We start from the raw sequence: 121,896 nt of genomic DNA on the forward strand, positions 1-121,896 counted from the left end.
AGGGCTGGTGCAGGAAGCAGCCAACTGATGTGTTTCTCTCACATGGATGTCTCTCTCTGTCTTTCCCTCTCTCTTCCACTCTCCCTAAAAAATCAATGGACAAATATCCTCAGGTGAGGATTACCTAAAACAGAGAGAGAGAGAGAGAGAGAGAGAGAGAGAGAGAGAGAGAGAGAGAGATCGCAAAGTGCCCCACACAGAGTAGGTTCTCAGGCCGCGGAGGCCACAGATAACCTGCCCAATTGTGTCTCAGGTCATTCAACCTCTAAGTAAAAGGGTGGGGAGAAAATGAAGTGAAATTCCGAGGGAACCCAAGCAGCTCAGAGTTGTACTAATCATCATGTTGTCTATAAAGTTCTTTTTGAAATCCATGACTTTTTCCCCCTTCTTTTCAGAGTAGCATTCCTGGAATCACCTTTTTTTAAAAAATCAGTTAACATTTCTCCCCTCTTCTCCAAGGGCTGACAGCATATCCCTTTCCCCTTGTTTTCACAGCCGTCCTGGCTTCTCGTGGGCTGTCCTGGAATCCTCCCTGCTACCTCTTGTGCCACTGGGAGTTTTTTCCTGTGTGTGGGGTGGTTTTTTTTTTGCAATTGGTGCTGGTAGTGATTGTGAATCTAGTGAGGCCCAGGCTATCTGGATGCAAATCCCAGGCCCAGCTTCACAGTTGTGAGAATGTGACCAAGCTGGTCTCTCTCTGCTTGTTTGCTCATTTGGAAAAATAACAGTACCTAGCTCTTTGGGTTGTTACGATGGTTAAAAAAACAGTTTGGTCTTCTCTGTTGGGCAGACATGGCTTGTTGATCAGGAGAATTTGTGAATCCTGGGAGATTCTTGCCACTTCCTGCCATTTCATCAAGGAGCAGGGCATAGAATAGGGCTTTGTGAAGCAAAGGAATGTGCAACTTAATGAAAAGATGCATTCCATAATTCAAGGAAATTACAGTATTATTACTTTTCAGCATAGCAGCAAGATATAAATAGATACTAATAAGGAAAAGTAGGTTAATTGCTGAAACAGTCCAATTCATTAATAGGGTTGCATTATATAAGTGTTTGCACGTGTAAAACTCCTTTAATATATACATGGATTTTAATTGCTGCATTGGCCTGGAAAATTACCGGCTCAGCCGCTAGCTGTGTCATCTCAGGCAACTCCCTTCACCTTTCTGAGTCTCAATTTCATTGGCTATAAAATGAGACTAATACTTTCTTCCTTGTCATACAGGACCAGGTGAGGTAATGCATGAAAGGGCTTTGAAAACTGGAAATCATGACACTTTCCTTAGGTACTTAATAATTACTGTAATTAATCATCATCTGAAAAATATATACAAGGAAGACAGAAAGACTCATTGTTTGAAATGCCAACTTTAAAATGATCCAGAAACACAAAACGCGTGCTTTTCTTTATAATGGCATTTGTAAGGTGGAGACATTTCATTTGCTTTTTTAAAGACACTGTCCTTTTGATGAACAATCTTTGGACCTCGTGGCATCTTCTTTAGGGACCGAACCGCAATTTGAGAATTGTTTCAGACAGAAATCTGAGCGGTCCCAGCTCCTGGATTAAGGCAGCTCCCTTTATGAGTGCATTTTCTGGGTAAACATACAAACTGGATTAAACCAAGCACCTCATTGTGGATAAGGAAAATCGATGCCCTGTGGGTTGAACTGTTTATAGTCTTACTACAGAAATGAACACACCATTTATATTTAAGAGTTCTGCAATCTCAAGCTAGCCATAGTTGTTAGCTTCTCACTTCAAGTTCATGCACATAGCCATCACCATGGAGAGTCAGTGCTCGTGGGTTAAAAGCAACTAATGTCAGACCCCTGCTGGCCTAGTCTGGCACTGCATAGGGGAACACACTCCAGTTCCTATCAGTGGGGAAATTTGCTCCAGGTACAAGAGAGTCGACATGCTAAGGATTGTCTGGCCTCACTTTATCGAGTTGTCAGTATTCATCAAAAGGTGTGTCACACTGGGAGCAAGAAGAAAGGTCAGACTTGACTTACAGTGGAGAACAATGGCTCCCGAGGTGCAACCAAGGGATCGTGGTCTCCCTTTAGGGCAGTGTGGGGCTTGAGCTGGCCTGTCCCACCAGCTCGCTTTTCATTGCTATAGCCTGTAGTGCAGCCCTTATTTTTCAGTTGGCTTTCAGACTCACTGTTGGTTGCATACTTTGACCTCTTGGGGGGGGCGAAGCTTTCTCCCCATCTTTTTCATTCTGTATCTCAGATTGGGCAAGGAGGAGGAGTAGGAAGGGTGGAGGTCAAAATGGAGTGCTCAAGGATAAATGTAATAGGACCACATTGATAGGAGGTGAAGTTTTCAAGTATAAGGAGTGCCCAGAATGACAAACCTTTCCCTCCTTGTGGTCTGGGTTCTCTCCTCTCCCGTTATGAAACATGAAATGGGGCCTGCCCCTGCGAGGAAAAGGGTGTCTAGGAAATAGGCAGCACCAAGCAGCCAAGGGATAGAGAGAAGAAACCCAAACAAAACAAGAGCCTCAGATGAAGAGACCACAGCTCTTGTTTTCAGGAAGAGGATCTTGATTAGGGCTCCTGACTGGGAGAAATCAGTCCTCGCAGACGTGAGGAAATTATTTCAGAGGAGCAGAGGTTGGCGAGTGGCAAAGTGGCTGAGGTGCCTGGCTCAACTCCCAACCTAGAGTTTTTGGCCACAGTGAACCAGGTAAACCCCAGGGAGCAGGCCAATGGGTTGGGACTGGGGAGCCATTAGGGGTGGGGAAAATCCTTCCACTTTCTCTGCTTTAACATGGCCTAGCAGACGAACTCTTCTTCTTCTCCTCATGGTAGAAGGTCTGAGGAGGGTTTCCAATGGCCAAAAGTCAGGGCCTTGACTCATCGGTTCACCCTAGTGGCCTCAGGACTTGCAGGGCACAGGAAGATGGTGTTGCACTGGAAACCAGGATATCTTTCAGCCAAGCCCCTCGGTCCCTTCCTTGAGGGGTTTGAGCCCCTTCAATTTGCTGGAGTGATGCAAATCCACTCTTCCCAGTAAAACAAAATCACCGTCGCATTAGCATCCCAGAGATTGTTCTGTGATTGCAGGAAGGAAAGCTGTGATTGCCAGTCTAAACATGGAGTCCTTGGTGCTTTACGGAAGCGTTGCTGGCTGCACTGGCAGGCAGTGAGAAATCCACCCTTGACTTTCTGTGGAGAGTGTCCACATGGATGGACTCTAAGATACTTCGTCAGTGTCCTGTTGATGAGCACTTAAGTCATTACCGCGTTTTTTTGCCATTATAAACAATGTCACATGAACATTCTTACGCAAAATGCTTTGTACCCGTGTCATAGTTTTTTTCAGTTAGAGAGATTTCTAGAAATGGACTTGAACACCACCAAATTTCCTTTCAAAAACCCTTTTTTGGTACTTTAATCTATATAACAAAAGCCTAAGCAACCATTAAGGTGGAATGACCAGAACGACCAGTCGCTATGATGCACACTGACCACCAGGGGGCAGATGCTCAACATAGGAGCTGCCCCCTTGGTGGTCAGTGCGCTCCCACAGGGGGCACGCTGCTCAGCCAGAAGCCAGGCTCACGGCTGGCAAGCGCAGCAGTGGTGGCAGGAGCCTCTCCCACCTCCACGACAGCGCTCAGGAGCAGCGAGCTGAGTGGTAAGGAGCAGTGAGCAGGCGGGAGGTAGGAAGCGAGGGGTCCTGGACTGCGAGAGGGTGCAGGCCGGGCTGAGGTGTCCGGCTACGTGTACATGGAATGGAATGGAGGGTAAATGCAGTTCAAGGCCAGATGTGCATGCATTCCTAGAAACGGAATCCCTCCATAGGTGAGGACTGACCCTCAGGTGACAGCTTTTTCCAGGTTGTTTGTGACCACGAGCTTTTCATAATGATACACTTTGTCCCTGAGAGAAAGGGTCAGAGGCAGCTAAGGAAAGCGGCAAGGAGGAGGAGGTAGAGGAAGGACAGCTGTCCTAGCAAGCGGGGGTATTTATTCCTCACCATCGCTAAATGCTCTTGCTACATTCCAGTGGATCTCATAATCTCCTAAGAAAATACCCCCCCGTGTCTCTTCTTTACTTGGAAGGGCATGAACTCTGTAAGAGACAGCCGTGACCACTTGGAGGGTATCACGCACACTTTCTATACAAGGAACAGGGCCATCACTAAATTACCAGCTTAACAAAACACACACATGCACCAGACACATGGCACAGGACCAGCCTGCTGGGGAGGGGAACAGTGTAAAAACTTCACTAAAACTGTAACGAGTTGGAAAACTGTAATCCCAAGAACTCCTTTCAGGGAAATAATTGTGTGGAGGTGGAAGAAATAGTTTGAAAGACATTTGGAAGTGGGTGGGGTGATGCGCCCCAAAAGGGTAAGCTGGAATAACAAACAACAGATGGTCGCCAAACGGTCCTTTCTAAAAAGGGGTCAGGGCTTTCGTGTCTGTGAGGGTGGTATGCAGGTTGGAGCACAGCGTAAGGTGCATACCATCCTATCCTCTAAATAAATGTTGACCTAATATTTAAAGAACAGCAGTTTGGAGGGGTGCCAAGTCATTCTTCTTCTTGATGTGCCCACATTTCCCTCTGGTCTTGCATTCTCTCTCTCTCTCTCTCTCTCTCTCTCTCTCTCTCTCTCTCTCTCTCTCTCTCTCCCTCCCTCCCTCCCTCCCTCCCTCCCTCCCTCCCTCCCTCTCTATGGCACCTCCCATCCCTATGCTATTTCCTGGCACACATGAGTGCACCTAAAGGTGGCAGGGAAGGCTTTTGAGAATGAACCGCGTTCAACTCAGGTCATTAAAAATGGCAGACACAAGCTGCCATTTTTAATGACCTGCAACATCAGTTTACTAGTCCAGAAAATGATGTAACTGTGAAGCTGGAATAAAGAGGCCTGCCAATGCACAGGGCTTCCTGGGCACCTTCACCGGCGCTTGGTGTATTGCTGTGGTAGAGGACTCAACCAAGCAGGCCAGTGCTGCCTTCACTCAGAGTAATCCCACAGGCAGCTGGACAAGATAACTGGGGGCAGGGGGGAGGGTGGGGAGGAGGGAGGGAGGGAAGGGGGAAGAGAGAGACAGAGAGAGAGAGCTAATGTCTCTGTAGCTCTCAGACTAAGAATTTCAGCCAATGGAATGTTTCCCTTCAGTATCAAAGAAGGAACCTTGGGGAGTCTGCCAGAATGTTCTAATGTGGACTCTTGGGAGACTAAACAGACTTTCTCTTTTGAGAGACAGTGGCCAAACCTGGTTAAGAACTCGGGTTTCCCAACAGCCATATGACTTTAGGGAAATCATTTCATCCCTTTAGACCTCAGTTTTTCCACCAGTGAAATGATTCATCTCTAAATCCGTGTTTCCTAAAATTGTCGTATGGCACCAGGAAACCATACTCTACGCTCTTCTTGAAGTTCCACAATGCACATGAGCATATTCAAAGGTCCAAGAAGTCCCACAGGGAAGAAACCTATCAGTTCCCAAGTTACTTGACCACAGTACAGTGTTTTGTGGCTTATGCACACTTGCTGTCTTAGTCTGCCTGGGCTGCTATGATAAAATACCATCAACTGGATGGCTCATCAGCACACATTTATGTCTCACAGTTCTGGAGTCTGGAAGTCTGAGATCATGATCAGGTTCTGGTGAGAACCTTCTGGGTTGCAGACTGCTGACTTCTCACTGTGCCCGCACACGGTGGGAAGAGGGTGAGAGAGCTCTCTGGGGCCCCTTTTAGCAGCGCACTAATCCAATCACGAGAGCTCCACTCATGATCTGATTACTCCACAAAGACCCCACCTCCTCATACCATCACACTAGGGGTTTAGATTTCAACATATACATTTTAGAAAAACACAAATATTCAGTCCAGAGCTTTTGGACAAATGCTCTCCATCAAGACTTCATATTAGTTCAGTCATCATGGCATGGCCCCACACACATATACACGTCTGTGCATATATGTAATCACCCATGGACACACAATACACACGTGGAGAGGAAGAGAGATGGGGTTCTTCCAGATTCTTTCCCGCTGTCACTACTTTCTCTGCTAAGTAGTGACCATCGTAGAGCGGGAAGAGGGAGAGAGAGCCTCCAATCCAGTGGCCTCTTCCCCTCATTTTCGGAGTATGTAGAGCAGCGAGTTGCTCTGTCCAATGCTGCGCAGCTTGTTGGCGGCCGAGCAGGGATGGCAGTTAGGTTTCCCAACTCTCCTCCCTCTTCTCCTTCTGGGGGCGCCACTTGCTTTGGACACCCATCTGGGGTGGATGTAGCTAATGGTGCCGCCTTCATTTTCTGCATCAAGATGTAATACTGGAGTAACTGCAGACACAGATGCTATCAAGATGTCAGTGAGCAAGTCCACAGATACTTTTTGCACGTGTATTTCGTGTCAGGCAATTTTGCCAGCATTGGTAATACAGTCATGAACACACCATGCAACCTTCAAAGAGTTATGGGCAGTGACCATATGAACAAATACATGTACATAATTGGAGATACTTATAATTGATATAAAAGTGTCATCGGGTGGGTGTGGTAGAGAGGCCTGTGAAGTGGTCTTGGGGAGGATCTAGAGCAGCCGTGGGCAAACTACGGCCCGTTTGAAATGAATAAAACTAAAAAAAAAAAAAAAAAAAGACCGTACCCTTTTATGTAATGATGTTTACTTTGAATTTATATTAGTTCACACAAACACTCCATCCATGCTTTTGTTCCGGCCCTCCGGTCCAGTTTAAGAACCCATTGTGGCCCTCGAGTCAAAAAGTTTGCCTACCCCTGAGCAGGGAAGCCAGTCCATGTGGAGCAAGATAAAGGTAGGCTCTATCTCTGCTATGAGGGCTCCGTTTTGATGAGTGATGGTCGTCACAATAAACAGTTATCATAAGCTACCACTTAAGTGCGTCCTATGTGGCAGGCAATATACGAAGCCTTGTGGATCCAGCTGCTCATTTAATTCCTCAGAGTTGGTTGAGGACAGAGCTAGTACTAGAACCAAATCCGGCTACTTCTAAAGCCCAGTATCTAGGAGCAAGACCACTCCATTTTCTAGATAGAGACCACACGTTGCTTTTTCCTGCAAGATGCAACATTGGGGTTACGTGGTTCACAATGTTAACAGCTTCCCCTAACAATTTAGGCTAAATTTCACTTTTTACCTCATTCCATCACTCTTAGGTCTGTCCCCCAGGGGCCTCCCCCTTCCCCAATAATACATACAAAATCAATTACATGTGCATCATCCGATGCCAGTTGTGTTTGCACCTCAGGAGGGAGAGGAGTATGTTTTTTATGAGTGGAAATTTTGTTTTTCCAATCTGTTCCCCCCCCGGTGGGATCGCAATGCTGTTTCTGAAGTTAGACATGGTGTGTGGGTTTGCAGCTGAGCTGGCAAGGGAACGGATACACACCACACCTTATTTATTTTCTCTTTTGTGGAAGGATCTCAGCTGCTTTTCTGCCCAGATTGAATTCTCTTACTCCTGAAGAATGACCCAAGGAGAGGAATTTCCCAAACATCTGAAATCTGAGAATTTGTGCCTGGAATCCATGAGGCTCATGGTTTCCAGATGGAGAGACCGGAAGAGGAGGCGGCGGAGGAGCAGAGGAAGGAGGTGGGAGGATAAAAGGCAGGGGAGGCCTGAACTCTGGATCACTTCTGACTGCCTTGTGAACCAGGCCAGGCCTCTCACTCGCTCTGCAAGTTTGCCATCTGACAGTGTGCCAGGCCCCGAGGAGGTGCAGCGTTCGTGCGCGTCCTGAGGCTGCCCCAGTGATTGTTAGGAAGTAAGCCCTCGTGAAATTGTCTTTTCTGAGGGCAGTGACTCACCTCAGTAGCACAATATAAAGCGAAGCCCACAGCTTGGCTATCTAGAGGGGCATAAACACTCCAGATGGGTTTTCTCTCCAAGACACACACTTCTAGAAAAATCTTGGATTCTTCACACCCACTTACCCATATGCAGCAGTGGGCCCCGAGGTGAGCTAATTCTTCCTCCACGTGTCTTGTTCTTATGCCAGAGGTGGGGAAGGGGGCTTCACAGGCAACCAAGTTTTGGGTAAATTGAGAGGCCACATGTGGCCTAGGTTTGAGCTCAAAAAGAATGTCCTTGTTTGATTAGTACAGCATCTGCTAGGAAAAATAGGAAGTCTGAACAGAACAGATCAGAACCCAGCTGTTAGCAAATGGGAAATTGGTTTAAGTGTTGAGAAAAGACCAATTTTTATTGTTATCAGTGGTGTCTCTCTCATGATCTCCACCCACAACCACCCCACTGACACTCACTACCACTACCCCCACCCCCCTCACCACCACCACCACCAAGCCAAAGAGTATCCTTTCTCCTCTATCACAGTTGCTGCTACTTAGAAGAGGCCTAACTTGATATGAGGATACAGCCATCCAGCTGAGTCCACAAGGTCCCAGAAGCCCCACTGTGTGGAGAGAAACCCGATATACAAAGGTTACTTCCAGTTAACACCTGCAACCTCCTCGTGTCCTAATAGAAATGGGGAGGCAGAAAACGGCCAGAGAAATACAGTGGGACTCAGCATTTTGAAGAGCCAAGCAAAGCATTCAAGCTCTTAACCTTGATCTCCTGGTCTGGGCCATGCCAAGGTTGATACACCCTGGCATCGGGGAGAAACAGGTGAACACATTCTGCAAGGGCATGACTTATAGACCACGCCTCTCGCCCGGAGGTAGGAAGGGATGCTGCCTGCCTCCTCAAGCCCAGAATTTATGAACTTCAGACGAGGAGGTGAACCTGGGGTATGAGCCAGGCATTATCACCAGGGAAAGGTGGACCACTTCCCTCCCTCTCCACCCTCCTTTTCCTATGCCTGATTATACTGTTCAGAAGTGAATTATGCTTCAATCCCTTCTGCTGCTAAGCGTGTTACAAAATGTGGGTTGCAATGTCATTATAAGAAATATTTAAGTAAAAGAGAAAGAAAGAGGAAAAGAGAGTGAGGAAGGAAGGAAGGAAGGAAGGAAGGAAGGAAGGAAGGAAGGAAGGAAGGAAGGAAGGAAAAGAAAATGTTACAGCCAATGACACAGCTCATCATTCCCACCAGCAGAAGATGAAGAGGCAGGGACACTCCTTGCCTGTGTGCACAATGAGATGCAGTTGATTAACGTGGACCATTTCTGCTGTAATGAATGTGGCACGTGCTTCACAGTCACACAGTGTTGGAAGCCAGGCATCGGGGGAGAAAAGATCATTCCAGTCACATGCTTCCCAATTTCTTTATCGCAGGGTCATCAGACCAGAGCCCGGTTGCCACAAAGTGCTCAATGATCCGTGGGAAATGAATCATGTCTTCATTCCAGGGCTTAATACATGCATTACATCACTATTAGAAGCAAGCCACTCTGTGGTTGTTGGCTTCCACATGGGTTAAGGTCAAAAGTGGCCCTGGAGACCGAATTCCCTAGTGAGGGTTTGCCACGCAGCTGCATGTGTCCTTTGCTCCTGAATTCTTTCTTCTCCTAGCAACAACTACTAAACACCAAGCTCCCCAGGCTGGTCTTATGTCTACAAAAGGGTTGCTCTTGTAGCAAAGAGCTGGAGACATACAAGCGAGAATCTGTTATTATGGGTTAAGTTGTGTCACACCCAACTTGCAGTGAGGGTCCTGTTTCTTTTTATTAGACTCCAATTTTGTTGCAATCACGACTGCTTGAAATAAATGGGCAATTGACAGGGGCTTAGAGATAACAGTGATGCTTAAGTGATTTTTATAGTGGCAGTACTTGTGGTAACAGAAGTTGACCTGTATTCTGGTTATTATTTTTATTCTTCGAGTTGGAAAGTCGGCACTCCCATTGTTCATGCCATTATAGGCGGAGCGCTGTAGCGTGAAAGTCACTTAGAAAGCTATGAAAAAAACTCTCCAAACACAAGAGGCTCATGAATAACACCTCAGGTAGGGGGAAGGGTTTTGTTTGGTTTTGTTTAGCTAAATGTTCTGGGTGGTCAAAGTGTATTCCTTTTAATCCCTAATGGTTTGTTTTTTTTCCACTTGTGATATAAATACTTCTAAAATGTTTGATAGGCAAAATTTGTCTTCTGAGTCTAATGTAGTTCCTTTAGATGACAGGCTCAGGGTCATCCCTCTGAATACAATTCCACTGTCCTGTGACACGAGGCTTTTGGGGACGGAGGTTCGCATAGGCTGGTTTGGCACTGAATCCCTGCCCCAAACACTGCTTCCTGAGCTCGGCCGTCTACTGCAGCTTGTTTATCTCCTCTCTGGCAGCGCTTTTTCCCCTCTTGACCGAAGTTCCCTCTAGAAGTCTGTTTCTCACCCTTAAGCTGCTGTAGGCTTGGAAACCAGACATCCAACATCTAGAATTATGTGTGAAGTAGGAATGACTAGGTTCTAAGTGGGTGCTGTACGGGTCGACGTACGACCTTTCTCTCGTATGTTTGCTTCCTAACATTCATTTCAGCTGTCAGAAGCTTGTTAGCGTAGTTCCTCGTTCTGTCACTTTTGAATGGGTCCAGCAGAGGTTCTAGATTTTTCTGGTTCTGTCTCAATGATTGTCAAACCACCCGTTTGGATTTCATGTTCAGAAAGTAGAGGTCGGTGAAGCTGACGGCTGGGTGAGTCCCAGGTGAAGGAGTTGGCGTGAAGGTTGTGGGCCATTTTTGTAAGGTAAATGGTACACTGTGGCCCTGATGGCTGAACTCAGGAAATGAACTGAAACAGACAAGCTTCTTCTGCAGTCCCTTTCCCTTAATGCAAAGCTGGCCCCGTGTCAAGCTGTTGAGGATGCCTTCGAGAGGTTAAATTACAGACTGAGTGTCAGAGCTGGCTGACATTTTGGGATTCCAAGTCTATGGCAATTGATACTATGGCTTTGCCTTTCCTGGCAATTTCATTATTTATGGCCTTGGACTAAAGAAGATAAAGTAAGTCTAATAGCTTCCTCCTTCTAACAGTGCAGTTTCAGGTCAGAAGAGGATTTTACTGCTACCCTTGGCCCTCCTTCCCTCACTGGGCACTGTACTTTGCAGAACTGTCCAAAGAAAAGCCAAAAAAGGGACAAATTCCTTCCCCACAAGGCCATGCTATGCCTGTGTATGGGGGTGGGGTAGAGATGTTATTCACCAGTACAAGCCGCAGCTAGGAGCGATTAACAGCAGGGGTTGGGAAGTCTGCTGGACCTGGGTTCGAATCCTGGCTTCCATTTAGTAGGGTGTGACCTTGGGCACAGTATTTAATTCTCTAAATCTGATTGCTGAGCAATAAAGTCAGGGATGCTAATATTAGTGCTGTGAGAATTGAAATAAGATAATGTGAAAAGCAGCTAGAATAGTGCCTGGCCCAGAGAAAGAGCTCACTAAATGGTAGCTATTATTAACAAAAGTAAATGATTTTAACCTGGAGACTTTAATATTTAACAAGTACAGCTACGCAGCAAGCCAGTTATTAACTTGAGGCAGCCTTTTTTTTTTTTCCCATGACATCTTCTTCTCTTATTAAGACTGGCAGGCAGACTTTCGGCTGGGTATTTCTGGTGCCTGGTTAAGGCCAGGAGATATTCCAGACAAGCTGCTGTCTCACCCTTTTAAAAGCGTAACGGAAATGGGCCCACCCCTACGCTGGACCAAGCAAAGATCAATAAAACAAAGAGTTGTAGCTTTCAGAGGGAAAGACAACAAAATGAGAGGAAGGGCTGGGGCACGGGGATGTGGTGGTGAGATCCTGGCACCAGGAAGTGGGGAAGAAAACCTCCCAACACTTTGTGGTTGATTAAAACCCTGAGACTCCCAAGAGCTCTGGTGCTTGGCAATGCCACCCCGCCAGGCGGAAGTGTCCTCAGCGGCTGGGACAGGGGAAGCAGGGCCTCCTGGTGGCTGTCGGAGACAGAGAGGCTGCTGTCCTGGTTTTATGAGCGTGGCTCCTGGGGGACCTTGGGTGACTGGCCCTCCCTATCTTGCACAATTCCTCCGAAGTCTGTGCGGTCCCCAGCCGACTACAGAGGTCTGACAGACATAGGTTTGTTAGAAGGAAATTTAAAGCAGGGTTCATAAGCTACAGCTCCTCCACACACACCTGCTGATGGGTTTTAGGTTGAATTTTTAAAAATTGAACTTTAATGCCTTTAGGCAGGATTTGAAATTTCTAATTCTCACAGTATCGACCGTCTTGGGTTTCACAGTTTGCCTCTGAGAACCTGACTTGGTTTCAGTGACACCTCTGGTCCTGATTTTACAGATTGGACTAGAATTGCTTCATTTACAACTTAGTCCTGTCTCCTCAGCAATTTTATCAAATGTGTATTCCACACAAACGATGTTGCTGGCCTCACTGTGATTTCCTGTGTGAAATTTTTTCCCCCCCTAGAAAATATAAAAAATTCAAGTCTGACCTGCCCCCTGGTTAATCCAAATTGTAAAGCTTTATATTCGAAAACCCCACTCAGGACCATGTATTCCTTAGGCTATAATCTCCTCTGCTCAGAAAATGTAACCGGGGCAGGGATTATTTTACTTTGAGAAGAAGCCACATCAACATCTTGCTAAGTATAATGACTTTCAGTCTGCCCTTTGCCACTTGCCCGAGCTCTCCTAAGCCACTCTAGAGAAATCAGGAGTAAATGGGACTCCCACACCTGGGGACCAGAGTGCCACAGCACCAGCAGGCCCACAGTTAAACACGTGGACTATCATGAATACCACCCCCAGCGGGTCCTCTGTGCCCAACTCTGAGAGACAGATGGTATTTCCAGTAATAGTTTATTGATTTCCAAATGCACAGGGGCGCTGAGTCCAAACATCCTGGGATGGCGGTAAATCGCTCTTACAAAATAATTTACAGTATGAAGATGATGTACTGAAACATTAACTCAAACGAGTGGTTCCCTTGAAAGATTGAGTGCTCCCTTGTTTAACGTAAAGGGGGGAGGGGGACGATGCGTAAGGAGGGATGGGACTGCACAGGACAACAGGCAGAGGACAGCAGGTCGTGTTCTCCCCCCCAGGCAGTAGTGCCTGTCACAGTAGAGAGACCCGTCAGGCTTAGCTCCCTTTAAGTATGAATCTATTGTCCCCTCAAGGTCACATCACACCCAGCCCGGGCTCTGTGGCACTTTTTTACACCAGTAGGTGTACGACTGTCTGAATTTCCATTTTCTTGCTCTGATGCATGTTCTGCGATTTCTAGTGTGTTCTCAGTTCCGAATGGCACTGTTTTACCTGGCAGGCCCCGGAGGGCAGAACTGCCTGGCCTTATGGCGCTTGGAATCGGCTGGGGTGAGCTAGGCACAGACAGTGCGATGAGAAGTCTCCCCAATGGGCCATCTTTTGCTCTCAGGGCTGGGCCGAGTCCATCCACAATGAGATTTGTTCTTTAAATACAAAATCCCAGGGGTGCTAGGCACATGGGAAACATTGCAACGGATTTTCTTATCAAAAAGCACTGAGCAGCCATCACACGAGTGTGGGGTTTCAGGCACTGGAGGAGAACGTTTTCTGGTGAGAAGAGGCCTCGGGGCCTTGCCTTTCCTACCGGTTGTGAATTTGGCAGCTGTGCCCACAGGCTGACCGGAGGGGTCAGACTCTCGGAGCCCCAGAATGGGTTGGCAGACTTCCCTTTTCACTAGGCCACCCGGAGCAGGGCTGCCACCCGGGCTCAGTGCTTTAGGACCTGGCAACCCCTGCCGAGGAGCTGCTCCTCCTGTTGGCATCCTGTCAGCCCCTCAGCTCCGACTGCCTGGTGACGTGTAATCAGGGCTGGCGGACACCTTTGCGGGGGCCTGCGGAATGAGGGGCTGCTTTGAATTCCCTTTGTTCTTAAATTATGTGTGTGTGCATGTGTGTGCGTGTAGGTCCATACACATACACTTACCTTTATGTCCACACGCATACCAGGGGTCAGCAAGGCTCAGTGGACTATGAATGGCCGCCCCCGCCCAGGCACAGAGCTGGCCAAGGGGACTGAAACATGATGGCCTCCCCCTTCACTGCTGCTGAGAAGCTGTGTACTCTTGAAGGCCCGGAAATTCTTAAGGGAGACACTCCTGGGGGCGGGCTTAAATGGCTTAAATTAGCAACTCGTACTTAATGCACCCGCTGAAGAGGAAAAAGGGCAGCTTTGATGCCTTTTCTGAGCCCAAACCACAGCCATACAATGTAATTCTGAAAAAGACGTCATAAAGTGGGTGGTCGCATTGCAGGGGTGTGTGTGTGTGGGGGGGGGGCGGGGGGGCGCTGCCGCCTTTCGCCCTCTGTACTGAGATGGACCATGGGCCACAGAGTTAGGGAGAGCTGGGCTCAAAACCCGGCTCCAATATTTCCTAGTAGGGCAAGGCAAGTGAGTCTTCCACTCCCAATCGGCTTCGTCATCTGGGAACGGGGGCCTAGTACAGGGCCTGGTCCATAGCTGGTCCCCAGTATAGGTTATTTCCCTTCCTGGTTGTCAGAGCTGAGACTCCAAGCATTTCTTGGAATGGCACTGAATTTAATGACATCAAATAAAAACAAACACACCCTCCCCGCCCCCCGTCAGCGTCCAGACGCCGGGTATTTGGAAGGCAGCCAGGCATTGGTGTTAGGACCCAGTTCATGCTGAAGATGCTCATTAGCTGCCTGGCAGCATGACTCTCCTGGGTTTCCGCAGAGCCTGAGGCAGTCAGGACAGGACTTGGAGCACACTGTGTAGGACCTGCGGGAGGGAGGCCTCCCCACGCTGGGGCTCACGGTGCCTGCAGCTGCAGCTCTGGGAAGCCGGTGCCGCTGCAGGAAGCATCCTCATTCCGGTGTTGGCAACGCTGGCGGCAGGAACTCAGGAGCCTGGCAGACGCCGCTGCACTGGTTCATGCTTCCCTGCTTAAAGTTTTATCAGGTGCTGAGGACAGCAGGAGCCCACAGAGTGAGTCTGAAATCCTCTCTAAATAAAAGCAGAAGTGCTTTCCTTGAGGACTACAGGGATACGATAACTCATGGAGACAGGCTGGCATGCATTTTCACATTTCCGTTCATATCCTCTGCATAAATGCTTGGGTTTCCCAAATACTGATTTAAAGTAACGTGGGATCAGGTACGAAGAGGCCAGAGTTCTGTCCATTGCTGAGACAAGGCTACTATGTAAAGATTGAAAAAGAATTACTCAGAGAAGATAACACGAGTTCCCACATCTTAATCGTCTGGTTTTTAAACTCTTATTTTAAGAGAGGCCATTGGTTTTTCTTTAAGGGGCGTTTCGTCGGATGGGTTGGAGCTGTAATCAGTGTTATGTGGGATTCTCTGGCCTTTGCAGGCAGACAGGTATAGCGCCATTGTCTTGGCCATTTGTTGGCTACTAGTTTGAGAAAAAAATACCCTTTCCCGCCCCCTTAACCGTCCAAACTCCTCTCAAATTTATAAATAAGCCCTGACATAGTTAGTGAGCTAGGATAACCCTAACCCAGAAGTACACATGCCTGGTAGCTCCTGGCACCAAAGGAATGGTTGGTCATTGAGTAGCATGCACAGAACTGAACAATGATATACATAGGATTCCTACAGCACATAAGTATTGTTTCTGCCTCAAAACCATACTATGCACACAAAAGTCAGCAGGCCCCAAAGCTACGTAATGGGCCCAGGGATCAGGCAGGCAGGCAGCAGGCAGGAAGAGGGGCTTCCCCAGGGTAGGCTCCTTGAGTGCCTCAGAGGCACCAGAAGTGTACGCCCCAGTCAGCAGGAGCCCCAGCGACACCAGGATACAGGTCCAATGGTCCTTCTCAGAAATGAAGACCAAAGTGCCACTAAAGGCCGAGGAGAGGGAGCACCCACCCCACCTGCAAATGAGAATTTCCTGTGGAGGCTCCCCTTTTACCTTAACCATGCTGATATGTACAGAACTCTACTTCATGCTGTAACTGTTTGTTTTACCTAAAAATAAGGTCACCCCCTGATTCCAAACTATCTAAGTAAGATGGATGCTGCAGAAGATGCAGGTGTTTTAGCAGCGTGGCATTCCCTAGGACATCACTGCTCATTTGAGCATGAAAACCTGGCTGTGAGGAGCTGGGATCTGGGAGCATGATGTGTCTGCTCACGTGACTAGAGAGGAGGTTTCGGCGGGGAGATGCTCCAGGGAGAGCTGGCTGGGAGTGCACGGGCAGAGGGGCTCCGGCTGCCATGCAGGGAGGGTATCTACTGAGAGACAAAGCTCAGCGCTCCATTCAGTACATCGTGAGTGACAAGAACTCTCCCCACACTGCATTTAAGCCAAATTAGGCTGTGTGTGTGTGTGTGTGTGTGTGTGTGTGTGTGTGTGTGTGTGTGTGTGTGTGCGCGCGCGCATAGAGCAAAAACCTACATTGAAAATCCCCACTTGGTAATACACATCCCAGCCTTTCATGTGACAAAATGCATCAAATCTCAGAACTCACCCAATCATTCAGGTCCATCAGATCCTTCAGTGACTGTTTTAGAAACTCAGACAATTTGGGTTCAGAAAACTGATTTCAACGTTTAATCAGATCTCTTTGGTCCTCTTTTTTTTAATGTTATTTCCTTTCTAAGTCTTCAATCTTTTTTTTTTTTTTTTTCATTTCCACAGCACTGGATTATGAATCTGAAGTCCTGGATAACCTCATGTACTAAAAATATCTCTATATATGTCTGAATTTTAACTCTTTCTCCAACCCTGTCTTTAAACCATCCATCTTATTTCAAGAAACCACCTTTTCACAAATGCACTGGACTTTTAGAGATGATTTATGTGGTTCCAGCCCTACTCTGCCCCATTTATTTCATGCTCCAATAGGAATAAGGTGGCAGGTAGGGAAAATATTCTGACTGCCCTTCAAGGTTACTCCAGAGTCTTCCTAGTGAGGAGGTATGTCTGGGTCCCTAATATTCCAGGGGCTGGCTTTCTTAGTTCAAAGCAGCCATGGAGGGGCTACCTGAAGGACCCTTCCCAACTGCTCCTGATTGATCAAAGGGGGACTCTTCCTTAACCCACCACGACACAAGAATGAGAAGCACACCGTCAGCGAGCATGAAACGGGCATCCCCGGAGAGCTATGTGCCTGCTGAGGCCTGGGGACGTATGGGTGGAAGGACATTGGTTGCCGGGCAGCTTTCACAGAGTCAGAAGCCGTTACATACACGCTGTCACACACACACAGGGGGAAGGAATGGTTCTCCGCTGGGGATGGCGAGCCTTCATGTGTCCTCTTCGTCACTGGCCCCACTGCAAAGGAAAGGAGATCAGGTGAGGCAAGACATCACAGGGGGGAGGTGACCGAGGCTGCGGCTGAAGGCACAGGCTCTGTGGTCAGACCTCGGGTTCCAGCCCTCACCCTGCCACTGCTGGGCGCTGCACGTGGCCATGGGCAAGCTACTTATCTCTCTAAGTTCCGATTTATCTGACTACAGGGATAATGGTGATGATAAAACCTACTTCCTGGATTCTTGGAGGATTAAGTACAATAATACACATAACATACACAGGGCCACAGCAAGGAAACAGCTATTTAAATGAGCAGGGGTGGCTCAGAATCGTTCTTTAAACTTACTTGGCAAAGTGAATTGCTAGTAAAAATCAGGAGTCTGGCTTCCCCTAAGCCTTAAGCCATATACTATTAGGAAAGAAAGACAACAGGAAACTGTCATCCTGCTCTCCTCTCACGGAATCCCGCCAAGGTTTCAGTTCATGCCACGGACAGTCACCCGACTCAGACGTCACCGCTTCAGAGGGGGTACTGCACCTAAGTAGGACCCTGATGATTCTTCATCGCCACCTTATTTCTTTCGTAGCCCTTATCACATCCTGTAAAGTATTTGCTATTTACTCTCCCGTCTACCACCCACTGGAGCATGAAAGAGTAGAAATACAATCTATTCTATTAACTACTGTTTCTCTAACACTAATAATGCACTGGGCACGTAGAAGCATTCAATTAACAGTTGTTTTTAAAAAGTGAGTAAGAAGTGAACACAACAGGAAGAAAGGGAGGAGAGAGAGGGAGTTGAAGGGAATAGTCAGTCATCCTAGATGGCACTGATACTTCAGTGGCCAAACCATGAGCTGTGTCCCAGAGGATGGCGGGGGGCTCAGCTGCTCAGGGGTGGACCTCCCTGGCTTGGTGCTGGGCGAGAACATGGCTGAGACAGGGGCTGGGGCAGGAGGGCAGGGCCAGAAAAAGAAGGGGGACAGGAGCAAGCACTCTGAAAAGGGCAAAAGCAGCAAACTCACCCAGTTCCCCGTCCTGCACTTCTCAAGGCCACAGCCAAAACTCACAAGAGCCAATCGGCGCGGTGCCTGAGTGGCGGGGGCACTGAGCCAAGGCCTCCTCACCCTCTGCCACGCCCCTTATGATCCTAGGATGGAGGGGGCTGTTATTTTTATTAGCCCTTTCCCCATCTGGACACAGTGGAGCTCTGAGAGATGTAAAATCCTCGATCACAGAGCAAGGTCTGTGTCCCCTGGATAAAGTCTGAAGTAGTCAAGTCAGGGAGGTTGGAAGGGAGGTAAAATCTTCCTCTGGTAGAGACAGGGGCTACGTAAGGAAGAGGACAGGCTTGGGGCGCACCAGCTCCCAGCCATAACCTCGAGAACGTTACCTCACAAGGGACTGTCTATATCTGTATCAAATCTGTGCTCTTTTACATCCATCTGGGAAAGACTTTAAGGGAAAATATCCTAGGCAACTAACTTGGAGTACTTTGGCTCAGGGCGAAAATATTTCAAGACGTAGCCTGACAATAAGCTAAGTGTACTCTGGGAGCCCAGAGAACCAACTGGGCAGCCTTTACTATCCAGATCCCTCCCGTTTCCGCTCCTTTTCCCTGACTGTTGTCCAATCACAGGATGGAGGGAGCATGCTGGGAAGGGCGGGACCGTGAACCAGCGCTAAGGAGCCACGTGTTTGGTGACATCTGTCCCAAGGGGAACAAAAGGTCTTTTATGCAAGCTTCTCACCAGAATCAAGGCACAGTTGGAACTGGCATCATAATCCACCCTCCCCCCCTTGGTATTATATCGAAAGCGAGCTCTTATTGTTCTCTTGTCAATGCCCTTCAACTATGAGAGCCTAGCATGGTGACTGTGCCCTTAAGCTGTAGTTCACGGTCAGCATTCTTCACTCGAAATGCACAAAGGGTTCATGAACCCACTGAAATGGTATACAACATTTGCCTATGTGTTCCTTTGTCTGAAAGAGGTCACAATTTTCATCATATTCACAAAGAGGTCAACAACCTCCTCCCCCAACCCCCCATCCCGACCCCAAATGAGTATAATGAAATTATAAGTGAGTGCTTTTTGTGTTGCCAGGTTCTTTACTCTATGACTCCTAGCACTGGCTCGGGGTAAAGGTCAGAAGCCACGACTGATGAAATCTTTTCTCATTATCCTAAAAGAGATCTGTTCTTGGGTCTGAAGGATATAGTTCATCTCATAGTTTAAAAGCATGAGACCTTGAGATCCTGGCATATCGCTGATTGATTCTTTTACTTGCTAAATATTTATTGACAGTCCACTGTGTGTAGGCATGATGCCAGGCACACCAATAAGTAAGAGAGACACAGCAATTGCCCTCCTGGACTTGACTTTACAGCCTGCTAAGTGAGGAAGAGAGACAGAGATGGGCAGAGACAGAGATAAAATATATTTTCCAGAATAGCATCTTCAAACAGAGCATATTTGTTTTCACAATTTAATTAATCACCTGTCTTCCTTTGCGTGTGGTCTTTCCTGGAGGGTTAACAATATAATCATCTCCTAGTGCTCCTTCACTTGTTTAGAAGCTGGTCTGTGCTCATAAGATTTTATCTTAAAATAGTCTACAAAAGTCTACTTTCTCCAAGGGAAGTGGCCAGACTTCCACCTCAGCCATTCACCGTCCTCCTCTGAAACTTTTACCAATCACACTTCGATTTGTAATGGGAGTGGTACTCAGAGGTTATTTTAATGTCTGTTTTGTTGTTGTTTGAAATGAACTAAGGGTGTTAGATAGACAGCTCCTTCTGTAGTTGGCATTGACCACCGAGGGAGGCAGCATTATCTAGTTGCTTTGAAGTCATCAGGCTGAGCTTGGTTTAAAACTGAGCTGAACTGCCGAGCTGCGGGACTGTGGGTGAGGGACTCAACCTCTCTGAGTAGCACTCCCTCTAGAGCAGTGGTTCTCAACCTTCCTCATGCTGCGACTCTTTAATACAGCTCCTCATGTTGTGACCCAACCATAAAATTATTTTTGTTGCTACTTCATAACTGTAATTTTGTTACTGCTATGAATCGTAATGTAAATATCTGATATGCAGGATGTATTTAGGCGACCCCTGTGAAAGGGTCGTTCAACCCCCAAAGGGGTCGCGACCCACAGGTTGAGAGCCGCTGCTTTAAGGGTTGTTGTAATGAGATGGAAGGTACTTTTTTAGGATGAAAAATGCCAGGTGAAATATATATTTCACAGGTCCTTTCATAATCTGCTTTTCCTCTCAACAGTCAGGATTGCTATAGAAAGAGAAGGAAATACAGACACTGGGCTTGTCTCTCAGGCCTCACAGTGCCTGTACCTCTGTAGGCCTGCGAAGATGCCTCTAAGACAGTGATGGCGAACCTTTTGAGCTCAGCGTGTCAGCATTTTGAAAAACCCTAACTTAACTCTGGTGCCGTGTCACATATAAAAATTTTCTGATATTTGCAACCATAGTAAAACAAAGATTTGTATTTTTGATATTTATTTTATATATTTAAATGCCATTTAACAAAGAAAAATCAACAAAAAAAAAATGAGTTCGCGTGTCACCTCTGACACGCGGTCATAGGTTCGCCATCACTGCTCGAAGAGAAGCTCGGGTCTCTAGCGCTGCTCAGGTCCACGCTCTGATCTCCATGCATCTTGCAACTTGTCTGCCATGTTTAAAGGCGGCTCCCCGTCTTGCACACCACAGGGACTGTGTGGCGGCCTGTTTCTGTGGAAGATGGAGAGGCACCAGCAGGCCTGTTCAGGCAGCACTATTGCACAGGGAGATCCTTGCACAGAAGTAGCAGGCAGCGGCTTGTTTGCCTGCCTATGTCCCATCTGTTCTTAGAATGCCTTTCTTTAGGACAGAGTCTTCTGTTGCTACTGCTGTTGGATTTATATGGAATCATTTCCAGCCTTTTTTTTAATGAAAAAAGTGAGTTTTTCCATTTTGCTGAGCTGTACTTTCTGTAACAAACAAGTATTGCTTCTATAAAAAGAAAAAAAACACACCTTATGGTGTTATCCACCAGTGATAATCAACATTAACACACTGCAATAGATTTATCTATACCCCCATGCATATATAAAAATAGATATTTCACAGGTTTTTTTCATAATCTGCTTTTCCACTCAATTATCAATGATGAATACCTTCCTTATCAAGAATAATATCTCTATCAGATTATGATTCATGATTGAATTGTCTGGATTTACTTTACCTGTCCTAGACACAAATTATTTCCACCTTTTCATCTTAACCACACCTCTGGGACACACATCCATGTGGATGATTTTTTAGGTTTACCCTTAATTATTTCTCCCAAAAAATTCCCAGAAGGGAAGCTTCTGGGTCAAGGGTATGGTCGTTTTTTGTTTTAATAAATTATATTCTATAGGATAGGTTAAAGTTTACAGAAAAATTACAAAGATAATACAGAAGGTTCTAATATCCACGTTCCTCTGTTAATATAGAACATTTGTGGTATATTAGTATTAATTGAATTTTATGTTTTATTCAGATTTCCTTGGTTTTTCTCTAGTGTCCTTTTTCTGTTCCAGCTGTCACCCAAATACCACACTACTTATAGTCATCAGGGGTCCTAAGGTTCCTCTTGGCTGTGATGAATTTCCAGACTTTCTTGGTTTTGATTACGGTGACAGTCTTGAGGAGTACCAGTCAGGTATTTTGTAGAATGTCACTCAATTGGGATTTGTCTGATGTTTTTCCCTTGATTAAACCATAGCTTTGGGCCTTTAGAAAACTGCAGAGGTAAAGTGTCATTCTCCTCATGTCATATGGAGGGTACATATTATCAATGTGACTTAGGGTTGTTGATGTTGACCTTGAACACGGGCTGAGGCAGTGTTTGTTAAGGTTTTTCCTGTGTAAAGTTACTTTATTTCCCTTTCCCATATTGTCAGGAGTTACCAGGAGCTACCTGCATCTAAGGAGTAGGGAGTAAGGAGTTACATTCCCCCTTGTGTTTGAAGGTAGGCTATCTACCTAATTATTTGAAATTCTTCTGAACATGAGATTTGTCTCTTCATTTATTTACTTACTAGAGGCCCGGTGCACCAATTTGTGTACAGGTGGGGCCCCTTGGCCTGGCAGGCGATCGGGCCTGATTGGGGCCATCTAGCCCAGTCCCAATTGTGGCCCATTGGCGCCGGCTGGCTGGGGGGGAGGGACCGCACTGACCACCAGGGGGCAGCTTCTGCATTGAGCGTCTGCTCCCTGGTGGTCAGTGTGCGTCACAGTGATTGGTCGACCGGTCATTCGGGTGACTGGTTGTAATGGTCGCTTAGGCTTTTATATAGAGTCAATCAGTTATTTATATTGGGATGGACTCGTGGACATTTATTTTATACTTTGGGTTATAATCCAGTACTTCTTTATTTATTTTGTTTCTGAAACTATTTAGCTGGGCCTTTGGGAGCTCTTTCATCAGCTCTGGAGGCCCCTGGCTGTTCCTCCATCAATGTGTAGTTGGTTTTATTTTAAGGGTTTTATTTCTTGAGCACTTTCTTACTTTCTGGCACTACAAAATGTTCCAGGCTCATCCTGTATATTCCCTACCCCAGTCCTAGAATCAGATGGTTGGTTCACCAACCATCCAAGGACATATATTTTTAAAGGTGTCTCATATAGTATTGTTCAGCTGCCCCCAGAAATCATCTTATCCTCATTTATAATCATTACTCATATAAGTATGAGCATGGGGATGATACTGTGGTTTATATGTGTCTCTCTCTTTTCTGAAATAATTTCCATGTTATTTTCAGTTTCCTGTTGAATTTCAAGAGGTGACTAAGCTTTCCAGCTCCTCGGCCTTTTTGTTGGCTTCCCCATCTTCCCTTCCTCCCCAGCACTGATGGATTTCTCACAACCAAGGACCTCCTGTGGTGGGGGCTGAGAAGAACCTTCCCAAACCCTCACCCCCTGGGCCCAGGTCACTCGAGGGGCTGGGGCTTGGGAAGCAGAAAATAGCTTCCCTGCTTACTTTCTGTACCTTCAAGAAATCCACCCGACCCAGTTTCCTCATCTTTTCTTGGCAAGTGAATAATAGAAACCAAATCTTTCTCAAGCAGTTTTCTCCCACAGAAATCTTAAACATAAGCCTGTTGCCTCAGCTACTGTATCTTACCCGATACCACAGGAAGAGGGGGAAAGGATCAATAGACACACTCTCTTCACTCATCTCTAATCTCTTTATGAATGGTAAGCTTTTATTTCTTTATCTTTTTTTACCATGTCCCAGATTAGTTCTCAGTAGCGCTGAGTCCCATGATGACCTTGAATTGAGGTCCAGACGTTGTAGAAAGCTGGAAATTGGAAGCATACCAACTCTCAAGACCTAGTGCTACTTCTCATATCGCACAGGGTTCTGAATGTGGATTTAAGAGCTAGAAACACCTAGGTTTATGTCACAGCTTTGCCATTTACTAGCGGTGGGATTTTGAGTTTGGTGTTTCTGCCTGGAAATGGAGGACAATTTAGGACCTCCCTGGAAGAGTTGCCGGGAGCATTAAACGAGGATTCATGTAAACAGAGCGCTTGGCTAGGTACCTGGCACATAGAAAAAGCTCAGTAAATTTTATAGTTATTTAGTAACATCGCATGAAGAAATCAAAGCTAAGAGGCTGAAAGTCATACAGCGAGTGGGTGGCACAGTGAGATAAACTGGAAGTCAGAATTTCTGGCTCCTGAATCCACCATCATACGTGCAAGCCCCATTTCTCTAAGAACGCCACTCATTCACAAGAGAGAAGGGCTAACCCTGCTGTTACACAGGCACAGTAGGCCTGCTGTCATTTGAATGGGTTCATTCCTTCTCAAGTCCAGTCCATTGGTATTTGATAATAGGCTATTTGTTAGTAACGACAGTAAATTATTAAGTGGTTTATATGTGCCAACCATTGTGCTCAACTCCTGGACAACACATCTCCCTCTCCCATTGTGTCCGCTGGCAGGTTCTGCTGACTCGATGCACAGCCATCCCATCCATCCATCCCTCTCCCCCACTGCCGCCACCACCACCTCCTGCTTGAGCTACGGCAATTGCCTTTTGACTGGTGACTTCCTCCTCCTCCTCTTCACTTCACTACTGTCTAGTTTTCAAACTGCACTCAGAGTAAGATTTTTCAAATGGACAACGGATTATGTTACTGCCCCACTCAAACATCGTGCAATGGCTTCCAAGAACTTTAGAATAAAGCCCAAGGCCCACAAATCTCCACCTGACTTGTCCCCTGCCTACCTTTCTATCCAGTTTCGTGCCACCTGCCAGCCACACTGGTTTTATTTCTGCCCCTCAGATACGCAGAGCTTGCTTGTTCTTGCATCAAGGTGTTTGCATTTTCTGTTCTGTCTCAAAAGCTCTTCTCACAGTTTAGAATGACGCGTGCCTTAACATTCAGGTCTCAGCTCCAATGTCACCTTCTCAGAGGCTGGCTTTCCCTCACCCACCCCTGCACTACATTAGACTGTTGTATCATCTTCACAGCTCTGACCACTCTCTACAATTACTTTGAGATGGTTAGGGTCCTCAACGATTTTGTTCCCGCTATGCCAGCAGTACCTGATAATGTGCCTGGCACCAGTGAAACCTCAACAAATATTTTTTGAATGAACAAGTGAATGATCAAAACAACCTGCACAATATTTTATTGTTCTAGAAACCTTGCAAGGCGTCCCAGGCAAACAGTGGGCAGTTTGCTGGTCTTAGACATACTGCTGAGTAACCTCATGGACAGCTTACTTGCAGGGGTGAGCCCAGGCTCCGTTTAGTTTCTAACAGTCACTGCAATAACCAGGCACGTAGAACCACAGGGGGCACCAGGTGTGGATTAAGTTGCTGTATCATGAACAGCGATGGCTTTTACAAGTGACTAAGCCTCACTGGTAAAGGATGGGCGTGTCTGATGAACAAGGAGTTCTGTGTCATGGAGGGCAAAGCAGAAGCAAGTTCATGTCCAGCCCTCCCCAAGCAAGGAAACCTGAAGAACCAATTCACCTCCATGAGGAATGTTCTCATCTGGCTTCCTTATACAACAGCTGCACTTTTGGCAGCTTCCAGCCCTGCTCAGTCCAGCTGTGAACTGTGCTCAAGGCCTGGATTCCAACACTTTAACCATCCACCCCTCACCCGGACGGAGAGAGAGAGGTGAAGATAGTATCAACTCATCCAGACCAAGACGGAGGTAAAGGGATACCTATTCCTTGCTCCCCTCCACTCAGACGAAACGCCAGCTGCAGCTTGGAGGCAGAGGTGGGAGAGCTGTGTTAGTTACTGTGGTGGCAATGACAGTAGGGACAGAGGGGAAAGTGCACGACTGAGAATCAGGCATGGCTTCATGACTCCATTGCAGCACACATTAGCAGTCAGATGGTTTCCATGTCTGTAAGATGAGGATAATGGCACATTGAAGTACTCATTAAATGCACGCTGTTATTATCTGGTGGGCACTGAGCTAGTCACATCACCAATGTTTTCACATTCCATTTTCTTTTAAAATATTTTTATTGATTTCAGAGAGGGAAGGAGAGGAAGAGTGAGATAGAAACATCAATAATGAGAGAGAATCATTGATCGGCTGCCTCCTGCACACCCCACACTGGGGATCGAGCCCCACAACTGGGCATGTGCTCTGACCGGGAATCGAACCGTGACCTCCTGATTCATAGGTCTACGCTCAACCACTGAGCTACACCAGCCAGGCTCACGTTCAGTTTTCATAATCATCATCCTGTGTAGTAGCATGAACACTCCATTTTACAGATGAAGAAAACGAGGAGCAGAGAAACGAAGTGACACCCCAGCCCCAGAGCGAGGCAGAGCGGGAAGTGCAGCCAAGGCTGGCCCTTGTGTTTCACCCTGGGCAGGGGGCCCAGGAGGAGTGCAGGCAGCACATGGGAGGCTTGTGAGATGAGCCTGGCCGCATTGGTCCAGCCAGCTTGCTGGTAACGCCACATTACCAGGAGCACAGACGGTAACCTCTGCTGATCGCTAAGGACTTTTCCAAAGACTTGGCTGACTCCAACTCCACTTGGACCCCGATTACTAGAAATCTTTCTCCCTGCAATGGAGGATCCCAAACACCTGTGACTTTCCTGTAGTAACCTGGCTGTGGGACGGTATCATTTCCATCAGGTTCTCACCTGTGTTCTCTGGGTTCCTGCAAAGAGTCAGACAAAAGAGCCTGCCGCCAAACCCTCCCCCTGGACTTAGGACATGGTCTCTTTGGGTCAGACAGGTTTCAATGTCTATCTCATCTGTCCTGAGAGGTGCCCAGGCCTCACTCTTTTAATTAGGCTACACAGAAAATACTTTTCAAGGCTTCAGCTGATTTCCACTCCGCTCACTAGAGGAGAGAATCTGACTTCAGTGGAGATGATGCCCTCTATCTGCCTTCAGGGAACAGAGATGAAGGTGGTCTGTGGATCCCTGCCTGGCCCTTGCAGCCCCCGGGGCTCAGGGATTCAGCAGCCATAGCGTGACTGCACTGTAACTGTCAGCCTTTGGAGGCTGAATCTGTGTCTCACACACCATTTTGTCCCCAGTGTTCGGCAACTTGCCTGGCACTTAGGATGTGTTTGGTGGCTGACATGCAGGATCTCTCACAGCCTGACTGGGCCTGGGGAAGGGGCTGAGCTGGTGAAGTGAAAGGTGGGGCAGGAAGCTGACTCTTCTAGGAAAGTAGACTGTTCTCCCAGGAGCACTGAGAGCTTTCCATTTGGAGACCATCTGACGGAAACAGTGTGATCGGTTAGGGTTATCCACTTCGGAGTTCAGACCAGGATTCCCATCCCGGCCCTTCAGAGCTGGCTGACTTTGGCAAAGCTTTTTAATCTCTCAGAGCAGTAGTTAGTCTCCGAATCTGTGAAACACAGTCATGGTTCATTCACACTTTCAGTGACTATCTTACAATGTTCACGGAGCACCAAGAGTATGTCAGCACTGCAGCAGGTGCTGGCAGGGCAGCAGTGAGCAACACTGGCAAGGTCCCTGTTCTTGTAGGGCTTAATTGCCAGTGAAGGCGGCAACTAACAAGTAAACAGATAAATCATTCCAGAGAGTGGTACGTTCTCTGGAGAAAATAAAGCAGGGTGCCGGGAAAGAGAAAGATGGCGCGTGTGTGTTGGGAGGCAACTCAGGAAAGGATCTACCTCTTAGGGTTGAGGACTAAATGAGACAATGAAGTGTAAAGTGTCTAACATACTTACTAACAAGTAATGAGCACTCAACCGACTTCAATTGCATGGCACTCTCATCCTTAGTCAGTGGCTTCTTTCACCTCACAGTGGCTGAGCCTCCATCACATGCCAGGCCCGGGAACATGGAGGGGAGTGGGATGGGCTCCCTCCCCGTAAGGGGCTTACAGTCTGGCATACAATATCTTGTCTGTGGTGTGAGAGAAGGAAGAAGTGGTACATCCCACCTGCAGAGTCTGGAAAGACACTCTTCAATGTTGGCAGGTGGGCTGGTATTTTCCCAGAAGACTACGGGGCCACAGGAGGGCGAGCCAGGTGGAGGGGACAGCTTGGACAAACCATTGATGCTGTCCAGGGAGCTGTGAAAGCTCAGAATGGCCAGAGATGGTGTGCGAAGGCACACCGATGGGAACAGTGTCTCGTCAGCAGGCCCGAATGCTCATCTCCACTAGTCGTGCTTGAAGTGTCTCCTAAGAAGATGGGGATGCGGATGGAAAGAACTGGGATGAGAAGAGCGCCCGGGCTCCATATGGTGTCTGCCGCAACTGCCAGCACTCCACGATGGGAACAAGGGCTGTGCTTAAAATATCCACACGCTTCTGAAGAACACGCCCCAAGGCAGCACAAACAGATGTTCCAGGGAAAAAAGAAAAACAAACACCCAGGGGTAACTCAACATAAAGCCTGCGTGGGGGGTAGGCAGGCATTGGCTGCTCCAATGTGATTCTATCATCAGCACGAGTCTGGGACTCAGCTTGGAGCAGTAAGCAGGTGCCAATGCGTGACACCGGTCTGGAGTGGACAGACACTTACTCGCAAGCCAGACTCACTTGTCTAAGGGTCTAAGGCCAGGGACAGTGAGAGGCTGATCTGGGAACAGAAAGGCGGTTTCCTGTGCCTACTTCATGCCTCAGGCATCTCTGCCAGCACATTTTCTCTGAGACTAGTGTAACCAGAGTGGACATTTGTGAAAGGGAACCATTTGGACTGGGGCCTGGTTCCCTGCCTGTTTATTACTCTGGCCTATCTCTGCCCTTGCAGTAAACATTCTTGCAGTACACGTTCTGGGAACAAAGAAAAGGTAAGAAAGCTATCCCTCCCCTCCAAATTCTGAAAGTTCATGATACAGCCACCAGGTCCGAACTGTAGGACTCTGCCCCTATGGGAAGGCTGCTTGATGCAGACAGCCGAGGAGATGAACATCACATCCAGTATACAATCAGCCAATCCTACTGGTATTGTCATAATTAGCTAGTTTATTAATATTAATAACAGGAAGAGAGCAAAGGGGAGGCCAGACATTATAAGCATGTTCACCTGGGACTTCACCAGGAAGCTACAGCTTCACACAGCATCGTTCCTCCAAGGTAATCAACACCTCTCCCTCTCCCCATCCGGTACTGGGTTACTGGGGGGAGACGGGGAGATAGGCACATGTGTAGTGAAGTCTGGGTGATGTAGGGAAGGTGCTTGCCTGTCAGTCTAGCCTGGAGAACAGTGGATTGGCTAGGGGTCAACCCCATCAGAAACGCACAGAATCTTGGAAGGTTAAAATCCCCCAAAGAAGAGTTCCCATTTGCTTACTCTTGCTCTGCTTGCTCCATGACACCCACTCACCCGTGCGCTTGGCTGCTCCTTCTCCATAGTCATGTGGCCTTAAGCAGCTGCATGGCCCATGGCCCATGGCCCTTGGCCCATGGCCCGTGGCCATGCAGACCCCGCACGTAATGGACTGCGGCTGGGAACATAAGCTAAGCTAGCTAGATGCTGGACTGGACTGGACTTTAATATGGAACAGAAATTCTGGGCAGTGGCCTTAATCCTGGCCCTGCTAAAGACAAGATTGGGCTTCTTCCATGGCGAGACGGACAGAGATGGGACCTTGGAGGGTAACCCCTTAATTCTGCATCATCAATAAAGCTTTCCACGAAACCCCATCCTTTCGTGGGGGCCTCAGGAAACCTTTCCTCACAGCACCCCAGGAACTCCACTTCCACGGAGAACATTCCCAGAGGCTCTCCCTGGATTCCAGGTCAGTGCTGTCGGAAGAGAAAGCACTAGTCTAGCCAGAGAGAGGAAGGGGACCCAGAACACACAGGAACCTGAGCACACCTAACAGGAGAGCCCCAAAGAGAAAGGAGGAACTAACACTGCAGGTCTCCATCCTTGGCATGTCATTGCCCAATCTCAACGAACAAAGCCCAGGGCTCTGAATCCAAGGGCTGCCCAGGCACTGGAAGAAGTAACAGACCCAACATGACATCATGTAAGAAGCAGCCCGGCCTTTGTCATATTCAAAAGCTCTCCCACAAGCCATTAGGCCTGAAGACCTTATCGAAGTTGTTCCTTTAGTCTAAGGTACTACACTTCTCTGGCTGAGCTCCTAGGGTTAAAAATCAGTAGATGTTACATGACACAAGTAGCCTATAGGATCCCCATAAACCACCGGAGCAGAAATGGGTTTTGGGTAAGCCAGCTGTAATCTTAGAAGCTGATGGGATGAGGTGGATGGTTAAGTTTTACCAGGGGGAAAAAGAAATGATAATCTTTCATGGGTCAGGACTGGGATATAAATACAGGGTGCTGAAGGGAGCAGTGAACATTAGTAAAGACACATTCTGCCTTCCTCCTAGTTTTTCCTGAAGCCGCCTCTGCGGTAACCCTCCGATGACATAATCCTACCACTTCACACCTGTTTCATCCATCTGGGGAAGAACCTGTTTACGGCTCAGTCTCAACATAAATCAGATGTCATAAGTTTATGTATGACACCTGGAAAGCGATGGTTCTCCTTTGGCCTGATTGCTGGGCCCAGCCAGAGCAGGCAATCCAAACGGTCAGAGGGCACCGCAAGGATGTTTCCTTAATTACTGAGTGAGGCCCAGTCACTCTCTCGGGCTACGTGTTGAGGCCCAGCTGTCAGCACTCGCCTAGGCTCCCTGCTGTCAGACTCTCAACCCTGGCTTTCCGACTGAGAGGAGCAGGAAGAACACAGAGAAACCAAGGTTTGAATCCAGTCCTTCCACTTAATAAGTTCCACCTGGGGGAACAAAACTTACTCCACTGGGCCTCAGTTTCCTCACTTATGCCTTCATTCCTCCACTGGGCCTCAGTAATCAGAGTCCATGATTCCCAGGTTCTTCATGAACATAAAAGTATATGGCACATGGCAAATGCACATGAAGCAACCAGTTTTCACACGAAAAGGTGTGAAACACAGCCTGCCTATTCCAGACTTAATGCACGTGGTATTGTTCTCTGCTTCCTTCCTGGACTAGGTGACTTCCCAGGCACTCACATTCTGAGTCCCAATCAGAATTAGCCTTTACACAGGATAATAAGTGTATCAAATGGCTCTTCTACACCAGCATGATAAATTAATAAAAAGTGTACAGACCTTTTGCTTTCCCCACCCACTCACTACTGACAACATCCCACTGCAGTTTTCACTCAGCTCAGCACAGAGGGGTAGGAGGGAGGGAACGACAACAAAATAAATACTTTATCGGGAAAAAGATGAGAAAATTCTTTTAACTTTTAAATTTATTTTTAAATATATTTTTATTGATTTCAGAGAGAGGAAAGGAGGGAGAAAGATAGACATATCAATGATGAGAAAGAATCATTGATTGGCTGCCTCCTGCACACCGCCTGGTGGGGATCGAGCCTGCAACCCAGGCATGCACCCTGACTGGGAATTGAACCGTGACCTCCTGGTTCATAGGTCAATGCTCAACCACTGACCCAAGCCAGCTGGGGAGTTGTTTTTTGTTTGTTGATTTTAAATACATTTGCTGTGAGACAAGAAAGCCCCTACTAAAGATGATAAGTCTATTATAGAAGTTTAAGAAAAGCCTATGGAACTACTCGTTTTACGTTCAGCTGGAAAGAGAAAACTCATTTCCTTCCCAAACTGCTTCTCCAGTCTCTAAGGCACGCCCCCCCCCCCGCCCCCGACTTTGTTGAGATGTCATTGACATATAACATTGTGTAAGTTTAAGGTGTACAGTACAATGATTTGAGACACTTATTGTGAAATGTCTTCCATGACAAAATTTCTTATGTCACATCTTCACCTCCCATATTCACCGGGCTGTTGTTATGCTCTAGGTCTGATTTTGGGCAGTGCTCTGAGTCCGGTGGGGGAGGGACCTGGACAGCAGACCCTATGCTCGTCTTGCCCACTGAAGAGGACGGAAGGACCAGGCTTTAAAAAGGGGGTACAATGCACAGTGCAGCCTCACAACCAAGGAACACTGGTTCATGTGCAACGCAGGATGATCACCCACTCAGCTCTGATTTGCTGTAATTGGCAGGAATGGTCACGGCACGGCTTTAAAGGGCACTCTCCCGAGGGGTCAACACCAGACTCTCAAGTTAGGCCCAGCCCAGAGCTGTGAAGAGGGTCTAGAGGGGAGGGAGGGGCGAGGGGGGCAGGGGGAGTGGCCTGAGCCCACGAATCTGACATAACTGCATACCAAAGGCTTTCTTCTCTCTCTCATTCCAACTCCACTCTCTGGTAAAGAACAGTAATGGCATTGAAATCCACAGATAATCCTTAAAGCTCTGTGGCAGCTCCAGTCCTAAACTCCCCCTTTACAACTGTCGGTTTTAACAGCTGCTAACAAGTCACAACAAGAACCTTTCTTGCTCCAGCCTCGAGTATCAATATCCTTTCTCTTTCTCGACCCAAATAGTAACTAGCTTCAGGTCTACGACTTCCATACAGGCTGACCACTCATCTCTCACCTGTCAGGTCAGAGTCCGGTCCTCCTGGTAGGGCCGAGGGGCACTGAGAGGCCACTGTTTGTGGGAGTGGTGGGCATGTAGGCACTGAGGGCTGGGGACCAGGTGAGAGCTGGAAGCAGCCTAATGAACACACAGGTGTGAACAGTTGCCAGGGAGGCGAGGCTGGAGTCCGAGCTGGTGGAGAGGTGCAGAGTGGCGGCCTTTAGCGGTGAGCCATCTCCACAAACGGGACAGCTCATTGAGAAGGCCGGACTTCAGAAGGTCCAGGAGGCCAGGAGGTAGGGTGCAAGGTGAGCAGGAATAACGAGTTCGGGCTGGAGGCTGAACAGTGGTGGGCTTTGGAGACCTCCTTAGGAAGGCCTCTCTGTGTGGTTTGCGGCAAAGGCCCATCATGTTCAAGAGAGTCACACAAGGTTGAGCATGAAGCTCTGTGTGAAATCCGTTCCCCTGGCACGGATCACCAGCCACCAAGGTGTCTCCTGTGGTGCTGTTAACCCAGGTGCTGCTCCTGGGCGTGGGTTGTGACCTCTCACAACCCTGATTAGCAGCCGTGTGTCTAAGATTTGTGAGATAAAGGCATAAGGGATCAGCACCCCCACCCCCACTTCTTGTACCCGTCACCTTCCCCTGATGAAGGCAGTTACAGGTTTAAAAAGAGTGGGGGGGCATTTCAGGCCCCCAGGTGGCAGACCCTGGAGTAATGGATGTTGGCCCTAGTGCAGGCAGGATGCTCCCATGGGGTTCCATGTCTCTTGGGTGTAGCAGAGGCACCGCTGGAATATAGCTGTCCTCGGTTCATTACCTTTATTTTTGTTTTGTTTTGCTTTACTTTGGGTTGGTGTTGCTTAAGAATGTCGGAGTTTGCTGATATCATAATCCTTGCCTATCATACTTCCAGGCACACAGGACAGAGGATGTGAAGGCGATGTTTGGAGCTACTCCTCCAGCTGCCTGCCAGCTGCTCAGGAACCCATCACCTCATCACCTTGCTTTGCTGACACAGACCTGACTCCTCCTCCAGGGCCCCCTGCCTTCCCAGAGGTCAGTCACAAGTTCACATCCAGCAACAAGCAGCGATACAAATGGAGTGCCTGCTGGGAATATCTTTCTAGTGTCAAGCAGCCATTAAAAGCACTTAAGGAAATCACAAAAGGGAGGTGAGAGAATACTTTGGGGAGAGTCACAGGATGGGGAGGGAGAAGAGAAAGCCTCAGCCCACCTCCTACCTTAGAGGGGAAAACAGGCTATAAAAAGCGAAGTTGATGCTAAAGAATGGACCTGCCTTGGGGCCCAAACAGTTCAGGGAGCCCGGAAAACTTGCTAACACAAACAGAGTAAAAGAACATTTTAAGGAATTATGCATTTTATTATTTTTTAATTTTTATTGAATTTATTGAGGTGACATGGTTAATCAAATTATATATTGGTGTCAGGTATACAGTTCTGTATATTGTACTGTGTGTTCACCACCCCAAGTTGTCTCCTTCCATCACTGTTTATCCCCCCTTTACCCTCATCTACTTCCCCTCTACCCCCTCTCCCTGCTCCCTCCTTCTGGTAATCACCATACAGCTGTCTGTGTCTATGAGGTTTCTCCTCTTTTTTTTTTTTTTTTTTTTTTTGCTTAATCCCTTCACCTTTTCACCCAGCCGCCCTCTGGCAGCTGTATCTATGAATCTGTGCTATTTTGTTTGTTCATTTATTTTGTTCATTAAATTCCACGTATAAGTGAAATCATATGGTACTTGTCGTTCTCTGACTGGCTTATTTCACTCAGCATTACTTTCCAGGTCCATCCATGCTGTTGCAAAAGGTAAGATTTCCTTCTTTTTTACGGCTGAGGAGTATTCCATTGTGTACTGTACCACAGCTTTTTTATCCACTCATCTACTGATGGGCACTTGGGCTACTTTAAATAATGCTGCAATGAAGGTAGGGGTGCATATATTATTTCGAATTATGTTTTGGGTTTCTTCAGATAAATTCCTTGAGGTGGAATTGCTGTGTCATACCATTTTGAATTTTTGTGAGGTAACTCCATACTGCTTTTCACAGTGGCTGCACCAATCTGCATCCCCACCAAACAATTGTGTATTTAAAAATTTATTCAATGAGCATGCATTACCGTCGGCACTTATACTCTGTCATCCAATTTGCACTGCATGTCTGTGAAGAAGACATTATGAATCCTCGTTTAGAAGTGGAAGCTAAGGTTCAGAGAGGTCAGTTATTGCCCACATTTGGGGCTCAGGTATGTCCAACTGCAAAGCCAATGTTCTTCCTACCAGAAAGAGTGTGGAGTGGGCTGTGAATCCTTCCCATCTGCTTCATTCTGACCTACGGTTGGTGGCTTGTATTCCTGGGTTAAGTAGGTACAAGTGGGGTGTCTGTAGGGCACAGTGGCCTTTCCTGTCCACCTGATTAAAGGAAGAGTAACCTGTCTATCTTAAGTGGGCTGATGGACTCTTTCTTCAGTCTTCTAGCCGTCAATAACCATCTAAAAGGAAGTACTGGGAACGGAGATAAGTAGACCATGTAACCTTGGGAAAGTCACTTTCCTCTCTGAGTTTTAGTAACCTCATCTGTCAAACGGGTCCAATAAAACCTATGTAACAGAGTAGTTGTGACACTAAAAATATATCTTATTAAGGTCCTTAATATTGTATTTGGCACAATGCACATATGTTATAAATGATAGCTATCATTGCAATTTCTGTTTTACCTCACAGAAACAGAATACATAGAGTTGGAAAATACATAGAGTTGAAAATAATTAAGTCAGAAGTTTGTTTCATGGCTAAGAATGACTACAACAACAGAAGGGCAGTGGAAGCACAGGTAGGAAAGAAAGCTACATTCTCCCAGCTGGTCCCTTCTCTTGCTGTTCCGTCATCTTAGACTGAAGCACAGCTGTTTAGAGACTCGGAACTCATACTACAGATACATATGGTAGGAACCTTGAGCATTTTAAAAGTCAAAGACACGTGTAGGAGGAATTAATGCAAATGGCTTTGCTGCTTGTTATATGGTCCCCTGAAGGCGCATTTGTTAGAGGAACTCTCTCACAGTGGGCAGCTCCTCGGGAGGGCAGTTTGGGCTGGTTCCCAGGCTTGCCCACCAGCTTAATTGAGCATATAGCAGTGAACAGGAGAATCAGGCCGATCCTGGGGCCTTGTCCTGGCTACTCATTCTGACCCCAACAGGGGCACAGAGACCTAGAGGTTCTGACTCAAAGCTGCTCTGTGGTAGCTGCACCCCCTGCTCTCTTTCCACAGAACCCACAGCCCATGCTGCAGGGGGGCGGCGTCTATCTCCACCCTCAGTTCTGCATCCTTTTCAGAAAGGCTTTTTGTGCTGAAGCAAGACTAACCCTGCCCCAGGGAGAGAGTAAAATGTGCTTCCAATCACGGGCCCTGGGGAAGGGGTGAGCAGTGGGGCAGACTGCCCAGGCATGCAGAGGGCTGTTTTCTTTTAGCAAACACAGCAAGCATTATTGCCATTTGAATTTGTAATAAAAGAGAATAGGAGGCTCAGAGATTCCACTCGGAGTTAGATTCATTTGTGTTTTAACTAATCCCCCAAACAGTGTTTTTGGTTCGACATAATTTCCTGTAAGATAGTAAACTTTGCAGTACAGGACAAGTGTTAGTAGAGTTTTGGCATGAAGGAAGCAAAGAACAGTAACTTCTTTAAGGTTACTGAATTGGTCTTACCGGGGCTTGTATTTCTAGATAGATTTGGAAAACTAGTTCTTTCAAGTCTGTTGTTCAGGTATTGACAGCAGAGTCAGGGATGCACTGTGTAACAGTTAAGGCTCTGGAGACCCAGAGGGGAAAGCACTCTACCAAGCAGAAAAGGACGGATATTAAAATTCCACAGCTAGTTTTTCATTGTAGGTTTTTCAACAGTAAAAAAGCTGTTGAGATTTAAGATCACTTAGAGCTATAGAGAGAAATGTTCTCTTCCAAGCCAAATTTTAGAAAGGCTCTTTTCCTTTTTTGTTAAACAAACAACACATTTCCAGACTCACTGATATATGTGCACGTGGCATATGTATATATGCACACATACATATGCACACTAACACACACACACACTCACACACACTCACACAAAGACACACCCTTTCTAACTTCGGTTTGCAGCCTCTATTCCTCCTTTGATTTGCCTTGTAATTCCTGAGTCAGTAATCCTAATCTGTGTAGCCCACTTTTATTAAGGGGCAACTCCTACATATTTAAAAGATTTAGCTGAAATAGGTGTGGCATAAAAATGTAGAATTTTTATAGAAATTTAGTAGGATACTCTTGTATTCTATAAACCACCACATCGCTTCCTTTTTAATTTCCAGAAGCCTTGAATGAGGAATCATAATATTGGTTCTTATGGGTTATTTTCCAGGTACCCTTTCACCTCTGAGGTCCCAAGCCTTGAAAAGGATATGTTTGGCATAGATATGCCTAAGAAGCTATCTCCTGGAGAATCCCTTCGAGATAGACAGGCTAGATGTCTAGAGCATTATGGCCCACATATTGTTTCAAACATGGGGAGGCAGTTTCTTGGAGAGCTGAGTACGAAGGATCTAATTCCCCCACAACCTGGCATTTCAGACTTTGATAATCATCCCTCTACTTCACAGACAGACCCTCACCATAAATATCAGTTCACATCATTAATCTCAAACTGAGCACATTCTGCTCCCCAGTGGGCCTCTGTCTGACTATTCACCTTTGACCCCCAAAAAGGCTACGCCAGTGTGTGGCTGACTGACAGGGAGATTACTGGCACCAAACACATCAGCATCCTTGCTGGCTGTGCACATGAACACAAGATCATCTTGGGGTACCCCAACGCCAGTCTCTCAGTCAGCAAGGCTTTCCCTCTCCCTTCTCTAATGAAATCTGACTTTAATCTGTGCTCATTACCTCAGCCTACACACCCATCACAAAGAAACCTGCTTGCACAAGTTTGCTGCTATGCACAGCAGATTACCTCCACTGTGCCCTTCCACGAAAGGGCCATCTCTCACTTCAGCAGGCGCAAACTTCATTCTGACCAAGCATTCTCTTTCCTGTATAAATGCAAAAACATATGCACACACACAGGGTGTCCCTCATTTCCTCTGCAGTAATGAGAGCCTGGGCAATACTTTAAGTATTCATTTTCCAACATAAATTAGAACAGAGTATCGCAAATACCAGTGACATCTGCATGGATCCAGAATGTATTCATTATGGTCAGTGCTATTACAATGAAAGGAAGTGCATTCTAATGGCAGGACATTTGAAATAATGTGTTGCTGGATTCTGCATCCATAAAAGCCATAATGAAGAAACAGGAGCATGTCAAATAAATTAAAAGGAGTAACAGGGACACGGGGTAGCTTCAAGGGCTCTAGGCAATGTCAGTGAGAAGGCACATTCACTGATGGAGCAACAGAGAGAAAGTTAGGATGGTTTGGAGATAGAAGAGGCAAGAAGAACATTAGGCTGGCGTTCTGGAGAACTGAGGTTTGAGTCCTGGCTCTGCTATGTGCTAGCTTTGTGATCCGGGGCAAGTTTTATGTCAGTATCTCCTGTCACCTCACATTGGTCATCTGTAATACCAGGGCAGTCTACCTAGCAGGACTGTGCAAGGAGGAAATGAGAGAACATACGGAAAGTGCGTGGCAGAGTCTGATGTATAATAAGCCTACAATGAACACTGGCTTTATTTTATTTTATTTTTTATTTTCTACTCAGCCATTTCATATAGGAGGGGGATAGAAATAAGTCCTTCTGAGATCATGGCACTTTCAATCTACCCCATAAGCATAACCACTAAAATCTATTATTAGGAGAAAATGAGGTAGTCAAACCGGAAATTAAACGTTCGCTTTTGTTTTCCTTTTTGTTATCACTAAATAAAGGTACAGCTCTGGGATTTGAGGCATCACTGAGATCTCCAAATCTCAGTTTCTTCTTTTCTAAAGTAGAGCTAATAATACCTGCTCTTCCTACTCAGGAGCTTGTTATGAGGGCCAAGTGAGATAAAATGTGTTTGGCAGATATTATTGGTTGGCTGACTTAGTCATTCCCAAGTAGAAGAGTTATTTGCAAACAAAGCTAATACTGCAGTTGGGGGGGAGGAGGGGGAGGGAGGGTGTAGCCCAGTTCAAGACCATGAAGCAGAAGGATAAGTCTTCTGTTTTAGGAGGGTTGTTCATTGGCAAAGTGTCTACTTTTCTGATTAACAGAGATGTACCCCTTCTTCTGACCTCTTTTTTTATTCCTGAAAATGCATATGATATCCAAGGCTGCAGCCCTTTTTACATCATAAGGAAGTAAGCATGAAGGAAAAGCTCACGGAGTCTCAGAGCATGAGGCAGTACTGACATTAGCCACTGAACCTCAGCCAGCACTCAGTCACCTCCCTCCAAATTTACTGCGTGAAACAAATAAACCTTCCTTTGTTTAAGCTACTGATACCAGAGTTTTCTCCTCCTCAAAGCTGAACACAATTCTGATACAATGCATAAGTACTCTGGAGAATTAAAAGCCCTATATCTAAGTACATAATCATTTTTCTGCCAAGATGATCATTCCCTTGGACCTGTCTGGCTAATTTATGTATGCCCTGTAAACAGATTTAGTAATATCTCCTCTAGGAAGCTTTCCAATACCCTGGGCCCAGCTGGACTGGCATTTCCCCCACCCTTCGGCCATCTAAGATACTCCATAAACCCTCTATCAGTACATGTTATCCTGTTTTCTAATTATTCATTTACTTGTCTCTTTGCCCTACCAGTTAGTTAAAATGTCTCAACAACAATGATCCCTATTTTAGCCATTTAAATTTTTTTCTAGCACTTGGCATATACCTGGTACACAGTAGATAACTCCTTAAGTATTTGTTGAAATACTGAATAAACCAACAAAAGAATGATCTGAAAGGACTCGAAATAAAGAATAAACAGCCTGGGGTGCCTGATTAGTCATTCATATTTTGAAACACTGCAAAGAGCTTTCTAATTCCTGTTACTGCTTTTAGGAACTCTGGATTGGGAAGCGTAGTCTAGGCAGTGATTTTTTTATTGTTTTAAAAGTTATTCCACTTGACCCTTGTTTGAGTTCATGACATTCCTCTATTGGTATTCCCTACATTATTTTTATGCTGTGTATTTAGTCCATACTTATCTACACAAATATTATTTTCTTCTTTGTTGTTTTAGAATTTATCCCTTGTAATAACCAAGACATCCTGGGAATAATCCCATTAGGCACCAAAACAAATATTCACGTTCCCCAGCGGCTCCCTTCCCAGGTGTTTGAGCAATGTCCATGTGACAGGGGCTTCTGGGAATTTCCTGCTCACTCTGCCCTGTCTGGGTCCTTACCATCCCTGAATGCAGTGTGCAGCTGCCAGGGGTGGGCCTATAATATGTGGCTCTCTGTGTCCCCTCTCTTTCTAAAGCCAGCTTGTCTCTGTGACTTGTATAGATCACAGCCTTCTTAAAGTATGATTACTAGTCCCTCTGCCAGAAAAATAATGTCAAATACTGCAACATTATCATTCACACTACAAATCAGAAACATGTTCCACTGTTATGAGTGTGTTTTTAAAAAAGTCCACAAGGTGAAGTGGTTTCCTTGACAGTCGTCAGTGTCGAGCCTCAGGTCTGAACTCTGTTCCCCCTGCCTGCAATGCTCCCCTCGCCCATTTTTGCCTGGCTGGCTCCTTTGTTCTGCCAGGTTTCAGTTCAAAAGTGACCTCCATAAGCCATCTTTGAACACCTTATCTATAGTACCTTCTTCTCCCCAGTCCCTTCCTGTCAAATCACCCTGTTTCATTTCCATCCTAACACTGCTAATCTGAGATTATTTTGTTTATTTAGTGTTTTTTTCCCCTTCAATCTCTTCCCACAAGAATTAACTTCCACCAGAGAAAGGATCTCATCTCTTGTTCCTCAGCAACAAGAGCCGTGCCTGGCATAATGTAGGTGCTCAATAAACATTTGTTGAAAATGAGTAAGAAGAAAGCGGGCAGTGTGTGTTCACTCAGCACTTGGCTGGCCTTTACAGAATTTCCTCTGGGGAGTGGGGCTAAGGATGGGGTTGATGGCCACCATGAAAGCTCAGGGGTGTGAAGTTGGTTGGGAGGCTACCTGGAGTTATAAAAAGAGCCAGAGTCCTGGTCCTGTCAACTTACAAGATGTACATGAATTGGCACATATCCCTTAATCTCTCTGCGCTTCAATTTTGTCATCTGTGTAGTAAATTGTTTCAGAGGATTGGTGCCACAATTAAATGAGACAGTGATGGCAGAAAGTAAATAAATTAGTTCCCCTCTGCCTGTCCTGTAGGCTGTAAAAAGAGGAAGAGGCCCAGAAGCCCTGGGAAAATGCCTTTTCCCATTCAGGCAGTCACCTTAGCAACTGCAGTGATTTCTTGCAGAGAAATCTCAACCTGCTGTACCAGGGAGTCTAGCTCACAGGCCAGTTTTGAAATCCTGAGTCATTCGCAAGGCCCTGAGCAAGAGTCTAGCTCACAAGACTATTAGAGATTTATTCCTCGCTCCCCAGTCTTATATGAACTTATATTGAACTTGGGCTGTTTTCCACAGTGGTAAACTCGTACATCTGCTTTAAAGCACTTTGGGTGCTGATTCTGCCCCATCATGTGCTTCTTCTCGTCTCATCAAAATTAGAGCATTCAAAGCCATCAAAAGCCTTCGTCCTACGGCCTGATAGAGACCCTTTTGGTGCCATCATCCCTGACTGCTATTTACCTGTTTGAACACAATTAATTCCTTACACTCAACTCATTCTATCTATTCATTTGCTCATTCAATAAGCATCAAGTGAGTGCCAACTGCATACATGTCCAGCCCTAGTAATAAGAGTCACCATATACTAGCAATTATTACACGTTAAACACCATGCTTGACTTATGAGCCTCAGACCATTCATACCCCACAGGCACTATGATCATCCCATTTTCAGATAAGAAAATTGAAGTTGAAGAGTTTAGGCAAATCGCCTAGGTGGGTAATAAAAGGAGGGTCAGCACTCTAACCTAGGGTTTCTGCGACACCAAGCCCCATTCTGTTCATCACTGCACTCTAGTAAGTAGGTCTTGAACATGCACTTGGTACTTATCAGGGTGCTGGATATGTTGGAGAAGAAGAAGATAAAAGTTATGTTTTGAACAAAAGCAGGTATGAGAGCAAAGGCACAGGATGTAGAATAAGAAGGATGTACTTTAACTCCTGACTCTTGCTACTACTAGTTCTAGCTGGGCAACCCTGGATAAGACACTTACTCTCACTCAGTTTCCTCATCAGTGTAGGATAGAGATAGCAAACCACTTCTTAGGTTTGTTAGAATAAAGAAGTAAGATGTCTGTGGGCAACCTGTAAATTGTAAAGGTACTGAATCAAGGTCAATTTTCTTGCTTCCTTGGTTATTTCTGGTAAATATTTGTTTAAATGACTTAGCTGTGAACCTCAGGTTATAAGTACTATTATACCCTAACAAGTACCATTATAAAAAGACTTGTGACCTTATATCATCTCATCCTATGTCACTTGTTTAGTGTTTTACACTTCTGAAGAGTGTAGGGCATCACTTATATTTATTTGCATTTCTGACATACTGTCATTCACATTTGTTCTCTCACTTGACCCTTGATACAGGCAGAGTGGGTGCTATTGCTCCTAGGAGACTGAGGAGAAAACTGAGGGACAGAGAGGCTCTATTGAAGGCCTGAATCATAGATCTAATCAAAGTCTTTATTAACCACTGAATTTATGAACTGTGGGAGGTGGGAAAATAAGCAGCATTTGCAAACTTATTAGACCATGGAACCCTGGAAGAGTAGATCAACAACTCACATAATAACATAATTAGTGTTCAGTCTAATATACTTGGGTAGCCCCGCATTGGGGGATATCCATTCATAACTGCACATGACATGCATCCATTCAGTAGGCTGCTGAATCTTTAAGCATGCAGAGAGTCCAGCCGACACAGAACAGGTGTATGCCCTGAAATGTGGAGGAGAGACCAATCGCTGCATAGTAAGCACCATGCAAACAAAGACTGTGTCTCATTTTGATTTCTACTATAGCTCCAACATCTAGCACTGCTTGGCACACAGTAGACACTTGATAGAATCCTATATAATAAAAACCTAATCTGCTAAGTGTCCAGTCGTCCAGTTGGCCATTCAACCAATCAAAGAGTAATATGCTAATGATATGCTAAAGCCGCTCAACTGCTCGCTATGATGTGCACAGACCACCAGAGGGCAGACAGATCAGTTGACCAGTTGCTATGACGTGCACTGACCACCAGGGGGAGACGCTCCGACTGTTAGGTTAGCTTACTGCAGGGATCTGGCTGCTTGGGACTGAGTGAGATGGGCTGGACATGCCCTGAAGCCCTCCCGTGGTCTCTCCCCAACTGGCCAACTTCCCATGCCCTCCCCGTCCCTGATTGTGCACCGGTGGGGTCCCTTGGCCTGGCCTGCGCCTTCTTGCAATCCAGGACCACTCAAGGGATGTTGGAGACCCTGTTTTGGCCCAATCCTGCAGGCCAGGCCAAGGGATCCCACTGGTGCACAAATTTGTGCACCGGGCTTCTAGTTTGTTAAATAAGTGAATAGGGAATGAAAGTTGTAGAAATGACAGGTTCCATTGCTTTCAGAATGAGAGGCCACACAGTTTTTTTGTCATCAGTGATTTCAATTTATCTAGACTTCTAGACAGTTCTTAATTTATTTTCTCAGAACAAGAGACAGAGAATTGTTCCAATGGCCTTTTGCATCCTGACGGCAGAGGAAGGTTGCCCTGCTCTTTGTTGATGAATAGCACATTAATGAGATCTCCTTGAAACAGTCCCACCTCTATTATGCAGGCAAAATTACATTTTCCAGCATAATTATTGTGTCAGCTGAGCTCCCAAATTTTGATATTAATTGGTTCACTTGCAAAGGCAACATCAACATATTAGTTTGTCAAACCTCTGGAAAACTGAGGGGAAACTCAGAGTTTTAAGCAATGATTATCAACCTATACTTCTCTTTTATTCCATCTTCTGTTTATTTCCTACCAGCCAGGACTGGGCAAGTTTTATTTCCTATAATAGTTCTTAAGAGAGGAACTAATGGGTTTCTTTAAAATGTGTTGTTGTTGTTCTTACTTTTTTTTATCACCATTTATTCCCTCTATCCCCTCTTTCACCTTCACCTTCCCCTCCCGTACCCCCCCCCCCCCAGTCACCACACTGTTGTCCATGTCTATAAGTTCTCTTGTTTTTTCCTCTTTTTTGCTCAATCTCTCCACCTACATATCACTTACACTCCTCAATCCTTACTTCAGACTCTGGAATATAAGCTCTTTGAGAGCCTGGACCTTGAATGTTTTGTTGAAAACTGTATTCCCAGCACCAAAGGCAATGCTTGGAACAAAGTAGCACTGAATAACTGCTGTTTCTCCGCCTACTGAGATTCACGGTTTTAAAGTAAAATCCCTTTCACTTTCCCCCCACCATCTCTTTCTGTTTCTTGCTCTCTCTCTCACATATGTGCACGTGTGCGCACACACACACACACACACACACACACACACGTCTTGCTATATACACTATGGCATTTTCCCCATGAAAAAATACATGAACCATGTAAGTTTGGTTAAAATGTGTCATTAGAGGAATTTTGGACAGTCTCTTTGTGTTGTGTAATTGTCACCACGCTTTCCTTCCCTGTGCCACAGATTCACCTGATCAGGGCTTGGGACACAGGGCTAATCCCTGAGCTGTGAGTCTGATGAATCACAAAAGCATGATAGAATATTCTCCAACATTGTTCATTCAATAATTTTTATTTTGTGGCTGACCTTATTCTACTAGAAAAAATAGTTTTCTTTTTTATTGTAAAAGCTGTTTATAGCTACTTAAGTCTGATTTTGTTCTAGATTGGAACCATGACTTCCCTATCGAGTAATATAGGTTCTGTTTTATAAACACAAATCAATAGGATAATATGATTTAGTACACCGACTTACTAACTCTGTAACCTTGGGCAAGGTACTGAACATATCAGATAAAGTCTGATAAGAGATTAATAATAGCACCTTCCTCCTGGGTTGTCACAAGGATTAAATGAGAGATAATTCATGTGGAATGCTTAGCTTCTTTTCATTATTATAACCTCTGAGGGTTATAATGATAGACTAACAGCCATGATGACCAAGTATCTAAACAAATTCATCACCTCTACAAGTCATTTCTTTTTCTTTTTGGGGGTCAGGGGAGGGGGGAAGAGAGAAACATTGATGTGATAGAGACACATTGGCTGCCTCCCATATGTGCTGTCTGGAGGAGGGGAGCAAACCTGTAACCCAGATAGGTGCCTTTGACCATGATCGAACTGGTGACCCTTCGGTGCGCAGACTGATGCTCCAACCACTAGCCACACCACCCAGGGGGGGCTACAAGTCATCTTTTTATTTTCTTTCTAAGAAGCCACTCTCCCCAACTCCATTCACGGAAGTGGAAATTCACAACAGGTATGCTTTGTGGGTACTGTTTTATCCCTAAGCATGACTTTGTCCTGAAGAGTGCAGACAGCATTTCTGGATTGCTTTTGGCTGGGTGATGTCATTGAGGGTCGTCATTCATCTGACCCCCTGCATTTCTTTGTACAGTCTCTGTAACACTCCTTTCCTCATTTGGTTCTGTAAAGAGTCTTGGCTGGCTGGGGACTTGACCCTTCATTTTAGTTTGTCAAAAATCCCTAAGCAGAGGGGATGAGCCCTCAATTCTAGAGGCATACTGGGCTGCAGCATCTATGGCTGGCCTTTTCATCTAAGCAGCTTGCTGGTAATTGCTAAGTTTTCCCTTCTGAAACAATCATCCCCCCCCCATTTCTCTCCCCACTCCCATCCTAACCCCACTCTGTTAATTATCAGTTCTGGAATTAAATGGCTTGCCTCTCCTGCCGTTGCCATGACAACATTTGGCCTGCACCTGCCACGGGTGAACAGTGTCTCGTTGAGAAGAGGTGATGGCAGTTGCTTGCTCCACAAAAGCCAGGGAGTAAACTAGTATTTACCTGTTTGGGGAGAGAAGTTCCTGTTCATTCCACCTTAGGTATTTTCCTGGCAAGCTCCCCCTCCTCTTGCTTCTCAGATAAACTGCCTGCTAGCATTCAACAAAGAAAATGAAAAATTTTTTCTGATAAAAATGCCAAATCCCTGTTGGCTTGTCACAATTCTATCCACTAACTTTACTTATTCCAGCCAAGAGGTTAGAAGATCTGAATCTTCCATCTCCTAAGAAAGGCAGTGTAGTACAGTATAGGAGTTGAAAACACAGAATTTTAAGCCTGATAGATCTGGGTTCTAATTCTGATTGAGTCACTTTGTAACTGTGTGACCATGGCTTAATCACCTACACTCTTTTTTTTAAATGGTTTTAGAGAGGAAGGGTAAGTAAGAGAGAGATAGAAACATCAATGATGAGAGAGAATCACTGATTCACTACCTCCTGCATGTCTCACACTAGGGGTTGAGCCCGCAATCCGGGCATGTGCCCCGACCAGGAATCAAACCCTGACCTCCTAGTTCATAGGTCGATACTCAACCACTGAGCCCGGCTGGCCGAGCAGCTTGGTCAGTTTTACCTGGTCCTTGTCTGAGGGATTAAACAGTGCACTGCCCCCAGAGCATCTAGACCAGGATGCAATTAGCAGGCAGGGGCAGCTGAGAAATGCTTCTCTCCCTACCTTTTCTGCGACTCTGTCAGCTCCTCCTTCTCCACACTGTTTTTCTCACGCTCAATCTCACTTTCCTTTAAATAGAATTGATGGAACAAGAGAGACATGTACTCACCAAGGAAACAGATGCTTTTCTGTTTTACAACCGCACTGCAGCCTACGGGAACGACTGGCAGTGGTGCTAAGGAGTAGGGGAATGAGGCGTTTATGTGAGAAACTGGTTTTCTTCCCTGAAACCCCTGCTTGTGGATAAGAAGTATTTCTTTTATGAACCTATATCCACTCATACTTAGGCCCTGTGTCCAAACAACCACAAGTACGTGAACGCTGGTGTTTGGGGACTACCTTCCCATTTAGGGTACTCAGCCTTTGGGCACCTTCCTAAAAAGTCTGAAGCTACCTCCTTGCAGTCATTGGCTAGAAACTTCATAGCAACTTGAAAAAAAAGAAAGGAAAAATACCCAACAACCAAAACAAAAACACACACCAGCTTCTGCTCCCGGCATGTGTCGCAGATGCCTGATGTGGGTTTCTGGGTAAAGAGATGAATGCAGTCCTTGGAAGCCATCGGGAAAATGAAATTATTGACCCCTTGCATGCTCTCACTGGGAAGAAGTAAGAAGATGCTGGAGACCAGCAGGTTTATCCTAAAATAAAAAAGTCACCCCTAACAACAATTTCGCTGTGGCTGACGCAGGTCAGAGGGGCATAACCAATGACATCAAATTTACTTATTCTGAAAACATAGACTGGAGTTTTGTGACTTCCTAAAATCTATTATGCTTAGTGCCAGGTCAAAACGGCTCAGGAGACAGACACGGAGGAAAGGAACAGGCTCCGGCCAGACTCATCAGCCCTGGGTCTAACTCAGGGACAAATGTGACATCAATTTGATTCTTTGAGTGGCTTTTAAAACGTCTATAGCCTTGAATCTATTTGGAAAATGTTGGTGTTTTAGCATTCCTTCTCTCCATTTATCTAGGAGGAACTAGGTAACGACCTTCCAAACTTGACTTTAAGTTAGAGGAAGACAGGAGCTGTCAAAATAGGTATATGAATAAGATACAAATCAGACAAACAGCTCCCTTTTACAACTACTTTATCTCAGTTACTAGTTTTTCCATCTAAAAGAGGAAACCAAAAGGAGAATACTTTCAAGGCTTCATAGCATCTTTGTCCTTTAAGTATAATGGGATGTGCTATTTTGATGGGGAAACTTGGGCATAAAGGAGAGCAAACGACATACCCATAACAATTCATGAGAATTGCCTACGGGAACAAACCCATCCGATTTGGAAGTCTGTCCATTTCTTCTGAAGTCAGGACAACACTGAAGTCAAGAGGTGAAGCCTAATAGGAAGCGGTACCAGCTTCCTATTCATTTCAGTATGACGCACAAAGCCCTCTGGAGGTGGACTCACCCACCGTCCCACCTCATCTCCTGCCACGTCCACTCGTGCACTTCCTCACCTTCCCCACAATGCATGTTACTCTCACTCCGCTGAGCCTCTCACATGCTGGTCTCGCTGCTTGACTGGCCTTCCCACCTTTCCACCTAGAAAGGCCTACCCCTACCCATCCTTCGAAGTGCGGCACAAATGCTATCTTTTCTGGTCCTCTATTCTGAGTTAGTTATCCTACTCTATATCCAAGATATTTACTATAGAGAATCATTATAGTGCAGTGGGTAAGAGCCCACATTCATGAGTCTGAAGGCCGGCTCTACCATTTTTTGGTGTATGATCTCGTATATGTATAGCTTCTCTGTGACTGTTTTCTCATCTCAAATGAGAAATGAAGATAATGTATTAACCACTTGTTAAAACTGTTGTAAAAAATAAATGAGATGATATATGTAAATGTTTAAAATACTTCCGGCACATAGCTGGCACTTAATAAATGCTTCTTTATAATAATTTATAATTATACCCTGTAATAATAATAATAATAATTATATTGCACTTAAATGTGCAATTAAAGCTGTTTAATTAGTTCTCTCTTTCAAACTAGACTTTGAGATCTTTAAATGCAGGAACAAAGTCTTTTATCATCTTCACATCCCTGAGGCCCAGCATGGGGCCTGACACCACAGTAGACAGTCAAAAATGTTGAGCAAATGAAAGAAAGAATTCCTCTGCAATCTTTTCTGCATAAGAAATTAGAGAACAGCTCTCCGAAAAGTGAATGTTATCCTGATAAGCTCTGAGGCCAAAGATATAAAGAAGGTTAGCCTGCCAAACATCACAACTACTGCACTGGATGGCAAACAAAAGTGGGCTAGAGCAACACCACAGCCTTCACAGTGACATCCAGGCAGGCAGCTGAACGTTATAATGCAGGCTGCTCCTAGCCAGCATTTCCTGTGTGAGGCAAATGGAATAAGCTAGAGGCCCCCTTTGGCCAAATTTTCCAACTGTGAATTGATTCCCTGGTTATATACATCCACACAAAATAAAATAAAGTTGTGATTCGCACAGGCAAATATCTGAAAATCAATTACTTTAGCAAGGAGGCTTGCTTTTACTATAGGTAGGCAGCACAATGCATAGCATGGTTTCATTCTTCATTTGGGTGAGTAAAAAGATAGACAGCCCACATCAGCAGTGGAAAACAAAGCCAGCTCAGGCTCCCTAGCAGGGAGATGTGACTGTTAAGAGACTATGCTGAAGGCCACTAAAATGTTGGAACTCTACTTCTGTATATTAAGCGGCCCTGACACTTCCATTCCATGTCACAAGTATCAGAGCCATTTTCTTTGGCTTCCAGCTAGGCCTTCTGAAATGAAGATAATGCAAAACCAAACCATGAATCTGCAATCAGAGGACAAAGGAAACTTAAGTGTACCATGGACTCAGTCCTCTTTTATCTTCACAAACGAAGTCATCTGGAAGAGAAATGCCATCTCTAAAAACATATGGTTATTATTTTAGAGGGGGGAAAGAGTACCTATTATACAGCGCCCCTCAAATTTTTTAAAAATTAAGATTTTAAAAAGTCTACCAAGTAATAGAATCTATAAGTAGATTTTTTCTATGCCACATTTGATAAAAGACTATATTCCTCCATATAACTATATTCCAAAAAACTGGGGAAAAGACTAATATTTGCAGGGAAATAAAAACAGACTACAAAGAAACAAAGAGGCTGGATGACCTGCCCAAGGTCACCGTCAGTCACAGGCAGACCAAGCATAAAGGCAGGTAGGCCTGTGGGTTTTAGCACCTCCTCCTCTGGAACTAGCTGTCTGTTTGATCACAGAATCAGCACGGTCAGATTCACACTGATCTCAGCAGGAGCTTTTTGCCTGAATTGAGAGCCAGCTCTGAAGATGAAAAATTCTACAGAAGTCCCAAGTATGGTTGTCACTATTACAAAGCCATTTGCCTCTTACTTTGGAAAAAAAATCACAGAAAATCTCAACAGCAAATCACACTTTAATATTGATTTTGCTCCCTTCTCCTCTGAGCACGAGAGTTGAAGGGTCCTTCCCTCTGACTTCCTCCTACTACACAACTGCCTTCTAGGCAGCAGACCCTACTGCCACCCCCTCTCTTGGAATATATATTACTTCTCAGCAGGCTCCCTGCAGGAGTAGAGAAGGAGCCAATCTGTGAGGGAGCAAACACAAGATCTCCAATTATAGCACAGAGAAGACAGAAAATTGCCACCCAAAGTGCAAATTACTTTTTTGCTTGGAAAAAAAAAAAAGAATCACTCTGGGTTTCAAAGGCACCCTTTTAGAAGATGACTCCACAGCGGTTAATATCCCTGTTCTGCATATCAGGACTCTTGCTCCCCCACACTCTCCAAGAACCCTAGCCATCGCTATCACTGTATATCACTGTATCCAGGATTTGGAGATTAGACGACCACATGGAAGGGCAACAGGCAGCTATTCTGCGGGGCCAAAGGAAGGCTTGGTTGGCTACTCCTCAGGCAGTCCACACGCACCTCTTTTGCTGCTGACGCTCAGAGGACACGGTGCGAAGATCAAATGAAGAAATGTCCCTTTATAATGCCAGAGGCTAAAAAGAGAAGTGCTTACAGAAAACAGAGGTCACAGTGATTCAATGTCAAGGCAAGTAAGATCTCCCAAGTTAGAGAAGCAAGACCAAACGGACCCTCTGAGGATTGTGGGTGAATCCTCTTGGCTTTCATTCGGGGTCACAGGGAAGTGTGCTGGCCTCTTGGAGCTAGTCCGAATGGCGGGTGAGGGCACAAGCCCTGAAGCCAGACTGCATTAAAGTCCTAGCTCTGCCACTTCCGAGCTGTGTGATCCAGGCAGGGCAAGCTAATGTTTCTGAGCATTAATTGCCCCATTTTACAAGTAGGATAATAACTGTTTAAAAGCTTTACGTGAGGATGAAATGAGAATACATATAAAACACTGTAGAAAGTAACCCTTCAGTAAATGGTAGCTCTGATCATTACTGTTGTTAATTAGCAGCACAACTACACAATCAAATTCAGGGCAAGAAAAAGATATGACCAGAAGTACAGATATTTGGCCACTTCATGTCAAACAGCTTGCGAAATCAAAACTGAAAAAGAGGAAAGAAGGCAGGGAGACTCCAGCTGGTAAGAAGGAAAGAGAAAACATAGATCTATTACAGACCAGTACATTTCAACAGGGCAAGACTCTTGCTTTGTTCCTGCCACCGGGAATAGTGCTTGGAATCCAATGCTCCCTGAACTTCTGTGCAGACTGTGGGAATGTGACTGTGGGGAAGGAATGCTGGCAAAGACACACAGGCTCACTAATCCAAGCAGACCTGGGGCTCAGGCTCTCCAGATGAATTTCTCCTCCATCCCCTGTGCAGGCAGACCCAAGCTTCCCGTTCTGTCACCCTTACACTTCACACCCTCATTTAATACTGTCAGCAGTAAAGAAACGTCAGGAGCAAAACTCTGTTTGGCTTATTGAGAGGGAGAGTGTCTATCATAAAATAAGAGAACTTTCCCATCAAAGGCAGAATGCCCTGAAGTGCTAACTGGAATAAATTGAGCCAAATGGTAGTTCAACACAAACAAACTGAATGGAACCAACAAGTATGAATTTAAAGGTTAAAAAGAAAATCTGACTCCTCTTCCTGCCAAATTGGAACATACTTTTCAAGTGTTCATTGTACCAAAAAGCGGTTCTGTCAAGTCCCAGTTTAACAGAATCCCCGCTGACACCATGGCAGCTTGGCTGGGGGAAACAGCTTGACATCGTGGTTGCTAGTAAAGAAACGCCATGCTTCATGACTATCTTCTCAAAATGACACGAAGATTCAGCTATTAAATTCTAAAGCCTGTCTCTCCCACTGAATAGTACCTTTGAAGGGAGTTAATATCTTCATAAGGGCCCTGTATCCTTCCAATCAACGAGACTGGCATGTGACCATCCAGACAAGAGTGTTCATTCTAATCAGGTTCTCGAAAGACAGAGGTGCCACTGCTACCCTGTGGAGTCTGCACACTGCACTTCTAACGTGTCTTCTTTCTACTGGTCCTGTTTGAACTCTTGTTCTGGAGGAAAACAAAGGTCTAGGGCTCTGCTTGGCCTGGATTTTAAGGAGCTAGAGAGCTAGTCTTGGGAGAAGAGGTGGCGTGCCAGCCAATGAAGTAAAGACTGTGTCTAAACCAAAGATCTATGCAAAATGCTGACAATTTAGTCAATAATTAGACAAGATGATGATTTAGGCCAGTGATGGCGAACCTATGACACACGTGTCAGAGGTAACACGCGAACTCATTTTTTTGGTTGATTTTTCTTTGCTAAATGGCATTTAAATATATAAAATAAATATCAAAAATATGTATTTGTCTTACTATGGTGGCAAATATCAAAAAATTTCTATATGTGACACGGCACCAGAGTTAAGTTGGGGTTTTTCAAAATGCTGACACGCCAAGCTCAAAAGGTTCGCCGTCACTGATTTAGGCTTTCATCCTCACGAGCATAGTCTAACTAGTCTCCCAAGCTCTGGTGCTTAGAATTCCTCAATGTCTTCCCCCAGCCTGCAGGGTAGGGCTCAAATACCTTAAGGAGGCTTATAGGCCCTAAATGACCTAGACTCTGCTTTCTTGCCTCCACTGTTCTCTTGTCTAGAGTTTTTACATAAGTTGTTCCCCAGAATAACCTCTACCCCTGCTCCACCTGTGTCTGCCTCATTTTTCAGACCTCTGTTTATATATAACCTTTTCTGGTAAGCCTCCCCTTTTCCTCCAAGACTCACTTAGGATCCCCCCCCTTTTTTTTTGAAGGGAGGGGGAGAGACGGAGAGGGAAACATCGATGTGAGAGAGACACATCGATTGGTTGCCTCCCGCATGTGCTCCAACCAGGGCCAGGAATCGAGCCTGCAAACAAGGATGTGCCTTGACTGGAATCGAACCCTGGACCCTTCAGTCCGCGAGCCTACACTCTATCCACTGAGCCAAACTAGCTAGGGCAGGAGCCCTTATTAAAGTAGCCAAAACTTCCCTTATCATAGCACTTCCCCCACACCCATATAGGTGCCTGGTTATATGCTCATCTCTCCCACTAGACTTAGGATCCACAAGATTAGGGACCATGTCTGTTGTAGTTACCATTATATATCCAGTTATCCAGGATATAGCACAGTGCCTCACATAGAGTAGGGTCATAAGAAAAGAAAGGGAGGGAGGAAGAGAGAGAAGGAAGGAAGGAAGGAAGGGAGGGAGGGAGGGAGGGAGGGAGGGAGGGAGGGTGTTCCTGAGAATGGCTGGAAGATGAAGTTGGAAGGGATTCCTTGAGGCTCTGTAGGCTTAAAGCAGGGCACTCGTGGCTTTGCCATAGGAGACAAGGAGCTAGATCTAGACTGAGAACCACAGTTCCCAAGGGAGGGAAGAACCAGGAGATGCAGATGTGGGAATAGTACTCAGCATGAAAAAAGAGGCTCAGGATGTGGGGCTCAGGAAAGGGGAAATAAAGGACTGTACTTGTTGCTTTGCAAATAAAGCCAAACAAAGAAGGGCTGAATCCTGGCTCCCCAGTAAAGTAACCTTGGACAATTCATTTAGCTTCTTTCAGTGAGAAACCTAAACTACATTAGTGATTTTCAAACTGAGTTCTGAGGGTACCTAGGTTTCTGCAGAAGTCCCTTGTGGTCTATCGTAAGGAAGAGAAGAGGCTCACCAGCAGATGTGGGCCCAACTTTAACCAGACAAGAATTGTTGTTATGCATTGGAGTTCCACTTAAAGCCCGCTTGAAAAAAAGGGTGCTTCTGCTACAACTAAAGTTCTGAACAGCAGTGGCCTGGGTGACCTTTCTAATACCTCGTGGCCTTAGCAGTCCTTGATCCTGCGGAGCAGAGGGGACCATCTGGACATTGTATTTTACTCTTGCCCCTCAATTGTGTTGATGGCAAAGCTACTGCATTTCCGAGAGCCTGTGCTCACCACCTGAGCAGAATGACAGGGATGGTAAGTACACCAACTCCAGGTTCACTGCGAGGCTGAGGCCAAAATGAAATTCACTTTTAAATTTCACATGGTGATACAGAAGCACAAGGGAACACTTTTTTCCCTAAACAAAATTTTGTGTTCCTATGATCTAGGACTCATTGTGTAGGCGTCTTGCATTGGCCACAAAGATATCATAGGTCAGAAATAAATAATAATGGGTCCAGAGCCCATTAAAAAAAAGTTACCCAATTCCAATCAAGAAGGAACAATGCAAAAACTTATCTAGTCGGTCCACCTGGGAGTCTAATTACCATTCAAATACAGTGCCCCTCTTCTGAACAGATACTTGGAATGTACAAAAGAATAAAGCAAAGTTAGTGCCATTACATACTTTAAAGTCTACCTTTATCTGAAGGTTACAGGCAGGAAAAGGCATGGAAGAGAGGGAGATGGGAATCTTACAAAATAAGATCTTCAAAGCCCTGGCTTAGGATGGAGATCCCCTTTCTGTGCTGTTCCTTGGCTGTCCATATCTCACGGGGCATTAGAAGGCCACAATGTCACTCTACTTCAATTCTGAGAACAGACAAGCAGCAATAATGTGATCTTACCTGAGTCCTTCCTCGTCACCCTGAAAGAAACAGAAATAAACAGCATTAGAAATTGGCATCGGAAGAAACCGATTTAGACTTCCTTTCCCAACCTGAGAGCCAAGTGTGTGTTTATTGTTAACAAGAGACAAATCAGCAGATGTCTAGGGGCTAAGACAAGGGCTAACACAATCCGGTGTTCAAACTGCCCAACAAAGGCAAAATGATCATTTGCCCTTGCAAGCAGATCTAGGAGGCTTAAATAATAGCTTTGCTGTCTTACTTGTATGGTTGGCAGTATTTAGTTCTGAGCAAACTGAGATCCCAAAATAGCAGCGGGTCTTAGGCAAAAGCTGACCAGCTCCCAAGGTATCAAGCGGTTTCCCTCAAAGACTCATTTCTGCCTTGGTCTTGCATTTTTTTGCTCCAAAGAGAAACACAGCAACTCTAATATACAGAACACCGTCGTGAAAAGGGCACTGAGCTGGGCCTTAGGAAACTGGGATTCTGGTCCAAGCTCTGTTGTTGTTTATTAGCGCTGTGCCCTTGGGCAAGCTAATGAATTAATCTGGACCTTGGTTTTCTCTGTGAAAGGGTAGTTCTGGCATTTGATGATCCAGATAACTCTCAGCCAAACAATGGCGTTTCTGTTTCTTCTTGTTCACTCTGCAAAAACAATGTGTGAGTGTTATTTTTCCAGGTATTTCATCCTCTGATCCTAACTTTATCAGGGATAAAAAAATTATTTCAATGAGCCTCTTTCTTGTCCAAACTAGATTTTTCTTGGGGTGTAGTGTTCTATTAAATATTAATTACGTGTCCAGGTAACTTATGATTTTTACTGACTTGTGTGCATTCTATCAACTGCTGAGAAAGAGGTATTAACTTTCCAGGTATAATTATTGAATTATCCATCCCGCCTTTAATTCTGTCCATTTTTCTTCAGATATTTTGAGTCTTATCATAAGCAAATACATGCAAATGCCTGTTACATCTTCCTGAAGAACTGACCCTTTCATCATCATGAAAAGTTACTCTTTTTCTCTGATAATACTCTTTGTCTTGATATCTGTTTTATCTGATGTTGGCAGGGCCAATCCAGCCTAATGCTTACTGATTTCATCGTATGTCTCTTTCCATCCAGTTGCTTTCAGTCTGTCCGTATTGTGAAAGTCTGTCTCTCTTAGGCAGCGTGTAACTAGGTCTTACTCTTTTATCCTTTCTGATAATCTCTGCCTTTTAATAGAAATGTACAGTCCATTAACATTTCAATGTTATTATTAATATAGTTAAATTTAGCTCTACCATTTTATGATTTGTTTTCTGTTTGTTCCTCTGTTTTTGTTCCTCTTGTTGTCTTTTCCTACCTTCTTTTGGGTTTTTGAAACACTGAATTCCATTTTAATATATCTATTGGCCTTTTAGCTTTATGATTTTGTCTTATTTTTAGTGACTTCTAATAAGAATTATGATAGAAATCCTTAAATTTTGAGGCTCCATAAAATTAAATTGTATCACTTAAAATTAAATGTAGACGCCTTGAAACTCTACAGGCCAATTTATCCTCTTTCCATGTTCTTTGTTATAGTATCGAATATTACAGAATCTACATGTTATGAACACTGCAAGACAGTTAAAATTTTTGCTTAAATAGGCATATACTTTAAAGAGATTAAGAAGGAAAAATAGTCATAATTCAATGGCTATATATATGTAACTTTACATATATATATATGTATATATAATATATATATATATAGTTTTTAAACAAGTTTGTGATAATAGCTGCCTAACTGTAAATTTACTAAAGTCATTGAACATAAACTTAAAACAGGTAATTTTATGGTATTATCCTATATAATAACAGCCTAATATGCTAAGTGTCCGGTCGACTGTTCAACCAATCAAAGCGTAATATGCTAATGATATGCTAAGGCCACTCAACCGCTTGCTATGATGTACACTGACCATCGGAGGGCAGACAGTCGACCAGTCGACATGACATACACTGATCACCAGGGGGCAGATGCTCGGACTGGTAGGTTAGCTTGCTGCTGGGATCTGGCCAATCGGGACTGAGAGAGATGGGCAGGACACTCCCTGGAGCCCTCCCACGGTCCCTCCCTGGCCTGGTGGGTTCCCTTGGCCTAGCCTGCACCCTCTCGCAATCCAGGACCCCTCGGGGGATGTTGGAGAGCCGTTTTCAGCCTGATCCCACAGGCCACTCACCTCGGGAGGGCACCAGATGCAGGGCTCATGGCTGTCGACTGCTGCTGCATCAGCGTGAGCCTCTCCTGATTGGAACTAATTAGGCGCAAGCCTGTTGCAGGCACAGTGGGGCCGGGATGAGCAGGAGCGGCAGAGAAGAGCTGCAGGCAGTGTTGGACTGCAGGTTTTGGCCCAATCCCTGCAGGCCACCCAGAGGGGCCCCACCTGTGCATGAATTTGTGCACCGGGCCTCTAGTAAATTATATCTCAATAAACTTTAAAAAGTCTAGATATCCCACCTGCCCAAGTGCTACTTGCTGTTGATTCATGAAGATTACTCTAAAAGTAGCCCATTAACAGTGTGTTTGTTTTATGAAACCTTTAGTACAGATGAGTGTGATTAGACCAAGTAGAATCACAGAGCTTCTGGATGAAGGAGTCCAAAGATTACAGGTTTCCTGATGACATTTCTTTTTAAACATGTGTTTTTAATAAAATTTTTCTGGGCCACATTATAGAATACAGGGTAGGGGGAGAATTTCATTACTAGTCCCACAAGTCTAAAAAGATGTGGTCTTTCCCCTCTTCAAATAAGTGAAGCTATTGCTTTATTAATCATTATAGAACAAGAGGCCCGATGCATGAAATTCGTGCATGGGTAGGGTCCCTAGGCCTGGCCGGCGATCAGGGCCAATCTGTGGGGTGACTTGTGGGGCGATTGGGGGGCCCCCGCTGGCACCTGCCTTGGCCAGCCTGGCGCCGCCCGCTTGCCGGCCCCAGCCCTGCCTCCACCACTGCTGGTCACCTCCCTCTGCAGGGCGTGGAGCAATTGGAGGGGCCCCTGCTGGCACCCGCCTTGGCTGGCCTGGGGCCTACAGGCTGGCGGCAGCTCCTGCATTGAACGTCTGCCTCCTGGTAGTCAGTGCATGTCATAGTGACAGGTCATTCCACTAGTGTTCCACCTTTCAGTTGATTTGCATATTAGTCTTTTATTATATAGGATATTTAAAACGTATATACACAGCAGAAGGCAAACATACACTGATAGTTATCATCAGATATTGCATTTGCCCCATTTTTGCATATGTGTGTGTGTGTGTGTGTGTGTGTGTGTGTTTTAACAGTTTAGTTGAGTATTATAGATAAACCAGAGACCCGGTGCACGAAATTTGTGCATGGGTAGGGTCCCTAGGCCTGGCCAGCGATCAGGGCTGGTCAGGTTCCCCGCCTCCCAGCCTCCCCACCTCCTTCCTCCTTCCCTCACCACCAAAGGGATGCTACCACGCGGTTCCCCACCTCATGGCCTCCCGGCCTCCTCCTGCCCTCGCTCCCTCAGTGCCCCACTGCCACTGGTCGCCTGCAGTGTTCCACGCTGCCACCTGGTGGTCAGCGTACATCATAGTGAGCAATCGAACTCCCAGTCTCCCAGTCAAACTCCTGAGGGGATAATTTCCATATTAGCCTTTTATTATATAGGATAACATAAGTAAGTTAAAGGTGTACAGTGTGATGATTTGATACATGTATGTATTGAAAAATATTACCCCAATAAGGCTGGTTAACACTTTCATCTCCTAACTCCATTTTTTTTAAAGATCATATCTAAAATTTTCCTTGTAGTATTAGAAATTCTTCATAAACATAATGTTTGAATCCTACGTCAGTGATACAAATTTCACTTTTACCTCATTTCAATTATTTCCAACTGTGAACTATAATTTATAATGCTGCATGGAATGTTGCAGGCAATTACTAAATCAAAGGTATAGACATTTTTAGTGAATACTTTTGTAAACTGTCCACAGAACGATTACAGCTGTGTACATTTCATCACTGGTTTTTAAAATCTCTCATTTTTTGGCTTGAATTTAGTTATATTTTTATAAAATTCTCTGCCAAAGTCAAGTATTAAAAAATGTGCCATGTGCTGTGCTAGGTGCAGTGAAAAAAGAGATGAACAACACAGTTTCCATTCCCAAGGAATTGAAATCCAAAGAGGGAGACCCTGAAAGATGCTGTCTCTATTGGTTTTCTGTTCTAAATACTAGTCCAGAAGTGTGAGCCATACAGATGTGGAGGACAGAGAGGACCACCCCATTCAGTCTGCAAGGGAGGAAAAATTTCCAAATGAGGTTTGATCTTAAAGGCTGGGCTTTCAGGCTAGAGATGTGCGTTTTCAGATAGCGTGAATAGCATGTACATTACTTTTACTAGCAAGATTAGCAACCCTCTGAATGTCTGCTGACCTATTCAGAATTGCCTTATAATTATGTCTGCCTCCCTTCCTCCTCTCCTTTCTTCTTTGGCCTGAATTTAGTTATATGTTTATAAAATTCTCTGCCAAAGTCAAGTATTAAAAAATGTGCCATGTGCTGTGTGCTATGTTCCCTCCCTAAGAGTCATTCCATCAGAGTTAGCCATATAGTACAGTTAATGTTGGGGCGGGCAACACACATTTATTGAAATGAAAATACAAGAGAAGGGGCTATTTCTCAATTAAATTTTATTTTTGAAAAAGAAAAACAACTTAATCAACATACAGAATAAATGTGAGGGTCCGATTTGAGGAGAATTTGGCATGGATCCCTTGACTTAACTCTGGTTTAATTTTTTGTTTATAAAAACATAAAAGTGGCCCTGGCCAGTGTGGCTCAGTTAGTTGAGTGTCATTCCATGCACCAAGAGGTTGAAAATTCGATCCCAGGTCAGGGCACATGCCTGGGTTTTGGGCTTGATCCCCAGTAGGGGGCGTGCAGGAGACAGCAAATTGATGCTTCTCTCTTGCATATCTCTCTCTCTCTCTCTCTCTCTCTCTCTCTCTCTCTCTCTCTCTCTCTCCCTCTCCCTCTCCCTCCCTCCCTCCCTCCCTCCCATCCTCTCTCTCTAAAACATTTTTTTAAAAGTGACAACCTCTACAATTAAAAGGTCCTAGGACACTGATTCTCCTTAATAGAGTAGGGACAAAGCACAGGCACTAGAATAGGATAGACTGAAATTAGAATCCTGGTTCCATGTTTCTACTAACTAACACTGTTGTGTCAGTTTCTCTGCAGTTCTCTGCATCTCAGTATCCAATCTGTAAAATGGAGATAATGAGATTAAATGAACTGATGGCTACAAAGTGCTCTCTTTCCTATCTAGAAACCTTTTCAGACACACACTGTCTTAATTCTGAGGAGGATGAAGTGAAAAGAACAAGAGCTATTCTGTTCTTTTACACATTCATAAAGATTAATCAAGAGCCCTGGGTGAGTGAAGTAGATAACTGTCCAGTGGTCCCACCTTTCCTGTCAGAATGCCTTAGATAATACCTGCCTCCTAGGTTATATCTTGGCTGTCTATTGGCTGCTTATTCTGTGCCTAGGCTCTCCTGTCCCCAGGCAAGACTGCTAGTTAAAGCTGAGCTTACTGAGTCCTGAAAAGTCCACAGGACTCTCCTGGGTTTCCATCTGGCATAAGCTTGACGAGAATTTTCAACAGAATGCTAGGAAATCTGATGAACAACAGCCTCTCCCCACTGGCTGAAAAATGGTATAAATTTTATGTATTTTTAAAATGTTAGCTGCCTTAAATTAATTTTAGAAATAGATTCTAACTGCCTGCACATGTTGTTTGGTAAAATGTCTGAGACCCTTTATTCCGGTGAGAAAATAACACTGAACATAATGACTATATTCATTGTAGTGACTCAACATTTATCGTCTTTCTTTCAGAGTCTGTTCTTGATCCTCACACTGTCCTAACCGACACGCCTCTCTTAATCCAGCAGTAATGCCCCCATTTATAAAGTTGGCTCCATATAAAAACGAGCCAAGGAATCCTTTCACTATCCACAGAATCAGACCAAAACCGTTCATTCTGACCTGCTTTACGCTCCACTTCCTGACTTATTCTCATTCAGCCCAGTCCTCATGCCTACGATTACTCCATTTATAGGCTCATTTCCCAACTTGGGACCTGTCAGCAGCCTTCTCCTCTGGCTCTGATTTCTGGCTTTCCTTAGTAACTGTGATTAGTATTTGCCCCCAGTGACTATATTCCTTTAAGTCATGGTGGACTAATATTTGGCCAGGCCCCGGTGCTGGCTAGTACTTCCCAGGGCCAGTGCTTCCATACGGTATACGTACCAGTCTAAACACTCAGACCCTATCACACCTCCCCTTGTGTTATTGTCTAAGTTGACTTAATTAACGATAATCAGCCTAATTGACTTAGCAAAACTTTCAGAGAAAAGATGCTTGACTGCCCAGGCTGGTTTTTCTCAGTGGTTAGAGCATCATCTCTCATATCAGAGAGTTTGGCTTCCCATTCATTCACACTTAAGGACCACAAGAGGCATTTCCAGAGCTAACAAAAATGGCAGTCAGTTTCCTCCTACTTGTCCTGCTACTAGTAATTGTAGGCAGTCTTCCTTACCTCTGCCTTTGGCTCAGCTGCTTCGTTAGAGGTATCGAGTTGTTCCTTGGCTTGGGCCATCTGAGTCATCAACCTGTCCATGTGGGATTGGATGTCTGCCAGAATCTCAGTCACATGAGCTGTGGCCATCGCTTCCTGAATGTCCACTAGATGAAGGGTCTTCTGTTCCTCATCAGCAATCACTTTCTGAACTTTCTTAAATTCCTGCTGTATAAACACCTTCATCTGGTCCCGAGTTACCTGTAGCGCACAGACAAGTAAGAAGAATGAGTTGGGCACACAAAGAAATGGGAGGTTAGAGCTATTACAGTAAGTGCTAGGCAGCCATGCCAAAGCACAAATCATGGCTCCTATCCAGTCCTAAAGTTTTGGGACTATCCTCCAAACAACGCCCCCCTGATACCTTTAATGAATTTCCTGCTAATTTTTTGCCTCTTTCATTTTTAGGAAGTAATGCTTTTTTATATATATATTTTTTATTTCAGAGAGAGGGGGAAGGAGAGAAACATCAGTGATGAGAAAAAATCACTGATTGGCTGCCTCCTGCACACCCCACACTGGGGATTGAGCCTGAAACCCAGACATATGCCCTGACTGGGAAATGAAACTCGACCTCCTGGTTCATAGGTCGATGCTGAACCACTGAGCAACACCAGCTGGGCAGGAAGTAATTCTTTTTTAAAAAATATATTTTATTGATTTTTTACAGAGAGGAAGGGAGAGGGATAGAGAGTTAGAAACATCGATGAGAGAGAAACATCGATCAGCTGCCTCCTGTACACTCCCCACTGGGGATGTGCCCGCAATCAAGGTACATGCCCTTGACCAGAATCAAACCAGGGACCCTTGAGTCCGCAGACCGATGCTCTATCCACTGAACCAAACTGGTTAGGGCAGGAAGTAATTCTTTATCCTCCTTTTTTATTTCCCTTTTGTTCATTTTTATATCAGTAATACATAAATGCTTTTTTAAAATTTAAAAAATGAGTATATATGGTAAAAAATGAAGTTCTCCTTCTCTCACCATTCTTATACCATTTTCCTCCTTAGAAGGATATTGCTATTAACAATTTAGTATGTGTCCTTCCAGCCATTTATATATAAATATTATAAAATTATATATATGACTTATATAATATGTTATGTATAATATATAGTAATCATTTATATATAAATAATTGTTTTTATATAAATTGATCATAGCTAAAATATGGTCTGTGTCTTGGTTTTCTATTTAAAATATGTTAGTACCTACAGATCAACTTCATTCTTTGTACAATTTTTAATATCTGTATGATAAAAATATATATAAATATTTATATTATTTATCAATATAAAATTGAAAAATATTAAGGTATTTATTTATTTAATTGATAAATATCTCCATTAAACATATATGAAAAAAATTTATATATACATTACCTTCTTAATGGAAATACAGGATATTTCCAATACTTTGCTATTACAAACCATATATCAGTGAAGATCCTTGACTATGCCTCTTAATATTTGCATATAAGTTTCTTTAGGGACCTTTGAAATCACTGAGTCAACTTATATGTACTTTTAAAAATACTAATATTGATACTGCCAAACTGCTCTCCAAAACCAATGCACCAGTTACATTCCCACAACCATGTGTGAAAGTAAGCATTTCCCTTACAGCTTCACCAATAATGGATACTATCCAGCCTTTACATTTTTACTTTCTGATGGGTGAAACTATTATTGTCTTATTTTGCAACAACAATTGTGCAGACAAAATATATTATAACTGTAGGCTATATTTAGCTAGGGCATAAGAAAGGCAAACAAAGTGAGAAACTACCAAAATAAGAACTCCCATACTCCATATCTTGCCAGCAACTGTATTTACTGATGTTTCCTCACAACTACATTTACTTTATGAGTATTTTTAAAACAACATGCATCCTGAGTAGCTGAGGGAGGGAAGAGGGAAGAGGTAAGACAGTAGGCAAAAGGAGAAATGCCAACAGAGAATTTCAGAGATGAAGGAGAAAATAGTGGTCATCTCAGTGACCATTTCTTTTACAGATAAGGGAAAAGACAGCTGTGCACTTGTAGGCAGTGCAGGGCTCCAGTCTTCTTGTTCCCAGGCTGGTGCTCTGTTCACTATAATTGTCAGTCCCAAGCCGGTTTGGCTCAGTGGATAGAGCATCAGCATGTGGACTGAAGGGTCCCAGGTTCGATTCCAGTCAAAGGCATATCCCTGGGTTACAAGCTCTATCCCCAGTGGGGGTCGTGCAGGAAGCAGCCAATCAATAATTCTCTCTCATCATTGATGTTTCTTTCTATCTCTCTCTCCCTCTCCCTTTCTCTCTGAAATCAATAAAAATATATTTAAAAAAATTAAAATAAAAGTCTGTCAGAAGGGAAGTCAAACTGGGAAAACCTAGAAAAGGAAATTGAGGAAGAGAAAGACTAAATGAGAAGGAAGATCAGCCATTTTTAATTGGCCTCTTCAAAACTAAAAGAGGCTTGATACTTTAAGCAGCTTATGTAACAGTACCATAAGGATGTCAAAGCAAAACAAGGCCTACATGATATGTATCTGCTCACACATCAAGTGACTAAGTGACATAAGCCCTCAGGAATTCATATCTCTCTACAGGTACTCTCCCTGGTGCTAAAGAAAAAGGGAGGGGAGTGTCAAATGTTATTAATGTCCCTGCAAATTCTAGATCAGATTGAGAACTGTGATTTGTGTTTATTTTCGTAATTCCTTTTTATTTTTAGTGTGTGGATTTCAAGACTGTTAAGCTTTATGGTGATCTTTTATCAGTGGATTTCTAGTCCTGAAATAAATTAGGTCCTATAGGATTTAGAATCTTCTCTTAAAGACTAAACTAAAGAAGTTTGAGCAAAGGGATGAATTTCTCTGCATGCCTAAGAAACTTAACAGTTCCAAGTGACTAAAAATAAAGATCATAATAAAAACCAACTAGCAACCTATTTTACTAGACTCACATACACATGTGGTTTGAAGTTAGGAAGCTGACATCACAGTCAAGAAGGGTGTGGGCCAAACTGCAGTAGGTGAATAAATTGTGGTTTTAAAAAACCAAAATTTCTGTTTCCCATTGCTTTACATAGGTTTTTCAACATGACATATTTTATTTTATCCAGATCTAGCTACAAATGAGAATTTAAGGCAGGATCATCCACTCTCTAAAACCTTTCTGCTGTCGTCTTCTTACTCCAGTTCTTTACTAATTCACAAATAGGCATTCTCCACCCTGCTTCAAAAGAGCAAAACAAACATCTCAGGCAAGGCATCCGTTCTAACTCAGAGCCCAAAGAAGAGACCCCTGGGGGACGGGTCATATGGCAGTTTGAGTACTCTGGTTCTGCGATAGCAGGGGTGACGTGGCTTTAAAAACCCTCTTCCTGGTTCCATTTCACCTCCTTGCCATCAAAGCCATTCTGCTAAAAACTTCACAGTTCTCCAAGAGTAGCAGGCCCTTCCCATTAGCACCTCCTAACTAGGAACCACTGACATCACTTCTGAGTACATTTCTCAGGACTTCTTGCCTCCATCCTATAGCTCCCCAAAGGTGAGAGTGATAGACTCGTACTCTTGACTACACTGCATGTGGTGCTACATTAAAAGAGAAAATTCTACATATGTAGAGAAGAGAGAAGGCTGGATGTATCACGGAATGATGAAATGGGTCATGTAAAAGGTTTCTTTTATATAGCATCTATCAGAAATCGCCAAACCTTTGAAAAGCCACAGAACTTCCCCCTCCCTCACCCCAAAATATTAACGTGGAATCCCGAAATATATAGAAGATCCAAAATTAGAGCTACTCTGGTTAAAAGAAAAATCTCCCCTTCCTCCTTGAAGTAACCTGCTAGGGTACTGGTAGTGATCCCCACCTGAGGGGCCTGGGTCCTCTCTAAAACCTAAAAGGAGTTTTCTCCCTTTTGTCAACTGATTGGCCCTTAAGTTGTTGAAACCTTAAAGGCTAAGGTTACAAGCATATTGATGTATCTTTTTATGGTTGCATTAGGGTGAAACGCTATGTTATTACTTAAGCATAATATATATTGTAATTGGGTGGGGGCTTATTTGTGAATGTACAGACTAACTACTGAACATCTGATTGTTTTTGTTAGAGTTCTGTCCAACCTCCACACTGTATAGGTGGGGGCAAAGGCCCCCGAGAAGTGCAGTCATAAAGTCAGGTTTAGAAACCAATTCCCCTCTTGCCAGTCCAGTGTCCTCTTTGCTACAACATATTTGCCCTAATGATCCCTTTCTGCCTGCTTTAGGCTCTTCCATTTTATTTCTTCTTAATTGAGATGTTTCCACAGTTAACAGGCTGCTTCTGTTATCCCCACTGGGATGTAATTCCCCACCACGTGGGTCTTAGAATAAAGGCTGTACATCTGAAGAGTTAAGTCTCATCCCATGGCACTTTCTATATGCTCTTGTAGTTACTATTTCCAAGCTAGGCTGGGCCTGAGAGACATGCAGACTGGCACTTTACACATACATAATTAAACACATAAAACCTTGAATTAAGAGCTTGTACCTAAAAACAATACCTTTCAATGTGCCTGACCTGGCTGGAGGCCATTAACTCCTCGCTAGCTGGCCTGTAGGAAACCAAGGTTTTATTTACTTTTCCATTATAGGCAGATAAAAAAAAAAACAAGCATACTAGCTAGAAAACATCATGGGCTTAAAAAAGATTTGTTCCAGAAAAGTGCTGATGACATAAACTGAGAAAGATGAACCAGGGTCAGGTATAGGAAGCTACATGAAAGAAAAGCATCAGAGTCCACATTGATTAAAAATTTCAAAAATACTTGTTCTATTAGCCAAATGTCTTGCAAGGTTTACCCAGTATTTATTCTGGCATTTTACTTCAAGGGAGCTCCTTCCAAAACCCCTGTCAGGCACCAGTGAGGGCAGGCAAGGGAAGAGCTACACCAACAAGCAGGAAGACAGTCCTTTCTGTATTTTGTGTCTGAGTGGAAAAGCCACTACTTGTGAGTAAAACAACCACCCACTGCTAAGGGTTAGAAAACTATGCAGCAGCCTAGAAACACAGCAGACATGAACTACAAACTACAGCCCATGACCAACATTGTCAGTGCTGCCAAACGTTATCCTGACAACCTGGCTAAAAGACTGACCTGCTGGGATTTTACAGTAGGGTGTTGAGAGGGTAGAGAAAAGGTTATTAAAGTGTACATTTAATCTCTTCCTCAAACCATGGTTCTTCTTTTCATCAGAAGCCTAGACAGAAGCACTCATTTATATCCTCTTTCCTCCTTTCATCACCCCCATTCTGTTAACAGAGCATCATAGGATTCCTACCTCAGTTAACACTTAGCTACCTCAAGAATCCACTCAATGAAGTTGCTGTTATTGTTATTTCTATTATAAAAGACTATAAAAATATACCAAAATGGTGGAGCATGGTTATCTCTAAGTGATGGGATTAAGAGTATTTTTCTTTTTTTATTTTTCAGTCTGTTTTCCACAATAATATATAACACTTAGTTTTTCTTCAACAGTAATTATTTTATTGTGTCTCATCTCTGGCCTGGTGGCTCAGTTGGCTGGAGTGTCATCCAGTACGCTAAAAGGTTGAGGGTTCAATTCCCAGTCAGGGCATATATCTAGGTTGTGGGTTTGACCCCTGGTTGGGGTGCATATGGGAAGCAACTGATCGATGTTTCTCTCTGACATCGATGTTTTCCTCTCTCTCTCTAAGAAAAAACATCAATAAAAACATGTCCTCGGGTAAGGATTTAAAAAATAGCGTGGCCCAAAGAAAAAGTTAATTCCTCAATAAAATATTAGCAAATAGAATCCAACAATGTATAAAAATAATTTATACACTAAACCAAGTGGGATGTATTTCAGGTATACAAGACTGCTTCAACATCTGAAAATAAGTTCATATAATCTATCATATCAACAGGCTAAAGAGAAAATCACATGATCATATCAACAGATGCAGAAAAACATTTGACAAAAATCTAACATCCACTAATGCTAAACCCTCTCAGCAAAATAGGAATAAAGGAGAACTTTCTCAACTTCATAAAAACATCTACAAAAAATCTACAGCTAACATCAAACTGAACGGTGAGAAGCTAGTTTTCCTGAGGCAAGGATGTATCCTCTTACTACTCTTTTCAACACTGTACTGAAAATCCTACCTAATGAAATAAGAAAAAAAAAGAAAAAAAGGTTTACAGTTTGGGAAGGTAGAACTTAAAGCTGTCTTTGTTCACAAATGGCATGATCATCTTTGTAGAAATTGTTTCGGATCTTTATCCTACCTCCAACTTGTTCAAATCCCACTTCCAACTTGTTCTAGGCCAGTGGTTCTCAACCTTCCTAATGCCTTGACCCTTTAATACAGTTCCTCATGTTGTGGTGACCCCCAAACATAAAATTATTTTCATTGCTATTTCATAACTGTAATTTTGCTACTGTTATGAATCTTAATGTAAATATCTGATATGCAGGATGTATTTTCATTGTTACAAATTGAACATAATTAAAGCATAGTGATTAATCACAAAAACAATATGTAATTATATATGTGTTTTCCGATGGTCTTAGGCGACCCCTGTGAAAGGGTCGTTCGACCCCCAAAGGGGTTGCGACCCACAGGTTGAGAACCGCTGTTCTAGGCGATCTTTCTGTCCCCTTTCATCTCCACTCGGCCCTGAATTCTTGACTTTCTAATCCTGCCCTCAAATCCCACCTTTTGCCCTTCAGATTTAGTAACTACATGCGCCCCTTACTCCCTTCTCCTTGGTGTTTAGACCTTACTTTGTCTTATCTAGTCTTTGGCTTGGTTTTGATTCCCAGATTAACATTCTCTCAGATAGGAACCCCGTATTTCAGTCAGAATACTCCAGCCTTCCTCTATTTCTGCCAGAGTGCTTCTTCCCAGGACAATAAATGTTGGTACTTGAGCCTAAGCATTCTACGTATTGTTCTTTAACAGCTTCATGCATAGGCTCTGTAATATGCTTCTTCTGAATCTTTCCCTTTCGTGGACCACCCTCCCCCCCGCCACACACACACACACACACGCACATAAATAATACATGCAAACATGGGTGGGCACACACAACATCAGAGGCTCAGGACTATGCTTCCTAGAGGCTTTGCATTTGAAAGATCCTAATAAACACTTGAATTGAATCTGTTAATCAGCTGTGAAGTGGAAAGGGAGTTCTCAGCTGAGAGAGAGGGAGTCACAGCAGACTGACAAGCAGCCCTTAGTGTGAGAGATGGAGATCTAACCACTATGGCTACGGAACCACTGCCAGGAATCCTCTCTCCTCCCAAGGCTGCTTATTCATGCTGTCAGCTGCTATGACTTTATTGTCATGACAACTTTATGTGTAACCCAGTGTCATGGCACTGACTGGATGCACCAGAGAACAGCTCAACGGGATGCTGGGCTCCCTTGAATCAATACTACCGCTTGCTCTTAAGATGCTGCTCTCTTTGCCTGACCCCAGGGTGGCAATACAGAAAGCAACTACAAACATCTGAGCATCACTTTTCCTGAGTGAACAGAAAAAAAAAATTCTGGGTAACTCCCCTGTAGAAACATGAAAGTAGAAAAATGAGTCTCCAGAGAAACCCAGGACCTGTAACAAACAAGAGTGAGAGTGTCTAATCCACCTTGTTTTCTTGCTTTCTTTTCACTTTAACCTGGGCATCAACTAGAAAGACAGCTTCTGCTTCAGGAATTATTGTGTAGGAAGTGGGAGGTGAACACTGACCCTGAAAGTTTCAAGGGCCAAACAAACAGGAACTATGCTACTTTAAGTGTCTCAGAGTTGAATATACAAAGAAAGGCTATTTTATCTACTGAAGATTAAATTAATTTTAAAATAAGACTCACCCCTCCATTTCCAATCCATTCTCTACTCAAACACCTTCCCTGCAAAGCCACAGCTGTTTGTAAACTATCAAAACCACAAAACCCACACGACTGCCCACCACCAGGAATACTCAGGGAAGGGCACCGACATACAGGTCTCACGGTTTCTGAATCTTTTCTGCTAAAGAGAAAACAGTAAGGCTCATAGTTTGCTGTGGTAGAGAAAAGAGGGTTGAGTCCTGACTCCCTCTGCTAACTATGCTTCTGAAGCTCAGAAAGGTAAGAGTTTCTTCATTTGTAACAGGAGTAATACTATTGTTCTCATAAATATTTTGTGACATTTACACAAAAATAATACATGGAAAGAACTTAGGACTCTGGGCACATAGGAACATCAGCAGAACTGATGCAGATAGTAACTGTGAACATCTATCAGGTGTTTCTCATGTGGTACCAACTGATCTCTCACCGAGGGAGAGCCCCAATTAGCCTTCTAGGAGAAAGACAGCCTACTACACCCTTGGGAGTGCAGATTCTGATCCCCCAAAGGAGCACAGGAAGGACTTTCCCACATATCCCAGGCATTGAAGAGTAAGGATGTCAATCAGAAGCTCCTTATCTCAATTTCAGTAAATGGCCACAGGCTCTCAGGGAGAAATGGCTACCTTTTCTAGTATGACAAGATCAGATATGGTCTACTTCACAGGAAGTCTGGGTCGACACCTCACAGCTTGCCTCTCATACAGCAGGTACCTGAATGATGTTATTTCATTCAATTCCATTTCATCATAATGTTGTTGAGATGCCACAGAAACTGAACTCTTGTTTATATCCAATAGCCTATGGTAAAGCTGGTCTCTATATGTCATTTCTCCCAAAGTTGCAGTACCTGTCAGTGATGTTAAGTGAGGACTTACTGTATTTCTTCTCTGTGGAAGACTGCAACCCTATTACACCCCCTTAAGCAAGCTAACAATCTGCTTACTTAACAAACATAGGGCTTGTTAACTACAGTTGCTAAAATACTTTTCAGGCCCCCAAAGGCCATGATACCATTAACCCTCATCTCCTCTGCAAAAGTTTGTTTTCAGAGTACCCATTAATAAAAATATAATACGATTAGTCCTATTTTATAGATGAAACTGAAGGCTCAGACAAATCAAGTAATACAGAAAATAAGTGTCTTTCTAGAGACTCATGTCATCTGACTCCAATGCCTGTGTTCTTTCACCATAAAAGCAAAGGAAATCATGTCATACTCAAAATATTGTCCCCCTGACCGAAAGTCTGAAGAAACTTTTTTTTTCAAATAAAAGTCTTTTTTTAAATTAAATCTTTATTGTTCAGATTATTACAGTTGTTCCTCTTTTTTCCCCCCATAGCTCCCCTCCACCTGGTTCCCACCCACCCTCTGCCCTTACCCCACCCCCCACTGTCCTCATCCATAGGTGTACAATTTTTGTTCAGTCTCTTCCCGCACCACCCACATCCCTTCCCTGGCCCCGAGAATAGTCAGTCCACTCCCTTCCTATGCCCCTGATTGTACTATATTCACCAGTTTATTCTGTTCATCAGACTATTTATTCGCCTGATTTTTAGATTCACTTGTTGAAAGATGTGTATTTGTTGTTCATAATTTGTATCTTTACCTTTTTCTTCTTCCTCTTCTTAAAGGATACCTTTCAGCATTTCATATAATACTGGTTTGGTGGTGATGAACTCTAACTTTTTCTTATCTGTGAAGCTCTTTATCTGACCTTCAATTCTGAACGATAGCTTTGCTGGGTAGAGTAATCTTGGTTGTAGGTTCTTGCTATTCATCACTTTGAATATTTCTTGCCACTCCCTTCTGGCATAATTTCTGTTGAGAAATCAGCTGACAGTCTATGGGTACTCCCTTGTAGGTAACTGACTGTCTTTCTCTTGCTGCTTTTAAGATTCTCTCTTTGTCTTTTGTGCTTGGCATTTTAATTATGATGTGTCTTGGTGTGGTCCTCTTTGGATTCCTTTTGTTTGGGGTTCTCTGCGCTTCCTGGACTTGTAAGTCTATTTCTTTCACCAGGTAGGGGAAGTTTTCTGTCATTATTTCTTCCAATACTTTTTCAATATCTTGCTCTCTCTCTTCTTCTGGCACCCCCATAATTCGGATGTTGGTACGCTTAAAGTTGTCCCAGAGGCTCCTTACACTATCTTCATATTTTTGGATTCTTTTTTCTTTTTGTTTTTCTGGTTGGGTGTTTTTTGCTTCTTTGTATTTCAAATCTTTGATTTTTGTGATCCTCTAGTCTGCTGTTGGAACTTTGTATAATATTCTTTATTTCAGTCAGTGTATGCTTAATTTCTAGTTGGTCCTTTTTCATAACCTCGAGGGTCTCACTAGATTTCTTGAGGGTCTTACTAAATTTATCGGCAGTTTCACTAGACTTATTGAGGATCTTACTAAATTTATCGGTGGTCTCTAGAAAATTCTTGAAAAACCTTATAAGTGTGGTTTTGAACTCTATATCCAGTAGTTTGCTTTCCTCCATTTCTGTCATTTATGACTTGTTTCTTTGTTTCCGCATTTTTTATGCTTCCCTGTGTTGATAGAGTGGCTTTCTGTGCTAGGTGTCCTATAGGTCCCAGTGGCTCAGTCTTCCCAATTACCTGAGGTGGACACTCTTGGTGCACCCCTTTGTGGGCTTTGTGCACAATCTTGTTGTAGTTAAGCCTTGATTGTTGTAGGTATCACTGGGAGGAATTGACCTCCAGGCCAGTTGTCTGTGAGAATCAGTTGTGTCTGCAGTGGGAGAACTTCTGTGCTGGAGATGCCCTTCTGGGGCAAGACTTGCTTCAGTGGGGCTTTGGTGCTCACTGAGTCTGCCCCCCGAGTGTGTCCCTTATGGATCTGAGGAGTTGTAATCTGGATGGTCCCCCTCTGACCACTGGGTACACTGGCTCTTGGATCTCTAAGGAGGTGCTAATTTAGCCTCTGCCTAAGGCTACCCAGCAGGAGCTATGGAGAGATCTGCAGATTCCTCTTCTTTGTTTGGGGTTTGGAGGTGCCCAGATGAGGCCCAGCTGTGAAGCAATGCAAGCTGCTGTGGGGCCTTGGGCCTACTTTTGGAAGTTCTGGGTCTCTCTGACCCAGCTGCAGTTTGTTAGGTAATTTTCAGATTGCAAAGGGCCAGGCCTTTCATATGCAAAAGCCTCTGCATACAGCTTGGGTGGGGCGGGGTCTCAGGGGATCAACAGGGCGGAGCAAGCAGCTATGACTGCTCCTCAGTCCTACCCTAAGAGGTAATCACTGCAAGCCCCTCTGAGAGAAAGCTGCCCTCGAGTTCCGACCGATGCGAGACAGTCCAGTTTATCCCCGTGTGAGTCTGGGTCCCCAGAGACTTGCCCAGAACTGGAGTTCAGAGAAGTTGGGAGCCTGAGACTCCCTCCTGATTGACAAAGACAACCATGTGCTCAGTTGCCAGCCCTTCCCATGTGCGCCTCCGTACCACTGCACTTCACTTCCACACCTCCTCTGAGTCTCAGTGTGCTTTTCTCTTTCCTTCTAGTTGTAGAATTACCACTCAACCAGCTTTCCTGTGGTTCTGGATGATGTCCGTTTTGTCTTTTAGTTGTATTTTTGAACTGGTTGTGCGAGGCAGCAACTTCCAGTGTTTACCTATGCCACCATCTTGGTTTCTCCTGAACAAACTCTATATTGGTATTCTATTCCCAACACATCTTCTACAGGTAAAAAGCTAATTACTTCCTATAACTACTAGTAATTCTTTATAGCAATCACAGAAAGGCAATATATTAGCTGCATTAGCCCTATGGCCTTGGACAAGTCATTCAACCTCTTAAATCTTTGTTTCTTCCTCTGTTAAATGGGTATTATAATATCTAACCAGGTTGAATTAGAAAGTCAGAAGGTATCACAGGATCTATGTCACCTACTACAGAAATAAACAAAAGCCATTCAACAAGGGGATGGTCATCAATTGGATTACTGGGTTGAATGAAAATTCTCTACACAGACACACAGATTTGATGGATTTTGCCATTTGGCTAAATGCAGACTCAATCAGATAAGAGGTGAGGTTCTCCAATTTTATTTTTATAGTCGGCCTTCTGTATCTAGAGTTCTTTATCCGCAGATTCAACCAACCAGGGATCACAAATATTTGGAAAATAATGTTACATTGCTGCTGGTGTATACTATGTTACACACCAGCAGCAATGTAATGTCTATGATGGTTGTGTCTGTATTGAACATGTACAGACTTTTCTGGTCATTATTTCCTAAAGAATGGAAGCATACCTTGGAGATATTGCGGGTTCAGTCCCAGACTACTGCAATAAAGCAAGTGTGGGGGGTCCAGAAAGAGTCACCCCAAAATGTGCCTCTGTGGTATGCAGATTGTGTTGCGCTAAAGACTTAGTTTCAGGCTCAAGAGAAACTTCGGCTCCTCCTTTACTGCCTAGAAGAGCTTGAATTAGGGGCCTTGCCCATAGTAAGAGATTATCAGTGATAGCCTTTCTACCCACCTATATGACAGGGCAAACTTTTATTTACTAAACATCTGCTCTTGTAATCTTCCTGCAAAGACCCAGTGAAGCACCCAAGGTGCATTACTTCATCCCTAGCTCAGAATGTCTTATACACCTCAATCTCCCTTTTCTGTCTCTGAACCTTTCCTGCATGTGGGGTCTCTGACTCACTCATGTATGTATTAAATTTGGATATTTTCTCTTGCTAATCTGTCTCATTTGATGATTAGATCAGCCAGAAGAACCTTGAGGGTAGAGGAAAGTTTGTTCCTCCCATACAGAAATATTTCTATAAAGTCATAATCTTTTTGCTGGTGAAGGGTCTTCAATTAGTAAAAAAAAAAAAAAATCTGTGAAGTGCAATAAAGCAGAAGTGCAATAAAAGGAGGTAGTACGCCTGTGTGGTATAACATTTACATAGCATTTACACTGTACTAGGTATTAAAATACTCCAGAATTGATTTAAAGTATACCAGAGGATGTGAGCAGGCTATATGCAAATACTATACCATCTTATATAAGAGACTTACTTGAGCATCCTCAAATTTTGGTATCCGTGAGGATCCCAGAACCAAATTCTCTGAGGATATAGAGGGAAGACTGTATATATACATACAAGCACCTACATACAGATCTTAGTTACACTGTATAATTTTAGCCTTAAGACATCAAAGAAAACACCTTTTTCCTTAAGCAAACCTCAGTTTCATTTCCTAGCTGAATGAAAGGTTGAACAGGAAAGAGGATAGGAGGGGGAAAGGGGAGAAGTAGGTCCTTAAATAAAAGTCTGGGTGATTTTTATCACTATTATAGCAGTGAAGGATTACATATAGGTACCCAGGCCCCTAAATTAAATGTCAAATACAATCCCGCACTAGAAATGTGAAGCGTGGCTGCTATCGGGAAGTCCTGACAGCTCCACTCCCCTCTTCACGGTGGCCACGCAATCAGCCCTTCAAGCTTTGGCAGAGAGTAAATTATCAAGTCTCCGATCAGTGAAGAGAGGAGCTGGAGCAGGGGGAGAAGGACATCACAATGTGTTAATTTTATTAAGCCATTCAAAGCTCAATCGCTTTGCTTTCCAACAACACTCCAACCCACCAGGCAGCTCAGAAACCATGTCCACCCTACTTTTAAAATGCCTGGATTCTAGTTCCTCAGTGCTTCAGGGGGCTCCAACTGAAAGAGAACAGCCAGAGGATAAAGCTGCAGGGGAGGGGGAAGTAAAAAGGGAACAAGGATCTCGGTGGTGTTTACTTTAAACTGGGGAGATATCCCCTAATGTCTCTTAAATGGGGCACAATTTCTATTGTGACTCTTAATTTCTTTTAATTTGGCACCAGGCAATTTTGCTATCTAGAGATTTGCTCCAAATAATAAATATAATTGCTTCTTTGCATTGATTTCTTGTTTCTATTGGGAATATATGGACACACAGCTGCACACTCCCAAGGCAGATTGCCTTGACGTGAACTGGTAATAGAGCTGCACTGAGCTAACTTCAGGCAAGGCAGCCATGCAAGGCCCAGAGTCAACAGTCACCCAGGGAGCAACACCAAAGGGTCCCAACTGTGAAGATTTAACTCAATTTTCATGTCATTATCATTCAAAGAGGTAGCAACAGCCCTTTAAAATACATACATACATACATACATACATACATACATCTCCAATCTGTAAGTGGCATTAATCCTGGGAAGTGCTAACTGATCAAACTATGTTCCTCTGCAAGGATTAGGTTTCCTGAACAATGGGATTGGGGGGAAGCTGCCCCCATGAGCTCTTGCCCTTCTTCTGGAAGCAGTGGTGGTTCTCAGGAGGAAGGAGGAAAGCTTTCACAGGAAATTGTACTAAGCACTTTAAGTGGACGATCTCATATGAAGTATGTACTGTTACCCCCTATTTTGCAGTTCAAAAAACAAAAAATCTGAGAAATGGAGAGTTGAAGTAAAGGATCTGCCCAAGACCTCAGAGCTGGCAGTGCTGGAGGGGCCTGTCCCAGTGCATTGTAGTCCAGAGCTCGAGCTTGTAATAGCTTCCAACACTGCCTCCCCGACAGAAGCTAATGCCAGGCCTCTGACCCTGGTCCCTGTCCAGAAGAGGAAAGGAGAAATGAAAAACATTCACAGCTGACACTTCGAGTGATTCAGATAGTAAATATCTTTCTCAACAGCTTTATTGAGATAAAATTCACATATCACACAACTCACTCATTTAGAGTATATAATTCAGTGTGTGTGTGTGTGTGTGTGTGTGTGTTTTATGTATTTACAGAGCTGTACAATCATCATCACAATCAATTTTAGAACAGGTTCATCAACCCTCCCAAAACTCCTTCTCCATTAGCAGTCATCCTCCACCCCCATTCCTCCATCTCCCTCAGCCCCAGACAACAATGCGTCTAGTTTCTATCTATAAATTTGGTTATTCTGGACATTCCAGATAAATGAAATTATGCAATTTGGTCTTTTGTGAATAGCTTCTTTCACTTAGCATGTTTTTTTTTTTTTGAGGGCTATCCTTGCTGTAGCATGTACCAGTAATTAATTTCTTTTTATTGCCAAATAGTATTCTGTTGTATAGCTATACCACATTTTATTTATTCTTTCATCAGTTAGGTTGTTTTCACGTTATATACAGTATGAATAAGGGTGCAGTTTTTCTGTGGAGATATATATATATACCCAAGAATAAAATTGCTGAGTCATATAACATCTCTGTTTAACCTTTTGAGGAACTGCCAAACTGCTTTGCAAAGTGACTGCACCATTTCACATTCCCACCAGAAGTTTATGAAGGTTCCAGTTTTTCCACATCCTTGCCAAATGAACAAAACTTCTCTTTATTTGGGAAAACTACAGAGCTATGACCTAAAAGCTGTCAACCAGCTCCAACTCTTCTGTAACTGCCTGGGTGATCTTGGGCAAGAACCCTCACTCTGTTGGCACCTCAGTTCCTTGTCTATAAAGTGGGGAGACTGGAGAAGATGGCCTAGACTTACCACTGAGCCCCATATCTATTCACTCAGTCACATGCTGAGGTCACACCATGTGAGACCCCCTGACCAGTTGGGGGATAGGTGCTGTGAAACAGATAGCTTGGGGCTGACTGCATGGCTGTATTTTACTTTGCATTAACTCAGTTATTACTGTGCCTCAGACTGTGACACTATCATGCCTGCCACAAACAAACAAACACAAAGACCCTCACAGAATCTAATTATTAGGAAGAAAACAAAGAAATACCTTATTAGGTGAAATTTCCACTTGGCAATAATGGTAGAGTGGCCTTAAGAATTTTAGTTTTCTAAATTGGGGCTCAAAAATGGAAGTGGATTCAAATAATAAAAATGTATGTACTTAACAAGGAATGACATTAGGTGACAAAAGTAGGATACAAACTATATGTGTGTGTACACATAATAGTTATATATGTGTATATATAACAAGTTCTATCTGAAAGGCAAAGCACATTTATCTATCTGACAAAGTACCGTAATAGTAACCAGTTTTTTCAGAGGTGTATCTGAAAGTGTGATATATTCACCATGTGCATCAGAATAATCCAGGCTGCATTTTTAAAAAGCAGATCTCGGCCCTGGCTGGTGTAACTCAGTTGGTTGAGGGTTGTCCCATGTACCAAAAGGTCGCTGGTTCAATTCCCAGTCAGGGCATACATCCAGGTCACCGGTTCAATTCCCAGTCAGGGCATACATTCAGGTCGCAGGTTCAATCCCCGATCTGGTTATGTATGGGAGGCAACTGATCGATGTTTGATATTTCTCTGTCATCAATCTTTCTCTCCCCCGCCCCCCAGTTCCTCTCTCTCTCAAAAACCAATAAAAATATACTCAGAACTACCAAACTAGGTGCTCTGTGTGAGGCACAAGAATCTGCATTTTTTTAAAAAGTTTACAAATTTTTTAAAAGTTTGCAGATAGCAGAAGAATGGCTGATATTTTCTTCTTTAAACTTGTCTGTATTTTCCACATTTTTTAATAGAGAACATGTATTACTTTCATAACTGGGAGATGGAGGAAGGGGGAAGTTGTTTTGTTTTGATAAAGTCAGGGAAATGGTGAAGAAGAACAAATAGCTTCTTTCTCCTCTTGCTGCTGACCATGTGTCTGTAGAGGATGAAAGGGGCCACATTTGCTTCTGTGTGGATTCCATGCCTCAGAGCCTAGATAGAGCCTGAGAAAGCACAGGTATTTTTCTCATTTGGTGTTCTCCAGCAATAAAGGGCAGTTACTGGAGCACTTGCCTGAGTTTTGCATGTAGCCAGGGCTAAATACTCTGGGGCTGCCATGGCTCCTTTGCAATTGCCCCACATTGCCTGGTGGAAAAGCTATTTTTCAGGCCTGGGACTGTAGGATTATGTGTGGATGCAGGATCCAGTAAAGGGAGGCAAAAGAAGGATGTGAGGGGAAAATAGTCAATGAAGGAGTCCTTGCCAAGGGATGACAGGCTATATGTATATATAGCTACTCATCCATGTGCTCAACCATAGTGTAGTGGGGAACAACCTGGAGTCAGAGAAATCTGAAGTTAAGTCCTATCGCATCACTTACTGGCAAGCTAGTTAACCCCTGTAAGCCTTGGATTGCTCTTCCATAAAAGAGGGGAAATGATATTTCTTTCCATAGAATTATTATAAGATAATGCCTATCACTTACTTTGTGCCAGGTACCATGCTAAAAGGGCTTGAAGACACAGATACAAAATAAACACAATTCACATCTTCCAAAATTACTATTTACTTCTATTTTATGAAAAGCACAGAAATAGGTCGATAGTTATAATAACTCTCCAACCAAAGGAGCACTTCTGAATGAATCAACCTGATAATCAACTGAGGCACTTGAATTCCCTGCTTCGGTTGGTTGAATAAACACTGCCTCGGTAGATGCTTCTGTCTTGGGGCAGGGCAGGGACAGGCCTGGCTTGTCTCGGGTGAATAACAGGACACTAATAATAAGAATTCAAATTAGATTTTGCATATTTTCATTACTATTTGTACATACAAAATCTATCATTTTAATAAAGTCTGATTAGCACAGGAGAGTGAAGAACGGAGCTGTGTTCCACTTCAATGATATCAGCTATTAAAAAGGACTGTAAAGTTTACTTCCAATTATAAAATGCTACGTATATGCTAAATAAAAATAAGAAAATGAGTCTCAGATCTCTAAACTAATTCTATGTTGCTAGACAACTCTTTGGTTTCACACTTCAGTGTGAACACCTTTAGAAATTGGAGAAAATAAGAAGGAAAAAAACCTGATATATTTTAGGCAGTCTTGGTATAACCACATTCCATGTTTAATACCACTCCAGTGAGACAAAATAATGTGAACCACTTGGTTCAGGTTTTCTTCCAAATATATTTTTATTGATAGCAGAGAGGAAGGGAGAGGAAGAGAGAGATAGAAACATCAATAATGAGAGAGAATCATTGATCAGCTGCCTCCTGCATGCCCCATTCAGGGGATTGAGCCTCCAACCCAGGCATGTGCCCTGACCAGGAATCAAATCGTGACCTTCTGGCTCATAGATCAATGTTCAACCACTGAGCAACACCAGCCAGGCTGAAGACACTTTTTAAAAGGATAACTTCTAATAAGATTAGTATGAATTTGAGATACATAACTGTGTTTTTAACTGTTTGTTTCAAGCATGCTAGCTCTAGGAAACAACGAACAGCATATCTTAGATGGAAAGAAAAACAACCAGTATATAATAGAGAAAGTGGCTGTTATTGACTATATAATAGGAGGTTAGTTTGAATGAGTTTAACATGTTATGCTTTTGGTTCAGTGCTTTCTGAGAGACTGGGCCGAGAGAAGGAAGGGAATCACTGTGTTTTCCAAGCTTCGGTTTCCTTAAAAATCCAGACAGACACACACACACACACACACACACACACACACACACACACACACACACACACACACCCTGATTAATTATATCTTTTAATTTCCCTAAAATCTATCATAATTATAAGAAATCTACAGACAAAATCCTGTTTTGTGCAATAAATGTTTCTGAACGTTTGGCTGAAAGGGCGTTTGCAAACTGGACCCTGTCAAACACGTTAGGATGCCTTATTTTTGAAAAGACCACTTCCAATTAAACTAACACTGATTGTCATTAAAAACAATCTCCTTCCACTGCATACAAAGTCCTAGATTTCTGGAGGAATGCTCCCTTTGAAACGAGGCTTGCCATAGCCACATGCATGCACACAACTTCCTCTGTCCTGTGCCTTATTTACCAGCCATCACTGGCCCTGATTCCTTTCCTCAGGTTCACCCCGAGTGTCAGGGACTTGATGTCTCCTGCTGTTCCCCTGGTTTGTAAGTCAGCCCACTCCAGGACCATGGCTTGGGCCTTGATCATCCTCTTAAATCCTGCCCAGAACTCCTTTCCCTCTTTTTGGCTTTGCTGTTTCTCTGCTGGGCATGACTGTTTAAAGGGATGCTGTCCTCGCATGCATCCTGAGCTGACTCTTCAGTCCACCTACCCTCCCCATCCCCTACTCCTTTGCCACATCGGCTCAATTTATTTGTTTTTTAAGCCTGGATTTTATGTATTTCATTTTTTTTTAAAGTTGAAATCACTGAACTTATTTATGAAGGGTCTTCAGCTGTTTGTGAAAAAAAAAATGAAACAAATCAAAATAAGAGAGTAGGAACATAGCCAAAGTTCCAGCTGTCTCCAGTCACTCAGGCCTACTGAATCAGACACTCTGGGTTTGAGTTTAGTAAGTCCTCCGGGGGGTGAGTTCATGCACACTAAAGTTGAAGAACTACTACTCCAAAAGCAAAGAGGGGGTATCTCATTAAGTCTATATTATTGACAAAGAAGAATGTCTAAGATATTCTGTATAATAAAACTACAGGTAAAGTGTAATTTTAAAAAAGGTTAGAAGTGTTTTTCCACATGGAAATGTCTAGTAGGTTATGCAATAAACTGTTGAAGTGGTTAACTCAGGGGAAATTCATTTTCCTTTTTCTTTATGGATATCTGTGTTTTTAATCTGTAAGTATATACTATTTTTAAATTTTAAAAGACGGTTAATCTAGGCATCCTTCACTCCTCTCTGGCAACATTTGCAGATAAAAGTTAACTCAGTCCCAGGGGACTTCAGTGTCTGGACTAATCAAGCTCTGTGCTGCTTAGGGAATTCCAGAGGAAGTGGGGTAGAGAGAGGGCTCAGTGCTCCATGACTCAATCAGTGCTTCTAGGGAAAGCTGCTGTACCAGGAAATGACAGGTCAGAAAGCCTGAGAGATGCTGCCTTTCTTAAACAGGCCAACTTCTAAAAAGGGATGGTGGGGCTCCGAGGGAAAACAGAACAGGCTCAAAACCTAAGGGTTTGCTTGGAAGACACCAGTTTATTGCTGGGAAATTGTCTTTGTTGCAGAAATTCTGTTTTAAGTGCCTCACTTTTCACCACCCCCCACGTTGTGATCTGGCAGTCATTCCATCATTATATCACGCTGCAGACTAACGTAGTCCTTCTTCAAGCTGGCTCCAGGTAGATACAGCATATGCATATGACAGACTAAGAAGAGGCTTAAAAATAAAACTGGTTGGTGGAAAATAATCCATGGCCAGATAAAGAAGGTAAAAGAGAGGCGAGTGTGTATAAACGTATCCACAATCAAGGGAGATCCTAACAAATACCCTTCAGCTTATGGTGCATCATGGGAAAATCCTGAAGCTTCCATGGTTGCTCTCATGGGACCACTCAATTCTTTCACCTCTGGCAAGTTTCCCACCAGAAGTATTATGCATATTCATAGAGGATCGCAAAGCACTTTACCTGTATTCATCATCACGTACAGAAGCCACTCAGTGTAACTGTACATATCCTCTCCATCTTCACTGCCTAAAAGCATGTGGATGTGGCAGAAACAAAACATACAGTAGAGCTGTTGTCCCAGAAACCAGAGAAACTTGCTTAAAAAAAGCAGCTTTCAGTAGTCTTTAATAATTAATTTATTCATCTTCACTAAAGGAAAACTACTTACACCAGGGATCTTTTTTACAATGACCTAAGACAATTAATAAATGTTATCCCTGGAACCCTAACCACACCAGAAGACAAAAAAGAATTACTAATGTCCCGATACTTTCAATGCTGTATAAAGAGAAAATGATCGGGTGATTGATGACTGCGGCCAACTTTTGAAGAGACTGTCACATTTTCTGTGGCTCTGCTTCATATAGTATTTCAGAGTAGGAAACAGAGGCACACGTGAACAGATGGTAGCAAGGAGATGAAGGCTTAGTCTGCAGCATAATATAAAAGATAGAGCACAGGCCTGGAGTCAGAGTTCGAATCCAGCTCTAAATTATACTAGATTTGGGGCAAATGACCCCACTTGTCTGAACCTCCGTGTCCTTCTCAATAATATGGGAATAATAAACTACTTTATAGAGTTGCTAAAGTAATCACAAGTATGCAAGAGGGGAGGTGGAATAAGGAGTTAGTGTTTAAGGGGCACAGTTTCAGTCTGAGATAATAGAGTTCTGGAGATGGATGGTAGTGATAGTCACACAACAGTGTGAAAGCACTTAATGCCACTGAACTGTATACTTAAAAACAGTAAAAAAGGTAAATTTCATTATGTAGATTTTACCATTATTATTTTTACAAATATGTAAGGCTCCTAGCACAGTGCCTGGCTCTCACTCAGTATGTGTTCAAGAAATGCTAGTCTTATTCCACTTATAAATAACTGTAAATCAAAGAAGAAAAGGAGATGTGAAAAGTCAAACAATCATGCTCCTTTCCCAATTGAACTGTGAGCGGCTCTGACTCTCAGGCTGAGCCAGCTGGCACCCCTATCAGGTAATGTGCTACAGTAAGTATCTGGGCAGGAGAAGAGAGGCTGTGTTAGTCATAATCCCTCCAGCATGTTCAGTTCCCAGTTCACCCCCACCCTGGTATGGCATCTCCCAGAATATCAATCCTACAGTCCCAGCATCTTGCAAAGAAAGCTGGGAAGTTTAAACCATTTCCCAGACCAGACTCCAGGTCATGAGGACAAAAGCATTCGCAACGACAGCTGGCTCCTGTAAGTTGGGGAGAGACAAAATGCTAATGCTGAACACCAACTGGATGGGTCTGGAGCCTGTTCCAGTCCCCAGCATTAAGCTGATCAGTATCTCAGATGCCTTTGGCTGAATTTAATGGACACAGAGGGCAATAGTCTCAAAGGCCTGGTAAAGGAAAATTAAAAATGCACTTGTCTGCAGTTCAGGAAAAACAATTAATGATTATGTGTTGTACTAGTAAGCCAGAAAGTATAGAAAGGGAAAATAGATGACTTATCTCTAGGCATATTAGCACACTGCTTTTGATGGGCAGGCTTAATTAAATCTTGATGCAGTGTTCTTTTTTCTCTCTCTCTCAAATATATTTTTATTGATTTCAGAAAGAAAGGGAGAGGGTGAGAGAGATAGAAACATCAATGATGAGAGAGAATCATTGACCGGCTGCCTCCTGCACACTCCACACTGGGGATCGAACTTATAACATGGACATGTGCCCGACTGGGTTCATAAGTCGATGCTCAACTCCTGAGCCATGCTGGCTGGGCTTGATGCAGTGTTCTGATAGATGACTGTTAACAACCCTCGAACTTAGCTCAAAGAGAATGAAACACAGGTTTCCCTATTCCTATGAAACTTTTGTAAGCTGAAATGGTGTAAAGCAAAGACACATTTACCATTCATTTATATGGAAAATATTTTTAGGGTTTCCAGACCCCAAAATATCACGTACCAAATCATGCTAAATATGCTTAATTACCAGTTTTCTGCTAAATGAAACACCCTTAGGAGCTCTCTGAGGCTTTTCTGATATCTTAGGACACATCTTGCTAACGGATGCACAAAATAGATGGAGATAAAACACAGATGCTCACAGACACAGTCAAAGCTATAGAGGCTGATACTGAGATGCTGAGTGTAACTTCAGGAAGGACCTTGGCAGGGCCACTTGCTCCTCAGGGTTGTGCTGCCTCTAACAGCTCCTTGCAAAACAAAGGCTGAAGGCTATTTTCACTTTTCTTCATTAAAGCGATAAAAGTGAAAATTCTCTCCAGATTTCTTTCAGTTAGTGCAAACAGGTACTAATGCATGCAGGTCTTTCATAAAAAGCAAAGTAGCGTAAAGTGAACTTCCAAAAAGTGGGAGATACCCATACTTGGGGTACCAATATTCAATAAATTCCAAACAATACTTACTTTAGGGTCTGAGCTCTTGAACTTTAACCTTTCCACCAATTCTATCATTGCCGCCTTTAATCCGCCTGAGTCTTTGCTCTAGAAAAAAAGAAAAGTCGGGTCATTAAACAGCATTTTGTTGCTCTCTCGAACACAATCAGCATTTCATGGGACAATGAAATGGAAAGCAATTTTTTTCCTCAGCCAAGAAAATGAAACAACTAGGGGGAGCCGCGTTGCCCCTCTTCCTCTTCTCTAAGGATAAAGAGGGCCGGAACATAAATTGCCCAGTGGCCTGGAATGAAAATTAAATGCAATGTGCACAGGCTGACTCACTGCTTCATCTCAGTGCTCAATTGTGCCAGTGTTCACTTAGGGCTGGGGCTCTGCAAAAGAGATTTCCTTCTGAGATGTCTATTTAATGACCTAGTGATTTTTATTTTGAACTTCTACACACTAAATACAGAAGTATGTAATATTAAACATTCTTAGAAAAACAAACTCAAAGAAAATGCCCTGAGATATCATTGGAAATGGTATTACAGTGTGCTGGTTGAGTATGGGTTTTTTAGTCAGACAAATGGTTTCAAATTTGGGGTCTGCCATTAACTAGTTGACTGACCTCTGCCAAATTACTTATTTTCTCAAAACCTTCTTCTCCTTCCATAAAATGGGGATAATGAAGCCTCCTATTTGGAGGCTTAATTGAAATAGTGTTTGTAAAGGTATTAGCACAGTATGTGGCACACAGTAAGTGCTCAATGAATGTCACCTACTACTATTACTGTTATTCCAATAAAAATGTAATGTAAGCCACAATGCAAGCCATGCATGTAATTTTAAGTTTTCTAGTAACCACAAAAATAAAGTGAAATTAAGTTTAATATATTTAATTTAACTCAGTATATCCAAAATATTATCATTGCAACATGCAATTTCAACATGAGGTATTCAAATATTTTTTTTCATACTAGGTCTTTGAAATCTAGGATGTATTTCATACTTACAACCCAATTCAACTTGGACTAGCCATATTTTGAGTGCTCCAAAGCCATATCTGGCTAGTGACTACTGTATTAGTCAGCACAGATTTAGAGCATACTAGTAGAGATTCTAGAGCCAAAAATTCAAGTCCCAATTCCAGCACTAGTGTGTGACCTTAGGCAAGCAAGTAACTTAGCCTCTCTCTTATCTGTAACATTAAGTTAAACACAATATCTATTTCATAAAGGTTCTAGTAAGATTAAATTAGATAATATATATCAAGGTGCTTAGAACAGGGCCTGACACATGAGAAATGCAATAGATGTATGAGACTTTTATTATTATTGTCTGTCTCCCTCACAACGTTTTAAATTCCTTAAGAGTAAGCACCACATTTTTTATCTCTGTATGTGTGCCTAGCATCAATAAGGTATTTAAAAATATCTGCTGAATAAGAGAATGAACATACAAGCTTAAGACATGAATGTCCCAATAATAATACATGTATGCAGCACGATCTAAAACCGCATGAATTAGTTTTATTTTCTAATCTCAGCTCCTCTAAGGTATAGGGTAGAATCATCACCCTCATTTTACTAGTGACTAAAAGGAAACATGAAGAAGTAAAATGGTTACCATTTTTATGGAGCAAGGGGAACAATAAAGAAGTACAATATAAACAAACACTATAAATATCTGTTTCTTAAAATTGTCCTCTGAATCAGTGATATTTGCCAAATATGCAGAACCAACTCTAATTCCTCCAAAACAGGAAATAAGCGCCTCGTAAGAACCCATCATATAGATTAAAATAGACTACAGGCTAAATTTTTTTCCCCATTTAACCTCCTTTCTCTCCCAAACCTATATAGAAACAATCTGATGTAACATGACTAAGACAGATACCCGCTTTAGATGTGCGCTCCAAACACACCTTCGTTGACATTCCCATTTTAGCTGTGGTTCTAAAATTTAATAATATGTATGTTTAAAATGACGACTTACAACACTCCAAATTTCTTCACCCATTTAAATCTTTAACTTCTGTGGTATCACAGTAGACAACTGAGAAAGGAATCTGGAGGTCACATACCAGGGAGTGGGTGAGACACAAAGAACCTAAAAATGGGTTAAGTTGCCAGACACAATCTTGCTTTTATGAGATGATCAGACAATAAAGCCTGTCTGGTGATACCATTCCTCTAACCTGTTTCTCACTGGCTGAACAAGCAGGTCACTCGTCCCTGGAAAGCTCTCTTCTCTCACATCCCAGCTGCCAGAGCCCATTTTAAGCTCCTCAGCAAGAGCCCTGATATATTATGACTTTCCCCCTGGCTCTAGAGCACAGACAGGAATGTGTGAAACTGTGCCTTAAAAGATTCAGAAAGCAAACGGAAGGATGAAGGAATCCCTAAGAAGCAGACAGCCTGTTTGCATGCAGATGTGCCTTATGTGGAGAGATAAGGGAACCCTTAGCCTTCTTTCATAAAAAGACCGTGTGTCAGCAGAATCCTTTCTCCTTTTAACAAAGCATCAGCAGCACTGTCTGCCCAGGGGACAGAGAGGGGAGGCACAGAGACTCTCCCTTCAGGAGATACACCATTCCACCTCCCCACCCCACTCTCTGAGGATTAGTCTCAAAGCTCAATTGGGGTCTATATTGAGCCAGCTATATGAGGTCTCTAACTGGGTGGTGAAAAAACCTTCCCCTGTGGCATTTTTTAACCCGTAACATAAGCAGTTGGTCAGAAGAAAGAGGCTCCTCTGGGCAGACCTCTTCCTGAAAACTGCAGGGCTGGACTAGAGTACAAATGGAGGACCCTGGTCCCCCAATCCACCATCCTTCTCTTTCCACACCCCAGTCCTTTCCTGAAGCCCTTTCCTTACAAAGCCTAAACACATTCAAACTAGTACACTTAAGTTCTGGGAATATCCCTCTCAAGTAGTTGCCCTTGACCACCCTGACCTTGGAAAGCACATATCAGGGACGGGGTCTAATGGCTTGATCCATCTTCGGGAGGATGAATTTAGAAAGAGGCTCTGCAGGTCCTGGAAGCAGCTCAATACAATTCATCAGGTAATTCCTAGATCCTTGGTATTTGGAGAGTGGTCTAGAAGGTGATGAATATGGCCAAAGAAGGGTCTTCTAAAGCATGAGGCATAGGGCAGGGGCAGAGGGTTGTCTAGGTCTAAGGTGTTTTTTGAGTATGAGTGCCCCAGGGTGGTATCATGTTTTAGTTAATTGTTTGTTTGCAAAGGATAGTCACCAGACAAAAGGGAATGGGAACAGGGGCTTGTATCCTCATACTTCCCTTCCCTGGTAGAATAGAACAGCTGCCTCTGAAACCTGTGTTCAAGCTGAGAAGACCAGAATAGTAACAAAAGGCAAGATAATTCTAACCTTGTAGACATTTGGTTCCATAAATGGGCAGATTCTACTATGTCAATTCTTGGGGCAGGCACTGTGAGAGGCAAAGAAGTCAAATTCTCCTGATACTGCTCTTCTTCACCTCCATCCCACACAATGCATTCCAAGAACATGGAATTCAATGTGAGTGCACCTCCTTCCTCCCTTACAAGAGTGTGGAATAAAAAGAGACAAGTGCTATGTTGTGATACCCACCCTACCCCTCGAGTTTGATCAATCTGTAGAGATGTGGGCTGCTTCACAAAGGCCAGCTCCTAGGGATGAGTCATAACACCAAGAAAAAACAAAAATACCTTATTCTTTACTCTCCAAAGCACTTTCATATGATTTTCTATTGGTATTTCACACTAAACCTAAAAAGTAGTATATTCTCACTTAATATTTGAGAAAATGGCTGGTGGAAATAATAAATGCCTGCAGGACCCCCCAAATTGCACACACTCCTTCATTGGCATTTCACGGTAACACTACTTCCTAGTGTATTCTCACTTCATAATGGGGGAAATAGTTCTGTGGAAGTCAAACGATGTTCCCAAAATTATAGTGCTAGGAAACAACAAAACCAGGATCAGAAAGATCCAAATGAGAAAGATTAAAAATACAACCGAAGAACTTGGCACCAAGAGTACACAAGAAAATACATAAGGGATTCCTATAAGAAAAAGACAAATGAGCCCAAAAGAAATCCCAACAAAGGGTATGAACATTATAGAAATGTCAAATGGCTAATAAACATGTGAAAAGATGTTTTTAAAAGCTCAAATTACTTAACATGTCTCATCCATTATACTGAAAAAAGTTTTGATTTTGATAATATCAAGTGATGTGGGGCTCTGGGTTAACGGGACTTTCATATATTGCTGATATAAAATGATAAAACTACTCTGAAGTCAAATGCCTAGCAAATCCATTTCTCTCTTTCACACACTAGCACATGTGTCTAGAAGGCATGCACAAAAGTATTTATTGCAGCACTGTTTATAATACTGAAAACATTCTAAGTATCCATCAATAGTGGGTGACTTGCCCTAGCCGGACTGGCTCAGTGGATAGAGTGTAGGCCTGCAGACTGAAGGGTCCTGGGTTTGATTCCTATCAAGGGCACATACCTCACTTGACAGGAAGTTGCAGGCTTCCCAACCCAGGCCCTGGTTGGGGCTCCTGCAGGAGGCAACTAATCCATGTGTTTTTCTCACATTGATATTTCTCTCTGTCTTTCCCTCTCTCTGAAAAATCAATGAAAAAATATCCCTGGGTGAAGATAAAAATTAAAAATAGTGGGTGGCTAAATAATTTACATAATTAACCAGTTATAAAATATGATATAACAAATCAAAATAAAGTAATCCTTATGTACCTGGATATAAGACAAGACATAATGTTGAATTAATTTGCAAAATGCTATATTCATTTTCTTACAAAACCACAAAACTCTTATTTTCTATGGGTGATGTATATATGTACATAAAAAAACTAGAAAAGCAATGATTTGAGGGACCAGTATCAGGAATAGTAGTAGGAAGAGTCTTAGACTTACCTAAATGTAAGTCTACAAAGGGAAGGGAGGAGAAAAGGAAGGACAGACCTACAGCTTCTTGGAGTGCTTCTCTCCATGGGTTTGCCCAAGTATAAATACTGGGACTCCATTCCCTCTGCACTGAAAACATATGAACCAGCAGGTAAGAGAGAGAGGTCTTTACCTGGTGTTCATGTATGGATTCCAGGCAGTATGAAATCCCCAACACTGTATGCAACACGTGCAATGTACATGCACTTTTCTAGGGAAAGGATTTAGCTTTCCTCAGAGTCCCCCAAAAGTTTAACCTTCCCATAGTGAAACGAATATTGCACAAAGAGAAAGGAGATCCAGGTTCTATTCCTGGTTCCTCCACTAACTGCTGTGTGAGTTTGAATGAGTCATTTTATATCTCTGGGTTTCTGTTTCTCCATCTGTAAATGAGGGAAAAGGGACAAATCAGAACCTATGTATACTAGTATGCAGCCTGCAGCCTAAAGAACTTTTTAGGTCTTTAGAGTGTTGTCCCACACAGTATAATGGGAATTTTTAAATTAGTTGCTAATTTAAAAATCAGGAGATATTACATAACAATAAAATGTTCTAGCTTCTTTTGAAAATCTGAAGGTATGATTGTACTGGACTCCCATTCCCACATAGCAGCAATTAGCTGAAGCTGAATAGCAACTATCACTTCAGCCCAGGCCAGCTCTCTCCAATTTGTCATGGTTACCCTGGCTTGCTTCTCTCATTTACATTACTTTTCTCCTCCCTGTAGACATCTGAAGTTGCTATCCCTGGAAGCAGCTCTTTCTGGAGGGTTTTTTGTTTGTTTTACCTTTAAGGGTCCTTGTTTGAACACCAAGAAGGTTGAGATGTTTTTCTTCATAGAGGTTCAGAATATCTCAACACTTGTCTATCCATTCACCCCAAAATACAGAAATAACATAGCTCATTCTAATGTAAACATCCTTTGAAAATGGGCAAGGGGCAGAAATGAAGTTGCAATATGGTAGGTAAACATGGCATAAGAACAAGAATTATTTCTTGACAACCAGTCTCTGTACTATTATGGGAATCAGTCGAGTGCCAATAACCATCTGGGCACCAAAAGAAAAGTCTTGTGTCAGTAGAAATGTAACTGTAAGTCACTTAAATATCCTCAAATGGCTCCTAAGTATTGAATCAATATTACAAAGATTCAGAGGATGCTGAGTTCAGAAAGAATACTGGCTGCCTGTTTTGTTTTTTTCTATCCTTGTGTTGGTACCATATTTAAAAAAAATAACCTATTACTAGTCAAAATACTCTTTAAAATTTCCAGGAAGAAAATTTCAGATAGAAGGGAAAGACTAGTTTTAGAATATTCAAAAAGTGTGTACATATTAAATGCCTTCATACGTCAGGAGAGTGTGTGTGCCATTTAGAGAGGTTAAATGTAAGTCGGAATAACTAAGTAAGAATAGAGGCAAAATGGGATGGTGGAAAGAACATGTACTTTGGGATCAGACCTAGATCCATATCCTGGTCCTTCCACTTATTAGCTAAGTGACCATCTGCAAATCTCAACCTCTTTGAGTATCAATTTCCTTATTTGTAAATAAGAATCATAATACATCTGACTGTGGGAATTTTATTGAGATCAACTGAAAAAATAAATGAAAAGCACCTGACCTAAAACTACTCAATAACTGTTATTATTACTACTAGAGGCCCAGTGCACAAAATCGTGCACAGGTGGGGTCCCTTGGCCTGCCCGGCAATTGGGGCCGATCAGGGCCTTCTCGCTCAGTCCCGATCAGGGCAGATCAGGGCGGCCAGCGGGGGGCGCGGGAGGGGGAGGGACTGAGGAAGGTTGGCTGGCTATGGGAGGTTGGCCGTGGGAGTGCACTGACCACCAGGGGGCAGCTCCTGCATTGAGCGTCTACCCCCTGGTGGTCAGTGTGTGTCATAGCGACTGGTCGACCCATCGTTCATTGACTAGTCATAACAGTCACTTCGGCTTTTATATCTATAGATTCTCATCTCTGGAATCTCAAAATTCAACAGCAGAAAAGAGTTTCCTGACTCTTAGTTTTATAACCTCAGTTGAAGGTTAGCATTTTCATTCTTCACACACATTAAATCAGAGTTTACCACTCAACACAGGTTACATCCTGCCAGGGTTCACATAGACCCACAATACAAAGTGGAGAACAGTAGGGATGCCTATAACATTCCTCCCCATGATTGCCTCCTGAAAGAAAATGGAGACTATTTTCTAACCAGAAAGTAAAGGGAATATTGCCCCTGCCTCCCCTCTGCTTCTATAAAAATTTCCAACAGTTCAGAATGTAAAACAATTTAAAGAGGACAACCAGCAAGACTTGTGAACCTAAAATTAGGCTTACCAGCTGTGTTTTGGTTAGCTAGTGCATAAGGCACCAGCAGGACACCGAAATATACAGGAGCCTCTTCTCTGAAGGCAAGTTTTTCACCAGCCTATCTGCCCACCAGAGTAGAGAAGGCAGAAGGAGCAGAAGGAGAGGGGGCTGAATAGCTTTCACCCAAAGAAACTCAGTATCCAAAACTTCTGCTCCTGCCAGACTAACTGGTCTGGCATTGAACTCAGAATAGAACCTCAGATGGCTCTGTAACAGTAGTAAGAATAAGAGCCACCAACTGCCGAGGGCTTATTATATCCCAGGCACTGTGCTCTTCACATGTATGATCTTGTTTGTTCCTCACTATATAACCCAATGAAGAGAAACAATTTTGATACCCATGTTACATATGAGGAAACCAAGACTCCAAGAGGCTAAGTGAATTATCCAACATGACACAGCTAATAAGTATCAAAATAGGACTCAAACCCATAGACTGTAAAGTAGCCAACTAAAACAAGACTGCTGGGTCATTCGTATTCATTCTCCCACTCCTTAGTAACAGACCACAGCTTTTAGCTAGATACACTGTGGCCTGGAAAAAGATTATTTCCCAGCTCCTCTTGCAACTAGGTAAGTCCATGGTACTGAATTCTGGCCAATGAAACATCAGCAGCAATGTGTGCAACTTCTGGCGGTTCTCTTAAAATAGAGGGGAGTGCCCTTCTTCACTTTCCTATGCCTGCTATCCTGAGCTTGAATGTGCTGGCTGGTCCTGCAGCAGTCATCCTGGTCCATTACATCATAAGGATGGCAGAGCAGAGCTGGAAAAAGTCTAGATTCTTCATAACCTCGTTCCTCCATACCAGCTTTAGACTGTCTCCATCCAGGCTTCTTTTATACAAGAGAGAAATAAACATCTATCTTGTTTGAGTTGCTGTTATTTTGGATTTTTCCAAATTTTTTCATTATTTTAGATGCAACTGAACTTAATGTAAACATTTATATACTAAATCATATGTAATACTGTCTCTTTGATGCCCTGGAACTAGATGAGATTATACTTCATAGCATAAATGTACCAAATATTTCATATATATGTATATCCAACAGGCCCTGTGCTAGGTGCTGAGAACACAGAGATGGATAACATATAGCCCTAACCTAGCAGAGTTTATAACCACACAGGAAAGAGACATGGTAATGACATTGATAGTATACCACATTTAGTGCTACAATAAATGTGTACCAGCTGTTGTTATGGGAACGCAGAACAAGTTTACCTAATAGTCTGTATCTACTAGTAAAATCCTATCTTTGAAGGAGCACCTCCAACACCATCACCTCCAAGAAATCTTTGCTGATTCCATGCCTCCAGCAGAAATTAATTTCTCTGAGTTCACATAACATACTGTTTGTATCTTTCCTATAAGACTATGTATAAGCTTTCTGATGTCAGGAACCACTTATTATTATTCTCAATAGTTCATACATCTCACCATAGTACTCAAAAATTATTCAAATAAATAAAATTAACTTTAGAATATCAGTCTTTGACACTAAGTTAACTACATGCTATAGTTTCAACATATTACAATGAATGTTTTTCTCTAATAGTCTATTTAAGTTAAAAGCAGATTACTCTGCTACCTGCCAAAAAACTAGCTAAACACATCTGAAGTGAGTTTTACAATTAAATGTTCAACAAAAATAATCTAGCACATTATAATGTACATCAGAGTCACTGCCCATATGGTTATTTACCAAAAATTATGGATTGAGCCTTTAGTATATTTGGAGAATTATGTTTGGTTGGTTGGTTTTATTTTTTAACTCTTGATTCATTTTTTATATCTCTAAAGGGCATCAATGATGATTTCTTCCCAATGCCATGCTGACTTGATCCCAGTCATACTGATACACACACGCCAAAGACAAAAACACACCAGGGCCAGAGTTCTGTGTTTCTCTCGTCCCATTCTCATCTCTACTCCACATATCAAGACTAAAGGTTTTGTGCTATCCATTCTTTGTGGCCATAGGATCCTGGTACAGAAGTCATCAGAGCAAAAATTGGTGAAATTCTAATAAAGTCTATAGTTTTGTTAGTAATACTGTTCCAATGTTAAGATAAACAGAGTACAGTGAGCAGCTTTTGAACTTGGAACATTAACAGATTGAAAGAAACTGTGCTGAGCATTTATTTGATTAGGAGTAGAAAGTTAGGCAGGTGAGCAGAAGGTAACTGAAAGCAAAGCCTATGGCATTTGGGGCATTTAAAGAAGACCCTTTCCATACAGATTTGGAATCTTCCCACCCCTGCCAAAGAGTAGAGGGATAACCAGAGTAAAGGCAAACCAAAGGGAGCGTGTCACTACCTGACCCTCCAAAGGGGACTGTGCGGAGTGTTGCCTTGGAGCTGAACAAAATGGGTTGAGGGGGTGGCTTGGGTTGGGATGAAAGAAAATTCTTTAAGAGGCTGTAAACTTTGGAAGACACTTCCTAAAAATTTGGTCTCAAGCAACTCAGTTTAAGGAGATTCTAAATAAGTTATACTTTCAAGCTTTAGTAGAAGCAAACTGAAATCCTCCTTCAAATACAGTTTCATACCAAGACTTGGGAAATCCCAACAAATAATTTTTTAAAGGCAATGAGAAGCTATGCTGTCAAACATAATGAACAAAAAGAAATAAAGAAACAAGAAAAACACCATCCAAAACAATAACAGAGACCTAAAATGTCTTCACCTACTGAAAACATCACCAATTATAAATGAACGCGCTTACTTTATTCTTAAAGGAATAAAGAGGGTAGCTGCAGTATGAACAAAAGATAATAGAATATGATTCACATATTTATACTAATACATTTGGAAATTTAGATAAAATACACAACTTTTGGGAAAATAACATTAAAATTGACTTAAGGAAAAATAGACAACTTGAGCAAAACTATAACCATTAAATAGAATCATAGCCAAAAATACTATACAAAACAAAACAAAATTATTTCTCCTGTCCTCCTTCCCTCCCTCGCCCTCCTCCCCCAAACCCTGTCTTTTCAAGTCCAGAAGGCTTCCATGGTCGTTTAATACAACAGGACTCAAACCCATAGGCTGCAAAGTAGAAAACTACCAATCATTCTAGGAAGAAATATTCCAATCTTATACAAACACTTCCAGAGCATTAAAAGAGAAAGAAAAAGAAAACATGAGAGAAGCAAACAACTTCATATTATGAAGCCAACATAACCTTGATAGTAAAATCTCATGAGAACAGTAAAAGAAAATTATGAGTAAATTTCTCCCATAAATATAAATTAAAAACCTACACAAATTATTAATAAACCAAACTCAAAAATGTAAGGACACTTCATCATGGCCAAGTTGGGTTTGCCCTCGAAACACAACGTTGCTCTAATTATACAATATAATAATAACAACACAAAGGGATGGAATTAAGACCATATATAATGCATATACCTGTATTTGCTAAAAGAAGCACTTGAAAGTGGGAAACCAGCTGAAAGGGGCAAAGGTGAAAGATAGGCTTTTGAGACATGTAAATATATCACTGATTTTTAAATTTAATAGTAAATCAGTTAATGTAATTAATCACATTAACATAGTAAGTGTAAAATCACATGTATACCCTGATACAGAAAAAGTATTTGATAAAACTTAAGAGTCCATTCAGTATTAAAGAAAACTCTTTAGTAAATTAGGATAGAAGGGAGATTTCTTAATCTGATAAAATATATATGTAGACAAAAAGACAAACTACTATCACATTATTTGTGAAATGTAAATCATCCCTCAATTAGGAACAAAGCCAGAATAACCACTATCACTTATATTAAACATTATACTTCAGGTCTTATCCGAGGCAGTGAGGCAAGAAAAACAACAACAGGTATAAGGATTAAAAAGAAACAAAAACTGTCCCTCTTTGCAAATAACATTATCATCTAGGTAGAATGAACCTATAGATTAATTACTCTAATATGTAAAGGAATTTAAGAAGATACTTTAATACAAAAATCGGTATGTAAAAGTTAATCATACTCCTATATACAAACAATTAGAAAATAAAAATTAAAAACATTTTTTACAATACTATAAAATTGTAAGTAACCATGAATATTTTTCACAATGACGTAGAAGATCTTTCAGAAAAAAATTATAAAACTTTATTGTAAGGCAATAAAAACACCTGAATGAATAGATTAGAAAACTTCATGTTGTAATGATATTAATTCTTCATGTATTGGTTTATAAGTTAAATACGATACAGAAAACATCCTGCAGGCTTATTTTATATAACTTTATACTATGAGTCTAAGAAATGTAAATGGCCAGACTGGATAAGACACTCTCCAAGAAGAACAAAGTGGAAGAACTTGCTCTACCACATATTAACACGTTTCAAAGTGATAATAACTGAGAAAACTTGTTGTTCACATACGGACATACTAATAGATCAATAATAGTACAGAATAAAAAGGCCAAGAAACACATTCACACACATTTGGGCACTTGACAAATGACAAGAGGCATAGCAGATCAGTGTAGAAAGGATAGGTTTTTCAATAAATACTGCTAGAGCAGCTGGCTATCTGTATGTGGGAGAGGAGAATGAAATTGAGCCCCTACCTCCACTACACAAAAATCAATACTAAGTTGAACAAAGCACAAAAAGCATTAACAATAAAGAAAATTATTGGTGAAAATTCTATTACATTAAAATAGAGAACTTCATTCAAGGCACAAAATTTTAAAAAGAAAAAGAGAAAACAGAGTATATAAGAAGATACTTGCAACCCATATATATAAACAACAAAGAAGTCAGAAATAAATATGTAAAACTTCTATAAATTAATGAGAAAAAGATAGATAAACCAATAGAAAGGACCTGAATGGGCACTTCAAAAGAAGAAATACAAGGTATTCAGTCATCAGTGATCAGAGGAATGCAAATTTAAACCACAAGAAGATATTACATATCCACAAGATTGACAAAAATTAAAAATTCTGTAATAGCAACTGTTCCTGAGGATACAGAGCAAGATCTCTCAAGCACTCTTCATGGCAATGCAAATTGGTACAACCACTTTGGAAACTATTTGGCAGCATCTAGTAATGTTAAAGACTAGAGGCCCGGTGCATGGATTCGTGCACCAGTGGGGTCCCTTGGCCTGGCCTGCAGGGATAGGGCCGAAACCAGCAGCCTGACATCCTCTGAGCGGTCCCAGATTGCGAGAGGGCGCAGGCAGGCCGAGGGACCCCCCCATCAATCTGTTCCATGTTTTCATGTCTATGCATTGAGCGTTTGCCCCCTGGTGGTCAATCCGTGTCATAGCTACTGGTCTAACAGTTGCTTAGGCTTTTATATATATAGATATTCATAGTCTATGACCCAACAATCATAGTCTTAGGTTTATATTTCACTTAAATATATGCAGATGTGTGCTGGGAGGCATGAACAAGATTGTTTATATGAATATTTATGATGGCCAGAAACTCCAGAATTTGGAAATTAAATGTTCATTGTAATTATTTTTAAAATACATTTTTATTGATTTCAGAGAGGAAGGGAGAGGGGGAGAGAGAGAGATAGAAACATCAATGATGAGAGATGCACGCCCCACACTGGGGATCCACCCCCACCACCCGGGCATGCGCCCTGACTGGGAATCCAACCGTGACCTCCTGGTTCATAGGTTGATGCTCAACCACTGAGCCATGCCAGCTGGGCTCAAATGTTGATTATTGACAGAATAGGTAAGTTGTGCCATATTCATAAAATGAAATTCTATACAACAATGAAAATGAACAAATCACAGCCACCTGCTAGATGAATCTTACAAACACAATGACATATTATACCCACTGTGCCAAGTTCAAGTAAGTTCAGGAATGCATACATATGTGGTAAAAGTATAAAAAATAAGCAAGGAAATTATCACTGTAAAAGTCAGGATAATAGTTACTAAGTTGGAAATGGTTATAACTGGAAAAAGGCGCAGGGCTTTAACACTGCTAATATTCTATTCTTAATCACTTTAAAATTACTTGACAGACTGTGCATATATTTTTACACATTTTGAGTGTGTATTTTCCACTAAAAAAGGAAAATCTTAATGCAAGGATTTTCATTATAGAGTATGTATCTCAGTGCCAGCAATGTGACTTATGGACTTAAAAGTCATCAAAGATGACAACATTCACTAATGAACTGATCACTTAATAAACTGATCACTCCAGCCCTGGCAGGGTAGCTCAGTGGGTCAGTGTGTCGCTGGATACATCATGGTTTTGAGTTCCATCTCCAGTCAGGGCACATACATCAACCAATGAGTGGGTGATAAGTGGAACAACAAATTGATGTTTCTCTCCCCCCTCCCTTCTTCTCTCTCTCTTAAATCAATCAATCAATCAGTCAATCAGTCAGTCAATAAACTGATCACTCCATTCAAACATTCCTCCCTGGTTAATGCCCGTAGTTTCATCGATTGTATACATCACACTATAAATAAAAGGAAAGTCATTTGCAAATTCATTCATTCAACAAGTATTTAGTAATGTCCACTACTTTCCAAACACTATTCTAGGGGATCAGCAAGGCCTTCTTACAAAAGATGGAGGACTGAAGACCCCTCCATTCCCATCCCAATGTTGCCTCCACCCTTTCATCCTCTCTTCCAAACAAGTATCAGAAATGAAGAACCTAAAAGGAACTCAGGGCACACACGAAGTGATTATCAAAACCCCAGCCCTGGGCGGTGTGGACACTACTGGCTAGGATTCATTTGGCAAAACTCAAGAGCCCTAAAGTCAAGGCACCCGTCTCAACAAGGGTGATGCTGCGGGAACAGGCTTAAGTGGGGTCCGATCTCCCCAACACGTGCTTTTTATCTGGGATCCGGAGGCCAGAGCCTTCCAATCTTCCAGAAACTGTCTACTCGATGTGAGGACATGCGTTTCTCTCGGGTCGGAGTCCAGAACTTTCACCTGATTCCCTACGGAGTTCCACCCAAAGGGGGACTGAGCTCCCAACAAGCAGAAGAGACAAGGTTGCAGGGACGTGATCAAAGCGAAGGTGGCCTCGGCGACACCACCTGCGTTAAAACCCAGGCGCCCTGACCTCTCGGCCTCCGCCCTGAAGACCCAATACTTACTCGGAGCTCTTCGAAGGCTTCGTCCAGGGTGGAGAGCTGGTGGCCCTGGTGGGCCCCGATGACCGGGCACAGGACACAGATGAGCTGCGTATCTTCCTGGCAGTAGGTGCTCAAGTCGAGCCCGTGGTCCGGGCACCTCCTCTGGGCCACTCTCTCCGCCTCCATCTCTATCTCTGGGTCAAATTCGCTCTCTGCCTCAGTTTCCCCGTCCGCCTCCGACTCTCCATCTTCGTGGTTGTCTTCCTCCGCCTCGCTCTCTTGCTCGTCCTCCATGTCTTCCTCACTGTCGCCCTCGCTCTCTTCCTCCGTCTCGCTCTCTTCTACGGAGTCACTGTCTTCCCGGGACTCGCTCTCCTCCCCCGCCTCGCTCTCTAGGTCGCCCGCCTCCTCCACCTGGGCCTGCGCGCCGGCCTGCCCCGCGCCTTCCCCCGGGCCCCGGGGGGCCCAGGCCTGGGCGGCGCCGTGCACGTACGGGCCCAGGTGGTGCCCGGGGAACTTGAGGCGGTGGCCCTCGGCGTGGCGGCGGCAGTAGCAGAAGCCGCATTCCCGGCACACTTCCTCGGCCCCCGGCGCCTCGTCGGGCTCGCACTGGTCACACGTGCCGTCGTGCGGCAGCGCCTCGAGGGCCGCGCCCACTCCGGAGGCCATGCGGATGCGGTGACAGGCCCAGGCCTGGGGGCCCCCCGAGATCGCCGCTGGGCTCCGCGGGCTCCTCACGTCCTCCTCCCAGCCGAACCGGTCCCAGGGAAGCGGCCGCGTGGGATGCGGGAGCGGGGCTGGGACTGGGGCGCCGCTGCCGCCAGCTCCGGGCAGCCCCCGCCGGCCGAGGAGCAGAGGGCCTGCCCGCCCGCCCCGCCGCCCCGCCGCCCCCTGCGCTTCCTCGGGGCCCGGGCACTTCCGGTGCGGCGGCCGGCGCCCCTGATGGCCCCCCGCGCGCGGTCTGCTTGGACTCTCGCTGCCCCAGCGAGATCGGAGATCTGGGCTCCGTGCCACCCCGGTTCCACTTTCCCTGTCCCCGTCAGGCGGCCTCCTTTCACTTCCTGAGTCATTTAAAGTGGCAATGGCCCTTTCCTGCGGTCCCCGCGGGGGCTCCGCATCCCCGGAAGGAGGGGCAGGATGAAGGAGGCCTCCCTCACATCCCAGCTTGGGCCCCGCCTCCCCCGGTTCCTCTCTGGAGGTGTCAGTGGATTTGCCAAGCCCACTATGCAGGTGTGCATGTGTATTTCAGCCTCCCTCCTTCCCATGTGTCGCTGACCTCCCCGGTCCCCCGCTGCTGCGTGCGAGGGACGGTGTCAGGACAGAGCATTGCCCCCTGGCATTTCCAGAGGACCCTGGGAAGGGTCGTGTTTGTTCAAGGCCTGGGGAATCTCAGAGGCAGCCTGAGCAAACAGACATGGTCGATCCAAAGCAATGCTATACTTTGTCTATTTGCAAAGTCTGTTTGCATTCCTGCCTCCTGGGGGGCTCAGAGCCTAGAGGGCGGCAACCTTTGTGCATTTTTCTGAGAGCCTGCCTGGGGTTTGTCTGAGATGTCAGGCGAGGTAGGTGGAGAGACAGCATTTATCAAAGGAGAGTTCCAGTGGGAGATTGGGTTCCAAAGAGAGGAAGGGGACTGTTATTTATTAACCGATCCTAAAGTGCCAAGAATTGGGCTAGATCTGTTTGTGGCTCTTTACGAGCTGGTTTTGAAAGACCCCGCTGCCCAAGGGCCCCCAGATCCTGATACTACAACTTGTTGGTTTTGTGACCATGGAGAATTTAATTGATCTTTCTGTTTTCCGCTTTTAACAAAGTATGTATGTAAAGTGGAAATAATGGTAATACCTATTTCAAGGGGCTGTTTTGTGGATGAAATGTAAAGGTGCCTGCCTTGTAGAAGTATTCACTACATTTAAACTATTATTATTGGCACAAATTATATTTGATGGACATTATGACCCTTTGAAAGGATTTTAAACATATTTTTGAACACATTGAGCATTTTTGGCTGGCTGCCTGAAGTGTAATCAACCCCCCATCTCTCCACCATATCTACGCCTCTCCAGTCATTGAAGAGCTTTTGTTTCATATTTGGGAGAGAAAAGGGACGTTTTGATCTAATCCCAGAAGAGGCCAAGGTGTGGTTGAGAAAAATGGAGGGGGATGGAATGGTGTCTGTTTTCCATTGACGCCCTTGCAATTATCGAGCTCCAATTTCCAGATGAACATCGCAAAAATGCAAGGGGAGGAGGTGAGGTAAAACGCATTTAAAATAATTTTAATGTCTCCACATACAATGTATGCTTACTCTCTATGCAGCTTTTGTCAGAGATTTATTTTTTAGAAATATTTGTGTTTTTTACTTTAGAACAATTCTATAGAATGTTGGAAGGAAAGTCAGAAAGTTTGTTGTTGTTTTTTCCAATTGAATACACATTTCTATTTTTTTCCAGTTAATTTCTCTGGAAATTATTTCTGTGACTGCATTCAAAACAGGGATTGATGCACCATTCTGAAACGAAAAATGTTCAACAAATGTCAACTCAAACATCAACATTGGTATACTTAGAGAGTAGTGTTTCTTGCTTTGAAACACTGTTCTCTAGGTCTACTAATTTCCACCTCTCCAGGCTTAGAAGGAAATAGCTTTTATAAGCATGTTATCACATTTAGAAAATATTTTTTCACTGAAAATAATTTTTCAGTGTCTTAAAAGTACATATTTTGTGTGTGTCCAAGATCTTGGTGGGGACAGAGGGGTGTCTTTTTGTTGTTGTTATTTGTTCTTAATCTTACCTGACAGTTCAGTTACTGACTCTTCACAATCCTTTCTTGAGCCCTCTGATTAGAGGGTCTTAGAGGCAAAATTTGATGGAACAATTAAAAAGTTATGGTAATGAGGTATGGCAGACTCAATGAGACAGACCTTCTGTAACCCTCTGCACAGCAATCAGAACAGTCAGATTCCCCAGAAATTGGAATCCTTGGGAGCATTCAGAGATAGAAACCTTGTTATATTAATCTATATTGCATAGAGAATCACCTCAAAACATAGCAGCTTAAGACAATTAATATGTATTATGTCACACTTTCTATGAGCCAGGAATATAGTGGTGGCTTAGCTGGGTGGTCTAACTCAGGGTCTCTCAAAATATTTCAGTGAAGATGTTGGCTGGAGCTATAGGCATTGAAGGCATGACCTGTAGGATTTGCTTCTAAAGTAGCTCGCTCGCCTGGCTGTTGTCAGGAAGACTCACCACTTTCTATTGGGCTGCTTTAGACACGGCAGTTGAATTCTCCCAAAGGAACTGAGCCAAGAGAGTGCAAGGTGGAAGATGCAATGTCTCTTATTACCTAAGCTCAGCAGTCACACGTCATCACGTCCAACATAGTCTATGAGTTACAGAGATCAACTCTATTCATTGTGGAAGGGGACTACACGGGGGCATGATTACCAAAAGGTGAGGATCCTTGGGGCCATCTTTTTCCTTTAAGATTTTTTAAATTGATTTTGAGAGAGAGAGGAAAGGAAAGGGGGAGAGAGAGAGACGTTAATTGGTTTCCTCCTGAATAACCTCCCCTATCCCACCAGGAATTGAGCCTGCAACCCAGGCATGAGTCCTGACCAGGAATCAAACTAGTGACCGTTTGGTGCATGGAACAATGCGCAACCAACTGAGCCACACTGGCCAGGGCATCTTTGAGGTTGGCTACCATATTTTACCCTTTTGCCCCCAATGATTCACAACTCTCTCAAATGTAAAATACAACTACTTCCTCCAAAGATCCCCAAAGTCTCAAACCATAAGCTTAAAGTCCAGAATCTTATCTAAATCAGGTCCAGGTATGGATGAAACTTCTAGATATAGTCTTACATGCAGCGCCTCGAGTATAGTTCCTCTCCATCTGAATGTTTGTTTTCCTCCTCATTCCCAGCATACAGTGATGGGACAGGCTTAGGATAACTGGTCAGACACTCCTGCTTAAAAGGAGAAAAGACACAGAGGAGTTCACTGGTCCACAATCATCCTGAAATGCAGTTGAACACATATTAGAAGCTCCTCAAATTAGGGCTCAATTCTACTTCTGCCCAGGAATGATTCTCCATGGCTTTTGACTTCACCCTTTAAGATCTTGATTCCACTCTCTGTGTCATCCTTTCTCTTCTAAGAAAAGTAGCCCATGTTGGCAGCTATGTAACTTGTCAGTCTGCTTTCTGCCAGTAGAATTTAGGTGCTTTCACGGCCCCTCTTAGTTTTGTACTGTCTCTGTTCCATTTAGTCCATGCTGGCAATGTTCCTGCCAATGTAATTTCTTTTAAAATGTTGTGAGTCTCCTATGAATCTAATTGGGGCACCACTTCATTGGACAAAAATCATACCCACAGATCTCTTCGAGATAAGCCCTTTTCTACTCTGCAGCATCTCTCTACTGGAACTGCTGGAGCACAACACTAATAAACTTCTTTGAAGCCTTATATTTTGTCTGAATAATTCTCTGAATCACTACTATAGATCTTTTGGAGGTATGAACAAAGGGTTTTTACAGCCACACTCCCAGCTTCATCACTTGATGATATTTCCCTTGCAGTGTCCTAGAATTTATTTTTGACTGGAAGCCATTTCTTCATTTTAGCATTATTTGCCATCTAGAGAAGACGGGAATATTCACATCTAGCAAGTTCTGGATCCTTTTCTTTAAAAGTCCTTCTTTAGATTATTTCTCTCTTCTCGCGTTTTGCAATAATCAGGAATTTCAACACTCTACCTGGCAATGTACTTAGCTAGCGCATCCAATTAATTAGGCTCATTTTCTAAGGTATATAGGTGACAGTGTTGCTAAACTTCCTGCCACTACAAAACAAGGACCCATTCCTCCAGTGTCCAGTAACATTTTTCTCATTTCCTCTTCAGCCTTAATCTACGGTCTTCTCAAAAGCTGCCAGCATTCTTTTAACAGTTTCTTCAAGGCTCTTCAGGCTTTCACTAAAACTCTCCTCCGAGTCCTTCCAGCTTCTCCAACTGCCCAGTTCCAAAGCCACTCCAACATTTTGGGTTTTTGTTATGGAAGCACCTTACTCTTTATAGTAAACTATGTATCCGTTGTCTATGAATGAATAATAAATTACCTTCAAAACTTTGAATCCTTTTGGGGGCAGACTACCACACTTGACATTGGCATTCTCTTCTCACTGTGGTGAGCAACAGCTGTGAGGCATCTCCAAGGTGGTTAGCTGCCAGTAGATGTGAAGGACAGAGCAGTTCGCATTTGAGACTGTTTTGTGAGTGCATTTGGTACTTTGAGAAATAAAGGGTGTATTCCTGGTGTCTTCTAATTATGTGGCTGATAGCTCTTGAGTTATTAGACATTTAAACTCTCTACACATGAGGAAACCTACTTTCAGAGAGGTGAAAAAAGCGTGTTAGGTGTCAGCCAGCCAGAGGTGGCTGGATTGGGATTCAAACTCATGTCTATCTGACTCCATCTTTAATCATATCCACCTGTGGTATTATTGATGATACCCCTAACTTGCCTAACTGCTTCCTAATAATCTTACCTGTCTTTTCCTTCCAGCTGTGACATCAATTTCTGTCTCCTTAACCTGTTCCAAAGAGATGAACTGGATTTAGTAAGATTCATAACGTAGTACATTTAATTTCAGAAAAACCTCTCAAATTTGAGAACAGAACATGGTGGAATTTCTAAATCCACTGCTTTAGGGGAAGTATTTGTACCCACTGTGCTGGTCCCATTCTTATGTAATTAGACTGTCACTTCAGTGACTGATTTCATTCCCCCTGCCCCAAGCTCCTGAAATCACCTAAAGCTGTTATCATGTTAGCTAACATCTTATCCTATTAAAGCCAGTGCAGTGAAATATGATATCCCCTGAGCCACTACCAACTCTGCCAAAATATAAAGAATGAAGCCTTCATGGCTGAGCCTGAGTCTTTTTGTTCCTCAGAAGCTTATTGGAAATGGATACCCAAAGGATTCCTTGGCCTATCACCCTTCTGAACATTTTCATTTCATCCAGTTCTTACATGTAAATGGTTCAATGCTCTAAACACCCCCAACCCTTAAAATATAAGTATATGTAAAGATAAACCCCAGATAAGCTCTGATCAAGATATTTTAATTTCAGTACATTCATTTTTAAAAAATATGTCTTTGTTGATTTCAGAGAGGAAGGGAGACGGGGAGAGAGATAGAAACATCAATGATGAGAGAGAATCATTGATTGGCTGCTTCCCGCAAGTCCCACACTGGGTATTGAGCCTGCAACCTGGGCATGTGCCCTTGGCTGGAATCGAACCATGACCTCCTGGTTCATAGGTCGACGCTCATCCACTGAGCCATACTGGACAGGCAGTACATTCATTTTGTATGTTACTTGCAGAATGGTGTTAAATAGTTCCATGACCACAACAAATAATAAAAATACCTCATTTTCATAACCACCATTTCGTTCACCCCAAGAAGTCCGTTGATACCTGTTTCCCTTTTCTTCAGATACTTTTTACAGAGTGTCTGCCTGTGCATGCCTCTATTTTAACAGCGTGGAAACTAAATGCCAAGAGAGTAATTTAAAAGAACATCCAGTCAATTTGAGTTAATCTCTGACTTCCTTTCTGGTTTTACAGCCAGCTCCCTAATCCCTGGGTGACGCTAATTCTTTTTGGCAAAATGGTGTTTTTCAAACTTCTCTCCTTGTAAAGGCTTTCTTAGGGGTGGTCTTGGCTTTCATCGGAGTGGGCCCTGGGGAATTAGGAGGACACTTAATCATTTGTAAAATCAGTAATTTGGGGGAGTGAGAAAAATCCCTAAATTTGCCTCCCGTTACTCCAGTTGGAAAAGCAGTCACCTATGGACAGGAACTAATGAAAGACTTCATTGTTTCAGCGCTTAGGGCACTGCCCTTGTAAATGGGGGATTACAGAGGAAAATTTCCCTGACGTTCGTTCCCTCCATTTATTTATTTATTTTGGAACCAGGGTGCAGATAGGCTAGTTAATCATACTACTCAGATCATAGCCTCACTTTAGTTCATGCAAGCCAGCTTTCTTATTTCATTTTGACTTAGCTTTGTTTTGTTTTTCTTTATCCCAAACCCCCACTCTTATTCTTGCAACTTCTTCCCACAGAAATTCTCTCTAGTGTGATTGATAAATGTTCTTCAATATATATGTATCTTTAAAAAGTATTCAATTGTTTTATTTTTGTTAAAATCTACATAAATATGACATTCAAAAACTACTTTTTGTTTCTTTCTCTCGCTCTTTTTTTTTTTTTTTATCCAATGTTGTGCTTGTTAAAATCTTGGATATTCATTCCTTGACATTTGGTATTATCTGAAATTCTTTTTTTTTTTTGTCAATCTAATGGTAAATTTATGTAATTTGATAACTTATCATAGCTTTATTTGCATTTTTGGGGTTACTTTTAAAGATGAATAGTATTTTATATTCTAGTTACATGATATCAAGTGTCAAAGCTAAAACAATTAAATTCATGAGTTTTATGGCCTTTATTCAAGGGAAACAATCCATGGATTAGGGGAGTACAATGCCTCACAAGCAGTGGAACACTCTTCCGGAGGGATTTTGGACAAGAGTGAGGTGTGGCTTTTTTCTTTTTCTTTTTTTTTCTCCTTTTATCCTCACCAGAGGATATGTGTTTTTTGTTGTCTTGTGTTTTTTAAAAAATATTTTTATGATTTTTTAAAATTGATTTCAGAGAGAGGAAGGGAGAGGGATAGAAAAATAGAAACATCAATGATGAAAGAGAATCATGGATCGACTGCCTCCTGCCCACCCCCTACTGGAGATTGAGCCCACAACCTGGGCATGTGCCCTGACTGGAAATGGAACCATGACCTCCTGGTTCATGAGTTGAGGCTCAACCACTGAGCACACTGGCTAGATAAGGATATGTTTTTATTGATTTTTATAGAGAGAGAAAGGGAGGGAGAGAGAGAAGAGAACTCTTCCTCTGGGGATTTTACCCTTTCAAGATTTCATGCGCTTGCAGTGGCTTCACCCTCCTTGCCAATGATCTTTTTCCCAGGCTAGACTGATGTGCAAGCACCTTCCCCCCGTCACCTCAACTTCACTGCACATGTATGTATCCATCTCCCCCTTTGTTCAATCCCTTCCCCCAGGGAATAAATCAGTGGATTTCTGGGGGAGCATGAAGCTGTAGCTTCCTGGTGAGGCTGCCCAGATGACCATGCTTATAATGTTGGGCCTCCCCTTTGCTTGCTTCCTATTATTAGTCCTAATAACTAGCTAATTGTGATAACACCTCCAGGCCTTTGCACTTGCTGTTCCCTCTGTGTGTACTTCACTGCCTCCTCTCTTTCCCCAGCTGCTGCCTACAAGTGCTCCCAGCAATGCCTCTGTTACTGTGCTTCATACACCAGAAAGCTGTTTTGTGTCTCCCGTACTGTGCAGTGCAGTGGCCTCATTGAGGTCAGGGGCTGTGTCTGCTGACCCTGGTGTCCTCAGAACCCTTTGTAGAATCTAGTACCCATTTCGTCTCCATGAAACCGGAAGTGGTGGGCTGAGAGTGAACCACGATTGAGGGGATCATCATACAATTTATCATCCAAACGGGGACCCTTTGAGAGGGAAGCAGAGCACTATTGACAACTATGCCAGGACACTGGGCGTGGACCAGAACTGTCCTGGGTGAGCGGAAATGTAGTCATCCTGATAAAGTGACCAGGGAGGCAGCCTCAGGTTCCTAGTCCAAAAACAATAGATTAACACTTTACCTTTCATTTGTTAAATTTCCTTCCTGTTTACCCATTCCTCCTCCCTTATTTTCTCTCTCTTTGCTCAGCCATACTCATATAAACTTGCTAAACCACAACTGCTATAATTCTCATCCTTCATTTCACAAGGTAATTTAAGGGTGAGAAGAGCCCATGAGCCTGATGGAGTGTACAGTGCACGGGGAGGGGGTGGGAAATGCCTCGATTATAGCTCTTCTGTGGAACAGAAACTCAAAATCTGTTCATTTCCCTCCTTAGAAAGAGTTGTAGTGATTTTGAGCAAATACCCAATAAGGAAAAACTCCTAGATGAATCCAAACATGCCTTCTCTGGCTTTATCCTGAAATCCATAATGACTGTGAGGCACATTTAAAACAGAAGATGCAGAGTTGGGCTGAATAGAATCGTGCAAGAAAGAAAAACTTGATTTGGGGGGAAAGGCCCTTATAGTCAGTGGGAGCTGTGGATCATGACGGTTAATACAGCAAGCAGTTCAGAATCTGACTGATCTGGATTTGAATCCTGACTCCACCACCTACTTAGCTGGGTGACCTCGAACAAGTTCCTTAACCTCTTTAACCTCAGTTATGTTATTTGTACAATGGGGGGTTGTATCACATCTATTTTATAGATTCACTGTGGGGATTAAGTGAGAGTGCATTTATCACTGAGCCAAGCACATAATAAACACTTACTCAGTGCAAGCCATTACATTAATGCACATCAGCAAAAGTTGAGAAATGCGCTCATTTTACCTGTATGAAAATAGTTCTGCCAGGTTTAATGATCAGAGCAGTGTACTGAGAATGCGGAAATCTCAGTTCCTGCCAGCCTCGGCCACTTTGAGACTAGTGGGTCAGAGCAAGTCACTTAACTTCTTTGGTTTTTCAGTCTCCTCTGTGAAACGAGTGAGCTGGAGATTATTCCCGTTTTAATTATCTATTGCTATTGCCATGCACTGCTCCAAAACGTAGTGGCTTAAAACAATAATGATTAACTATTTTTCAGGGTCTTATGAATTGTCTGGGCTCAACTGGGCGGTTCTTCTGCTCCATGTGGGGTTGGCTGGGGTCACTCATGCAGCTGCTTTCAGCTGGAGGCCCAGCTGGGGCTTGGACCCTCCAGAATGGTGTCCTCACATGTTTGGCAGCTGTCCTTATCAGCCTCTGTGTGAACTGTCATCCTCTAGAATAGTGATGGCGAACCTATGACACGCGTGTCAGAGGTGACACGCGAACTCATTTTTTTGGTTGATTTTTCTTTGTTAAATGGCATTTAAATATATAAAATAAATATCAAAAATATAAATCTTTGTTTTACTATGGTTGCAAATACCACAAAATTTCTATATGTGACACAGCACCAGATTTAAGTTAGGGGTTTTCAAAATGCTGACACGCCGAACTCAAAAGGTTCACCATCATTGCTCTAGAACCATTCTCTCTCTATATGACTTCTCCAGTGTGATAATGAGACTGCTTTACATTGCAGCCAGCTTCCGAGAGAGCAGAAATGGAAGCTTCAACGTTTCTTAAGGCCTAGGCCAGATGGTAGTGTTACTTCCCCCAGAGAATATTTGTGAAAGCAAGGAGGGCAGCCGAGATTCAAGGCCCCACCTCCTGAAGACTCTCAAAGCCACATTATGAAAGAGCACCCAGGATGGGGAAAATTGTTGTGACTAGTTTTCAAATCAATCCCTACGGTACATACTGGCTCTGACAGTCCATATTGAAACTTAAATTTCAGAGCCTATCTCACTTCTTCTCACTTTGGGTTATGGACTTGAGTTCCTCAGTGAACGCTTGTTGTGCTCCAGGCCTTGAAACCTTCTCTGCTCTCAGTTTAGCCCCAACAGAAACCGCTCGCACCCCTTTTTGCCACCCAGTATCCTCTTTGCCTCCTTCTGGTAACTAAACTTTCAACTTCCCTCCAGGGACCTGGTTACAACCCAGCTGCCCTCCTCCCTGTTTTCCTGCAGTGCTGACTGAGTTATTCCAATGTTCTTTGTACAGCCCACCTCACATTATAAATTATTTGAGGACCAGAACTGTCTGGGTTTATTTATTTAGAACAGAGCACCAGGAAGCTTAATGCTTAAGACCATACTTCATCAAATCTTAGATGCCACCAATTGGAATATGCACCCTATTTCCATAAAGCACTAAGAAAAAAAAAACTGCTAGGGGTTGTAAGACTTCCCAATTTGAGAGATATCAAAATGTGGAAAATATTCATCTTGGAGTCCATAAAATAGACTTCAAAATTTTTTTGAATAATGATGTTGAACTTTCAACTCCCAGTTTGCCCATTCACTCCCAGGCGGACCCACAGTTTAGGTTTCTTATCTCTAAATCCAGACTGGTTTTTTTAAAAAAAATCTTTAAATTCTTTATTAGTTAAGGAATTACAAATGTGTCCTCATTCCCCCCCCCCATTAACCCCCATCCTCCCCCCCCGCCCCGCTCATGCTCTCATCCCCCTGTTGTCTGTGTCCATTGGTTTGGCTTATACGCATGCATACAAGTCCTTTGGTTGATCTCTTCCCCTTACCCCCACCCTCCCCTACTTTCCCTCTGGGGACTAATAGTCTGATTGCTGTTTCTCTGTCTTTGGATCTGTCCCTGTTCATCAGTCTATGTTGTTCTCTATATTCCACAAATGAGTGAGATCATGTGGTATTTATCTTTCTCTGACTGGCTTATTTCACTTAGCATAATGCTCTCCAGTCCCATCCAAGCTGTTGCAAAAGGCAAGAGTTCCTTCTTTTTTACCGCAGCATAGTATTCCATTGTGTAGATGTACCACAGTTTTTTAATCCACTCATCTGCTGATGGGCACTTAGGCTGTTTCCAGATCTTAGCTATGGTGAATTGTGCTGCTATGAACATAGGGGTGCATATATCCTTTCTGATTGGTGTTTCTGGCTTCTTGGGATATATTCCTAGAAGTGGGATCACTGGGTCAAATGGGAGTTCCATTTTTAGTTTTTTGAGGAAGCTCCATACTGTTCTCCACAGTGGCTGCACCAGTCTGCATTCCCACCAGCAGTAAATCCAGACTGTTTTAAAATGTTCTAGTAAGTTCCCTTTGAACAATTCCTTTGGACATTTTTCATTGTTCAAAATAAAGTACTATTAAGAAGTAGCTCCACAAACATTAACAGAGAAATATGCGACCTGTAATGTGCTGGATTCTGCGCTAAGTGCATTAAATACACCATCCCTCTTGATTTCTTGTGATCATCTTATGAATACCTAGGTTTTTAATATTGCCATTTGCAGAGGAGACAACTGAGACTAATAGAAATTTAGTTCCTTGTCCAAGGCCACCCAGCTGGCAACGGGCAGAGATAAGATTTGAGTCTCTGGCTCCTACTTCAGTGCTTGTGCTCTTAACTGCTGTTTCTCAGAGAAGCAAAAGGGGCGGGGGGAGGGGCGGGGGGAACGCCTCTATTTTCTTTTCTATAAATGTCTCCTCTCATACTCTTCCCATCATATAATTTAATGTCTGCTTTTTCTCAGTCTTTCTGAGCTACTTACCCAGTTATCCCTCCAATAAGTGCGTTTACCTCCCAGTACTCATCTGTGCTTGTTCCCTTGTAAATCAGTCTCCAGAATTTTAATCATTCTTGGCTCACTTCTCTAACAACCTTACCAAAGACATGTGCTGGAATTGCAGTCAGGAAAGTGCCCGAAAACTTAAAATAAAAATACCCCAAACAAAACGCTTTTACAGTCCATCTGATCTACACAGGAAATTAAGAAACACCACATACCTTAGTGGAAAAATACTTGAAATGAAAAGTGAGGTTTGCTGTTATTTAGATTTTGATTTAAAAAATGTTTATCCCTTATCTGAGGCCCGGGGACACTGGAAATGAGGGACATGAAAGCTCGCTTTATAGAACTTTAATGATCTTCTCTTATTATGTTATATTCCCGTTTCCTAAGCCTGTGGTCAAATACAATAGCTTTATTAAAGATGTGATTCGGTTAGAAAGGGGAATGAAATTTTCTGCCACGGGAGCACTGGTGAGAGACGAGGGAGGACAGTAGCGCTGTTGAGCTGTTGAAAGAAGAAAACTGAACAAAGAAAGAATGGCCTGCAGGGGCTCACGCCACCAACCGGGGTTTATTCTTCACTCCCCTAGGAGCCAGCTCTCTTGAATTCACTGCTAAACATCCTAAGGGGACTCAGTTTCTAATCCACTGAGAGCAGGAAAATAAACAAAACAGAAAGGAGGTCTGGGGTTGCAGTGAGAACCCGAGATAAAGCTGCTTATGTTCTGTCTCAAGTACTTATGTGTGCGCATCAATAAAGATAAACACTGCCATTTACCAAGCATTTCCTATGGGCCAGGCACTGCTTGAAGCAACATCCATTTGTTACATCGCTTAATCCCTTCAAGGATCCCATAAAGAGGATACTACTGTCCACTATTGCATTTTACAAGGGTGGAAACTGAGGCAGAGAGAGTAACTTACCTAAGTTCACACAGTAAGTGGTGGAGTCAGGATTTGAACCCATATTTTGGCACCAGAGGCCATACATGCACTGGCCATGACACTGCACTGCTAAACACCCACGGGCTTTTGCCAGCAGGCCATGCACCCTGGAGGCTCCTTAGGAATGGGGGTGGGGGAGAGCCTCTTAGAGAACCAATAACGCAATGCAGTCTGAGAAAAGAGGGATTTGGAAGGAAATTGTTGTGGAGCCTCCCAACTGAAGCAGTGCTGCCTTCCTTTGAAGGGAGAGAAATGAAGCAATTTCAAAGAGTAGGGGGAGGTGAGAGGTCAAGGCTAAGCCACCGTAGCTAAGCGATGCAGTCATGCAAGCCTGTCACTGCTCAAGTGACAAAATAGAAGACCAGGACACCTTCACAACAACCTCACATAATTATTATGGAAATTAGCTGTTGCTATTTCTGAGACATTTTGCCAGCGGTGTGAGGGACATATGACATCATGAACAATCCTTGATGCAACGGAGACTGAGGGATTGAGATTTGGGACAATTACATGACCTTGATAAGTTACTTAACCTCTCTGAGCCTCAGTTCCGTCATTTGTAAAACGGAGATATAAGAGCGTCTACCTCTTAGTATTCTTGGAAGGTTTAAATGGTGTTAATGTAGACAGAGTGCGTGGCCATATGCACAGCGCACAGAAAGTGCCCAGGCTGTGTGAGTTCTCCCTCCTGCTCCCCTGTCAGTCCCCCCTGCTATAAAACTGAGCCCCATCTGTCTGGAGGGAAGTACATTATTTCCCCGTGGAGAGGGGGATTTGATTATGAACACCAACTAATACTTGTTGAGTGTCCTCTGTGTCCCAGGGAGGGTGCTGGGTGCTGGAGATACAGTAGTGCTCTGTGTCAGAAAAGTCCCAGGAGGCATTTTCTGACTCCCTGCTACATACTCTCATTCACCCTTTCTTGCTTATTATTTGCAAGCCTTCCCAAGGAAAGGACTAATTAGTGCCTGAGGGATGCATGCTAAGTGATTGGGGTGGGGAGGACCCAGGAGTCAGAGGCTCCCTGGTAAGGGGAAGAGCTAGAGTGACGTCTCAGAGTCAGCACAGAGTGAGGCATATCGAAGAGCCAAGAGCCAGCATGGCCTAGCATGGCTGGAGCTCAGAGGGCGAGGGGTGATCTGCATTAGGTGAAGTCCTAGACAGAGCAGGAGGGGAGATTATGGAGGATTTACAGCCCTGGTGTTGAAGCTAACTCCTCAGGGGAGGCCCACAGGTGACATCAAGCCCCAGAAAGATAGAATCCTGTGTGTGTGACCTTATATTTTTCTACCCAGCCAGGGTTCAGTCAGGAAAACAAAGGCCACTCCATATATTCCAAGATGGAAGGGTTATAATACAGGAAATCGTAGTTTTATAAAACTGAGGGGAAGGTGGAGCAAAAGTCAGAAAAGCAGCTGATGGGGTTCAGGACTCACTACCCTCTACATATGTCACCTGGGCCTGTTGAACACTGAAGCTGAAGGAATCATAGAAAACAGCAAAGCAGAAAGATCACCTGACCTCTCACACCTCCCCCCGCCACATGCATATCTTCCCTGAAACAGGTCAGAAATCTCCCCTGTGATGGGTGCCCTCCCTGAACAAGGAGGAGGGAAGACATTCTTACTACCAGAGATGGGGAATTTTGGGCCAAGAAATCTGTACAAACAAACCTTGTTAAACTCACCCTTATCTTCCTATTACTACCTCTGTCTTCACACATGTGCTGTTCTTTGAAGGTATAAAAGTTTCCTGCTCTGGTCACTTCTTTGAGTCTTCATTCTCTTGCGAAGACTCCCCTGTACATGCACAAACTCAGTGAAATCTGCATGCCCTTCTCCTGTGAATCTGTCTCAGCCAGGGACCCTAAGTGGGTGGAGGAAAACTCCCCCCCCCCCCCCCCACACACACACACAGCCTCTGATCATCTGGGCTGGCTGCCTTGGAGCAGGGGATTCGCAAAGTTCCACCCAGATGCCACAGCAGACTTGCAACTTGCTCCGAAGAAAAATGTCTTCTCTCCAGCCTTGCAAGTGAGCCTGAAACCATGCAAAATCCAGTGCCTGGCTTCTCCTCCGGGAGGCAGAGAGCGTTAAGCAAAGCATCTCACTGTACAAGAGATGGACTGTGCTTTACCAAGTCTGAGGCCCACTATTATTTTATGTACCCCTAAGAAAAGGAGAGGAAGATGTAAAAGTGTGTGTGTGTGTGTGTGTGTGTGTGTGTGTGTTCAGAGGGGAAGGGCCTCTTATATTGATTTTTAAAATGATTTAAGAAAAAAGTTAACCACTGGCCAGTGTGCATTCTTATCTTCCAAAAGGTCATGCACCTTAGGGAAACTGAGGCAGTGCTCCCGCCTGACTCATCATCTTCACTGAGGCACCTCTTCAGGTGGGGGCGGAAGGGCTAGCCTTGCTTCTGCCCTGTGCTGACTGCCTTGACCTACCTCTCACGCTTCCCTGAGGTGACCCTAAGGAGACCGCAGGCTCTAACAGAGACAAGACAACTAATTGCCCTTGCCTGCCTCAAGGCCACCCTTAAGGTGTTTTTTAAAAAAATGTTTTATTTTTGGGTGAAATATATGACATAAACAAACAAACAAAAAGACAAAATCACCACCTAGTCAAAAACTGGAATGTTGCCAGCACCCCGCAGAACTCCTCCTTGTATCTGCTGCCAACCAAGTTCCCCTCTTTGCTCCCGAAAGGCAGCCACCAGGCAGACCGCTGTCCCCACTGATGAGTTTTGCAGACTTCGAAGTTGTGTATAAATAGAATCATACACTAGGCCCCCTTTCGGGTCTGGCTTCCCCCCCTTACATCTCTTCTGAGAGTCATCGCACTGCGTAGGGATGGTTCGTCCAGCCGCATGCTGCTTAGTATTCCGCTGTGCTGGCTTCCATCGGAACGCTGGGCATCTGGGCGACTTCCGGTTGGGGGTTATTGGAACATGCTAGTGTGAGCCTTTTGTGAAGACCGGCGTGCATTTCTGTCCCCAGTACACACCGAGGAGCGGACTGACGGCCCAGCCCCAAGTGTTGTGTGCAGATTAAGCTCCCATGGCTTCATCCCTCAGCAATCACTGCTCCAGAACATTTTCAGAGAAGCTTCCAGATAAGGACCTGAACCCCCGGAAACTCAGGCAAAAAATGGAGCAGGCACATTCTCTCCAGGCAGAAGACAGAGTCTGGTGCTGGCGAATCTGCCAGGCACCCCTGCAACTGGAGAACGTGTCTCCGAAGCGTCTTTTGGGAGGGTCGGCCCTTGCTTTGCCTTAGTCAGCACCTGGACACCTGGGCAGATCCCAAGCTACCGGCTTCAGAATCCTCTATGCAGGGTTGGGTTTTGCCTCCATGGCAACGCATACTTTACATACCATTTTATTTCAAACAATGGGAAATTAAACACTGGATGTGAAGCAATGTCAGGTTTCCGGTTGGAAGGTGGGGGAGGGGATAAGACTGTATATCTCCAAGTGGCAACTTGTCAGACGGAATGCCTAATGCAGTGCACTTAAGGCAAGGTGTTGATAGAAGGGCTCCGTGCTCTGTGTCATGCATAAAAAATGTCTCTCCCTGCCTGTTTCCTTCAGTCTTCCCCGCCCTGGCATCCTGATTACATCTCAGAATGTAAACTGTGTACACACACACACACACACACACACACACTCATGCACACCAAGAGTAATTCTTGGGATAAAGCAGAAAAAAAAGCCACCTATATGCAGAATGTTCGACCTTACAAGCAGGAACAGGGTAGTAGGTGCTCATTAAATATTTGGTTAATAAATGAATGAATAAATGCAGCCACGAGCTCCTCAGCAGGGAAAGGGAGCCACACGTTTCATTTTGTGCACCAGCTTCCTTATTATGACTTAATTCTGCGATTATCTTTATGCCCTAATCAAAGCACTTTGAACAATTAGGGGTTGTCTCTCAGAAGTTGTATTTTAAATTAATTAGGCAATGTATTTACCAGCTTCCAGTGTGAGGCAGATAGGGAAATGCAGTCTTGTTTATAGTGACAATGCTGCTGCCTATCTCTTTCTTTCTTTCTTTTTTTCTTAATTAATTAATTAATTAATTAATTAATTGTGACAACAGCCGGTGGAACTGGCAGGACAAGAATTCAGCTTCAATGGTGAGAACCAAACAAATATTGGGTTCTGTCCCTTTTGTCTCCTTTCCTGCTGAAGCCACCACTGGCATTAGAGTTTCAGGTATATGGAAACTTTCCTGGCTCAACCCACGGGAAGCCATGCTCTTCTCTCCACGCATGTGTCTTAGGAGTAGCAGGTCTCAGCTCCTCGCCCCTTGCAGAGAATATTACATTCTGGGGCAGGTTTTTGTTTTTCTAATAAACACACATAAACAAACACCTACCCACAAAGGTGTTGAATGCTGAATATTTAGAGAGTCAAGTCTGGCAGGTGGAAATGAGCCCTTGTGACAAATCTCTATTTATTGTGTTATTTCACCAGCGAAGGCTCAAATGCTAACTTGGGGAATAATTTGTGGATGGGAATGTGATCATTTTTCTAAGTCAGCCAGTGGGCTCAGTTCATTGCGCTCCCCACCTAAAAATAAATTCTCTGGCTGACTGCGAACATACCGATACTTGCTGCAAGTGAAGCAAACTTATGGGGACCATTAAAGTGCCAGGGCATTGGAAAATAACAGTGAAGGGAACGCTGATTTGCATTTATGTCATAAAGTAACTTGTCACCTTCAATTTATCACAGTAATTGGTACCAGAAGAGAATGCATGATGCTGATACTTGGTTCAAAGCCACCTTTCTTCACCCCCCAGTCCCTGCCTCTCCCTCTCCTGAAATAGCAATGGGTGCACTTCCAAAGAGCGATGACCTTAGGCCTTTTCTATAACACTGGAATTTGGGAAACAAGATGCATCAATGTATTCCAAGAAATTAAATCTCACAATAACCAATGAAGTAGATGCTATTATTATCCCCATATCACAGATGAAGAAACTGAAGTACAGAAAAGTGAAGTAACTTGCCCAAGGTCATATAACCAGTAAGTAGAAGAGCCAGGATTTGTGCCCCAGGACCTAGGCCAGTGATGGCGAACCTTTTGAGCTCGGCCTGTCAGCATTTTGAAAACCCCTAACTTAACTATGGTGCCGTGTCACATATAGAAATTTTTTGATATTTGCAACCATAGTAAAACAAAGATTTATATTTTTGATATTTATTTTATATATTTAAATGCCATTTAACAATGAAAAATCAACCAAAAAAATGAGTTCGCGTGTCACCTCTGACACGCGTGTCATAGGTTCGCCATCACTGAACTAGAGCCATGATCTAACCACTGTGCTATATCCTGCTCACTTAGACAGACTATAATGTACCTCCTAATATAAATATGAGGATGGGGATCAATACATCCCCAAGATCTTTAAACCTATAAGAAAAACACAGTGAGAATGACACACCATTACCATTTTAAGCCAAGAGAGAGACCTGGCCAGGGATAAGTTATTCCAACTGGGTTTACAAAAGTAACCAGTGGTTTGTGGTTATTATCAGTGAAATTCAGTTGTGGTGCTCTCTCTTTTTTTTTTTGTTTTTTCTTTGATCCCCACCTGAGGATATTTTTCCTATTAATTTTTTAAAAATATACTTTTATTTATCTCAGAGAGGAAGGGAGAGGGAGAGAGAGACAGAAACATCAATGATGAGTGAGAACCATTGATTGGCTGCCTCCTGCGTGCCCCCCACCCGGGACGAAGCCAGCAACCCGGCACGTGCTCTTGACCAGAATCGAACCTGGGACCATTCAGTCTGCAGGCTGATGCTCTATCCAGTGAGCCAAAGCAGCTAGGGCTCCCATTGATATTTAGAGAGAGTGGAAAGGAGGGAGGGGGGAGAGAGAAAGAGAGTGAGTGAGAAACATCAATGTGAGAGAAACACATCGATCGGTTGTCTCCCGTACACACTCAGACCAGGGCCTGGGAATGAACCTGCAATCCACGTACATGCCCTTGACCCAGAATCGAACCTGAGACCCTTTGGTATGCAGGCCAATGCTTTACCACTGAGCAACACCTGCCAGGTCCAGGTGTGGTTCTCTCTGAATTACAGTGGAATGCTTAGAATCCTGTGATTCTATTTGTATAAGTCAACCAAAGCCAGACATAACAGATAGTCGCATCTTCATTTGGGAAATACTCCAGGTCACTTTCCATATAGTTATTATCAGAGCATCTCTGTATTTTAGTTCTATGAATTATAAATTGACTTCTCCTCCTGATGAATTCTAAAGTCCCTCCAAGTGTGGGTCTCACATGTTTCGGAGAGCAGGTAAATTCAGCTTCATCTGACTGTCTGGCACATAAACATCCTGATAGAGGGGTCCTTTTTCCAGGCATTTGGGAGGTGGAAATTGTGCTGCATTTGATGAAAGGCGGATTAAGGTTCGGCCTCCCTCTTTCGCTGCAGTGCTTGGGTAACCTAGTTTCCCTCTCTGAACCTTGATTGCCTCCCCTGTCAAAAGAAGCTGCTGATACCTTCCTGAAGATTAAGTAAGGGCAGGCGCGTGTGCACACTTGGCTGACATTTGGAGCACACTTTGCAGATAATGGCAATGCACTCCCAGGCCTTTCATTCGGCTCCTGCTTTGTAAGTACTCTGGCTGCATACGCCGAACTGATGACATATACTGGTATATAACCTGAAACTTACCATTGTATCCATTTTTAGGTGCACAGTTCTGTGGCATTACAGTGCTATGCAACTATCACCAGCAGCCATTTCCAGAATGTGTTCATCTCCCCAAACTGAAACTCTGTCCCCATTAAACAATAACTTCCCATCTCCTCCTCCCTCTGGTCCCTGGCCATTGCCATCTTACTTTCTTTCTCTATGAATTTGACTATTCTAGTTACCTCAGATAAGTGTGAAGTCTTACAATATGCGTCTTTTTATGTCGGGCTTGTTTCACTGAACCTAATGTCTTCAAGGTGCATCCATGTTATAGAATGTGGTAGAATCTCCTTTCTTTTAAAGGCTGAATAATATTCCACTGCAGGTACATACCACATTTGGGTTATCCATTCATCTGTCAATAGACATTTGGGTTGTTTCCACCTTTTGGCTATTGTGAACAGGAGTGCACAAATCCTGCTTTCAATTCCTTTAGGTATATATCCAGAAGTGGGGTTGCTAGTCATAAGGTAATCCTATGTTTAATTTTTTAGGCTGGATATATATATATATAAAGGCCCAGCACGCATTAAATCGTGCGTGAGTAGCTCGCTTCCACTTACCTCAGCTGGCCACCCTGCCCATCACCGCTCATAGGCTCATAGCTCGCTGCCCCGCCCTCCAGTGCTCATAGCTCTCCCACCAATAGTAGCTTAGTAGCTTGCACCCTGCCCCGCCTGCCCTGAGAGCCACTGCTCGTTTGGTTGTGACGGCATTAGGACGTGACGGCCATGGGCCTTTTATATAAGATATATTTATATAAATTTGGAATATTTATATAAATATTATATAAATATAAGAGGTGTTGAGAAGCACCCTGGGAGATTCTCAGGTGTTCCTGAAGGACTTCCCTACCATCAGCCCCCAGATTACTTCAAGGACCCACAAGCTGCTCGGTAAAATCAAAAGCATGCTACTCCGTTATTTTGGCTCTCCGTTGCCTGCCTCTCCTCCCCAGCTACAGGTGACAGATTGCCAGAGCAGGGAAAAGTAATCCCAAAGATATTAGTATGCAAACCAGAGCAGGGAACACTACGGTTTAACACTGTTTCTCCACTACTTGGCTATGGATATGTATCTGAATGTGACACATATCCCACCCCCACCCTGCCTCCTCCTCTCTCTGCTGGAAGAGCGAAGGCAGGCACTTTGAGGCGTGTTAACCCTTCCTGAACCAGCATCAATGACTTCCTCAAGGCATTTGATATTTCAGCAGGCCTGCCTCTGAGCTGTAAGTTAGAGGCAAAGCTGTCAAGTCGGTTGATGACTTCAAATTGTTCCTGTTAACTGACAGACACTGAAAAGTCTCATTATCACCAATCAAGGGAGCACCTCATCCATATCACACCAGTCAAATCGGTCAGATTGGGCTGTGTACATAGTAAAAAAAAAAAAAAAAAAAAAAGAGCCAACTCCAGCATCACACACGAGGAGATTCCTGCTCTCTGGTGATGCACCTCACCATCCAGCCCAGTTCCCATGGGAGAGCTGCAGAAGATTAGAAGTCACCACCTTTGGATATTGATTTTTACCTGTTGCTGATCTTAGCAAGACAAGTGAGCTTTTCAGAGAGAGGAGTGTTGACTTCGTGGGTCATGAGCAAAGCCATTAGGGGATCATGAGTAAATGGTTGGGAGGGAGCCCTCTGAGCAGTGGAATTACAGTTGTTCTTTCCATGGACACTTGGCAGAGTCTCCTTCCTAAGTCACCCAGCCAGGGTTTTCTAGGAAAATCACTTCTAGCTGCATTATCTGGGGGTCTGCTTAGCGAGAGGACTCACTGACATAGTGTGACTATCATGGGCTTTGGCATCAGAGGACTGGGGTTTGTTTGCCTCAGGACTAATTATGTCACATGAGCAAGTCCTTAACCTCTACGTGCCTGTTTCTACAGCAATAAAATGAAGATAATTTTTTTTTTTAAATCTACCTTGCTTTGGCAACTTATTAGTTATATGGGCTTTCATGGATCAACTTTTAATAAGCCTTAGTTTCCTTATCTGCAAAATGGGAAGAATAACTCTTACCTCTAAAGCAGCGGTTCTCAACCTGTGGGTCACAACCCCTTTGGCGGTCGAACGACCGTTTCACAGGGGTCACCTAAGACCATCCTGCATATCAGATATTTACATTATGATTCACAACAGTAGCAACATTACAGTTATGAAGTAGCAACGAAAATAATTTTATGGTTGGGTCACAACATGAGGAACTGTATTTAAAGGGCCAGAAGGTTGAGAACCACTGCTCTAAAGGATTGTGGACACGAGATAAAATGTAGGCCAAGTAAATGGTTTGGAGTAGGTACTCAATAATTGTTAAATTTATTATTTCAAGCTACCTTTCATCCTTTTGATGGTAGATGGGACATAAATAATCAGAATGTGCATACAAAAAATGAAATTCAGACTCAAAAACTTAAAAATCTGTGTTGAATTTATCTGTGGGCGCTGCCCCTGCCATTTCTGCTGGGCTGCTGGAGTCTGATGCCACCTCCCACACTCTAGGGCAGTGATGGCGAACCTTTTGAGCTCGGCATGTCAGCATTTTGAAAAACCCTAACTTAACTCTGGTGCCGTGTCACATATAGAAATTTTTTGATATTTGCAACCATAGTAAAACAAAGACTTATATTTTTGATATTTATTTTATATATTTAAATGCCATTTAACAAAGAAAAATCAACCAAAACAATGAGTTTGCATGTCACCTCTGACACGCGTGTCATAGGTTCGCCATCACTGCTCTAGGGGGAAGAAGAAGTCTTTTATGATCTGATTCTCTCTGTCAGCACAATAAGCTGCCTCTACAGTCAATGATCAGGGATGAAATCATGGCACCTCAACTTCCAAGCCTTATGATTTTGAACAATGTTTTATTCTCTTTGTATCTGAGTTTCCTGATCTGTAAAATAGGGATAATAATTGTCCCTGCCTCAGACATCACAATTCAATTAAATAAGATGATACATGCAAAGACCCTAAAATGGTGCCCCACCAAAGGTAAAGTGTTTAATAAATTAATCATTATTATAACCCAGAAGCTCTCTTGGGTAGTTGCTATAGTTAGAAGGGTAAGTGGAGCTGGCTCACACTGGCTTAGGATAGCTGATGGTGCATATCTCTTCCAGACCTCTGTATTTGGTGACTACACATTGGTAGCTTGAAATTGGGAGTATTTACACCATGGACATTGGCAAACATTACAAATCATCTCTTCTCCCCTTTTCCTACCCAAAACCAATTAACGAACATTTACCAACACACTGCTGGGTGCAGGGGAACCCAGGATGCCACTAGGCCTGCCTTTTCACAGTCCAAGGGCCAGGTGAAAACAGGGGTGCCAGCCGGGTCGAAGGCCACTATCCAATCAAGCTGATGGGAGGAGGCAGGCAGTCTTCCTCCCCTGACTCTATAGTCTTCACCCCATCTACCCCTGTGACAAAGCATTAGGTGAAATATCTGTTGTCAGAGACAATCTTTCCAGACAGCATTTCTACCACTCCTACTTTTTTATTGTTTTCTTGAGACAGAAATATTTAATTGTAAGTAACAGCCCACAACAAACTGGAAAACATAAGCAAAAGTGGAATTTAATGGTAGAAAATGGTACACTCACTTGACAGGAAGTTTGAAGTAGGTGGTTTGGAGCAGAAAGGTCCCAGGCAGCTGCAGAAAGTTCTGGTAGCAGGAACCACTAGACTGTCTCACCAGCTGGAACAAATCGGCTTCAATTTTTTAAATTTGTTTCTTGCTTAAGATGCGAAGTCTTAGGAGGGAGAAATCAATTGACCAGGGTTAGATACATGCCCACTTTTTGGCTGTATGGGGGCGTTTAGATTTAAGACCCAACAAAATTACTGCATAATTTCCCCAAGTGAGCCACGTGTTCTTGAAGAAATGGAACAACCATGATAAATGTTCACTCTACCTTCTTAGTCCTCCTGGTGGGAAATATTTTGTGTACCCTTTCTGCAAAGGGGGTGGCAATGCCAACTGAACTTTACGTGCACGGGCTTTCACAGCATGTGGAGGCAGCATAGATCAGTGGAAAAAACCCAAGGCCCACCAGACTGCAGAAGCGAATCCCTTCAAAGGAAGAGAGCCTTGCCTTTAGCCTGAATAATCCCAAAGTTTATGGAGTTCACGGGAGTGCACTTCACAGAGTGATCGCTGTGTGGCATCCTCCGGGGAAAGTCTTAAGAACTTCTTCCGCCCTTTTCACCTCCAATTTCTCCTGTTGCTGCCCAGGGC

The 121,896-nt window shown here is 43.5% G+C and overlaps 1 protein-coding gene and 1 non-coding gene across 2 annotated transcripts; both read right to left on the bottom strand.

Moving 5' to 3' along the window:
* Positions 1–16,446: 16,446 nt before the first annotated feature.
* On the bottom strand, positions 16,447–98,757 carry TRIM44 (tripartite motif containing 44). The gene is given in 9 exon segments (XM_036326176.1): positions 16,447–17,192; positions 53,931–53,950; positions 60,534–60,773; positions 83,210–83,287; positions 97,656–98,340; positions 98,342–98,468; positions 98,471–98,517; positions 98,519–98,563; positions 98,565–98,757. Coding segments are annotated over 9 exon segments (1,410 nt in total). The 5' UTR covers positions 98,705–98,757; the 3' UTR covers positions 16,447–17,164.
* On the bottom strand, positions 37,880–38,015 carry LOC118665578. The gene has a single exon (XR_004970684.1). It is a non-coding gene; the product is annotated as a small nucleolar RNA SNORA29 (small nucleolar RNA).
* Positions 98,758–121,896: the final 23,139 nt, after the last annotated feature.

This window comes from Myotis myotis, unplaced genomic scaffold (assembly GCF_014108235.1).
Source record: "Myotis myotis isolate mMyoMyo1 unplaced genomic scaffold, mMyoMyo1.p scaffold_m19_p_10, whole genome shotgun sequence".
Lineage (NCBI taxonomy): Eukaryota > Metazoa > Chordata > Mammalia > Chiroptera > Vespertilionidae > Myotis > Myotis myotis.